The sequence below is a fragment of the Hakea prostrata genome, chromosome 9 (assembly GCF_041222555.1).
Source record: "Hakea prostrata isolate BN-2017 chromosome 9, UWA_Hpros_2, whole genome shotgun sequence".
NCBI classification, from domain to species: Eukaryota; Viridiplantae; Streptophyta; class Magnoliopsida; order Proteales; family Proteaceae; genus Hakea; species Hakea prostrata.
Genome location: NC_142608.1, coordinates 51,313,229 through 51,432,469, shown reverse-complemented (window position 1 = coordinate 51,432,469; position 119,241 = coordinate 51,313,229). Strand labels below are relative to the sequence as shown.

The 119,241-nt window shown below is 39.0% G+C and overlaps 6 protein-coding genes and 2 non-coding genes across 10 annotated transcripts; 7 read left to right on the top strand and 1 right to left on the bottom strand.

The window, feature by feature from the left end:
* Nucleotides 1-11,006: 11,006 nt before the first annotated feature.
* LOC149005471 (uncharacterized) lies at nt 11,007-11,996 on the top strand. The gene has a single exon (XM_089135916.1). The coding sequence runs from the start codon at nt 11,007-11,009 to the stop codon at nt 11,994-11,996; it is 990 nt and encodes a 329-aa protein (XP_088992042.1).
* A 2,402-nt stretch (nt 11,997-14,398) lies between these two features.
* LOC149005470 (Mitochondrial transcription termination factor family protein) lies at nt 14,399-16,040 on the top strand. The gene has a single exon (XM_089168662.1). It carries the CDS (start codon nt 14,522-14,524, stop codon nt 15,431-15,433), a length of 912 nt encoding a protein of 303 aa, XP_089024788.1. The 5' UTR covers nt 14,399-14,521; the 3' UTR covers nt 15,434-16,040.
* A 4,868-nt stretch (nt 16,041-20,908) lies between these two features.
* On the top strand, nt 20,909-24,775 carry LOC149005469 (uncharacterized). The gene is made up of 6 exons (XM_089135915.1): nt 20,909-21,591; nt 21,719-21,861; nt 22,010-22,557; nt 22,605-22,804; nt 22,901-23,496; nt 23,802-24,775. Exons 1-6 carry the CDS (start codon nt 20,909-20,911, stop codon nt 24,773-24,775), a joined length of 3,144 nt encoding a protein of 1,047 aa, XP_088992041.1.
* An 11,105-nt stretch (nt 24,776-35,880) lies between these two features.
* LOC149005468 (small nucleolar RNA R71) lies at nt 35,881-35,987 on the bottom strand. Its single transcript, XR_016170062.1, has one exon. It is a non-coding gene; the product is annotated as a small nucleolar RNA R71 (small nucleolar RNA).
* Nucleotides 35,988-37,059: 1,072 nt separating this feature from the next.
* Nucleotides 37,060-38,052, top strand: LOC149005467 (uncharacterized). Its single transcript, XM_089135914.1, has 2 exons — nt 37,060-37,264; nt 37,448-38,052. The coding sequence occupies exons 1-2, from the start codon at nt 37,060-37,062 to the stop codon at nt 38,050-38,052; spliced, it is 810 nt and encodes a 269-aa protein (XP_088992040.1).
* Nucleotides 38,053-54,582: 16,530 nt separating this feature from the next.
* Nucleotides 54,583-54,689, top strand: LOC149005466 (small nucleolar RNA R71). Its single transcript, XR_016170072.1, has one exon. It is a non-coding gene; the product is annotated as a small nucleolar RNA R71 (small nucleolar RNA).
* Nucleotides 54,690-64,449: 9,760 nt separating this feature from the next.
* On the top strand, nt 64,450-110,555 carry LOC149005465 (solanesyl diphosphate synthase 3, chloroplastic/mitochondrial-like). Of its 3 annotated transcripts, none has more exons than XM_089168551.1 (12): nt 64,450-64,875; nt 67,100-67,192; nt 72,976-73,050; nt 73,144-73,215; nt 80,935-81,066; nt 95,785-95,871; nt 96,276-96,347; nt 96,757-96,842; nt 106,079-106,211; nt 106,706-106,795; nt 107,811-107,909; nt 109,412-110,555. In XM_089168551.1, the coding sequence occupies exons 1-12, from the start codon at nt 64,750-64,752 to the stop codon at nt 109,589-109,591; spliced, it is 1,245 nt and encodes a 414-aa protein (XP_089024677.1). In that variant the 5' UTR covers nt 64,450-64,749; the 3' UTR covers nt 109,592-110,555. The 3 variants fall into 3 exon arrangements, with proteins under 3 accessions (XP_089024677.1, XP_089024676.1, XP_089024678.1); XM_089168550.1 differs by having other exon boundaries at nt 72,970-73,050; XM_089168552.1 differs by having other exon boundaries at nt 64,786-64,875; nt 67,097-67,192; nt 72,970-73,050; nt 109,412-110,554.
* Nucleotides 110,556-112,907: 2,352 nt separating this feature from the next.
* On the top strand, nt 112,908-113,966 carry LOC149005464 (uncharacterized). Its single transcript, XM_089169628.1, has 3 exons — nt 112,908-113,120; nt 113,234-113,299; nt 113,388-113,966. The coding sequence occupies exons 1-3, from the start codon at nt 112,947-112,949 to the stop codon at nt 113,907-113,909; spliced, it is 762 nt and encodes a 253-aa protein (XP_089025754.1). The 5' UTR covers nt 112,908-112,946; the 3' UTR covers nt 113,910-113,966.
* Nucleotides 113,967-119,241: the final 5,275 nt, after the last annotated feature.

The following is a 119,241-nucleotide window of genomic DNA, read 5'->3' as shown; positions in this document are numbered from 1 at the left end:
TGTGGGATTTCTTTTTCTTTTTTAGCAAATAAAACATCTTGAGTTGTATCACCAAAACAATAATGCTTTAAGATTGTTAGGATTAGGGTTTAAGCAGAAGGTTGCTTAAAACATTACTGTAACAACCCCCGTATTTCTAACCCAAAATCCGTATTGCAGGTCCAAGAACCCGAAGGTCTAGTCGGATTAATTTGTGGAGTGTCTAGATAGAAGTCCATGATCCATACCCTAAACCCATGGATCTGGATTCTCTTGTTGAAGATTCTGCCTTACTGGGAAATTGGATCTCTGGTAGAAGGCAAGTTGTCACATCCACCCAACTGGTACCCTATCTGGCATACCCGGGAATGTGATCCACAGTCCAAGGATCAAGCAACGAGGGACCATGCCTCCCACATACGCGATAACACAATCATGAACAATGATAATCAAGGTAAAAGTAATAAATAACAGATATCATGAATAAGATAAGATCAAATAATCAGAGTGTGGAAACAAATGATACCAAGTATATAAGTATAATCATAGAAATGAGAAAATGAGTAAAAGTCACTCTCTCAAGGCAGTGAAAAAGTAGTAAAAATCAAGTTAAGTTACAATCCCATGTTTAAAGAGTAACTCAAAGAAAGTTAATTACATATCCCAAATGCTTAACAATAATCCAGGGAAATGGGGCACTAAGCAAGGGTTTCTTCTATCTTAATGATTATATCCTCAGAAGTGTGGACGAAGAAAGCCCAGCACGGCCGCTCCCTCACCATAGTGGGGCTAACCCTGGTACATAGAGTAATACTCTTCGGCACCAAAACTCTGATCTTCACCATAGCTACCACCCGAAGGGTAGTATGAGGGATCAAAGTCCGTCTCGTACAGTGTGTCATCAGAGTCTTCAATACCTGCGAGAAAATCTAACAACATTTGCTCAAAAGGAATGAGTTCAAAAGAACCCAGCAAGGCAGTTATTCCATAATTCAAAATCATATAAGTACAATCATAACATAATGCAATGTGATATGAAACATATGATGCTAGTATGATTCTAACTCGATGAATGCTAGTCTCTATGGTAGACATGCTTTAAGCCATAGCACCATACTTCTTTGGGTCGTCAGTCACTCTCCCTCAACCAATCCGTATCTTGGGACTGCCGTAGTAGTTGGGTAAAGTCCTCTCGAACCATGGTAGGGGATTCGGTCACCACTCTCTCACATCACCATTTGGTATAAGTATTGGCGCATGTCAAGGTAAAGCCTAGCCCAATGCAAGTCATCTACTCAGTTGTATCACCTCAGATCTAGATACGTCCATTCCTCGCCCCGGGCAATCCTTTCCGGTATCCTTCACACTAGAGTCAGCGTAATCCCGGATTACGGACTCATCAACCCTATTGGTCATCCACAAATAGTAAACAGGAAGCTCTCATGTCCTCTCACGGGTTGGTTACCGGTCTTGAGCGCTTGTGAGCCCAAGTCTAGCTATTTGCAACCCTATCAATAAATGGCCCCTTTCGGATATCCGTAGCATGGTTTATGTCCTCCCCTGGGTTGGTTACTGGTCTTGAGCACCCATCAAACCATACACAACCACGGGTCGTTCGGTCTCAATGCCCTTCCGATTCGGGTCTGACACGACAAGGACAATCCTAGCCACACAACTAGACAATCCTATGTATGTCATCCAATAACCCAGGAAAGTGTCGATAGGCACCTTCGGAGAACATCCCATACTATTCCCTCCGATGCCCAAGGACAGAAGCGTCAATAGGACACTCCCCAATCCCAAGTTATCCCTAGGCAATCACATACTCAAGTCCATCATATCTCATACATTTGATACATCATCATGATAAAAGTTAAATCATAATATCGAAATGATCCATCATGAATACAAGTAATGAGAATAATAAATCATTATGACAAGAGTATATGAAATCACAATACTACTGTTCTAAAACATGTATAGCAGTCCTACAATAATAAAAAACAATTAAAAGACTATGTTCACTAAGTATAAGCACCAAAACATAAGTTCATAGCATATGTGTTTATGGAGATAACCATCGTTACCTTAGGTTGAGTTGATGATGAATCAAGAATTACCAAGGAATGATCCAAAAGTAGTGTTAAGACCCTAAACAAACATAAATAAGAGGTTAGAGAAGAAATCAGGAAGATCGGATGTCGAACGGGTCAAAACTGGCTGAGGTTGCTGTCAGCAACAAGTTTGGTCGATGGTCTTGGTCGATGGCATCGACCAAGGATGATCGACCAAAATTGTCTTCGGGGCTGCATATATGGGTTTTGGGGGTTTTGGTCCGAAATTGGTCTTTCGGGGTTTGGATCGATCCGGAACTTGGAGGGATGCTTAAGAACAGTATAAGGACACTACAAAATCAAGGGATTAACATAATCTAATGGTCTAAATAGAAAGCCCCAAATTAGACTACTAAGTTCAATAGACAAGCATCATAGCATGGATTGAAATTGATTGCATTTGCATTGGAAAGGCATGCATTAGCTAAAGGAACTTATATGAATTTGATTAGGATCTTATGCTAGTGATAAACATGTACATAGCACACTATATACCTCAGTTTTGTACAAGAAGGCATGAAATTAAGAAGAAAATCAAGGAATGCATATGCAAGGCTTGAAATGAGAGCATAGCATCAATAGACAAGTGAGAGGATCATAGGTTAAGCAAGAGTGGGCACTTGGAGTGATGGTTGCAAGGTTGCAGCACCATCTGCAATGTCTCAACAGCAAAAGAGGGATAGAAAATGATAGAAAATAATAGAATAGAGAGTGGGAGTGATGAATCATACCTTGTAGTTGTTGATGGAGACAAGGAACAATGATTAACAATGATTTTTTGTGGGATCTTCTTCACAAAAGCCTAGGAGGTGCTTTGGGAAGCTCTCCCCACGTTCTCAGGAGTGATAATGATTGGAATAGCGCTCAAAACACGAGGCTAGTATAAATAGAATAGGGAATATTCCAAAGAATCATTAACTTCGAGTTTGGGAAACTTTGGTCGATGGTCCTTGGTCGATGGCATCGACCAAAACAGAATTCAACAGAAAATCAGAATTAGTTCAGCAACTTCGGACAGGGGTTTGGAGGGCTATATAGGGTCAAATTGAATGGGGTTTTCTTCTACAATTCAATCAAGAAGTCTAGTTTTGGGAAATACCTTCGGATTGTGCACGGGAGTCCATTAGGTACTTCAACTAAATCATTCTTCTCCGATGCGCCGATTTTCACTAAATACCGACAATGTACTCAAGTAAGGGGTATCATCGTCAATGTCCATGGGCTCGGTTTGCGACTCATAATTATCAATCAAAAGGGTCCACAAGTCTCTTCTTACCACCACTTCGGGTCTTCGGACCTATAAACAACAGTGGATCCGGGTTAGCGTCAGGGTTAGGGTTAGGATAGGGCTGGATTTTACACAAGTGGTGTTTGGAGATGTCTGGAATGAAGGTAAGAACTCCCCCATGTGTTGATTAGGGTTAATTTGTGTTTGGGTTTCAACCCCCTGAGCAAAGCACCTTTGTATAGCAATATACTAAGGGGCAGTTGCTAGTGGCGGTTGATTAAACCAAGTGATCGCCCCAAGCGACCGCCAGTTTCTGCTTGCGGGAAAATGCCCTATTTTGCCCCATGTTCATTATAAATAGCATCCCTCACCCTATTAACGCATTATTATTTTCGGGATTGCTATTTTGGGCGATTAGGCGGTAATGGAAATGTACTGGAAGGTGGGCTAAGTGTTGTTAGTGATTTGGAACCTTTTCCCTTCTATTCTTAGTGATTCTGGTTAAGGTAATGAATCTCCATCTGCTATTCTCTTCTTTTTAACCTCTAATTGATATGAACCCATCCCCATTTTGTTAGTGGTTACCCAATTGATTAGTTGTAACTCCCTTTCCAATGTTCTTGATGAGATCATGTCCAGAAACGAATCCTAATGGATGGATCTAATCAAGGGGAGAATTTTGGGTGGTTGATCTTTGTTAATTTTAGGGTTTCATTTCACCCCTTTGTTATAGACCTATTAAGTTTGAAATTCAGACTAAGATCATCCCAAAACGGATTGAAATCGGATGACAAAAGTCTAATTTTCGGAGTTGGAAACTGTCTGAAACAGGGGTGGTTGCTTGTGGAGGTTGCTTAACCTATGCGACAGGCACAAGCAACCGGCTGGTTTCCAGTGACTGTGTAGGTTTGATTTTAGATTTGTTTTGACTCTTGACTCTTATACATTCTTGTAACCCTGCATATAGGTGTCCTCTGTTTCTACTTAAAGTTTTATAATTGTGTTTGGATTGCAATTTAAAGGACTTCTACTAAATTACAGGTAAGGACATACATTCTTATTTATATGCAATTACATATACATGATGATTCAGCTGTTCTATTTACTATTCTTTGATCATGTAACTTGCTATAATTGTATAAAGCATGTGAATCTTATTGTATACGTATTGTTTGTGGTGTTCCTTGATGTACTTCATCTTTTATGATATTGCACAACTGTTCATGGTATGATAAAGAGTGATGTAGTGTAGTTGTGATGGAAGGGTTATTCCATTGGGATATCTTGGCTGGAGATATTAGAGGGCTGTGGTATGGGACACATGCTCACTGATACCTCTAGCACTATTATGATTACTGGATGACATACCTAGGAGAGTCTAGAATTGCATGGCTAGGTACCCCACATGCTATTACCCTTTCGGCAGGGGAATTGAAGCCGGGTGACCCGTGACAATGGTAACGTGACTCTGTTTCATCCTACAGCGGTAACTAGTCCCGTGCGGAGACTTAGTGGTCCACTATTGGTCATGCAATGGTAGGGTTGCATATGTTAGGGTTGGGCTCATGGACGTCCAAGGAGCGGACCGGGTGTCCTGAGGAGTCATGAGAGCATCCGCTCCAATAATATGTGGATGACCATAGGGTCAAGGAGTGGAGTCCAACAGCGGTAGCCAGTCCATGAGGGTTCTCACTCCTAGGTTGCAAAGGATACTGAACCGAGTTGGTTGGTGCCATAGAGGAAGTATCTGGACTTCATATAGTATGTTACCATTATGACTTGCTTGGATTAAAAATCCTGACATGCGCCAATACTCATTGCCAATGGTCATGGTGAGAGAGTGTTGACTTAACCCCAGCCATGGTTTGAGAGCCAGGTGTGGACTTACCCTTTTGCCCAGGATCCCTACAGAGGTAACCAGTCCTTGCCGGATCAAAGTGACTAAACCTACCTAAAGGAGGGCTGGTGTATATCTTAAAGCATGTCAACTGTTAGAGACTTGCATGATTAGATCTTAGTAACATTCATATTTCTGCAGACCATCCATATCATTTCATATGTGCAGTCGTGGATTGTATTGACATATATATATATATATATATGAGAATTGCTTGTTCCTTATTGAGTTCGTCAGAACTCATTCCTTTCATTGTATATATTATATGAGTTGTATAAATGGTGGCATAACATCAAAAGTTGGAGATGATTCATATGAAAGACCCTTCTCGTATGAAGCTGATGAGGCACAGACAGTGGTACATGAACTTGTAGTGCATGAATCCTCCTGAAGATGTTTGGTGTGCGCTTTTAACACCCATTGATGGGCGGAGAAGACAGGTTGCCAAGCAGTTTGCCCTTCATATGGAGAAAGATTGGAGGACCCCTTTACTTGCTAATTTAGAAAACCAGTTTTTAGATTTAGAAAAGAAAACCGGAAAGAAGATTATTTATTTTGCTTCCGCTGAACTCGATATTACATTTGATTCTTGATTCTTTCCTTTAATTCTTTCTTGGATATTTATTGGAGTATTTGGACTCTTGTAACCTTTTTATTAATTATTGCACTTATTCTTGCTCTTGATTGTCTATACTTGTGTTTATTATTATTGATGGGTAAAGACCGTGGATCCTGTGACGGTTCACTCCCACGGGTTGTCGAGCGGATAACCGAGACTGGCGGGTGGGGTGTGACAATTACACCCTATGGCAGTTTTTAGTTTGGAATACCAAACCATTGCTTCTAGGTAGTATTTATAGAACAACACTATGTTCTACAGTTATTGGACTCTCCCACAAAGGCCAATTACACCGTTGGATCGTAACTAATCTGATGGCCTATATTAGAACAAACGTTGGGTATAACTCAAATACCTAAACCATATTTGAAGATGACTCAGATACCTCAACAGAGTATTTGTTTGATCATGAACCACACTGCGCTTGCGCTTGTTGATAATAAAATAAATGAATAAGTACGTACCTTTAATGGTTGGAAGGATTATCATATCATCCACCTCTCTCGAGCTGAGTATAAATCCTCTGCCCCAAAGGTGATTGTGCCCCCATGCTTCTACACAACCGCACTCACATGAGTGTGGAGGGCGCCAAACTACCCGACCTAACATGCGAAGAACTGAGCCAGTGTAGTCCCACACTCATGTGAGCGTGGGGATAAGGGGGCATGCTTGGTTTGGGGGCTAGAAATCTAAATTTGTTAGGTTTTTTATTAAAATCTATATTAAGTTTCAAAATTAGTTTTTGCATTTCTTTTATTTTAATTGTTTTGTTAATGTATGGGATCCGTGAGGTAAGGGTGGTAATGAGGCACCCATGAGTAAAAGAGGCCCTTCATAACCTTGGTTATTAGGTTCTTCATGACATTGATCATGGGTCTTAAAGGTCTTGATCATGGTGATGATGTGGGCTTACTTGTAGGAACTATTGGCCTTCAATTCTCATTTCAACTTTGATGTGGATCAATTATACTTCTGGATCCGACTGAGCCTCCTCTCGTATCCGGGACGATGAGTCCTGCAAGAAAGGTTAGATGCGGGTCGGCTTGTGTGCCGGGCAGCCGCCTCCGATGGCAAAGTCAGATAATGAACAGAGTGAGGTCTCGTGCAAAAGCTACACAAGATTATACTCAGAGTGTATTGGTTTGCTTACCAAGGAGATGCGTCCCCTATCTTATAATGATTAACTTACCTTATACGTATTTGGTAAGTTAGCCCGATAAGGGCTATTGTTTCTCCTTGGATCATGCTTCCTTGTTGTTGGTCCCATTCAATCAGCTGCTAAGTTGACCTTCTATATCAAGGATGATTGCTATATATGTGGCGTATGTTACGCTTTTGGTCATGGATGATCGGCATCTTTCCCGATTAACTAGCATGTGGAGCCCCATCCAGGTTAGACCCGGTCGGGTAGAAATCTTCCGTATCATAAGCCCCCTATCCCGGACGTTGTTTACATCGTGCAGGATAGCAAGGAAGATTAAAAAAAGGTGCAAGTCCTTATGGAAGGTGCAAGATGAATGGGATTGACCCGATTCAAATTATTACCTTAAAAAAGGTGTTACCTTAAAAAAGGTTTAAGTCCTTATGGAAGGCGCAAGATGAATGGGATTGACCCAATTCAAATTATTACCTTAAAAAAGGTGTAAGTCCTTATGGAAGGCGCAAGATGAATGGGATTGAAACTGATGCGGATCAATTATACTTCTGGATCCAACTGAGCCTCCTCTCGTATCCGGGACAATGAGCCCTGCAAGAAAGGTTAGATGCGGGCCGGCTCGTGTGCCGGGCAGCCGCCTCTGATGGCAAAGTCAGATAACGAATAGAGTAAGGACTCGTGCAAAAGCTACACAAGATTATACTCAGAGTGTATTGGATTTTCTTACCAAGGAGATGCGTCCCCTATCTTATAATGATTAACTTACCTTATACGTATTTGGTAAGTTAGCCCGACAAGGGCTATTGTTTCTCCTAGGATCATGCTTCCTTGTCGTTGGTCCCATTCAATCAGCTACTAAGTTGACCTTCTATATCAAGGATGATTGCTCTATATGTGGCGTATGTTACGCTTTTGGTCATGGATGATCGGCATCTTTCCCAATTAACTAGCATGTGGAGCCCCATCCGGGTCAGACCCGGTGGGGTAGAAATCTTCTGTATCATAAGCCCCCTATCCCGGACGTTGTTTACATCGTGCGGGATAGCAAGGAAGATTAAAAAAGGTGCAAGTCCTTATGGAAGGTGCATGAATGGGATTGACCCGATTCAAATTATTACCTTAAAAAAGGTGTTACCTTAAAAAAGGTGCAAGTCCTTATGGAAGGCGCAAGATGAATGGGATTGACCCGATTCAAATTATTACCTTAAAAAAGGTATTACCTTAAAAAATGTGCAAGTCCTTATGGAAGGCGCAAGATGAATGGGATTGACCCGATTCAAATTATTACCTTAAAAAAGGTGCAAGTCCTTATGGAAGGTGCAAGATGAATGGGATTGACCCGATTCAAATTATTACCTTAAAAAAATGTTACCTTAAAAAAGGTGCAAGTCCTTATGGAAGGCACAAGATGAATGGGATTGACCCAATTCAAATTATTATCTTAAAAAATGTGTTACCTTAAAAAAGGTGCAAGTCCTTATGGAAGGCGCAAGATGAATGGGATTGACCCGATTCAAATTATTACCTTAAAAAAGGTGTAAGTCCTTATGGAAGGCGCAAGATGAATGGGATTGACGCGATTCAAATTATTACCTTAAAAAAGGTGCAAGATGAATGGGATTGACCCGATTCAAATTATTGCCTTAAAAACACTGTTTCATAAACATTGGCTTGTTTTTGGCACTTACGTAACAATGTCCCGTATGTTTTGGGCTTATCTGTTAGTAAGACTTCCAAAAGTCCCTGGAGTGTAATGCCACTCCAAAGTGCATTGTACGCCACCCGATCATCAAAATTCTCGATCTCAATGGTTACTTCATTGAAACGTTTCAGGAAATCCCAAATGGATTCATTTCGCCCTTACCTTATAGCGAATAAGCTATCAGACGTCTTCTTGCTTCCGATCGCACTTCTAAACCGGGCTATGAATTTTTTGGCAAGTTCCCTGAAATTATGGATGGATCCGAGTTGAAGACCACTAAACCACTTAATGGTCGGGGCCCTTCAACGAGGCCGGGAACGTTCTGCAGAGTAGCTCATCTTCCCGGGCTAGAACAGTCATTCTTGACTTGAAATAACTGATATGCTCCTTCGGGTTCGTTTTTCCTTCGAATGGAGTAAAGGTAGGCATAATGAAATTCTGAGGAAGAGGTAAATTCATGATCTCATCTGAGGATGGTTCTCGATCAACCACGTCCAAATCCTCGTCGTGATCCCGATCCTCCAATTTGCACTCGACCTATGCCATCCTCTTCTAAAGGCGATTTTGCCTAACTCCATTCCTGCTTGATTTAGCGCCGTTTTCTTTTCTGGATTGAGTTCGAGCAACTGAGACCCTCGATCGGGTTGATTGAGGATGACTTTCTCCTTGGTGCTCCATTTCTTCCCGACGGCTTCTTTGACGATGGTCGGGACCAGCATGACTGGACCTCTGACCTTCGTCAGGTCTTCCTTTCAGGATCCTCCCTTTTGGCCAGGATCTTCTTGCATTTTGGAAGGCTCTCAGTAGCCTTCCCGTCTGAGTGTTATGCCTTGGTCCTTGCTCAACTCTAACTTGATGGACCAAGCCCCGCAACACCCTTTGCATCTCAATCATTCCCTTGCGGAGCTCGTCCATATCTGCTGCCGTAGCATACCCCTGAGGGCCTCGGGATGTGCATTTCCCGTTTGGATTTTCAACGACCAGGTTCCCCTCGGGAGGATCCTGTTCCACTCGGGTTGAGTGGACTCCATCGTCTTGATGTGTTTGATCTTCGGGAATCTGATTCCCGCCTACATTTTCTATTCGGGAACATTCATTATTTCCTCCTCGTCTTGGCATGACTTGAAGATTTTGTCGTTCCCACAGACGGCTCCAAACTGATGCGGATCAATTATACTTCTGGATCCGACTGAGCCTCCTCTCGTATCCAAGACGATGAGCCCTGCAAGAAAGGTTAGATGCAAGCCGACTTGTGTGCCGGGCAGCCGCCTTTGATGGCAAAGTCAGATGACGAATAGAGTAAGGACTCGTGCAAAAGCTATACAAGATTATACTCAGAGTGTATTGGATTTGCTTACCAAGGAGATGCGTCCCCTATCTTATAATGATTAACTTACCTTATACGTATTTGGTAAGTTAGCCCAACAAGGGCTATTGTTTCTCCTAGGATCATGCTTTCTTGTCGTTGGTCCCATTCAATCAGCTGCTAAGTTGACCTTCTATATCAAGGATGATTGCTATATATGTGGCGTATGTTACACTTTTGGTCATGGATGATCGGCATCTTTCCCGATTAACTAACACGTGAAGTCCCTTCCGGGTCAGACCCAGTCGGGTAGAAATCTTCCGTATCAAACTTCATGACCATTCATGACCATTCATGACCATTACCATGAGCGGGGTTAAGGTTATTGAATTGATTAAATCCAATTCATACAGAAGATGTGAATATGAAAGTTAATTCTCTAAGTAGTAGGGAAGTTAGGTCAAGGTAGTTTATTCTTATTAGTGGACAAGGGACAATTCTATTGATCTCCATTAGTAGGGAATTGATTATCCACCTTGTGAGGATGTGAGTTATTGTAATTCGATTACCCAAATTCATTGTCTTGAGAATCTCAACGGGTGTACGGTGTGGTTTGAGCCTATATAAACTCAACCCTTCCTTGCATGTGATGTGTAATAGAAACACTCATCACACTTGCATTATTTGTTACTTATTTTAAATTGTATTGCACTTTTATTTCTCAATTGTATAAGGATCTTCATGTTTCAGTTGTATTGCAATTTTATTTTTTGTGTTTTGTAGTATCTGTAATACAATTTTCCCAACAAAATTCCTCAGGAGCCTCTTGCCAAGTGGAAGGATTCCCAAAAAAATCTAGAAACCATTTTACAAAAGATCCAATTGTCAATTTCTTTGAGTTGTTAGTAACACGTAATCAGACCCCACAAGCAAATATTATTATGCATCTTATCTCTTCCGGAAAATACAATCTCTCCGATCCACAAGGGAGTGAAAAAAACAGAGATGACCGTCGCTTCACTGATGAATCTCTTCTTCATCTTCATCTGCTACTTATCCCTGAATCTAACGGCCGCCATGGGCCGCCATACCATCAACTTCCGATCACCAAACCTTTTCCCAGAAGGCATAGTGTGGGACCCAATATCCCAATACTTCCTCGTGGGTTCTCTCCACCAACAATCAATCAAAGCCGTCTCCGACAAAGCCACCGTCGAAACGTTTATCCACGACACAGATCTTCCCGAAAACGTTACCATACTCGGCCTCGCCGTGGACGCCGTAAACCACCGTCTCCACGCCGTTATCCACGCCATAGCCCCTATGCCAATTTTCAACGCCCTTGCTTCCTACGATCTCCACACGCGCCAGCGCGTCTTCCTCGCCCACCTTTCCGACCCCAGCTCCACCACTCGCCAAATCGCAAACGACGTCACCGTCGACGCCGCCGGCAACGCTTACGTCACCAACTCCGCCGGCAATTTCATCTGGAAAGTCAACGTCAACGGAGAACCCTCGATCTTTTCTCAAGACCCAGTCCTCACATCGCAATATATTTATCCAGACACACGCTACGCTCCTTTCGGCCTCAACGGCATTGCTTACGTCAGCGAGGGTTATCTGCTGGTGGGCCAGTGCAACACCGGAAAACTGTTCAGAGTTGACGTCGTTAACGGCACAGCATCGGTGGTGAAGATTGAGAAGGATCTGAGGGGTGGGAATGACGGCATCGCCGTTAGAAGTGACGGCGCTGCGGTGGTTGTCTCGCAGACGACGGCGTGGTTGCTCAAAAGCGAGGATGGCTGGGGAGAGGCTGAGATATATGACGAAATTGCCCTTGATGAGGAAAGGTTCCCAACTACGGTTACCGTGAGAGAAGATGATAGGGCTTATGTGGTATATGGGAAGCTTAACAAGAGAATGGCTGGAAACATGGATGTTGAAGAATTTAGCATAGAAGAAATAGAGTGGCCTAAGTTGAAGGATGAACTATGAAGGGACTGTTTTGTAAACATGAGCAGTGTTCATTGTGTAGTGTGTACTAATAGTTTACGTTGGGGGACATTGTGCTTGGTGTCATGTAGAAAATTCATGAAGAAGTATTTACCAGAATAATAATAAATCTTGTCCATATTTATGTTTTTATATATGATTAATTCACTCTTTTGACCATGATAATCATAAGAAAGAGCTACCAAAAATAATCTTTGGATCCCCTAACCTTGTAGGTGAAGGATCGTCCTATACACCTTAACAACACACATCCAAGAGGTGCCCACTTTTAATATACCTTATCACTTTTAATATACCTTATCAATGTTCATAGGCTTTTCTTCTGCACATGTAGCGGAGGGAATCTAAATGTTTGGTGGAGGGAGCCTGAGCATATTGTTGTGAGGGTAGAAGATTTCAATTCTATCTTATTAGGGCTTTGTTTGGGTGCAGCGGCTGCACTTGTAGTCAATGGATGGATGGGCAGCCATACACCCATCCAACATCTGAGCCGTTGAATTAAATGGTTCAGATTAAACTTAGATAACAGCTGCTCATGCAGCGGTTGCACTGAAACAAAAGCGTATCTTATAAGGGTTATTGATTTTAAGTAATAAATATAAATAAAGAATTAAAGAAGAATAATAGAAAAGTTTAAAAAAATATATGGTTTCTTAAGCTGAAATTTAATGATTAGATATTGAATGATTAAGATAACCTGGAATTTATTCATATTTTATTGCTGAAATTTTTAATCAGTTGAGATAAGTAATGTTTACAAAGTTGGAGGTATATATAGGTGTCATACGTAGAAATCATATGGTAAACCCATTTTTGCATTGGCAGAGAAGAAACCTAATTTAATGCTAAGGAAGGAGGCGATTAAATAGGATTTGGATAGGATATATTTGAATTAGACTGTTGGGAAAAATAGACAATTCGCCAGTATATCTATTCAGTACTAGGAGTGCAATGTTTTTTTTTTTTTTTTTTTTTTTTTTCTTTCTTTTTTTTTTTTTGTGTGACAATGTCTAAAGTTCATCTGGCCAGCTTGTGCACACCTTGATTACATCTTCAAAAAGAGTTTTGTCGTCCACAAGGGTTGAACCCATGACCTTTCTACTGAAAAGTATGAATCTTATCACTCTACCAACCCTGTATTGTCAGAAGTGTAATGTTGGATGGAAACACAATATTAGTGCCCATTTCTACGCTATGGTTGATTGTTCTTTGTAACTATTCTTTCTATCAGATTCTGAAAAATAGAACTTTTCATATATATATATATATATATTATGTAATTTCGTCATTCCCATATAAGCAACCCTTCAATAGTGAGTTCTCTTCATTTTAACCTACAAGATATACTCTTTTGAGTGAGATACCCTTGGTCTGGCTTTGAATTAATAGTTTCACCTTTACTAAAAAAGAAACAAAAAGAGCTGGGGGAGGGGGAATTCCAAGATTCTTTTATCATGATAAATGAAAACAACGATTATAAAATAATGAAATATACAAAAAATTCGACTATAGATACCAATCACACATGTCCTTAGGGCGTGTTTGGTTCTTGAGTTTAGAGATTTCAAAAATCTAGAGATTTCAAATCTATAGATTTCAAATTTATGGAATCATGGTTCATAAAATTAACTGTTTGGTTAGTTTGAATCTTTGAAATGAAATCTATAGATTCATATTGAAAAAACATCTATGGAATCATGGTTCAAATGTTCAATGATTATATAATAGGGGTGAAATCTCTGGATTTTACGTCATACCTATAAATTTACAGATTCACATTTTTAATGTAAAAAGGTGAATCTCTAGATTTCATAAATCCATGGATTCACACAACCAAATGGGTAAAAATCTCCCATTTATGAATCAAGAGATTTCAAATTTCTGGATTCATGTTACCAAACAAGACCTTAGGGAAGCTAATTCAGTGGCTGATGCTTTGGCCAAGGAAGAGGAGTTAACATAGGAAGCCTTCTTATATGTACACCCCCCCAGATCATGTTAGGTTAACATTGTTTGATATATTTTTCTTAGGTTGTAATTGCAGTTTTTCTTTCTAATAAAGTGTTTTCCCTACCAAAAAAAATAGATTATAATACCAATCCAATGGTTTTGATGGAGGTTCCACGGTTCCACCTATAGAGGCAGGTCTCACATACGTAAATATGAGCCTCAAAGTCTCAATAATTGTCTATTACCACCCAAAAAAAAAAAAAAAAAAGCCTCTACAATTTTTTTTTCCCGATAAAATCTCTATAGAAATAATAGACGACCTGCAACTACACAAAATCCATGAAATCTTATTCCCACCAATCAAACTAAATGTCACCCTCCAGGTGTCAATATAAGAGTTGATAAAAAGATAACTTTCGAACCCTGAAATCCTCTTTCTCTCTCTCTCTTTTCTCTCCCCCTTTATTGTTTCCTTTACCTGTCTGAAACTTCCAAGCGCATCAGCAGTTTATAATACAATTCTGCTCCATACTTAACCCCTATTAGTGACAGCGACCATGCAAGCAGCACCTGTTCACAACTTCCTCTGCTCCTCCTCCTCCTCCAATAACCCAACATTGCCACTCCCAAACACTAAACAAGCCAGCCACTTGTCAGCAACAAAACCCAAGAACCTCCAACCAAAGATCTTGCTTTCATCATCAAGCTCAACAGAGCTCTCAGTTCAATTCAAGGAGAAAATACTATGCCTTGAGATAATGGGTGTTGATGCAGGACGAGCTCTCTCCCTCAATCCTTCCCTGCACACTGCTTCCCTTCACTCCATTAACTCTATCATCTCTTTCCTGCAAGTCAAAGGCATCCATCAAAAGGATTTGGGTAGGATCTTTGGTATGTGTCCTAAGATCCTCACCTCCAGCATCAAAGATGAGCTTGTCCCTGTATTTCGTTTCCTCTCTCAGGATCTTAAAGTCCCAGAACACAACTTCAGGAAAGTTGTCAACAAGTGTCCCAGATTGCTAGTTTCAAGTGTAAAAGACCAGCTGAAGCCAGCTCTTTTTTATCTTCAGAGGCTTGGGTTCAAGGATTTGGAAGCACTTGCTTATCAGGACCCTGTGTTGTTGGTGTCTAGTGTGGAGAATACACTAATCCCCAAACTGAACTACCTTATGAGCTTGGGTTTTTCAAGAGAAGATGCAGTGGGAATGGTTTTGAGGTGTCCTGGGCTGTTCACTTTCAGTGTGGAGTACAATTTTAAGCCCAAATCTGGGTATTTTTTTGAGGAAATGGGAGGAAGCTTGGAAGAGTTAAAGGAGTTCCCCCAATACTTTGCTTTTAGTCTAGAGAAAAGGATAAAGCCAAGGCACAGGGAGGTTGTGGACGGAGGGCTGAAGATGTTGCCTTTAGCACTGATGCTTAGGAGCACAGATGATGAGTTTAAAAAGCTGCTGAGACAAGGAGGAGAATGAAGGCTTGTGTGAGTGGGGGCTGTGAGAATTTCTTCTTCTAACTTGTTTACAGGAGGGGCACCACAACTGTCTGCAAATAATTTTAATTTCCTGTTCTTTCTGTTTCAGATTTGTAATTAAGTTGCTCAAGATGTCAACTAACCGTGTTATTATGAGGGATAAATACTTCTATGCATTAACATTTCTCTCTGAACAACTGAATGTGGCTTTCAATTTTGTTCAGTAACTTTGTGGTTCGATTTTTTTTTTTTTTCACCATCAAACTAATCGTAGTGTCTAAGGGCCACAAGCCCGGAGCAGTAAAGGTGTTGAGAGATGAAGGTTCAAATTCATGACCTTCTTGACTTACTGCCTCTACATAGGAGGCCGTGACCACTGTGCTATTAGCACATCCACGAATTGAGTTATATGTAACCTAGAATTATGAGGTCAATACTAAGTCCATCATAAACCCACTTCTTTTCTCAACTTTAAATTGTTCAATCCTCATCTTCATCATTGGATAATCTTTTGGACAAAAAAAGAAAAATCATTGGATAATCTTAAGATGACACCAGAATTGTATTGGAAATCAATGGAATATTTAATTTTAGATGAGTTAGGATCTTCTATCCGCAAAGATAGAAAATTGTACTCTCTTCACATTTTTCTACCACATCAAAAGAGTACAAGTAAAAATAAAGGATGCAAACTCATTTATAGGACTAGGTACAAAGTGGGTTAAACTCTTGCTCTTACGTGATCCTATAGAGGCATTGATCGACCATCTCGATTATTGCTAGTTAACTCTATCTACTATAACAAGCTTCTTTTTGAGAATGACAATTTGATAACCGGCATATATACATAGGTTACATTTCAAGAATTAGCAACGATTGAAGAGGCCACCAGACCTTGTACAAGGGTAAACTTGCACACTCACAAGAGAGAGAATATATATTTTTTTTAGGGTAGACGAAAGAGATAATTCAAATAATCACATTTTTTACCTCTGAACCAACAAACCCCTTCAATTCTATTGGTGGAAAGTCTTGGCTATTCAAACACTTGATGCAAGATTTTGAAAATAAATTTACTTTTTTTTTTTTTTTGGGTAATCAAGTGTTCTATTGATTAGGTAAAACAAACGAAGTCAAGCAAAGCAATAACCACACAGTAGATACATGCCAATCCCTCCCTTTCCTCAAGGAGAGAGTTATCCTGGCTAGGCGATCAAAAACTATGTTTAATCCCCTAGGTACATAAAATGCTTCAAAACTCAAAAATTTAGAAGCTAAAATTTGGATATCTTGAATGATGGGAAGACAATTGAACAAACTTTCTTCTAGTCCAATTATAATCTTGATCAACTGCTGATCATCAAACTCCACTTCCAGGAAATCTTGGCAATCACCCAAAGCACAAAGTAATCCCAACCTTAACGCCATCGCCTCACCTTCCAAAACCGAGTTAAAGATCATCGACTCAAATGTGCCAACAGAGGTAGCCCATCTAGGTTTCTAATAACAAGTCCGACTCCTCCTGTAAAATCCCCCAGATTTCTGACCCTTTAATTAATGGATTCAAGACAGTGAACTCGGAACTCGAGTAGGCGACAACTTTGGGCCATTCGAGTTGAGTCCGAAGGTTTGGGAATGAATCTCATGGTAGTAAATGACCTTATTGATGACTCAACCACTCACGTAGAGTTTAAGAGGAGAGAGAAAGTCAATCATGAAGGTATTAAAGAGAATTTTGGCATGTCCAGAAACCACTGAAGGAAGATCCAAATGACGAGGTAAATATACCCAAACATAGACCCCTGAAAGACCTTTCAAACAAACCGAAAATCACCAGAATTGGACCCCAGTTGAGGGGGCAACCAAGGGTCGGTCAACCGGGTTGGTTCTATCACCCCTTGCCCAGTTTGGGGCTGTTTTGGGAAAACGAGTTTAAAAACCCTATTTATGCCTCCACTCATCACAAAACGTATTTCTTATTACTAGAGTAGGGCTGAGGGTTTTGGAAAAGTGAAAAACAAGGAAGATTGCAAATTATTTTCACACGACATCTCATTGAGGCTTGATTCATCACAGTAATGCCTAAAAAGGTGAGTGTTTTTGAAAAGTCATTTCTTTAACCTAGTTTTAATTTTTTATATCATCATTGAATGCTAGGTTTCGGTAGTTGGGATTATTGGATTGCAATGAATGTTTCCCATTACTTCTCTTTATGTCTCCCAACTTTTTTAAGAGATGATTTTATGAATCATTGCATTCAAAATCGTTTTAAACCTCTCGGAGATGCCTGCGGGCATTCGCAAGAGCCAATTTTGGGGCTTTTCGTTTGAGGCCTAGTTGGGAAGAATTTTTGGCACTTTAAGGATTCTTTTACTATTAATTAGAAGACCCCAAAGTCCCGCTTCGATCCGATTTTGAATCAGAGCTGAAATCTAAATTTTTTTCCTCAAAATTAAGTTGATTGTGGGTTGACTGACCATTCAATCGGCCAAATTCGGGAAGTGTGTTTTGGACCTTTTTTTAACCCCATTTGATTCCTAATTGTTACTTACTCATTCTCTTATGCAACTAGGGTTGTTTTGGGTCTAATTACACACTCCTGGGTGAGCATTGTGAGATTTTGGAGAGTTTTACTAACTTGAAAGGTGAGGAATATACTTAACAATATCTTGTATGATTGATGATGTTATCTAACGTTTATCTTTTAATATCTTTTATCTTATGATATACTATGTGTGACTTTGTGCAAATGAATGGTAAGATAAAATATGTTTGTTTCTAATTTCTAATCTTGTGAATGATGATGAGAATGTGTGGGATTGGTTTTAAGACTTAGTTCTTTTGTATCTATTTACCAAATAGGGTTGTGGGTTCGCCCATTATCCTAGTGACGTTATATAACTATGCACTTAGACCTAAGTACATGAATGCTAGGTGTCTAAAAGTGTTTGGCTAGATAACCTCATGATTACTACTATCCTTCCGGTAGGGGTATTAAAACTGGTTAACCAGTGATGTCAGTGGATGGGTCTTGTGAGCATTAAGCAGGCCCATTGCCATCATAAGATGGTAGGGTTGCATATAATAGATAAGGGCTCATGGGTGCTCAAGACTAGTAACCAACCAATGAAAGGACATGAGATCATCCTGCCCATTATATGTGGATGACCATAGGGTTGAGAAATGGAATCTAACAAATGCCTCCCGTTGAGGATCCCATTTCTTGGTGGATAAGGATATCGAACCAATAGATACCTCCTGTTGAGGAATGATATTTGGACCATATGTAGTACGAGACCGTATGACTATGCATTGGGCCTAGAGTAGTCCTTGACATGCGTCAGCTCTCATGCCAAACGGTGATGTGAAAGAGTGATGACTTATACCTCCAGCCATGGATTGATGTGACTTGACCCAACAACCGCGGAGAACCCAATAGACGTTTCTTGTTGAGGGAGAGTGAATGAGACAGCCCAGAGGAGACTGTTATATGACTTAATGTGTGTCTACCATAGAGCCTTATGATAGAGTTATGAGGATAACATCATATTCATTCATTAGTTATATTAATATCATTATTAATATTATATGTGTGATGTGGGAATTTGTGAATGAATGCATTATATGTTGTTGAGTTGACCTCACTGAGTTTTGTTGAATTCATTTCTTTTATATGTATATTCTTTTAGATTTAACTGCAAATTATGAGGACTCCATTCAAATGGAGGATTTGTTGTTGGCAGACTATTATGAATGAACGACTTGTGAGGAGGTGGACTCACATGGAGCTTCGTGCCCTTGCCAGGACTACTCCTATGGAGTTGGGTTCTGGTAGAGAGCTAGCGATGCTTTGGGATTTGATGTGTCCTTCATGGAACTATTTTACATTTTTACCCTCATACCTTTCGAGAAGGGAGAGGGCATTTTCTACCAAGACACTAGTTAATTTCCGCTGCAAACCATTATTTCCTCTAAACTCTAATATTCAGTTTTGATTAACTTTAGTTAATGAATGATTATATCCTACTAATAATTTAGAGTTTTATAACTTTAGTATTTAAATTTGATTTATTGTTGTCCTTGGATTACGCTATATCATATGATTGTATGGGTTTGTCACTGAACTGTGGTCATGTAGTGTATCACTTCCACGGGTATTTGGGTATGGTCGGATCCGGCTGGGTGGGATGACACCTCCCTTACCTTCCTTCTCCAGCCACATAACGTCTGTACTGAGCCTAACATTCGGAGCCCCAAGCAGGGTCCAAAGAGGTCTACCGTATTGGTCCAACAAGCTGGTCCTTGCTGCTAGACTTTGCTTCTTCATCCTTCCATGTTGCCAAAAGTACTTGCCAAATGCCCTCTCCACACCTCTTTAACAATTTCATGTGGGGTCCACGATCTGATTCTTTCACTCTCTCATTACAAGCTCTCCATAGAGTCTAGAGCATGAAGGATTAGAGGCTCTTTAAGGTGTTTGTTGCATTGCTACCTATTACATCCTACTGCTTCCACAGATCAAGCCACTGCGCCATAGAATTATAAGGGCAAAAAGATATTTTCCAAGCAATAGCACAACCAAACCAAACCACTATGGCTACTGGCAGTTGAAGAAAATGTGTGCAATGCTTTTCTCTTGTGATTGACACACTACATAATTGTTCCATACCAATTCCTCTTTTTATTAAGCCATCTACCGAGCAGTGAGGTAATTTTATTCTTACCAAACCAGTAACTCCCCTTATTGATGTGAACCCTATTCTAGGGGATATAAATTTGTTTGCATCTATCTTTCAAAATTTGATGTCTTCTACAATTCTAGCAATTTCAATCACGTTGTTCATCTCCTGGTTTGGAAGATCATGTCTATGCTAAATAAGATGATTTGGTCCAATCTATTCCTTGATACCATACATCATATGTAAAGAAGGCATCAATTTTTCTATGAAACATCCTCTATTGTGCACCACTCTCTGTTGGCTACAACAGTGCACTAATATGTCAAATAAGTGGTTGACCAAACAAAACAAAAAAACTAAAGAACTATTGAGGTTTTTTTTTTTTTTAAATTTAAAATCAAGCCTTAATCACAGCCTTTATTTGGTATAAAAGTGCACAGTAAAGATATGTGCACAGCAACTAATCACGTAATTTTTTCAAAAAATTAAGATTTACTGCCTCTTCTCCTCCGTGCAATAGAAATAATCAATTTAAATCTTGCTTTGATTCCGTGACGGAGAGAGCAGCATCTCTCTTTCTTGATCCGGAATTATGCGGCAGCAGAATCGAAGTGAGGAGTAGAGAATTGAGATTGGATTTTCCAAAGATTTCGAAGGATTGGTCTTTAGGTTGCTGGATTCTCGACCGCAGCCTAAAGATTGAATCTCTCCCGACGATAGAGATGGAAAGATTGGTTGCGGGAGATGCGATTGCTGAAACAAATTTGAATGGAGCATCGAAGGAGGAAATTGACTAGATGCAACGAAGCAATAAAAAAGTTAAGCGAGGTCGTGGAGCAGATGTAAATCTTCCACCGGTGGAGGTGCAACGATCTTATGCAGAGATGGTAACTAGAAATTATCCTAGCCCTAGCCAAGAAGAGGGTATGGAGATTGAGGAGATCGACGGTCTCAACGATGATGGATTTTTGAACAAACTCGATTCTGAATGGGACACGGATGATGAGAATGAGGATGATGGCGAGAAGGAAGATGATGCTTTCTGCCCTAGTATTACCTTGTCCAAAAAAGAAAAAGAAAGATTGCGGAAACCATGGCAGCAGACCTTGATTGTTAAACTGGTGGGAAAAACAGTGGGTTTTAAGTTTTTGTCCGGTAGATTATCAGCCCTATGGAAACCTACAGGAGCGTTGGACCTTATTGACATTGGCAATGATTATTATATTGCAAAATTCGCTTTCAAAGAAGATTTTCAGAGAGCCCTAGTTGATGGTCCTTGGGTAATTGCTGATCACTATCTATCAGTGAGGAGATGGCAACCGGATTTCAATCTTGAGGAAGAAGTGCTGCAGAAATTGGCGGTATGGGTGCGTTTCCCTGGCGTATCCATAGAGTATTTTGATACTCGATTCTTGATCAGACTGGGTAACCGAGTAGGAAAGGTAATTAAATCGATTCAACAACAGCCCAAGCTGTCCGGGTAAGTATGCGCGGGTTTGTGTCGAGATTGATTTATCCAAACCCTTGCTGTCCAAGTTTAGACTCAAAGGCCGTGTTCACCAAATTCTTTACGAGTCAATGAATTTGTTGTGCTATGATTGTGGAAGATATGGCCATCATAAAGAACAATGTTCTATTTTCTATGGTGGAGAGGAAGATGTACCAGTGCCTGAACCCGAAGAGGTTGCACAAAAGGCGATTGAAACCATTAAAAATTCTGAGGCAAAGAGGGCACCAGCAGATACATATGGTCCGTGGTTACATGTGCAGAAAACAAAAATTCAGAAAAGACAATCGTCGGAACCCTACTGATAATTCCAGAGAGAAAAATGGTGGACCAAAAAGAGGAGGCTAGAGTGGTACGGAAGATGGAAATAAAGTTAATGGAGTGGGATCAGGCTCTAGATTTGCAGCACTTGCAATGGTTTCCCAAGAAGATCAAGAAGTAGTTTCCAACATGGAAACTAACACGACTCGTGTTTCAGCCACGTGGCAGCGTATCACACATCAAAGTGAGGGTAGAAATGTGATGGCTCCTCGAAATCATAATCAAAGAGGTGTGTTAGAGATTAGACAGGAGATTGAAGAGAATTCAAAAAGTTCAAGGCATCCGTCAAGTGGCCAACATGTGATTAACTATTCTTTACCAGTGGAGTTACAAAAGGCAAGTAATATGATAACAAATTTGACTAAAGAAGTTGAAAATGAGAAGGAACTTCAAATGCAGGACCAAATAGGAGAAAAAGAGGATGTGGAGAATTTTGATCCTAATCTAATGGTTGGAAAAAGTGGAAATTGCTTTGAAAAAAGTAACCACTCAATTTGCTCTCTTGCTCTCTTACCTAAACAAGGTAAACCTCCTGATGAAGTTGACGATATGGATGAAATTGTGGTCGAAACACCGATGCTCAATGAAGGACAGAACCATTCCCTTGGGAATGATGTGGTGATGAATGACGGTAACCAAAACCCATATCAAGTTTCTTTATGAAGGTTTTTGCATGGAATTCAAGGGGAGCGGGCAATAAAGCATTTGCCACTACTCTTAAGCATTATAGACAGAAACATAATCCTGATTGTGTTATCATTATGGAACCTCGAATAAGTGGAGAGAAGGCGGAGCGTGTCATAACTAAACTTAAGGGTGTGCGTCATTTTAAAAGCGATGCAGTTGGGCTATCAGGAGGCATATGGTTCATTTTATTCAATACAAGTTATCAGGTATCTCTTATTCATACACATACCCAATTTCTTTTTATTGAAATTCTGGATACTATCAATAATAATAGGTGGGGTCTTGTGGCTATGTATGCCAGCCCCATTGAATCCAATCGGCATGAAGGGTGGGAGGATTTGGCTACTATATTGAATTTTTATCATTACCCATATTTAGTAGTGGGAGACCTAAATGATGTACTTGATCAATCTGAAGTAAGAGGTGGAAGTCCGGTGTCGATCAGAAAATGTACAAATTTTAGAGAAAATTTAAATCTATGCAATCTTATAGACTTGGGATTTGTGGGTCCAATATTTACTTGGAGAGGACCCAAGTGGAACGGTTATCAAAGAATCTATAGAAGGCTGGACCGTGCACTCTGTTCAGGTGGGTGGCGTATCTTGTGGCCAGATGCTATAGTTAGAGTGCTGCCCAGAATCAAATCCGATCATCATCCTTTACTGGTTGAGACAGACTCAGTTAGAAGTCCCTACAAAAAGAGACCGTTCAGATTAGAAGCTATGTGGTTCACCCATGCAGATTTTGTTGATACTGTGCGACAGGGTTGGAGAACAAACCATCCTTTGCCTGCTACCTTACATCATTTACAAGAGGAATTGTCTACTTGGAACAAACAAACTTTCGGGAACATTAAAGCTGCGAAAAGAAGTTTGTATGCTCGCCTAGGGGGAATCCAAAGAAAACTTGCAGCAGGATCCTATAACCCTTATTTAGGGAGATTGGAAGAGGATCTTATAGTTGAACTTGAAAAAGTTTTGCAAAGAGAGGAAATTCTATGGGCTTAAAAATCGAGGAAAAGTTGGACTTTACAAGGTGATAGGAATACGAGGTATTTTCACATATCTACTCTAAACAGGAGAAAGAGAAATAAAATTGAAGGCCTCAAGGGAGAAGATAATCAATGGATTTTTGAGGATGCAGATCTAAAAATCATGTTGTCAATTATTTCACAGGTCTCTTTACTGAGGATAATATTAATCCAAATCCTTTCCAAACAGATCATAGTTTCCCAACTTTAGACCATGATTGGTTATCTATCCTTGGTAATGAGCTTACTGGCGAGGAGATTTATCGTGCTGTTCATCAAATTGGTCCATGGAAGGCTCTAGGACCAGATGGTTTTCAAGCTGCTTTCTATCAGAAAACTTGGAGTATTACAGATAAAGATGTTTGCAGGACTGTGGCCAAAGCCTTTAATGGAGAGTTGGAGACTAAGATCAATGAGACTTTGTTAGTATTGATTCCCAAAATAGACAAACCTGAGAAGATTACACAATTTCGGCCTATATCTCTCTGTAATGTCAGCCTCAAAATTCTGACTAAGTTGATAACTAACAGATTGAAGGAGTTTATGCCTAACCTTGTTGCACCCAATCAAGTCAGTTTTGTTCCTGGAAGGAATATTCAAGATAATATCATTGTTGCACAAGAACTTTTTCACTCCATGAAGCGAAAAGGAGAAAAAATCCATCAGATGGCTATTAAAATAGACTTGGAAAAGGCATATGATCGAATCCGGTGGGAATTTATTGCTGATTCACTTTTGAAAGTAGGAGTACCATCCAAACTGGTCGATGTGATTATGATGTGTGTTACAGGTCCTACCTTTAGAATTCTCTGGAATGGGGAAAGTACAAAAGAATTTAAACCTTCCAGAGGAATTCGCCAGGGGGGCCCTTTGTCACCCTATTTATTTGTCCTTTGCATGGAGAGATTGACCGACTGCATCCAAGATGCATTGGCTACAGGGAAGTGGATCCCTGGTCGTATTCATAAAGGGGGTATGGGAATCTCCCATCTTATGTTCGCTGATAATGTAGTTCTTTTTGCAGAAGCTTCCCTAGAGCAAATTACCATTGTGAATGAATGCTTGGATAAATTTTGCAATGCATCGGGAAGCAAAGCGAGCACAGAGAAAAAAATGTAGAGAGCCAGAGAGCAAAGGAGATTACACAAAGAAGCGGCTTTACCATGATAGATGATTTGGGCAAATATCTAGGGGTCCCTATTCACTATAAAAGAGATAAGAAAGGTAGTTATCAATACATTATTAACAAGGTATCAGATCGGCTTTCTAGTTGGAAAGCTTCTTCGCTTTCCCTTGCGGGACGAATTGTCCTGGCAAAATCAATTGTAATGACTATACCTTACTACTCGATGCAAACAGTTTTGATTCCAAAAGGGGTCCTTGGTGAAGTTGAAAAACTAACTCGAGCCTTTATATGGGGCGAGTCCAATCAGAAAAAAAGGGCACATCTTGTGAGCTGGAATGAGATTTGTAGACCGAAGGTGGAAGGCGGTTTGGGCTTTAGGAAGCTTCGGGTGATGAATGAAGCCTTTATCATGAAACTCGCTTGGGGGTTACAAAGCAGAACTCACTGTGGTCAGCATTTCTTCAAGATAAATATGGATCAAAAAGGCGTAAACACCCCTTTAAAGCAGCCTCTCCTAATGCTCCATTGTGGCAAGCTATCTGCAAAGTTGAAAATAGAATGAAAAAGCATTGCAAAATAAGAATTGGAGATGGAAGGAACACTTATTTCTGGAGGGACAACTGGTTAGACATAGAAGGTAATTTGGAAGACCATGTGATTTCTCCAGTTCCCAGTCAGTGGCAGTGTGGGAAGTCGTTAACCAATACTTGGAAAGCAATAGCATGGAATGGACAACAAAAATTGAGGGATACTTCCCTACAGAATTCTGCACCAAACTAAAGGATTTCCCACTCCCCTCTAGTAACAATGGATCTGATGTGATGTCTTGGATCCCATCCACTAAAGGTATTTTTTCGATACGCTCTGCATATGAGACATTGATAAAGAACGAACCAGCTGTAGATATGGGAATATTCGATGAAAAATTTTGGAATACTTCTTGGAAACTTCATCTCCCAAACCGATTTTGCAGTTTCTTTTGGCTAGTTGTAAAGAATAGGTTGATGACTAATGCTAGAAAGCGTCACTTGCATCTTCAAGATAATGATAAATGCAATCTTTGCATGATAGAGGTGGAAGATGTATTACATGTATTTAGGGATTGTTGCTTTGCAAGAAGCATTTGGAAACGTATGGTTGAACCACGATATCAAATATGGTTTTTTACGTGCGAAAAGCAGGAATGGATCTATGCCAATATCTGTGGGTTTGCTGCCAAATGGAGCAACGATTGGCCTGAGCGATTTGTGTGTACCCTACAATTTCTTTGGGGATGGCGAAATCGAGATATCCATGAGGTAGATTTTTCCAGACCAAGGAATGGTGTGCTCATTATCGAGAAATTTTATCGAGCCAATAAGGAAGCTTGGACCACATGTCGAAGCCCTGTTCTTGATCCAAGTAAAGAGTTGGAAGTTTTAGGGTGGACATGCCCTAGAAGAGGATGGTTTAAGTGCAACACGGATGCTACTGTGAAAGTGAAGGAATGCTACGCTCAATTAGCTGGGGTGATCCGGGATCAAGAAGGCTTGTTCAGAGAAGGATTTGCTATCAAGATTCCTCTATGCCATGTAGTAGAGGCGGAAATGCACGCAATCAAAGAAGGGGTAAAGGTAGCGTTGGATATGGGAGCATGGCCACTCCAAATAGAATCAGACTCGCTGAAGGCCATAAGGTTACTGGACCCAGAAGTTAACGAACAAGGATCGATGGGAAGATTAGTTGCTAAAATTCGAAGCTTATATGCTTCTCGAGGCCATGTTAGATTTAGTCATGTGAGGCGTCAAAATAACAAGGCTGCTGATTGGTTGTCTAAGAGGCGGCTAATTGGAAGAGATGATCTGGTCTTTTTCAACGATCCCCTGCAGGAAATGACAGACATCCTTAGAGAGGATTGTCTCAAGAGTTGTGTTCTAGTTTGATTTTTTTTTTTTTTTTTGGTATTTGACCCCGTTTTGTAACCAAAAAAAAAAAAAGATATGTGCACAACAGAGGATTTTTTTGTCTTCCAATTTTTCCTTGTCAATGATGTATAGAGGCTCATTTTCAAACATGTCTATTCCTTCATTCCATGCATTATAGTTAAAGGATCAACTTTTCCTTGTCAATAATATATCTATATGCCAAATAAAAAAATAATAAAAAAACAAAAAGTTCATTTCAATGTCATTTAGCAATGTTTGTATTAGTAAGAAGGATCATTTGGGGATTTTACATGTGCACCTATGGAAAACAACCCATTTTATGTGTGCCCCTCCGAGAAGCATGAATTACATGAATCACCTTCAAAAAGGATAGAAAATGCAAATCCCAATCAATCAAATATTGGCCTTTAGAAATTTGAATTGAATTTTGTGTGGCTATATTAGCATTTTATTCTTTAATTTAAATTGCATATACTTCCTGTTATGGTCACTACAATTCAAGCCAATGAACCAGAGCAAATCATTGAGACCAAACCAAGGGTTCAAATTTGGTCCTAGGTGGTTCATTTGACACTTCTCTAACATGGCACTTCTAGGAAGAAATACCAGTTGAGAACTGCAAGGAAGACCATGCAGTGACATACAGTTGGCACCATAAGACTTCCCGGCAAAAGTAGCCCAAATAAGGGATTAGGCGTATCTTTATCCAGATGTCAATCACCGCATTTAATTCAGCATTGAATGCATTAAGAATCATTAAATGCTCATTGTTGGCGAGGAAGCTACTTATTCGTCCAAGGCCTGCCTCGAGTACTGCTTCTGCACCTTTTGTCTCCCCAACTGTGGGTTAATGTCACATCAGGATCAATCTAATGTTGACCATTTGATTCACCAACGAAATCTCCAGTTGTCGTAAAGATCACACGGTTTAGCTTGTTGTGCAAGCCACTCCAAGAAGCCATCTCCACCCTTCATCAAGCCATGCTCATCGTAGGGTTATGGAGCATCCACCATCAGTTTAGGTATGGACCAGCTATATATATAACATCATTATGCACGAGCAATGGTAAGACTTGAATACTCCAGCCATTATTCTCCTACATTTACCCCTACAGAACATTCTCTTCTTGATCTCCTTAAGCAGGGGAGTTTTTGATTCTTTTACTTGAACTAACTTAATCATTGGAGGTGGCTTCCTATCCCTAGAGGCGGCCCTTTCACCATTGTTTTGGTCTCAAGAACCAGACCCGGATCAATAACGAACCAGGGAGCTCCAAGTACATTTTCACTACAACACTTCCTCATATTCCAACCCTGTTGCATGCATCTCATTTGCTTCTTGACACAAGATCCAAATTAAAACTAAATAAACAAAAAGGGGGGGGGAAGAAGAAGAAAAAGACCATTAAATAGTGGTCATTAATTTTCAAATATTTTTGAAGTATATATATATATAAACCTAAATATGTTAAGGTTTTGCTAATTATTAATAAGAAAAGACGACAATACCTTTTTCTGTAAAAGGCATTGAAATATTAATCATGCCATTATCTTCTTTCCTCCTTTTCAAATTGAAAATCACGAACCTTTAGCAACCTACAAACTCCGATGTCCTATATCTCTTTCAAAGAGCTTGAATCAATCTACCACTGACAAAGCAATCAAATTAATCTCTCATACTTTATTAGATCTTTGTCATTTTCATCATTCTGAAGTTTGGTTTTTAAGTTCTTCTCATTGTGAAATGATGAAATAAGTTGCTTTTTAAGTTTCTAGTTGTGAATCTGACCAATGTCCCGACCATATCGAAGGTTGATCCTGCAAAAGAAAGGTTAGCAGCAGGCCGGCTAGGATGTCGGGAAGCCACCTCCGAAGATTTAGTTAGTCGGGGATCAGATGAAGGCTCTGAGCGAAGCTTTCTTAGAGAATATTTAGAAAGAGTAAGTTTTTTTATTATTTTTATTCTCTGGACGCAATCCCCTATTTAATACTATTAGTTACCTTTTTTGCTATCGACGAGATCCTGCGCATTCACTCGGTTGTCTCCATGATTGAATCCCTCATTGGAAGGTTGTTTTCCTGTGTGGATTCTTTCCCTTGTTCATGTTGGCACAGGCATTGTCACATCCTCCCAGCCGGTACCCTAACTGGCATACCCGAGAGTGTGATCCACAGCCCGAAGATCAGGTATCGAGTAATCAACCTCCCACATAAACAATAACATAATCATGAACAATAATAATCGATATGCGAAAGATAAACCATAGATCCAAATAAGGAAAGAATGAATCATATATAAATCAGAGTACTAAATATAATCAGAGTGTCTAAATCAGATAAGTAAAGTGAGGCGAAATCCCACTCTACAACCAGCGGAAAAGTAGTTCTAAAAGAGAAGAAACATGATAGAATCTAATCCCAATAGCAGGTACAAAAGGTAACTAAATTGTTCTCAATCTTATAGACAATATCCCTATAAGTATAAATCTCATAAATGGCACAAGGGCGCTTCCACTCTATGGTCGGACTAAGCATCGTACGGAGCATAACCACTCGCGGGATCTTCAGTGTAATTGTCGTAACCGCAATCACTTTCCTGGAGATATGCCTCTTCTCCTTGCGCTTCTTCATACGAGCAGTCATGATACTCAGAACCTGTAGAATAGTCTAACAAACATTGTACAAAAAGGAATGAGTTTCAAAGAAACTTAGTAAGGCAGTTAAACATAAATGGCACGATTACAAAACAAACATAAATGCAATATGGTATGAGACAAACAATGAATGTATGAATCTAACTCTATTTATGCTGGTCTCTATTGGCAGACATGCTTTAAGTCATAGCACCGTACTTCTTTAGGAAAGTCTCATTCACTCATCATAAGTTGGTAATGGGTCCGGCATCCCTCGGGACATTCCATGGCTCGGGGTATAGGTCACCACTCTCTCACATCACCATTGGTCTAAGTACCGGCGCATGTCAGGGTAAAGCCTAGCCAAATGCAAGTCTTCTACTTAGTTATATCAAGTCGATCCAGATACGTCCATTCCTCGTTCCTGACGATCCTTTCCGGTATCCTTCACACTAGAGTCCTCATAGTCCCTGACTACGGACTCATCAACCCTATTGGTTATCCACATATGGTAAACTGGAAGCTCTCACGTCCCCTCACGGGTTGGTTACCGGTCTTGAGCGCCCGTGAGCCCAAGTCTATCCATATGCAACCCTACCAATAAATGGCTCCCACAATGTGATTCCTGTCCTCTCACGGGTTGGTTACCGGTCTTGAGCGCCCATGAATCCCCATTGCTACCACGGGTCGTTCGGTCTCAATACCCCTCCGATTAGGGTCTGACATAACGGGACATCCTAGCCAAACACTACTAGACAGTCCTAAATATGTCATCCAACAGTTTAGGAAGGTGTCCAAAGGGCATCTCCGGAAACATCCCATAATATTCCCGTAGTAGTCCAAGGACAGAAGTGTCAAAAGGACACCTCTCCTTTCCAAACCATACTTAAGCATACACAAGCATCAATTCATAACATCACATATATGGTAACTTCATATATGGAAAGAAATCAATAATTACAATCAACTTGTATATAACTGGTAAGTAAATCATACATGAGTCAATTTAATATAAACAAGTAATGCTACTGATATCAAGACAGTACCACAGTAGTATAACATTATAAGAATCTAATTAAAGAAATAAATTAACAAGATTCAAATATAGAAACTAAGATATGCAATTTATGTTGTTAAAGAAGTAACCATCCTTACCTTTTATAATTTGCAAAGGAATCCTAAGAAATCAAGTAAGATCTTGACAAACTTGAGAAGAAGGTCCTAAACAAGTGTATACAACATATTAGGAAAGATCCCTAACAGAAAAGATATCAAAACATCCAAAACAGACCAAATTTGGAGTTGCTGTACTCATTGGTCGATTGGATTGGTCTACTGTCCCAGTCGACCAATGGAGACAGTGGCCTACAAAATCAGAGTTTTAAGAATAAAGAACCGAATTTGGTGGTTCAAAAGGGTACTAAACAAGGGGTAAACTACATTGGTAGCATCCTAACATATAGAGGACCTCAAAACACTAATCGAATCAAGTTTTCAAGTTACAAATTAGGAAACAAAAAGTTACCATAATTAGATCAATCATGGTTCTTGAAGAATTCAAGATAGAAATCATAGACAAGAACAATAGGAGAATGAATCATTGATTCAGATAAAGATATCATGGAAGACATACTTAGATCTTCAAGAAAATAGACCTAAGAGCATAAATCTAAATAAGGGAAAAAAACCTACCATAGATGTAACTGTCATGATTCATGAAGAAAGCATGGTATGGTAGAAGAGAAACAACTAGAGATTGATAGATCATGGATCATGTAAAGAAAACACAGCAATTGACTACTAACATGATCAATATAGTAGATCTAAGAAGATCAGAATTTAAATCAAAAGATGAACAAAGACAAGATCATGATTTGATCATGATTCCTTCAAAAGCTTGCAATGATCATGGTTAAGATCATTGCATTAGCCATTAATCCTTAGGAAGATCATGAGAGACAAGTCCAAAGATGTTTGCAACAGAGAATGCAGCATCTCCTCTACTGTCTCAACTCAAAAAGGAAAGAAAAACAGAGATGGAGAAGAAGAAGAGAGTGTAGGCATACCTTTGATGCAAGAGGAAGAGTTTTGACGAAGATCCGTCAAGATAAACACCAAGGACGCAAGGGAGATGACTTGCAGAGGTCTTTGGTTCGTTCCAAAGAGTTTGGAGGCAGAAAATACGAAGTAGACTCGAGATTGGACTTAAATGGAGCAAGCAAGACCTAATTACCAAAGACAGAACCCATTGGTTGAGTGGATTGGTCGACTGGTCCAGTCGACCAATGAGTCGACCAATCAGTTCAGCAACTCCTAAACAGGGAATTGAAGGCCCAGATCAAATCCAATCCTAAAGGGGTTTTGCACACATATCAAGTGACTTACCTAATAGGTAGAAATGCCTTCAAACCATGATAGAGAGCACTCCAAGTCCATCAACTAATCCGATCTTCATCAAGATTCAGTTTCCATAAATAGAACCTCATCTTCAACACTCATGGATTCAAAGCCAGACACCAAGTCCTCCACTGGGATGGCCCAAAGCTGACTTCTTACTTTACTTCGGGTCACTGGACCTACAAATAACAAAGTTTCCGGGTCAAGGTTAGGGCTAGGTTTCACAGGCGTGACCTTCCATTAAGGGTTCCTTGACTAATATGGCAACAACCTGCCCATTTAGTCAGGCTTGGTTTTCGCGCAAACCAAATGAACACCCACACATAGACCCGAACAGTTCTAATCCGTAACACTAGCCCCCAAGACCGTGCATTGGCAATTGCCATCGTGCAATAAGATGGTTTTAGTTGTGGTCATACTTGGGAGCCTTCTCGTCTACCAAGTTTTCCACATGCCATCCAAACCATTTAATGATAATAAAACTGTTAGGCATCTCGAGTAATGAAAGAGACCACGGTCTACACATCCTGAAAAAGTCTAGAAAAAGTTAGAGAAAGGAGAGGTTCAGGAAGAAACACCCCTGTATGTGGTGTTAGGAAGACCAACCGTTCAGTCGATCAAAAAAGCAAAGCAAAAAGCTCGATTTGTAGGGGTCTTGACCCCGCACAATGATTAAGGGTGTCAATTCGGCACTGAAACCGTTTAACAGTACCGAACCGTGCCGTTTAAAACCGCACCATACTGCACCATTTCAAATTCGATACGGTATGTACCGAAAGGTGTTTTCTGGAATTCGATACGGTACGATTTCAGTATAAAGAACCATACTGTCGGTATGTACCGCAAATCCGAATACCGAAATGGAATTTTGTATTGTATTTGTGTTATTTGTGTAATTTTTTCTTTCAACTTATTACCCTATAGTTTAGCTTTAGCCTTTAGTTCCATGCAATTAATAGCTTCATTTTGTTTATTGGGTTCCAATTGTCACAAGCTTGGTGGTAGACTTGTACTTCTATATCTCTAATTCTCTATTACTAGTTGTTGGTTAGAGCTTTCTCAGGCAATTTAATGGATTTTACGCTCTTGGGCAAGGCTTCACTTAACAAAGTTGATTATAAGTTAAGGCAAAAGCCCAGTAGCCCAACCTAGTTTTGTTGCAGCCTTAAAGATGCAAAATCGATAGAGGTGGAGAATCTAGGAATAAGAATGTTGAAGATATAGATATTTTGTTATTGCATTGCAGTAAGACAATCTATATATATGTGGGGTTTGTGGGAGTGAAACCCAACATTATGATTAGAAAAATGATTTTGAATTTTCTTATACCGAATTTATATTGTACCAAATACCGAACCATGCCATTTTTTCATATTGATGTTATACCGAAATCATATCACACCATTTTTTAAATTACCATTTTCAAACCCTGCCGTATAAATTTGGTACGGTACGATTTCAATATGAGGTTTTCAAATTTGGTACCATACCAAACTACCGATACCGTACCGAATTGACACCCTTAACGATGATGCCATTGTCGTAAAGATCAAACTAGCAAACCAGGAGTCATCACATTCTTGTGGATATCAGCTCATCGGTTGATCTGCTCTCGTATGAGGCATTCCGGAGATTGAAGATGAAGATGAAATGATGACCCTTTGCAGGAGGCACTTGTAACGGTTTGCAGGGTCCTTGACAATAGAAGAAGGAACAATTCAACTTGACCTCATAATTGGAACCTCGCCTAGGGACTGGGTGGTTAGGTCCACATTCATGTTTGTGCGGGATTTATCAACGTACAATGTGATACTTGGGTGACCAACGCTCAATATTTTGGAGGCTATAGTCTCACCCAAACATATGAAACTAAAATTCCTGACCGAGGCTAGAGTTGGTGAATGGAAGTCTGTCAAACCATTTCACAACAGTGCTATGTTAACTACCTAAAACAAAAGCAATGATCCAAAAGATTAGGAAATATACTAACCATCGAGGTTCGGGATGCTCGAGATGAGGACAATGATAACTCTATGAAATATAGTTAAGTTTGGTAATTTTATACTTGAGATGGCTTGATTTAAGAGTATTTTATCTTTGTTTTAGTATTAGTAGTCATTAGATGTTGTTTAAGCGAGTCTTAACATTTTGCATCTTGTAAAGGTCATTATTGTCACTTTGCATGAATTTCTCTTCAGATTAATGGATGAATTTGATTAACCCTCTTTCTCTTGGCAATGTAGGTAAAGATCCATAATAGAAGAAAACATGTTCTCTAACTTTGCTGTAACGATTGCTGCAGCGTCACGGAGCAGAATATTCCCAGAATAAGTTCACATGGAAATGACTAAAAAGGGCTAACTAAAGGGGACTTTATTCTTGTAAATACATGAATGTTCTCAGCCCTGGATCTCAAGGGGGATGTTCTAATCCTACAGCCAGGTTCTACCCTAATGATTGAAGACATTTATAGAAGAAAGAGAGAAGAGGCAAATTAGAGAAGAAGAGAAGGGGGCAGAACAAAATACGATAGAGAGAGCTGCTGGAGAGAAGGCTGGAGTTCGTGTGGAAGCGTTGCATCTCCTAATTTCTTTTCAGTTTTATAATTCTATCTTCTTATACTCTAGCTGAAGATAACTATATATATTTCTATGTATTTCATTTCTGCTATGGGCTAAATTCTTGCTGTGTTGGAATGATAATAGTACCTAAGCCTGAATTTTGAGATGTAATTATCAAGTGTTCTTTAGTTTTACTACAATACAATTTATTGTCAATGAATTCACCATGTTAATTATTGATTAATTTCATTTATTGATTGATCTTTCATGAATGATTGCTATGATTTTAGTTAACTGGAAAGTTAATTGAATCTAGATGCTTGTTGAATGGTGTGAGTTAGCTTAATCTTTATTTAGATTTAGTTAATTAGTAGGTTGGGTAGGAATACTCATTTAGCTCACATTGCCATGATTGGGATTGAGTATAAATTGCATTCGTATTTCATTTCTTCATAGGAATATGCAGATTTTGAATTAGGATGCTAATGCATATGTGTATTGGAAAATACCATTATGCCATTTCATTCCAGGTTCTTGATATATTTTGGGCTGTAGTATTACTATAGTATTTACATTATAAATTCAAGGGAAGGGAAATTGATTCCCAACACTCATTTCACTCATTACAGTTCCTTATGTTGCTCATTCTCCATTTCGGATCTTTAGTTTAATTACCTGTCATTTGGTTATTTAGTTTGTCAATCACAAATCAATCTTGTTAATCTTGTATAAATTAGTTTTACTTTTACATTGAAAGTTAAAGATAAAATTCTCCGTGGGATCGATACTCTACTTATTATTTACTACTTGATTGTGACACGTGCACTTGTGTAGCATCTTTAGACACAAGCAACAAGTTTTTGGCGCCGTTGCCGGGGAATTTTGTTTTTGATAATTGGTGTAGAAGTAATATCTAGTTTTATTTATAGCAATTTCTTTACTTTGATATTAGTTTTCTTTTATTCCCAGGTGCTTTTACCCTTGTATGAATCCACTGCCTGATCAAGAGTAGGTACCCTATGACTTTGAAATCGAAAGGACATTTTGGGTTAGAAGAAAGGAGCAGCGAGGTTTAGCAGCAGTTCAAACAATGGCTGAAGCAGTGAGAAATGGGTTGAATAATAATGAGAATAATATGGCAGCTGATGGTGATGATAGAGAGAGGGCCATTAGAGCATATGTTGTCCCAATGTTGCATGAGCTAAATCCAAGTATAGTAAGGCCAGAAATCCAAGCATTACATTTTGACTTTAAGCTTGTGATGTTCCAAATTCTTCAAACTGTAGGACAATTCAAGCTGCCATAATAGGAAGACACTTTTCGTGAGAATTCCTCGTCCCTTCGGGAATCCCCAATGCGTCAGTCAAGTCCTCATCTCCATCTTAGACTCTTTATGGAAATAAGTGATTCTTTCAAGATACCTGGAGCAACTGAAGAAGCCTTGAGATTGAAGCTATTTCCTTACTCATTGCAGGATAGGACAAGAGTATGGTTGAACTCCTTACCTCCACAATCAGTAGCCACATGGAATGATTTAGTAGAGAAGTTCTTGACGAAGTACGTCCCTCCAACAAAGAATGTCAAGCTCAGGAATGATATCACTGGTTTTCAACAACTGGATAGTGAATCTTTGCATGAGGCATGGGAAAGATTTAAGGAGTTCTTGCGTAAATGTCCTCACCATGGAATTCCCCATTGGATTCAAATGGAGACTTTCTATAATGGTTTAAATGGACAACTTCGATCCATAGTGGATGCATCAGCAAATGGGGCTATATTGGCAAAGTCTTACAATGAAGCTTACGAGATTTTGGAGAGAATGGCCAGCAACAACTACCAATGGCCAGCAGAGAGAGGTGCTGCAAATAAGAGAGTGGCAGGGATTTATGAGTTGGATGCAGTGATAGCTTTAACTGCACAAGCGTCATCCCTAACTAGTATGTGAAAATTAGTAAACCTGGTTGCAACTGTACAAACTCAACAAAATACAACAATCTTGTGTACATATTGTGGTGGGGAGCATGTCTTTGATAGTTGTCCATCTAACCTATAATTTGCTTACTATATTGGTAATTTTAGCAATGTCAATAACCCATATTCCAACACCTATAATCCTGGTTGGAGGCAGCACCCTAACTTCTCTTGGAATGCTCAAGGACAGAATGTAGGCCCATCTTCTATTCCAACTCGACCTCATCTACTTCCAAGTGCTCAACAGCAAGTGAAGACGCAGCCTATGGAACCTTCTTCATCAATAGAGCTTCTATTGAAGGAGTATATGGCAAAGAATGATGCAATTATTCAGAGTCAAGCATCTTCATTGAGGAATCTGGAGAATCAAGTAGGACAGCTAGCTAATGCTTTAAGTAATCGACCTCAAGGATCATTGCCAAGTGATACAGAAAATCCTAGGCATGAAGGCAAAGAGCATTGCAAAGTTATTTCATTAAGGACTGGAAAACCTCTAGAGCCACCTCATTCAAAGTCTAGCCAACAAAAGGAACCTATTTCTATCCAAGAAGAAGGGGAGAAGGAAGATCCAGTTGCTGTTCAAAAGGAACAATCTGATTCTGCAAAACAGAGTACTGAACCCACGGCTACAGCACCATTGCAATAGAGTTCTCTAGAAAAACTGAGTTATAAACCACACCCTTTTCCTCAAAGATTTCATAAGCAGCAGCAAGACTATCAATTCAATAAACTCTTGGATGTTTTGAAGCAGCTCCACATCAATATAACATTGGTAGAAGCACTTGAACAAATGCCAAATTATGTGAAATTCATGAAAGACATCATTTCCAAGAAAAAGAGATTTGGAGAGTTTGAGACAGTAGCCATGACACAAGAGAGTAGTGCCTTCTTGCTAAATAAGCTTCCTCTAAAATTAAAAGATTCTGGAAGTTTCACCATTCCTTGTGCTATTGGAGATAATTACATTGAAAGAGCCCTTTGTAATCTTGGAGCAAGTATCAACCTTATGCCAATGTCAATTTTCAAGAAGCTTGGAGTTGGAGAAGCATGGCCAACAATAGTGACCTTACAATTAGCTGATAGATCTCTTGCTTACCTAGAAGGAAAAATTGAAAATGTTTTGGTAAAAGTAGATAAATTTATCTTTCTTGTTGATTTCATTGTTTTGGACTTTGAAGCGGATAGAGATGTGCCTATAATTCTAAGAAGGCCATTTTTAGCAACTGGGAGAGTGTTAATTGATGTAGAGAGAGGAGAATTGACAATGAGGGTTAATGAAGAACAAGTCACACTCAATGTTTTGAAGGCAATGAGATCTCCAAATGCAATAGAAGAGTGCTTTGTTGTGGATGTCATTGAAGAGCTAGTTTCAGAAGAGTTGGAGAAAGAGTGTATTAAAAACCCACTAGAGCTTTCATTGGCAATAGAAATTGAACAAGTGGATGATGAAGCAAGTGGATATATGGCCTGGTTAAAGGCAAGACTAGCTAAGACATTTAGAGGGAGTCAATTCGAGCCTCTTGGATTATCTAAATGTGAAACTAAAGCCCCTAAACCATTAATTGAAGAGCCACCTGTGTTAGAGTTCAAACCTCTTTTAGAACACCTTCAGTATGCCTATTTGGCTGAAGGCAAGACACTCCCTATTATTGCTTCAGCAGTGCTAACAGAGGAGCAGGAAGATATGCTACTTAAAGTGCTGAAGAAATACAGCAGAGCATTAGGATGGAATACAATAGAGATCAAAGGAATCATTCATTCAATATACAAGCTTAAAATTTGATTGGAGGAATGTTGCAACAGGTATGTGAAACAACAAAGGAGTTTGAGTCCAATTATGGAAGGTGTGCAAGAAGAAATCATCAAATGGCCTTGGGAACTAGAGAATGGGCAGCGGATCAAGCATTATTGGGGTGCACCATTGGAGTGTGACAAATCTTCAATCATCCTTCAAGATGCTTAAAAAGGGAGGCAACCCAATTTCATTGTTTTTAGTAATGTTGTTGGTTATTAGTTAAGTAGGTGTTTAATAAAGTTTAGTAATGTTGTTGGTTATTAGTTAAGTAGGTGTTTAAAAAGGGAGGCAACCCAGCTGCACTCCATCTTCGCTACACCACAACATGATAATCCCTCTCTACATCAGCTAAGTGTTCTCCCCATCTCTTTTCATTCATTCCCTATTTTTGAAATTAGTGTTTGCTGTGTTTGTTTATTCTTATCTGTTCATTTTTTTCTGTGGTAGGTGTGTTTGTTTTTGTTTTTGTTTTGTGTTAGCTTGTTTGTTTGTTTTTGTTAGGCTGTGCAATTTTTCTTCTGATCTTTGGAGCCAAAACCACTAGTTAAAAAAATAATAATAAATTAAAAAAATTCATTGTTTCATCAATCATTTATGTTCCTTTAGGTATAATCACTGCTCCTTTCGCTTTTGTTTGTTTGTTGTGGTTATTTTCCGCAGTAGCTTAGCCCTATTTAGCCTACAGTGTTTGTGTTTCTCTTTCCCTGTGTTTGTTTGTTTCTTTCTGTTTTTGGCTGTGTTTTTGTTTTATTGTGTTTATTTGTTCTCTGCTCCAGTTGCACTCCTGCCTCGCTACAACACACCACGACACTCCCTCTTTGCATCAGCTAAGTGTTCACATTCATGATGATGCAGCAGGTCCGTAGCTGGTTCAGAGAAGTCCTGTTCTCCTTCTTTTTCTCTGTTTTTCCATTATTTTTTTTTCTTTCTTTCGCTGTGAGAACACTGCTCATTTTAAGTTTGGGGGTATGCTTTGCCTTGTTCCAATCATTGCATGTGTCATCTTGTCATCTTGTCATCTTTATTTTCTAGATGTTCTTAGTTTCTTAATTGTTTTTAACTTTCTGTTGTGGTTCATGTTAAATGCTGAATATGTTGTTCTAGTTGCTAATTTCTAAGTTTCTGTCCAACATTTTAGAGTCAGGGTTTTGTTATTTTGTTATTGTTGAGTTAGTCTATTTTGTGGTGTTTCTACTATTTGAGGTTGAAGCACTATCAGTAGATTTTTTTTTTTTTGGTTTGTAAATGTGTTGTGTAGTCAATCTGTGCTATTATGTAATTTGGATGGTTGTTAGTTAATGAGAATGTCAGTGCTTCTTAATCTGATTTTGTTGGAGATCTTAGCACAAGTCTGCTATATTGATCTGATGTCTGCATTTACTCATTTCTATGGTGTCTTATCATTGAACACCAAGTGATGTTTCAAGCTTTGGAGAACCTAGGAAAAGTTGGACCAATGTGAAAATTTAGGATTTTAGAATTGGTTGAATGAGAGCCTTGAGACATACACATTAGGGGTCCCCATTTTCTGTGAATTGTAAGTTGGTTGAGGTTTGACCCCCTCCCTTCCCCCACAAGAATAATGGTCCGCTGTTTTGGGCCGCCTATTAACCGGGAATATGCATGTAACCCATGTGTATTTTTTACATCAACAGTGGCCTGGAATATGAGCATGATAAGAGTAAATAAAAAAAATAAAAAATAAAAAATAAAAGAAGAAGAAGAAGAAGAAGAGAATAATGTTCCGCTATTTTGGTTTGCCTAGTAACTAGGAATATGCATGTAACCCATGTGTATTTTTTACGTCAACAGTGGCCCAGAATATGAGAATGCAAAGGCACTTTTGTTTTTGATCTTGTTGAGTAACCTGGTATCTTCATCACAAATAAGTGATATTCACGTAAAAAGGCAGGATGACAACAACAACATTTTAAAAAAAAAAAAAAAAAAAAAGAAGAAGAAGAAGAAGAAGAAGAAGAAGAAGAAGAAGAAGAAGAAGAAGATGGTTCATAAAGAATAAGTTTGGGGGTCAATTGCTCAAAATATTGTGAAACAAGTTTTTGGGGTGTAAAAGGATATGGGTCCCTAATTAGTGGAGAGGTAATCATTTGGTCAACATATGAGATCAATGAACTAAACTTAATGATCATGATTCAGCTGGACTAGGGTAATTTGAGGAAAGATTCTTAACTTTCACACACACACTTGGGGGCATCCTTATGAGTTAAGTATGACATCTAAGTGTTATTAGCAAGAAGTGCTGGATCTGAAAAATTAGAAAAAGATTGAGAGGCAACTTCTGTCTAACACCCATCCTATTGCATGATTTAGCCAGGTTATTTGTTTTTCTTTTCTTTTGTTCTCTTAATGATTTCTTTAGCAGTTAGTTTGTGTTTTCATTTTTCTTTATTGCTCGAGGTCAAGCAATGTCTTAAGTTTGGGGCTGGGAGTGTGATAACTCTATGAAATAGAGTTAAGTTTGATAATTTTATACTTGAGATGGCTTGATTTAAGAATATTTTATCTTTGTTTTAGTATTAGTAGTCATTAGATGTTGTTTAAGTGAGTCTTAACATTTTGCATCTTGTAAAGGTCATTATTATCACTCTCGCATGAATTTCTCTTCAGATTAATGGATGAATTTGATTAACCCTCTTTCTCTTGGCAATGTAGGTAAAGATCTATAATAGAAGAATAACATGTTCTCTAACTTTGTTGTAACGATTGCTGCAGCATCATAGAGCAGAATATTCCCAGAATAAGTTCACATGGAAATGACTAAAAAGGGCAAACTAAAGGGGACTTTATTCTTGTAAATACATGAATGTTCTCAACCCTGGATCTCAAGGGGGATGTTCTAATCCTACAGCCAGGTTCTACCCTAATGATTGAAGACATTTATAGAAGAAAGAGAGAAGAGGCAGATTAGAGAAGAAGAGAAGGGGGCAAAACAGAATATGATAGAGAGAGCTGTTGGAGAAAGAGAGTTGCTGGAGAGAAGGCTGGAGTTCGTGTGGAAGCGTTGCATCTCCTAGTTTCTTTTCAGTTTTATAACTCTATCTTCTTATACTCTAGCTAAATGATAACTATATATATTTCTGTATTTTCATTTCTGCTATGGGCTAAATTCTTGCTATGTTGGAATGATAATAGTACCTAAACCTGAATTTTGAGATGTAATTATCAAGTGTTCTTTAGTTTTACTACAATACAATTTATTGTCAATGAATTCACCATGTTAATTATTGATTAATTTCATTTATTGATTGATCTTTCATGAATGATTGCTATGATTTTAGTTAACTGGAAGTTAATTGAATATAGATGCTTGCTAAATGGTGTGAGTTAGCTTAATCTTTATTTAGATTTAGTTATTTAGTAGGTTGGGTAGGAATACTCACTTAGCTCACATTGCCATGATTGGGTTGGGTATAAATTGCATTCGTATTTCATTTCTTTATAGGAATATGCAGATTTTGAATTAGGATGCTAATGCATATGTGTATTGGAAAATACCATTATGCCATATCCAGGTTCTTGATATATTTTGGGCTGTAGTATTACTATAGTATTTACATTATAAATTCAGGGGAGGGGAAATTGATTCCCAACACTCATTTCACTAATTACAGTTCCTTATGTTGCTCATTCTTCATTTTGGTTCTTTAGTTTAATTACCTATCATTTGGTTATTTAGTTCGTCAATCACAAATCAATCTTGTTAATCTTGTTTAAATTAGTTGTACTTTTACATTAAAAGTTAAAGATAAAATTCTCCGTGGGATCGATACTCTGCTTATTATTTACTACTTGATTGCGACACGTGCACTTGCATAGCATCTTTAGACACAAGCAACAGACAACATGCAAAGAGCTTAACCAGTCAAAAAGTTAGAATGAGTTCAATTACATCCCGGTTTTCCCAAGCTAGGAACGATGATCGAGGCAGAGCAGCCCAAAACGCTCAAAAAGGATTTGATCAGACTCTTACAAGATAACCTAGATGTCTTTGCTTGGTCAGCAAAAGCCCAGGATAGACAGGAGGGTGGCAGAGCACAAGTTGTAGATTTAGAAGGATGCAACCCCATTCAGTCAAAAGAGGTTGAACTTTTTGCTAGAGAAGTACGAAGCAATCCAGGTGGAAGTCAAGAAACTAGAACGATTGGCTTTTATTTAGCCGATTAAATTCCCCACTTGGTTGGCCAATGTTGTAATGGTCAAGAAGGTGAACGGGAAATGGAATGTGCACCAATTACAAGGATCTCAATATGAAGCACTACATAGACCTATTGTCCTACATAGACCTCCTCATCGATGCAATTGCATGTCATGAAGTACTTAGCTTCATGGATACTTATTCGAGGTGCAATCAAATATTTATGAACCCAGATGATAAGAAGCACACTTCATTCATAACAGATCAGGAAAGCTATTATTACCGAGTAATGTCATTCAAGTTAAAGAATGGAGGGGAAACTTACCAAAGGGCGGTGAACAAAGTCTTCAAAGAACAAATCGGGAGAAACATAGAAGTTCACGTGGACAATATGCTCATAAGAAGTCTAGCCCAGTCAAAACATCTAGCAAATTTAGAGGAAGAGTTTGATGTTTTACGAACTTACAAAATGAGGTTAAATCCAGAAAAGTGTGCATTTGGGGTGTCATCTGGTAGTTTCTCGGGTCTATGTATCACAGAGAGGGATCGAGGCAAACCTCGAGAAATCAAGGCCTTGCTAGAGATGCAGCCACCCAGGAGGGTGGCAGCATTAAACCATTTAATTGCTTGCGCATGGGGAAAATGTAATTCCTTTTTCAAAGACCCTGCAACAACTAGGAGGCAAGGCAAGGATTGTCGACAGACGAATGCCAATTGGAGTTCAAAAAGTTGAAGGAAACACTCAAGACCCCACTGGTACTAGCGAGGCCAACACCAGGGGAAGATTTGCTCGTATATTTAGCGATCTCACAGGTGGTGGTAAGCGCAGTTCTTGTGATAGATGGAATGGTCCAAAACCGATCTACTATATCAACCATGTGCTTGTAGATACAAAAACGAGATACCCAAAGGTAGACAAGCAAGCTTCAGCCCTAGTAACAGCCTCCCGAAGGTTAAGACCATACTTTTAGGCACATCCAATCATGGTGATGACCAATTTCCCATTGAAAAAGATTTTGAAGCGACCAGATGTGGTCAGGCGACTGGTAACCTAGGCAATCGAGTTAAGTGAGTATCAAATAGAATTCAGACCTAGGTCGACAATAAAAGTACAAGTTTTGGCCAATTTCATTGTTGAAAGTAGTTTCCAACTAGTGAATGAAGAGACTATATATGAAGTTTGGATCCTACACATGGATGGCTCGAGCAATAACTCAAGCTCAGGAGTGGGGCTAACCTTGAAAAGCCCCGACGGGTTTAAAATTAGCTATGCTCTGAGATTTGACTTCAAGGCTTCAAACAATGAGACCTAGTATGAAGCAGTGCTCGCCAGACTCAGAGTTGCCTAGGCATTAAGGGTACGAGAGATAGAAGTGAGAGATTCTCAGCTGATTGTGAACCATATCACAGGGGAGTAAGAAGCCAAGGAAACTCGGATGGTCAAATACCTGTCAAAGGTAAAGCAATACCAATCTAGTTCTCACCGAGTCACGATAAGGCAAATTCCCTGAAAAGAGAATGAGGAAGCTGATGTGTTGTCCTAGTTAGCTTTGGCAAAATATAAAACTCTAGATTCAGCCATCTACATAGAAGAGTTGACCAACCCAAGCATACAAGAAATTTAGTCAATGGATATAAAACAGGTGCAAAGCTGGATGGACCCGATATGTGCATATCTTAAGCACAATGAGCTCCCAAGTGACCCAAAGGAAGACAAAGTTATCAAGATCTAGTCGGCAAGGTTCACTATCCAAGAAGATCAACTATATAGACGATCATTTTCAAATCAATGCTAAAGTGTGTGGGTCCATCTCAGACGCAATATGCTTTGGCTAGTGTCCATAAGGGCATTTGTGGTGCCCACGTGGGTAGGAAAGTTTTGGCACAGAAGATTTTGTGGTTGGGACTATATTGGCCGACTATGCAGCAAGACGCATTGGATTATGTTCGTAAGTGTAGGCAATGTCAAATGCATGCACCAACCCCAAAGGGTCCAGCCGTACCATTAATGCCCATCTTAAGTCCAACACCCTTTACCATGTGGGGGGTGGATATAATTGGGAAGCTATGGAATAAGAAAAAAAGCCAAGATAATATTGTTTGAAGGATCTAGAGATCAGGAAGCCTATTGATTGGTCTTGCAATTCTATCAACCTGAGGAAGTTCTACCAATAGAGTTGTAAGCCTTCACATTCAATCAAACTTCTTTGACTTGGCTCTTTGTGGGTGCAACACCTCATATAGGGATGTTTGTAGCCCAATTGTGGGTTTAAGACCTCATTTGAGGACAATCATTGCAACATGCAATTGCCCCAACATGGGCCCAAGTGATAAACTCGAACATATCAAATCATATGAAGCAAAGCACCTTTGAACGAGGTCTAGATTATTCATGATGTATTGCACCTCTAAACGGGTACTAAATCAATCATAGCCAGAACATCACCTGGCAAAAATCCAAGGGAGCTAATGTGCCCTTGAGTGACAGAATGATTATGAGCAACATAGTAACCCAATTGGGGTACTAAGCCTTAACAAGCTTGGACCTTTCATATAGTAACATGATTGAGGAACTAAGCTTTAACAAGCTTGAAACCTTTAGTACCATATAGTAATATGGTCGGGATGAAGCACAACCTTAAGAGAAGCTTAGAAACCCGAGCGGGGAAGTAAGGATTGTTCTAAAGGACCTTTACGAGAAATGTACCTACCCTAACAAGGTACACCCAACCATAAGGCTCGTGACCAATAGAATTGCCAATGGAAACCAATGTGCCCAATAGAAGCAGCATAGCTGCAAGGGCAAAATTCGCCTCAAGTTTAATTCGCGAAGGCTGGGGGGCAAGGAAAGGTACATTCAGGTGTTGACCCAAGCATCCATACGAGCCTTAAGCAAAATAAATACAGGAAAATGCTCATAACATTACTAAAGCAAAATAGAATACTAGATGTAGCAAAAATATTGTTTTTGTATTTCATTCTAAAATTACCGAGTAAGACCCAAAGGTTACAAAGGTAGCTCAGGAAAACCCCGAGCAGTAAAAAAAAAAATAATAATGTACAAAGAGATTAGTGGCGATTGGTCGGCAGGGCTGCAGTAGGTGATGGATTGGCAGCAATATCAGGAATTTCTTTTTTAGGGGCAGTTTCATCGAGATTCCCCTCGTCCTCAACCTCAAGCTCTAGCATCGAACTGTTAGCTGCTTGGGCTGCTTCTAGACTATTTGGGGGATCAATGAAGTCCAAGGGGTCAGGAGCCAGATAAAGGGGAAGTTCAAGAAGACTCTCGTGACATGGCAGCTAAAGTTCATCGAACAACTTCGGGTCCAGATAGTTGTGCAATTTACCAATGTCTGAGAGGATAGTCTGCCCCAATGTCAACTTGAAAGCTTGGTCATGACCTCTTTGAAAAGCAGACACAGAGAGAGCCAACTCAAGGTTCACGAACTGAGGGGTCTGGAAGTAATCCTCCAACACTTTCCTTCTAATCTCCTTGGTGTACTCCATGGGCGTTGTGGAAGCTAAAGAGCCTTTCAGGGACTTGATCAATTGTTCTAGCTCTTTCTTCTTTTCCTCCAGCTTAGCAAGAACAGTGGAGGCCTTATCCAACTCTATCTTCACTTTCCTAAGTTTCCTTTCCAAGGACTTTAACCCCCCCCCCCCTCCCCCCCCCCCCCCCCCCGGGGGGGGGGGGGGAGGGAAAAATTTTTTAAAACAAAAAAGAGGAAAAAACATAGATATGGAATTTACACAAGTTAATATTCTCCTCATGTTTATCTTGACTGGATTTCAAGGTCCCTTTTTCACTTCTGAAGGTTTTAACCTCCCCCTTTAGAGCCTTTAGTTCCTATTGGCTTGATGGGAGTCATGATTAGCCCGAGTACATAGCTCCTAGGACAACTTGAATCCTTTGGTTCAATGAATTGCCCGATCGGCCACCTTTGCAAAGCAGTGTGCTGCCCCGGCCAAGTACCTACAAATACAAAGAAACCCTTAGAACAATTCCAAAAGTAAGAAAAAGAAAACGTGGTCGAGACTGTATTGGTAAGCATATGGAAATAGCTCTTCATTCAAAGAATTCTTTAAGAACTCTTTATCAAATGGAAGGGTGGGCTTCTAAACCCAAAAGCATGATATCTTTGGATTAGCAAATACTAAGTCTCGGGGGGAGATTCCCCACTAAGGGATGAAAATTTTTACCTACTCAGGAGCAAAGGCCCAGATGGGGGTATCACTTAAAGCTTTTAGATGCTTATTTGGAGCAACTTGAACTGCCTGCTAGGAAGGATTGTTGACCCCTCTAGATGAAGTGTGAAATTCCCTAGATTTCTATCCCTTTAATCCATGGTTTCAAGACCGTGAACCTGAAACTAGAGTTGGCGATGACTATGAACCTTTCAAGTCTAGCCCAAAGGTTCGAAGATGGACCCAATGCTAGTGGATGACCCTAGTGATGACTCGACCCCTCTCCTAGAATTCAAGAGGAGAGAGAAGGTTAGTCACGAAGGAATTAAAAGGCGATATTGGCACGTCTGAAAACCAATGATGAAAATTTTAAATGACGAGTTAAATATACCCAAACGTAAATATTCAAAAGACCTTTCTTTTAACCCATGAATCATCGGAATCGGACCTTGGTTGACCCTTCAACCAAGGGCCGGTCGATTGGACTGGTTGACTAGTCTGGATCAACCGCCCATCCCCAGTTTAGGGGCAATTTCAGGAATCCGGGTTTAAAGCCCTATTTTAAGCCTCTATTCACCATTACATGCATTTTCTAATGCCAAAGTGGGGCTGAAGCTTGGAGAGGAGGAGAAACCAAGAGAATCTTGGATTCCATTCACACGAAGACGTGTCGAGATTCGGATCATCGCGGAATCGTTGAGAAAGGTGAGTGTTCTTCAACCTTCTTCTCTAAACCTAGGTTTATGATGAATGATAGATTTTGGTAGTTGGGGTATAAAGAATGCATTGAATGCTTTCAATTAGTTATATTCATGTTTCCCTTTAGTTTGGAAGTTGTTTGTGCAATTCGTTGCGAATGATTTCACATTTTGCCTCTCAAAGAAGCCCGCGGGCACTCGTGAGAGCCAAATATGGGGCTTTTTAATCGAGACCAAATTGAGACAAATTGTTAATATTTTAAGGACCCTATTACTATTAATTAGAAGTTCCCAAATCCTCGTTTCAATTCGACTTTGAATCGGAGGTGAAATAATGATTTTTGCCAAAACTAGGTTGAGAATGAAGGGTTTGAGACCAATTAACAGTTTGGGTTTGGGAAGCATGATTATGGACTTCTTTTGAAACCCAATTGGTTCCCAAATTAATATCTACTATTTTTCTAATTTGATTAGGACTATTTTGAGTATAATCACCAACTCTTGAGTGTGAAATTTGGGACTTTGGAGAACAAAACCCAAATTGAAAGGTGAGGAATAAACTAACTATGTCTTGTATGTTTTAATATAGTTATTTCAATTTCATTGATGATATCTTACTTTATTTTTTTATATCTATTGTTATGTGATGGTGTGTGACTTTGTGCGAACGAAAGGTAAGAATATGTGAATGATTATTGTTCTTTCCTTTGAATCTTATATGAGAATGATATGAGAATCAATGAGAATGTATGACAATGAATGATACTGGTTGAGATTGATTCTCTTATTCTATTTTATCAAATGGGGTTGTAGGTCTGCCCATTACCTTAGTGACCTTATATGAATGCATCTAGATCTAGGTACATGAATGCTAGGTGTCTACAAGTGTTGGGCTAGATATCTCAATTAGTGCTACTACCTTTTCAGTAGGGGTATTGTAGCTAGTTAACCCGTGATGTCAGTGGCTGGGTCTTGTGTGTCAAGCAGGCCTGCTGTCATCATAGAATGGTAGGGTTGCATATAATAGATACAGGCTCCTGGGCACTCAAGACTTGTAACCAACCTGTGAGTGGACATGAGAGGATCATGTCCATTATATGTGGATGACCATTGGGTTAAAGGAATGGGATCCAACAGACGACTCTCGTTGAGAATACCATTCATAGGTGCAAAGGTTATCTGTCACACCACACCCGCCGGTCTCGGTTACCCGCCCGACAACCCATGGGAGTGATCCGTCACAAGATCCACAGTTTTAGTCTATCAACAATAATAAATACAAATAAAGACAATCAAGAGCAATAATAGTTCAATAAATTAATTAAAGGATTACAGGAGTCCAAATACTCCAATAAAAATAATAAATGAAAGAATAATAAATCAAAATGAATACGAGTTCAGCGGAAGCAATCAAAATGAGTTATATTATTTTCCTTCCAGTTTCCTTTTCTAAGACTAAATAATGTTTCTCATGAATCTCTAGACAAGGTGTCCTCCAGTTCTTCTCCGATCGTTGAGCAAACTGCTTGCCAACTTGTCGTCTTTGTCCATCAATGGGTGCGATAAGTGTCGCAATCAAGTAATAAATGATAAGTATCGATCCCACGGAGAATTCTATCCTTAACTTTCAATGTAAAAGTAAAATTGATTTAAATGAGATTAACAAGATTGATATGTGATTGACTAACTAATTAACCAAATGACAGGTAATTAAACTAAAGAACTAAAATGGAAATTAAGCAATCTTAGTGAGTGAAAAGAGTGTTGGGAACCAAGTTTCCCCTCCCCTGAATTTTCTAATGCAAATACTAAAGTAATACTACAACCCTAAAATATATCAAGAACTTGGAATGAATGGCAATATGGTATTTTCCAATACACATAAGCTAGCATCCTAAATCAACATTTGCATATTCCTATGAAGAATTGAAATATTAATGCAATTTAAACCCAATCCAATCAATGGTAATGTGAGGTAATTGGGTATTCCTACCCAACCTACTAATTAACACAAACTAATTAAAGATTATGCTAACTCACACAATTCAACAAACATCTAGACTACATTAACTTTCCATCTAACTCAATCATAACAATCGTTCATGAAAGATTCATCAAGAACCGAAATTAATCAATATATATCATGCTGAATTCATTGACAACAAGTTGTATTGTAGTAAAACTGAAGAACACATGATAAGTACATCTCAAAATTCAAGTTAGGTACTACTATCATCCCAACACAACACAAGTTTAGCCCATAACAGACATTAAAAACACAGCAGTAGTTATAGTTAACATTAAGCTAGAAGATGAGAAGATAAGTTTATAAGAATGAAAAGAAACTAAAGCTTCAATGCTTCCACAAGAGCTCTAGCCTTCTTCTCCAGCAAATCAACTTCTCCAGCAGCTTTCTTTGCTTCCGCATGAGTCCAGCTCTGATTCTCCTTCTCCTTGCTTTAGCCGTGTCCTCACTTCCCTTCCTAAGCCGTGTTTTGCTATGTCCCTCTCTCCTCTCTCCTTGCCTCCTTCTTTCTTCCATAATATGCACTCATCATTAGGGTAGAACCATTGGCCCTAGGATTAGAACATTCCTCCTCAGATCAAGGGCTGAGAACAATCATGCATTTACAAGAGTAATGTCCTCTTAAGTTAGCCCCTTTTGGTCATTTCCACTTGTATTGGATCTAAGAATATTCTTCTCTGAATTGCTGCAGCAAATTTCACAGCAAAGTTAGAGGACAACTTCTTCTCCTATTATGGCTCTTTACCTACATTTTTCAAGAGAAAGAGAAACAGTCAAATTCATCCACAATTCTGAAGAGAAATTCATGTAAGAGTGACAATAATGAACTAAACAAGACGCAACATGTTAAGACTAAATAAGACAACATCTAATGAATATTATCACTAAAACAAAGACAAAATACTCCTAAATCAAACCATCTCAAGTATAAAGTTACCAATCTTAACTCTATTTCATAGAGTTATCACACCGCCAAACTTAAGACATTGCTTGACCTCGAGCAATAAAGACAAATGAAAACACCAACTAACTACTAATGAAAGCATTAAGAGATCAAAAGAAAAGAAAAGCAAATAACTTGGCTTAATCATGCAATAGGATGGGTGTTAGACAGAAGTTGCTTCTCAATCTTTTTTAATTTTTTCGATCCTACATGTCTGGCCAATAACTCTTAGATGTCACACTTTACTCATTAGGATGCTCTCAAGTGTGTGTGTGAAAGTTAAGAATCTTGCCCCAGATTACCCTAGTCCAGCTGAATCATGGTCCTCAAGTTTAGTTCATTGATCTAATATGTTGACCAAATGATTACCTCTCCGCTAATTAGGGATCCATATCCTTTTACACCCCCCAAGAACTTGTTTCATACTCTTTTGAGCATTTGACCCCCAAACTTATTCTTTATGAACCCTTTTTTTTTTTTTTTTTAACTGTTGTTGTCATTCTGCTTTTTTACGCGAATATCACTCATTTGTGATGAAGATACCCAGTTACTCAACAAGATCACAAACAAGAGTGCCTTTGCATGCTCATATTCCGGGCCACTATTGACGTCAAAATACACATAGGTTACATGCATATTCCTGGTTACTAGGCAGCCCAAATCAGCGGAGCATTATTCTTTCTTTCTTACTCTTTTTATTATTTTTTTTTATTATATAAATCATGCTCATATTTCAGGCCACTATTGACGTCAAAAATGCACATGGGTTACATGCATATTTCTGATTACTAGGCAACCCAAATCAATGGAGCATTATTCTTGTGCGGGAAGGGAAGGGGTCAAACCTCAGTCAATATTCACAATGCACAGAGTTCTTGGAAACACCCAAATGGGGACCCCTAATATGTAAGTCTCAAGGTTCTCATTCAACGAATTCTAAAATCCTAAAACTCTCACATTGATCCAACTTTTTCCAGGTTCTTCAGAGCTTGAAACATCACTTGGTGCATCAATAATATGGCATCACAAAAATGAGTAAATGCAGACATCAGATCATTATAGCAGACTTGTGCTAAGATTTCCAACAAAATCAGATTAAGAGGCACTGACATTCTCATTCATTAACAACCATCCAAATTACATGACAGGCCAAATTGTCAAATTGACTACACAAAACATTTACCCAAAACATCTACTATAAAACTGGACAGCAACTCACAAATCTAAAACTGGACAGCATATGCAACATTAAAAGTAAACCACAAAAGAAAGCTAAAGAAAATAAGCAACTAAGAACATCTATAACATAAAGATGACACATGCAATTATTGGGACAGGGCAAAGCTTACCCCCAAACTGAAGATGAGCAGTGTCTTCACAGCGAAAGAAAGAAAAAAATAGTGAAACAAAGAAAAACAATGTAAAGGAAGAGAAGAGAACAGAACTTCCCTGAACAAACTAGGCTGCAGCATCATCAGCATCATCAACAACCAATATTGAACTCAAACACACAACCAAGACAGGGATAATCAAACAAAAACAAACACAGTAGACTACATAAAGGTAAAAGACTATAGAAAATAACTACAACTAATCAAACAAACATATGGCATATAGGGAATGAAGGGGGAAACAACAACAAAAACAGAGTAGTGCTGAAAAGAACAAAAACAAACAAAAACAAGTGAGACAGTAAGTATATGGAGATGAACAGAAAAGAGTGAATAACCAAAAGTACACAAATATACCTAGGAGAGGCAGAAACAAACACACATAAAACCAAAGAACAAAATTTGAACAGAGGAACACAAGCAGACGACACAAAGGGAAGAGACTAGAGAGAAGAACTACCACTAACAAACAAACACATTAGATGGGAAATCACAACACTGTGATACTAACAACTGACAGGAATCAAAAATTCTGGTTTGTTGTTTGCTAGTGATGGTGGCTGCAAAACATAGCCTAAAACAAATAACCAAATGCAAATAGCCTAAAGAAAACAAACATTTAGACAAGACAATAACAAACACATCAATCCACAGAAAAAGAAAAACACAACCATAACGGACTGACAACAAAGAAAATGCACAAAAAAATTTAACCACAGCAAAGTAAGAATGTTAAAAATAAGTAATGAAAGAAAAGGAAGGGGGAAAACACTTAGCTAATGTGGTGTAGTGAAAATGTATGGTGGGAACACAACCAAAACTTTCTTGAAGCCTAGGACAGCACCCATAGACCACTGAGACGCGATTCGAGTGTAGAATGGGAAACAAAAATTAGGATTTTTGTGGGAGATGGACTATTGGTGAAGAAGAAGGTGCATTGATGGGTGAATGTAGGCAAATGGAGGTGGGAAAGTATTTGAGAAGCAGAAAATGGAAGAGGAGAGGAGGAAGAGTCGCAGTGGAGAAGACAATGGTTCCGTTAGGTTTGAATAAGTTTTCTGAGTATTTTTGGGTTTTGGTTTGAAATGAGAGGTTTAATGGGTTTGAGTTGGTATTGGTTTAAAATTGGGTTGAGTCAGTATGGGTCAACAATGGTTTAGGAGAGGTTTAGAAGTGTAGAAACGATGGGTTGGTTGGGTTTGAGGTTAAACCGGGTCAAATGTGTGGTTTTATCCTAGCTGTGGTGTTGCTGCAGCATTTCTACAGCAACGAACACAGATTGTAATTTTCAACAGAGAATGTAAGACCCGTAGCTGAGGACCAAAACTTTGTTGCAACAAAGCTATGACAAAGATAGTGAAATCTGTTGGGTACTGAAACATGTTATATTCAGCAGTTTGGTTTATTGCCAAATTTGGCAAAACAACCACTTAATCTCTTTTTTATTCCCCACACTCTCTGCACATCAAAAATACATGTCAGCAAGTCATCTGTCAGTTTTACATCACAAATTGTGAACTACCCATGACTTTATTAAACACCTAATGAACTAATAGCTAACAACTAAAAATAATGAAATCTGGGTGGCCTCCCTTCTTTTTAAGCATCTTGAAGGATGATTGAAGATTTGTCCCGCTCCAATGGTGCACCCCAATAATGCTTGATCCACTGCATGCTCTAGTTCCCAAGGCCATTTAATGATTTCTTCTTCTGCACCTTCCATAATTGGACTCAAACTCCTTTGCTGCTTCACATACCTATTGCAACATTTCTCCAACCAAATTTTAAGCTTGTACATTGAAGGATTGATCTCGTTGATCTCAACTATACTCCACCCCATTGCTCTTCTACACTTCTTCAGCACTTCAAGTAGCATATCTTCTTGCTCCTCTGTTAGCACTGTTGAAACAATAACAAGGAGTGTCTTGGCTTCAACCAAATCAGTATACTGAAGGTGTTCTGAGAGAGGTGTGAACTCTAACATAGGTGGCTCTTCAATTGATGGTTTAGGGGGTTTAGTTTCACATTTAGCTAACCCAAGAGGCTCGAATGCACTCCCTCTAAATGCCTTAGCTGGTCTTGCCTCTAACCAAGCCATATATCTACTTCCTTCATCATCCACTTGTTCAATTTCTATTGCCAATGAAAGCTCTAGCGGGTTTTTAATACACTCTTTCTCCAACTCTTCTGAAACCAGCTCTTCAATGACATCCACAACAAAGCACTTTTCTATTACAGAATCAGTTTGTTCCTTTTGAGCAGTAGCAGGATCTTCCTTCTCCCCTTCTTCTTGGATAGAAATAGGTCCCTTCTGTTGGCTAGGCTTTGAATGAGGTGGCTCTAGAGGTTTTCCACTCCTTAATGCAATAACGTTACAATGCTCCTTGCCTTCACTCCTAGGATTTTCTGTGTCACTTGGCAATGATCCTTGAGGTTGATTGCTTAAAGTATTAGCTAGCTGTCTAACTTGATTCTCCAAATTTCTCAATGAAGATGCTTGACTCTGAATCAATGCATCATTCTTTGCCATATATTCTTTCAATAGAAGCTCTATTGATGAAGAGGGTTCCATAGGATGAATTTTCACTTGCTGTTGAGCACTTGGAAGCTGATGAGGTCGAGGTGGGATGGAAGATGGGCCTACATTTTGTCCTTGAACATTCCAAGAGTAGTTAGAGTGCTGCCTCTAACCAGGATTATAGGTGTTGGAATATGGGTTATTGGCATTGCTGAAATTACCAACATAGTAAGCAAATTATGGGTTAGATGGACAGCTATCAAAGACATGCTCCCCACCACAATATGTACACGAGACTGCTGTATTTTGTTGAGTTTGTACAGCTGCAGACAAGTTTACGGATTTTAACACACTAGTTAGGGATGACATTTGTGCAGTTAAAGCTGTCACTGCATCTAACTCATAAATCCCTGCCATTCTCTTATTTGCAGCACCTCTCTCAGCTGGCCATTGGTAGTTGTTGTTGGCCATTCTCTCCAAGATCTCATAAGCTTCATTGTAAGACTTAGCCAATATAGCCCCATTTGCTGATGCATCTACTATGGATCGAGTTTGTCCACTTAAACCATAGTAGAAAGTCTCCATTTGAATCCAATGAGGAATACCATGGTGAGGACATTTATGCAAGAGCTCCTTAAATCTTTCCCATGCCTTATACAAAGATTCACCATCCAACTGTTGAAAACCAGTGATGTCATTTCTGAACTTGGCATTCTTTGTTGCAGGGAAGTACTTCATCAAGAACTTCTCTACTAAATCATTCCATGTGGCTATTGATTGTGGAGGTAAGAAGTTCAACCATGTTGTTGCCCTATCCTGCAATGAGTAAGGGAATAGCTTCAATCTCAAAGCTTCTTCAGTTGCTCCAGGTATCTTGAAAGAATCACTTACTTCCATGAAGAGTCTAAAATGGAGATGAGGATCTTCTTTTGGCATCCCACTGAACTGTCCTATAGTCTGAAGCATTTGGAACATCACAGGCTTAAGTTCAAAATGCAATGCTTGAGTTTATGGCCTTACTATACTTGGATTCAGCTCATGCAACCTTGGGACAACATATCCTCTAATGGCCCTGTCTCTATCATCACCCTCAGCTGCCATATTATTCTCAATATTATTCAACCCATTTCTCACTGCTTCAGCCATTGTTGGAACTGCTACTAAGCCTCGCTGCTCCCTTCTTCTAGCTCGAAATGTCCTTTCTATTTCGAAGTCAAAGGGTACCAACTCTTGATCAGGCAGCATGTTCATACAAGGGTAAAAGCACCTGGAAATAAAAGAAAACTAAGATAAAAGTAAAGAAATTTCAGTAGATAAAACAAGAACTTACTTCTACACTAATTATCAATGACAAAATTCCCTGGCAACGGCGCCAAAAACTTGTTGCTTGTGTACCAAGATGTTACGCAATTGCACGTGTCGCAATCAAGTAATAAATGATAAGTAGAGTATCGATCCCACGGAGAATTATATCCTTAACTTTCAATGTAAAAGTAAAATTGATTTAAACAAGATTAACAAGATTGATTTGTGATTGACTAACTAATTAACCAAATGTCAGGTAATTAAACTAAAGAACTAAAATGGAGATTAAGCAATACAGGGAACTTAGTGAGTGAAAAGAGTGTTGGGAATCAAGTTTCCCCTCCCTTGAATTTTCTAATGCAAATACTAAAGTAATACTACAACCCCAAAATATATCAAGAACTTGGAATGAATGACAATATGGTATTTTCCAATACACATAAGCTAGCATCCTAAATCAACATCTGCATATTCCTATGAAGAATTGAAATATTAATGCAATTTAAACTCAATCCGATCAATGGTAATGTGAGTTAATTGGATATTCCTACCCAACCTACTAATTAACACAAACTAATTAAAGATTATGCTAACTCACACAATTCAACAAACATCTAGACTGCATTAACTTTCCAGCTAACTCAATCATAACAATCATTCATGAAAGATTCATCAAGAACCGAAATTAATCAATATATATCATGCTAAATTCATTGACAACAAGTTGTATTGTAGTAAAACTGAAGAACACATGATAAGTACATCTCAAAATTCAGGTTTATCATCCCAACACAACACAAGTTTAGCCCATAACAGACATTAAAAACACAACAGTAGTTATAGTTAACATTAAGCTAGAAGATGAGAAGATAAGCTTATAAGAATGAAAAGAAACTAAAGCTTCAATGCTTCCACAAGAGCTCCAGCCTTCTTCTCTAGCAAATCAACTTCTCTAGCAACTTTCTTTGCTTCCGCATGAGTCCAGCTCTGATTCTCCTTCTCCTTGCTTCAGCCGTGTCCTCACTTCCCTTCCTAAGTCGTGTGTTGCTATGTCCCTCTCTCCTCTCTCCTTGCCTCCTTCTTTCTTCCATAATATGCACTCATCATTAGGGTAGAGCCATTGGCCCTAGGATTAGAACATTCCTCCTCAGATCAAGGGCTGAGAACAATCATGCATTTACAAGAGTAATGTCCTCTTAAGTTAGCCCCTTTTGGTCATTTCCACTTGTATTGGATCTAAGAATATTCTGCTCCGAATTGTTGCAGCAAATTTCACAGCAAAGTTAGAGGACAACTTCTTCTCCTATTATGGCTCTTTACCTAAATTTTTCAAGAGAAAGAGAAACAGTCAAATTCATCCACAATTCTGAAGAAAAATTCATGTAAGAGTGACAATAATGAACTAAACAAGATGCAACATGTTAAGACTAAATAAAACAACATCTAATGAATATTATCACTAAAACAAAGACAAAATACTCCTAAATCAAGCCATCTCAAGTATAAAGTTACCAATCTTAACTCTATTTCATAGAGTTATCAATAAGTGCATTCCATGCACTCGCAGGAGCTCTCGCACAGGCTATCTCCATTTCCCATTGCCAGTGCCACATCCTCTTCATACGGGAAGGTTCCTTCATAGGAAACCAATCCATCTTCCAACACATTTCCTCCATCTGTGCAGGCTAATAAAACATATACAAATAAAGGAGTGAGTTCTAGAGAACTCAATAAGAACAATTACAATTCCCATCCAAATATCCAACAAATCAGCAATGCATATATGATATGAATGAGTGCAAAGTATGAATGATACTATGATTCTAACTATGCAAGTCTCTAACAGCTGACATACTTTAAGATATACACCAGCCCTCCTATGGGTAAGTCTAGTCACTCTGATCCGACAAGGACTGGTTACCTCTGTAGGGATCCTAGGCAAAATGGAAAGTCCACACTTGGCTCTCAAACCATAGCTGGGGTTAAGTCAACACTCTCTCACCACAACCATTGGTAATGAGTACTGGCGCATGTCGGGGTTTCTAATCCAATGCAAGGTCATACAGGTAACATGTCTACATGAAGTTCATATACATCCCCTATGGCACCAACCAACTCGGTTCAGTATCCTTCGCAACCTAGGAATGAGAATCCTCACGGACTAGCTACCACTATTGGACTTCATTCCATAACCCTATGGTCATCCACATATTGTTGGGGCGGAATGCTCTTATGACTCCTCACGACACTCGGTCCGTTCCTTGGACGTCCATGACCCCAACCCTCACATATGCAACCCTACCATTTATATGACTAACAGTGGACCAACGTCACATCACTGTCATCACGGGTCATCCGGTTTCAATCCCCCTACCGAAAGGGTAGTAGCATGTGGGGTACCTAGCCATGCAACTCTAGACTCTATCTAACAATGTCATCCAATAGTTATGATAGTGCTGGAGACATCAGCAGGCATGTGTCCCATTCCACTGCCTTCTGATATCCCAAGCTAAGATATCCCAAAGGAATACCTCATCCATCAAAACCACATACTAACCATCATCAATATATAACATTCATGATCAACAAAGTATATATGTAAACAAGATAAACAGCAGCAATATAACAAGATCAGCATGTAGAACATGATTACAGCAGCATATAAAATGAAAGGCTAATACTAACAGACACTGGACTAGCACGTTTAAGTCTATTCATAAAGATAGGATTGAATGTCCTTACCTGCATATAAGTAAATCGTCCGTAAAAAGAAATCCGTAAACTATTATAAGACTTCCTCTTCAAACAGAGAACACCTATATACAAGGTTACAATAATGTATAAGTCAATTGAATGAAAATGAATCAAAACCAAAAGTCAGTTGGTCACTGTTTACCAGCCGGTCACTTAGGTTGAGCGACCGCCACTAGTGACCGCCCCAAAAACAAAGAGTTTCAATCCGAAACTCAGGCTTCTGATCATCCGTTTTCAATCTGGATTTCGAGTGATCATAGCCTAAATCTCGAATCTAACATTCCTATAACCACTGGGTGACAAGAAACCTAACAAACACCATAATTGGATTACCCAGAACTCTCCCCTTGACTGGATCTATCCTTTTCACGAAAGCAGGGTTTCGTTTTCAGATGAATCACATCAAAAAGATTGGAAAGAGAGTTACGATTGATCAAAAGGGTAACCACCATGATGAGGGGATGGGTTAACACGAAAAGGAAAGACAAAGGAGATAAAGGATGAAGGGTGAATCCATTACCTCACTTCAGATTACCAGAAACAGGGAAAGATTGATCTCCAGATCACTACCAGCACTTCAGATCCGCTTTCGGCACTTCTCCACAGCCGTCTAACCTCCAAAAACGGTAACCACAAATAAAATATTCGTAAATTGGACGAGGGTTACCTCTTATAGAAATCAGGGGGAAAATAGGGCAAAACCCCGAATACAGACCAGGCGGTTGCTCCAGGGCGTCGCTTGGTTTGATCGACCGCCACTAGCAACCGCCCCCATGTATTTTGCCATACAAGGGTGCTTTTTCTAGGGGGTTGATGTCCAAGTACAACTTAGCCCTAAAGAAGAGATGGGGGAGATCTTACCTTCATTCCGGACATCTCCAGACATCACTAGACTTCCAGAAGACCAACTACCAAGCAAGGCAGGCTCTTCAGATAGAGAATCCAGATCCATGGGTTCAGGGTATGGATCATGGACTTCTATCCGGACACTCCACAAATTTACCCGACTAGACCTTCGAGTTCTCGGACCTACAATACGGATCTCGGGTTAGAAATACGGGGGTTGTTACATTATCAATCCAAAAGGGCACTAGGCATGAGAGGAGATATCCGGAACATATGTAGTATGAGATTGTATGACTTTGCATTGGACCTAGTGTTATCCTTGACAAGCACCCAATCTCATGTCAAACAGTGATGTGAGAGAGTGGTGACTTATACCCCCAACCATGGCTTGACAAGACTTTACCCAACAACCGTGGAGAACCCAATAGACGTCTCTTGTTGAGGGAGAGTGACTGAGACCGCCTAAAGGAGATCGATGTTTACCTTAATGCGTGTATACTATAGAGACTTTATAATAGAGTTAGGAGAATAACATTATAGTCATGCATTTATTATGTTAATGTCATTACTTACATTATCACCTTATAAGTATGATGTGGAAATTGTGATCGAATGTATGATATGAATGTTTAGTTGACCTCACTGAGTTCTATGGAACTCATTCCTTTAAATTTGTACATTCTTTAGATTTTTCTATAGGTTATGAGGACTCCTTTCAAATAGAGGATCCGTTACCTGGAGACTATTTGGAGGAAGCGACGGGAGAAGAAGTGGAAGCACATGAAGCTTCATGCCCGTGCCCGGACTGCTCCTATGGAGCCGGCTTCTAGTAGAGACCTCGCCATACTTAGGGACTCTCTTGTTAAATGACACTATTTTATATTTACACGTTGATATCTTTTGAGAGAGGCGAGGGTATCCTTTATCAGGATATTTAAACTTTTTTGTTGCAAACAACTATTCCTTTCTTTCAAACTTTGATGTTTATTTATTAGACTAGCATTACACATGGATAATTTTAATCATAATATTTTAGATTTCATGATTTGATATTTAAACTTGATTTACTCTTGTCCTTGAATTTATGCTATATCGTGTATTTGTATGGAATTGTCACTGAACCTTGGTCCTATTGTGTATCACCCCCACGGGTATTTGGGTATGACCGGATTCGGCTGGGTGGGGTGTGATGGATGCCTCTGGTACCGCTCATTTCTTTGGAACTCGACAGGAGAAGGGGCAGAAACTGGGCCGGGGAGCAACAAAGGAGGAACAAAGGAGGGGACAGCCACCTTGGGCTTAGGTAATGGTTTATGAGCTTGAGCTAGCTATATCACACCATTAGGAACTACAGTAAGTGTGTCAAGGGAATCTCATTCAGCACTACAAAGAGGGTACCCAAGTAAAAAATCAGGAATCCAAATAACAAACATAGTATAGAACTAGAGTGAGCGGCTCACCCGGGGAAAAACCCCACAACTACAAGATAGAAAGATACTTCATGGAATATCCATGGACATCACAAGAATCCCCTTCAACCCAACTGATTTTCCTAACAATTTCCATCTCCTCGGGGGTGAGGTCGAACTGGTTGTTCATTTCATTAAGATCTTACCTTGTCCTTTCTTGGAAATCACAAGTGAAAGGCATAACGCATGGAGGACGACAGAAAAAAAATAATTCTCTCCACTTCTTGGTGGTGGACATGAGGGTTTCATGCTCTATGAAGTTGCCTTGGAATTCAAGTGTCAAGGATGGCCTTTTGGCTAGATACTACCACCCATGTTGGGAGTGGGGATGAAGCATAAAGAAGTGATGAAACAAGTGAAAGGTTCGGCAAATGCCCATATTATAACAAAAGCCATGAACCCGATTATGTTACACCAACTGTTTAGACTCAGGTTGGCCGAGCGAATTAGAAAGTGGTTGAGGACATCAATGAAAAGAGGATGGAGTGGAGATGTAATCCCCTAATGAAAGCGTCAAAGTAGATAGTGAAAAACCCCTTAAGAGGGTTGTGGGCCCTCTCCTCCTTCACCTAGAGATGAATTTTGAATCCTACCTTAGAAATAGATCCAGGTCTGAGAAGTGAGTGAATAACGTTAAAAATCTGGTCCCAATGAACTTTGCGTGCAATTTACTTACCAAAGGTGTATGTGGCTTGGCTTAGGCTTAGGCTAAAGCAGCAGGATTAAATGTATTCTTATCAGGCTTGGATGGGAAAGGACCACGAGATCCCCTCGAAGCTAGAATGGGGGGCGAGGAGCAGAAGTCTTAGCTCTATAAGATTGAGAAGAGGTGGCACACAAAGTAAAAGAAATTTATTTTTCATCGTGGGAACCTAAACCAAATTGATCGGGGAGGTCAGGGTTTACTTTGGTCGGGATAAAGGAGGTCCCAGGTGGTTCCCAGACTGAGTGAAAAGCTACACCACTTGGATCACCTCCATATACTTGATCGGGTCATCATCGACCAGGTTGTAACCAGGAGATCGGCCAAAAAATTCTTCAGAGGATTGCTCATGCAAATCCTTCAGGCTATGTCTACAATCACGCTCACTAGTGTCGCCCTCTTGGGCGGGTTGTGACTTCTTCCTTATGTTCTTGGGAAGGTCGAACTTAACCTACAGTTGGGACCAAGACCACGCTTCTTATCCATTGTGAGAAGAAAGAAACTTACTGGTCGGGAAGGAGCATTAACAAACAAAAGCAAAGGAAGGCCAGGAGCCAAATCGAGAGCACCAAGAAAGCGATGCACAAGAGTACTTGCAATAAGAGAATGGGAATTATTTTCTACCTCCCGAATAAGCGGAAACAATTTCGATCGAACGGCTGGAAATAAAGGAGATCAATAGTTGAGTAACTCAAGGAAGTCATTATGACAAGCCGTCTCATCAAGTGATGTGTAGCATCACAAATAGGGCTAACGCTTGAGAATCCTAACGGTTTTGGATCGCATGTGGATGACTTAGTAGAAGAGAAGACTCTCGAGTATGACCACAATTGAAGCCATCTTGCACGATGGCAATTGCCAATGCACGGCCTTGGGGGCTAGTGTTATGGATAAGATCCATCTGGGTCTATGTGCGGGTGTACACCTGGTCTATGTGACAACTAGGCTTGACTAAATGGGTGGGAAGTTGCCATATCAGTCAAGGAACCCCTAAAGGAAGGTCACGCTCTTGCCAGCACGAACAAGGGAAAGAATCCACACGGGAAAAGAACCTTCCATTGGGGGATTCAATTATGGAGACAATCGAGTGAATGCATGGGATCTTGCCAGTAGCAAAAAAAGTAACTAATAGTATTAAATAAAGGATCGCGTTCAGATGATTTTTAAAAGAAAAGAAAAGAAAAAAACTCTTTCTCAGTATTCTTCGAGCAAGCTTTGCTCGGAGCCTTTGTTTGATCCCCAACTGACTTAATCTTCATAGGTGGCTTCCCGACATCCTAGCCGGCTCTTTGCTAACATTTATTTTGCAAGATCAACATTCTATACAATCAGGACGTTGGTCGGACACAACACTAGTTCATGGTTTTTTCTAACGTAACTCTATTTCAATTTTATTTATTGTCACATTTGGTTGGTTAATAACAATTACATTTATCAGCCCCTTTTATAATTTGCTCTAATAGAAAGGTTCACAAAACTTTATGAAGAAAGTGCCAGTATCTAAGAATTCTAAAATATATAGGCATTGTAGCATAAAAAGAAGGAGAAGAAAATCCAAATTTTCTCTCGCTTATCTTTTTTCTTTCCCCTATTTTTTTTTCTTCTTTACTCTCTTGGCCAACAAGTTAGAAACATACGTAATGGTACATACGAAAATAAGATTTTTAGTAAAAGGATATAAAGGTCATATACCCTCTTATGAAATGGGTAATGGTAAGATGTTTTGTCGAAATTTGGCAATTTTCGGCTGGCTCGAAACTATCGACACAAAAAACTCACTAAAATTGATATTCCCAAAAATCGCTGAAAATCGTAGGAAAATCATCGATTTGCCGAGTGAACCGGAGAAAATCCCAAAAACTCAGCAGAAATTGACGGACTTGAAAAGAGAATTACAAGGAAATAATGAAGGCACTTCGAACTTCGAAGGTAGGGGCGAAATCCAAAATCAACAAACTGATGGAGTGAAAGACATGGGATTTGTCGGCAACGGAATGTAAGAAAAAAAAAAAAAAAAACTCAGAAACACACGCAAACTAGTCGAGCTTCCGGTGGTGAAGAAGAGGATATACACCAAATGCAAAAGGCAAAACTAGAGAAAAGCCAGAGTGGAATCTCTCGGCAGTGGAATGTAAGAAGAAAAAAAAATCTAGAAACATTATTTGAATCTGTACTAGCATTGGTGAAGAAGAGGATGATATGTAGCCGATTAAGCTTAAATGGCGGACCAAGTGAGAAGAGCTCGACGATGACGTCAACTTCCATGGATGAAGAAGTTGAATGGGAGATGCGACCATGAGGAATGGGTTTTCTGATTGTTTGAGACATTTCTTTTGGTAATTCATTCTATATTACTTAAAATGAAAAGACAACTTATACAAAGCACGTGCTTGCCCTGCCATTTTAATGGTACGCTCTACACCATATCAACATGTAGCCTTGCGTCACCTCAAAATCTAGGCAAGACTTTGGCAAATTTTTGCCAGAATTTTTGGTTCGCCGAATTCCTCCAAAATGTCACACCTTGTTATGGGTTTTCATTTCACCAAAGAAAAGAAGAGGGTTTTCATTTGCGTTATGCTTTTTCTTTGGTATTCTAACATGTATCAAATAGTAAACTTTTTTTCCCAGAAACATATATCAAATAGTAAAACATCATATATTATAAACATGTTTCTAGCATATAGGTGACACTGTCCTCTTACATAGAAATAGTAAATCTAAGGAGGTTATGTGTATGAACTTCCACCCATACTACAGCTCTCCCTCATCCCTTGGACTTGTGGCCCTTAATCCCAATGACCGGTTGATGATGACATAAAAAAGGGGAGCATAATTAGAATCATTATTCAATAGAGCATTTCAACCTAATAATAATAAAAATAATCAACGGAGGCCTTGAAAAGAATTGTTCATATTTGCTACGTGGGATGAGGTTTTCAACCTAATAATGAGAAAAATGATCGACTTGAGGACTTGAAATTAATTATTTTCATTTGCCACATGGGATAACCACAAAGGCCTGGCTACTTTTTAACTAGTAACTACAAATTACATGGATTCCTAAGGTTTGTAAACTTAGGTTTACACTCCTCAGGAAAATTTTACTGTTACCCTCATTACTTCACAAGAAGTACAAAACTTTTTCAAAAAACGACTTTTAATTTTTTCCTCCTTTTTCCCGTGAAAAAAATAATTTTACTTAAAAAGTTAGGATGTTTTGTATGTGATTGATGTGTCTTCTTTAGTTCAAATTCAAAACTAACAGTGATGGACACGGGGTTATTTATAATTAAAAAAATTCAAGAGGTATAAATGTAATACTCTATAAATCTAAGGAATATATATAATTTACTCTCTTTACATTCCTATATAAATAGAACGGCTCGGGTCAAAAGATTTACGAAACACCTAATCTTCCCCGTTTCGTCAAGTCAAAATTGCAAAATTTCTGAACAGCCCACGCCGTCGCCTGCCTAATGATCCCATCACAGTAATAAACGGAACACTAATCGTCGGCTAATTCATTTCAATTATTAACATAACCAAGGATTTGGCTTTCTATGATTTAATAGCATTCATTCTCTACCCTTCTACTCTGGTTACCGCTCTTTGTTAGAGCTTTCGGGATCGCCATTATCGGTTCTTGTTCAAGCTTTCATACTATCTGTTTGATTAATTTGTATCAAAGATGTTGGTTTCTAGGTTTATTTATCGTGTTTCAAGGAACAGCTTGAAACTCTGCCGACGAAGCCTTGTGTGTTGTCAACAAGGACAGCTACCATTTCTTTCCGATTATTGTCCTTCTATTGACAGGGTAAGTCTCGAAGAAACTCCAATCTTATGGAATTTTCTGTGGTTGTGTTTGAAGTTGGATTTGCATGTAGTCATTATTGGGTTGCTGATCTGAATTCTTTTTTTTTTTTTTTCGTGTGGAATTGGGACTCAAATTTGGGTGTTTTTATTTTATTTGTTAAAAGTTGAAGTGAAGTTCCCATTTTGTCGGGATAGATTGCAAAAAACCATATTTTCAATTTGTCATGAAAAGCCTACGTTATACTTAGGCTTGGTTGGAGTATTCTTGATTCTGTCGTTGTCGGTTCCTGTACAAGTAAAGTGTTGGTTCACTTTATGCTGAGACCGGCCCTGTTTATAAGGATGATTAGTTAGTCTTGGATTTTGAAGTTGGCTTAGAAGGTTCCTTACTTTTGTGGTTCGGAAAGTGTTGCTTATTTGATAAAATCGGAAGAGTGAACTGATTTTAGCTAAAACAGATTATTGATAATGGAAAGATTAACTGCCTTGGCTTCATCCATTTGGTCTGATTTTTGGAAAATACTCTTATTCCAGTAGATGTGTATGCTTATGTATTGTATGTGTGGTGTGGAAAGGGGGGGGCGGGGCGCTCCGGTGTGGCTTGTGTGATGGGGAATAAATAAGCTCATGTAGTTCGAGGACCTCCTCAAACATGTAAACGAGCAGTGGGGAAAGAGGTTATGAGAGAATATGGTAATCCATGGGGGGAAATTTAGGTAACAGCTTAAAAGATGAGTTAATGAGTGGTTTGGTATGAATTTGAAAAATGGCTGTGATGTAGCTCTAGGTTGGTAGGAGACCAATTAGAAGTCAAACAGCCAGGGTTTGTTATGAACAAGGTATCCAAATAGGTCGAATTAGGGTTTTATTGTCAGATTAGGCTTACTGTTTGGCATGTGGATTGTGTCAAGTTGAGGTAGGGGAATCTAACAGTGGTCTTATGGTGTTTCAATGGATCTTGTGTAACTAACCAGAATTGGAAGTAGGTTATAGAACTAGATTTCTGGGTTTTTGTAAAAATGCTAAATGATTCTAAAGCAGTTGGCTCCTACGAAAGCAACAACTAATTGATTTCATATGGTTGGCTAAACACCTTACCTAAATGGTTTCAAGCAATGCCCACCTAAGAGTCAAGCTACAATCAGATGTGCAAATATGGTGACCTGCATCAAATATTATTCACCTACATCAATTGGTTCTTTGATATTGATACATTTCACTTTTAAGCTAGGATTTGGTACTACTGAGTTTTCTTCTCATTGGCAAATGATTGATGGTTATATTTCGGCGTATGCCATTGACATTGTAACTTTTGGTTTTCATATTGAAATTACAGTGTTAAGTTAGATAATCTTAGTGTATACAATCTTTTAATTTATTCTGGTTTTACACTTAATAGTTCATTTATTACTATGATAGTAACTCCAATGTTACTAGTTGTAGCAAGTTGTCAGTTTTGAGTGATATTAGGTGTTTTAGGTCAGTCAGGGAATTAATTATTTGATTCTTGGTTTAACACTAGTCTTGGTGCTTTTTTGTGAGTCTCTTAGTTCTACTTTTTTAGGCGAGCAGAAAGGGTAAAAAGTATCCACTTCTGGTTTGTAGATCATATGATACCATTAGATTTTGAGATGTCAATGCGGAGGCGTGGTCCTTGGTGCAATGGTAAGGTTGCTCCATTGTGACCGGAGTGGTAGAGGTTTGTCTCTCTGCAAAAGTCGGGTAAAGTTGTGTATATTGACCTTCCCAAGACCCTGCAGTGATTCGGATCCTGTGGACTGGGTATTCCATTTTGTTGTGTTGCCCACACATAGAGTCTTTAATAATGGTGGATCATGTATGTTGTTTTTTTGGGTATGGGTTTTGATGAAATTCATTTTCATGCTTGAATGTTTTAGTGTTGGTGGAGTGTTGAGCTGTTGTATCATGGAAAAATTTCCTTTTGTTACATCTGATGGTGATTTCTTATTACCAAATTGCTGGACTAGGTGACCATGTTAGTTGATTTTCCATGCGAGGTTCTCCTGTTTGGTAAAACACCATTTCATAACTGTTGTATTATTGGGTTATAAGGTTTACCTCCTAGAATTCCTTTGGTACAGATCTCAGATGCCAAGTTTATCTATGTCTGTCACAAGTTAAGATTTTACTTCATCACTACTAATGTTTCAGCATTTTAATTCAAATGTTGATGATGCATATGCAACTGTTCCTGTGGATAGTAGGTTTGGGGTTACCCAGAAACTGTTTGTTGGGGTCTGCGTGGCATCCATGGCATCAGGTATCAAGTTCATCATGAGAGGAACTCCATTGTTGAGGTCAGTCTTATTCTTAGATCATCTTAATAGGCGGTTGATGTTTTATTCTAGTGCTTTAAACTTTATGTGGTCAATGTTTAGTGTTTACAAATGGCAGTCATTTTTGCAGGTCACTCAAATGTGGTGTAACATGTGATCACCAAAGGGTGTCTTGGTATTGTTGATGCAATATGCTAATTTATAAAGCACCCCTAACTGGACACTAGTTAACACCACATGCTGAGTGGCTCTTTGGCAACCATGAAACTATCTGTAGCACTTCTCATTGACACGTTTTTACTGTGTCTTATACTTTCTTACTTTTATTTTCATGTGTGTGTGTGTCTCCTGTTGTCATTGTCTAAATGCCAATCTTCGTGGTGTATATTTGAGCTCAATTGCAAATTGCTGTTACTTGCTTTCAGTGTTTAATGTGAAACATAAATAATGCAAATAGTAGTAGGAAGGAAAACCATGCAGAGCCCGCCAAGTCGAGGAAGCTTCAGATGTCTTTGTTGGGAAGTGCTTGTGATTTGATGATTTCTGTGATGGGACGACTAACCATGTTGGCTGTTTTGATCACTTAATACATGTCTTTAGTGGGAAGTGCTTGCCATTTGATGAATTCTATGCGAGAGTAACCAACCAGATTGGCTATTTCAATCATCAAATATATAATTTCTGTAGGAGGAAAGAAAATTGAATAAAGCAACCTTCATAATATGCATTACTTGTCTTTTTGTAATTGTATAATTCTGGACTATTTTTCCAGCCATCGTACTCATTTCTTGCATGCTTCTTTATATGGGTCACTATTTTATTTTCAGCCTGCAGTTGGGTAATCCTAGATGATACGCGGCAGTTCCCAAATAATTTAATCTTCAACAGGTAAGCTGTTGCCCAACATCTCTTGGCTGGTGAATGGAACACCTGGTGATGTTATCCATGTTCGAAAACCCTGTTGGGTTTGCCATGGGCCTAGTGGGATGCTAAACCCCCAACATCCGCCCCTAAAAAAAATGAAGGAAAAAAATTAATATTGAGTGACACTTATTCTAATATATTGAAGCTTTAATTCAATATGTGGACATAGTTAATAACATGTATGATGGTCCAGTGACAAGTGTAAAACAATGGGGGGCCACAATTGTGAATTCTCGATTACAATTGGGTTACATCGGGATCAGCTTTAAGCCCATATGTGTTTTGCACTTATAATGGATGGGATTCCTTAGTGTATTCTTTTTGGTATTGATATTATTTGGTTAGATGGGACATAAGTGGCGGTTAATACCAAGTTAGAATCATGGAGAGCAACTTTGGAAAGACTTTAAACTAAGTAGAATGAAGACGGAATTTCTAGTGTGTAACTTTGGCCGTGATTGGACGGATGATGAAGTGGTGAAACTTGATGAGAAAGAGACTACACAAAACGGTTATTTTAGGTACCTTGCCTCGATCATAAATAAAGAAGGTAATATAGAGGCTGATTTTTTTCAATGAATTAAAATAAAATAGATGAAGTGGAGAGGTCCGTTTAGGGTTTTGCGTGATCGACATATTCCTTTAAAGCTCGAATGAAGAATTTATAGAACCATTGTATGACCAGCTATGATATATGATGCAAAGTGTTGGGCTGTTAAGAAGTAGTATATAGATAAATCCGATGTAGTAGAATTGAGGAAGCTAAAATAGATGAATTGCAAACTAGGAAGGATAAGGTAAGGAGTGATCATATTAGAGTTGGTTTGGGAGTATCTCTAATAAATGATAAACTATTAAAAATTTGATTGAGGTGGCATGACCACGTCTAATAGAGACCTTTAAATGCCCTTGTACGGAGAAGTGATCTAATCAAGATTGAAGGAGTTAGAAGTCTAGAAGAGCTAGGGGCATACTTAAAAAATAACCTTAGGAGAAGTGGTGAAAATGGATATGTATGGCCTCAAAAGAGCTGATTGGAAGGGTAGGGTCCATGTAGCTGACCTTGTTTGTTGTTGTAGAGTTTATTTTAAAAAGCTGAGAGTCTTTATGTGATTTATGCTCTGGAAGAATCAACACCTAGGAGTTGGGTTCAGTATCTGGGTCTAGGTCTATCCTCATTACTTGACATTGATTCAATTAGTTAGGCTAGCAGGAAGTCTTGGAGGACTCACTTTGGCAAGCGATTTTCCAAGTTTGTGACCTTTCTTGTTCCCTTGTTAGGACCTTGAGAAGTAGGTCATGTGCAAAAGAGAGAAAGAGAGGCTACAGCTGGGGGTTATAAATAAGAAGACGTTGAGAGGGTATCAAGCATTTTGTTATGTGAGGTTGGGCAACCTTTGGCTTGGGGCACAGTGAGGGAGTAGAGTGTAGCCACTTTGAAAGGGCTACCTACAGCCAAAGTGTGAGTTGTCTAGAGGAAGAGTTGTTGAGGACGAGGACGAGGACTGCAGAAGCATGGTGGAATGTTACGTGCCTAATGAAGCCCAATTTGGTGTATCAACGCTAGATTGGGCCAGCTTAGTATGAGACAGGTAAAAGGGCTTGACTCAGCTCGTTCCATCAACTTTGGAACTTGTGGTGCATTGGTCAAATACCTAACTTGGGGTAGAGTGGAAGTTGCCTAGAAAGGGTTACCTGCCCCCCCCCCCCCCCCCCCCAACCCCCACAAAAAAAAAAGAAGAGAGAAAATTGAGGGAGCAGAGTGTAGCCACTTGGAGAGGGCTACCTACCACTAGAGTGAGAGCCGTCGAGGACGACAATTGCGGAAGCATGGTGGTATGTTATGTGCCTAATGAGGCCCAATTTAGTGTATGGGCGCTAGATTGGGCTAGCTTAGTATGGGATAGGTTAAAGGGCTTGACTTAGTTGAGACTATTTGCGATGGCGAGGGAGGTCGCTACGATCCTGACTACAGCAGTGCTGCATTTTGCGGTTGAGGATGATCCTGGAGGGATGATCGACTTCCCAAAGGCAAAGTGTGATGATGCGACGGGAAAAAGGGAAGGGGTTTTTATTTGCTAGTCGATGGTCCTTTTCAGCGGCATTGAAGGGGATTTTCTGGATGATGCTTCTGCGCCGACAATAGCCATTCATCTAAAATGGTGCCCTTGCGCAATCGGCCTCAAGTGGTTACGGGAGGCTTGTGAGCAGCTTCACCATCTTCTTCTTAAGTCTTATCCTTTATTTTTGGACATTACCTTGGATACCTTGGTTAGAACAATCACCGAGAGGAGTTAGGAAGAGCTGCATAATGCTGGACAAGAGAAGGGTATGTATTTCATCACTTTGATTGCTGTACACCCTGCCCTTTCATTGGGTTATCATGAGGGATTGGTCTGTCGTTTGCAGGGAATGAACCAGGCACTGGAAGTATGGATTTTCAATGGGCATTTGTTGCAAAATCCATCCCTACCACACTCAGACTTGTTCTTTCTGGTAACACAGAGCACTCTGGTCAACTCCTGCAACTATCTGCTGAGTACTGAAGAGTCATTTCATTGGGTTGCACAGAAAGCTGTATAGATAGATATCTTTGGAAGAGGCTTTCCATGCTAGATCAGCTACATTGTGGTCACATCTCAACGGAATTGATCTTGTACTCCGGGAAATGGCTAATATGGGTAGTGGCAGCAGACACCAGTTGCATGTTTGGAAACGGTTTCCTATTGGACTGAGGAGGATGTGGCTGAATTAGCATGGTTGTGTGGTAAACATGTGAAGAGCAAACTGCTACTTTTCCTTCACCTTGAGGACAAGGTGAAATTTAAGGGGGGCAGGAATAATAGGACCACGAGATGTAGGCCATGTGCAAGAGAGAGAGAGAGAGAGAGAGAGAGAGAGAGAGAGAGAGAGAGAGAGAGAGTGGCTACAGCTGGGGGTTATAAATAGGAAGACGTCGTGAGGAGAGGGTATCGGGCATTTTGTTATATGAGTTGTTAGCCTCTGGCTGAGGGCACCAGGAGGTGTAGGGGGTGACTGGTGCCATTAAAGCCAGAATTTCCTGTGTAATTCCTCTGTTTTGTATTGACTTCCGTAGCTGAATTAAAGGTTCTTATCATCCCCACTTCCATTTTTCAGATTCAAAGCCAAATCCACCATTAGACCTGCACTTCATCTTTTCCAGTTTCTTTTTTCTTTCTGATTTTCCCTTTAAAAGTGACTGATAATTATAGAAACACATTCCCCTTGAACAGATTATACCTTTTAAGTTTTAAGCCATTATAGCCCCTCAAAAGCCCTTGAATCTTGTCAAACTTTGAACCTGCAAACTGCATATCTCGTGGCCTAAAACCTGTTCAGTTTAAGGCATTCTTAGGGAAATACAACCTCTAAATCTTTCCTCCATTCCTCTAAAGTTTCAGAACTATTTGGTCCTTACAGCCCCATTGACCTTGAATTCCTTGACCCCTAGATTGGTTCAACTAATCTCCAGATTGTGGGAATCTCCCAGTGACTCTCAATCTTCGATCAGATATTTATTGCTTTAGTGCTAATCTTAAAGCCACAGCCCCAACAATCCCAACCTTCATCCTATAACCTTACAAATAATGTTCGATTGAAGCCTTTAAATTATTGATCTGTTTTAGAGGATCCTGCCTGGCTAGCTGTTGCCCTGCTTGGACTGCCAACAAGCTGCATTAGAAGTTTATATCCAAAACTTAATGGGTGAATTGAGTATCGATAGGCTCATGTTCTCACAAATATCCTTGGTTACCTCAGCTAATCTACTCCCACATTTCAGCTCTGTGCAATGTGCAGCTAAGCAAAAGGCAAGCTTATCAACTTGGTATTGAAGTACTAATTAATTCAATCTTCTGATATTTATGCCACCAAGCAAGGGAACTATAGCTTAGTGGTTGTCTTTCAAGTGTATAGAATTTAAGAAAGTTGAAGTCATCCAGATAATACATGAGCACAAAAATCAATTCTTTTAGTTTTTCGTCTGAATGCGTCACCTGACTCTATAATTATTCCCAAGTGGAATCAATAGTGAACTTATATTTTCAGCTGTTTCACCCTATTTCATGCTTGCTTGCTAAAAAAAATGTCCATCCAAACCATCCAACTCAAACCATATCATGTGGTTCTTAATATACTTGCACTCATGACAGACTCTGCCCATTAGGGAACTGTGTTGGTGGGATTAGCAGCAAAGGTTTTGCCTGAGGAGGAGAAGAAGAAGAAGTGGGGTAAAAGGGTTATCTTACTTGACCAGCAATTAGTCTGGGGATGAATTGTGATTCCCTTAATCGATGTCAGCAATAAACAGACGGAGGAAAACTAGGGTGTAACTATAAAAATTTGTAAATTAATGGGGTTGGCTTGTAATTGAGCAAGGTGCAGGGAGGAATCAGTAATTAATGTATTGTACATGGTCGAATAAGCAATTTTGCTGTCTTCTTTTATAATTTATAATCTATGATTCCATGTAGCAATCTCTAGTGTAATATTGTACACAAGCGAATGAAGGTAAACAGAGAATCAAACAGTTAAACCTTTTGTAAGATTAGTAAACCACAACACAAGGTTTGCTTAGGCATCCAAGGGAATCCTGGGTTACCAGGATCATCTTTCACATATGCAGGAAAGCTGTCACATGACTTGCTCCTCCAAAAGAACCTGGACACCTAGATGCCACCTAAACTGTATGTGATGGCTTGATAGCTATCCTTTACTGATTTGGTTACAGTTGTAATCTAGTATGAAATTTCTACATGTTCAGTCCTGTTGGTTCACGGTGATATTATTATGACTACCCTTTCTTTCCACACCATATATCCATATTATTGAGATAGTAATTTACTGTGTCCTAGGAACAGATGGATCCATTTTCTCTTGTTGCAGACGAGCTCTCAATTCTTGCCAATAGGTTGCGGGATATGGTGGTCGCAGAGGTATTGGTTCTACCTTGGCAAAATATTATAGTTGTGGAGGGGAAAAAAGTTGATCTTATTATGTCATTGTAAATGAAACTTGATTTCTTACAGGTCCCTACGCTTGCCTTGGCTGCTGAATATTTCTTTAAAATGGGAGTGGAAGGAAAGAGATTCCGTCCCACGGTAATAATGCTGACAAATTAATTTGGCTAACCATTTGTTGCCCTGGTTTTCTTGTTTCCTGTGGTAGTCCCTTTCTTGTAAGATTTACTATAGATGTTAAATTGTCTGGTACGCATCATGTCTCAACCGAGTACGTACTAATCTTTTAATTCTAATAGTTCCGTGAGATGGTAGTGTTTTCTCTCTCAATAAATAAAGATATAATCCATAAAAGGAAGAAAGGAGATAAAATAAGACAATAATGCTTTGAAGGTTTGACATTCTTTTGTGTAAAGGAAGAGTTGCCCCAATAGGGAAAGCAGATTTTTTTTTAATGGGTGGGGAGGAGTTAACTTATTGGGGCTAATAGAAGGTAAATGAAATTAGAATCTTGAAGGAAAAGGTTGGCACTCGATGTAGATACCTTAGCTTTAGCATATTTAGTTGTTTATAGTTTCATTTGCCTCTTTTTCATTTGACTGATGCTTACTTTTGGTGCGTTGTTTTATTGGGTACTAAAAGAGAGCATTCAACCTAAAGTTAGCTATTTTGCATGTGCACCTAAAGAGTGCACAAATTACACATCATTTGAGAAGCTAAATAGATAACGGTCCATAAATTGATTGATAATCTTCTGTTTGGTTGTAAGTTTGTGAACCTGTCTTCCTCTGTGGACCCTTACTGGAGCTTACTAAAGAATACTCATGAAAATAAGTAAAAGAAATCCTTTTTCTTTTGGGGCAGGGGGGGGTAGTCGAAGAGAATTGGATAACGATTGAGTTATGGTCTTTAGACAATTCATATGTGAGAGAACCATAGTTTGAAATTTCGGGCTGACTTGCCATCTCAGTACCTACCGAGATGACTGAAATTCTGAAATTAACTTTTGGTTCTGGTTCCCTTTTTTATTGAATAATAAATAATTTTGACCCTTAATTTTGGTGAGTTTTTGGTGTTCTGGCTTGGTTTTCAATTTCTAGCCCAAATTGAGGCCAATAAACACACTCGGAGTGTTATTTTTACCCAAAACCCAAAGTGGCGTTCTTGATCAGCACATGCCCGGCTGTATGTAGGCAAAATTGGAAGTTTGGAACATGAATTTTAATAAATGTAAATATGGATGTGATGTAAAAGAACACTAAGAATTTCATTAAATGCAACAATAAAGACAACAAAAATTCAATATTCAAATAGTCAAGTACAAGCAGAGAAATTAGTAGCTAGTAGTACATGGTTTAAATAGTATAAGTGTATAACATAAATAGTACTTCTGACCTACTTGAACCTAATAATAGCTGCTGTGGCGGGGTGGCTCAATCCGCTGACTCTATTAGCTCTGTGGATAGTGGACATACTCAGCGCATGTTATGGAACTCATATAGTGGTCCATATAGTTGGACATCGCCCTTCTGTAGGTAGTATCATCCTCGTAAAATAGCGAACAAATCTTAAAGAAAGTGTCATAAGGGTAAGGATTGTTGTTGCTTGGTCGACGAGTGTTCGGTTTGCCTTCTACATCACCTGAATCTCTCTTTGGCATGGCAACTAATATCGCATATGGTACTGGTACTGCTGGTGGCCTTGATGGATATTCAAAGATGGACTCCACAAATGATCCGCCTGATCCATCCCCATATCCTTATGTAGACATTCGGCTAGAATCAGCAGATGAGCCCTATATGCCTCGCCATATGCACTCATATTAGTAGATGACTCAACATATGCCCCACCATGTGCTCCACCATTTGCTCTCTTATATCCATATTCATAGCCAAACCCATAAGCCCCGTATGGTGTAGACCCTGCACTCTCCCTGCCATCCAAGTTCATCGATCCCATCAAGTTTGCCAAGCTAGCCATGTTAGTGTCCCTTTGGCTTGGCGGATGGAATTGACCATTGGGTCCTCTGGTGTAACCCTAGATGTGGAGCCCTTGCTATTATGATGAGGTATGCCACCATGTTGCTTATCCTGGGTGGCATCGGTGAACAGTGTCTCCCCGATGAATCTGATGGGGCTTGGCTAGGTATCTGGTAGTGGAACCGCTATACGCTTCGGAGGTCCACTATCACGGCCATCGACATCATCATCGTCATCGTCTCGTCATCGTCAACATTTGCAGCCTCATTATCACCACCACCATCATCATCATCCCCGTGCTGAGTTTGATTAGGAGCTTGGGTCTCATCCGGATCTTATGTGTTTGTGGAAGGCACAAAATTATTGTTGCACGGGGCCATTGTCGATTCCTCGTCAATAATACCAGTTGCTCCTGTGCATGTACCTGACCCTTGTCAGCCATGAATGCATCGACATCAACCCCCACATGACGAGCAATCTTTTGGTTAGGCCTCCCTCCAAGCTGGTCCAATATAGGCTCACCCCTGTCCCTTACCCAATCAACGAGGGGGTGGTCATCATCTGAGTCCTCCTAGAAGATATCCTCGGGTTTGATGGTCTCCTCCTTCCGCTCACGCTCCACTTGGTTCTTTACGTGTTGCATCTTCAATCTGAGGTTATAGTGGACAAACACAAGATCATTTAGGCACCGAGATCCCAATTAGTTCTCCCTCATCGAGTGGATCAAGTTAAATGTGCTCTGGTTACTTCACATCTAGAGGCAGAGCAAGTTTGTGTGAGAACCATGATTGCCACTTTCTTGACGTTCTCTGCAGTCCCACTATAGAGAACCCATTACTCAGCTGCATTATGACAACAACATTAAGTTATTACTTAATAGATAATTTAATAATTTGTAAAATGTAATAATTCTATATGAGTTATTGATCTAACTTGGATCTGTGTCATTCCGTCTCTTCATGGCAACATATGTTCTAAAGGACCCTAATTGGTCCTTGAAAACCTTGATCTACAACCATTTGTAATGATGGTTAGCTAAATTCTTTCAAAAATCAAATGCAAGTCCTTAGACCCTTATTATGTCTCATTGTTACAGAAGGACTAGAGTGTTGAGTTCGTCTCGACGTCTCCAACTTCGCAACCACGTCCATCACGGCCTCAAGTAGCTCTGTGTCTAACCCCAACAGTTGCTATACTGGTATTTGGAGTTAAGATAGTAGGACTGCAGAAATTACAAACTCACAATTAGATTTAAGATTTTTATTAACATAAGAATGAATAAATTACCAACAAATTGCATATTTACTTACTAACCTTATGCAATGTATGCATAAGATATGCAGTTCATTGATGATGTCCAGAAAATGATTGTAGCCTCTTGGATTTGCGATACGTTGGCCTCCCCAATAGCCTGATTGGCCACATGTAGGTGGGGCATAGTGGGCCCCTTCATGGAAAGAGTCCATCATATATAGGACCTTTATAATAGGCTCCATGGTTTTCAACACTATCACCACATGTCTCCAGAAATCATAGGATGATACTATACCTTTTGTTGTGTGCCCGTTTGGGGTCTTGGATCCTATCCAATCAAACCAGTCCTGAGATGCAAACACGATCTCAACCCAATTCTCTTCTAGTTGATACTCTTCAAGGTGACATAGTTTGAAGCGAACCTCATGACATCGGGTCGCACTAGGTCAACCTCACATGCTTGCCTCATCATCTGAAGAGCGTAGCCATGATTATATATAAAATTCATGACCTTTCGAGCCCTGTCCACTATGCTCTTGACAATCCAAATCTTTCCATTGTCCTTCAGCATAAGATCGATACAGTGGGTCGACTACACTCCATAGGTGTTATCATCATCTCATCGGCCTTTTTGAAATTCAAGCCATTAGGTGTTATCATCATCTCATCGGCCCTTTTGAAATTCAAGCCATTGTCAGTTACCACATTCCTCTGCCCCACCTCCTTCACCACATCTTGAAGAAATCCGAAGAGGCACCTATGGTCTCTCACCTCCCTAGATGCACCCATAGATTTCAGGAAGATGGTGCTCCTATTGCAATACACCATAAAGTTAATGATGGACTTTTTTGTCAGACCTGCCCATCCATCAGACACAATGGTGGCTCCATACGTCTCCCAGAAGGTTCTCATCTGTCCAATGTAAATCTCTAACTCCTCTTGCTGTGAGAGATATTTGTTTATCACGTCATAAGGGGTGGGGCCATGGTAACCAGGACTTGCCTCTACAATTGTGTCTATCATGTTCTGATAATGAGACCCCTGTGGTGTGTTGGTTGGAATGGTGTTGTACAATATCCATTTCACCATTGTTCCCTTCACCTTCCCCTTTATGTTCTTCTTCTCGCCCCCTTCTTCCTAAAAACATCAAGATCCAACCCTAGTATTGGATCCTGTCATTGTGGAAAACCTGCTGACCCAGAAGGAGCACCCCTATGACTTTGTGACCTCCTGAACATGCCAAAAACACCACCTGACCTAGGTGGTCCAGTCCGTGCAACTGTAGAGGGACCAACTCCTATAGCTCTAGTTATTGCACTCTTTGCTCTTGATGGTACGATTCTCTACCGTCGCCTGCTTCGACTCCTTGGCCTCCTCCTCTCTATGTGCATCAATGAGATCAACATCTTTGTCACTATCAGAATTAGTGGGAGTATGCAGAAGACCCCCTCATTGCCTCATCCAATGCCTTTAGCTACTTCAAGCTTGTTTGCTTTCCTCTTTTTTGTCCTCTTCTTTAATGCTGTGACTGCTTTCACTACATGCTGACACACTGGTGCACATTTGGATGTCCATCAAACTGCTAGTGAGGTGTGCCTTTAATCTACTAATACTACCTTCCAAAAACCTCCGAGCACAAAAATTACACTATGTCTTTACTTTGTTACCATCAATTGCCATGCAAAGTTAACGCTCCTTCTGGGCAAAAACTTGTGCCCACTATCTAACTTACTCTTTGCTCTATGGCTGTGAACCACCCTCCCACTGCCTCTATGGCTATGAACCACGCTCCCGCTACCCCTGTGACTGTGATCCTGATTGCCTTACACTCCCCGACATGATCATTGTTGCATACAAAATGATTCATAAGTCATTGAACAACATGAAAATAATATTTTCCAAACAAAGAAACAATCATGTAGTTGCCTAGTAATTTTCCCTTGCACATGTATTTGTTTTTAAATATAAAATGATTTTTTTGGGGTAATTACTATTGGCCCCCTGTACTTTGATTTTATTACTACTGTATCCCCTGTACTTTTCAAAATTACTAATCCAACCTTCAACTTTGTCTATAATTACTATTGCCCCCCTACTGTTAAGTTCCGTTAGTAACTGATGATGTGACATCTTTATATTTTCCAAAAAATCCCAAAATACCCTTATACTTATCTCTTTATTTATTTACCCTTTTGTCAAGTTATAGTAGTACCCTTAATTTACTGTGGACAAAAAAAATAACTATAATCCGTTTTATTCTCAAAAAAAAAAAAAAAAAAAAAAAAAAAAAAAAAAAAAAAACCAAAGAAATAAAGAATGATTGAATAAAATTAAAATAGAAATCGAAGAGGAAGGAAAATCAAATTCAACTCAAATTGGAAAACTTAATATCACCTAAATTTTTTTCAAAATTAATGAAGTTTAGTGAGGGTGGGAAACCAAATTGGATTTGGATTTTGTTAATTTCTTTAATTCAAAATAGGTGAAGTTTTGTGATTGGATTTGGATTTTGCCCATTTCATTAATTCAAAATAAATGAAGTTTATGGTAAAATTAAAATTTAATCTGGTTTTATAAATGGGGTAGCATTATCTTTTGATTTCTTAATTTTAATGAAGGGCAAATTAGACATTACATATTCAAACTTAACGGCAACTTAACACCGTTATAAGGAAGGGGGCAACAGTAATTTCGTAAAGAACAGGGTTCTATTAGTAATAAAATCAAACTACAAGGGGGCAACAGTAATTATCCCTTTTTTTTTTCAAAATTTTTCTAGCAAGAAAATTGGCTGCCCATAGCAAAACAGGCAATGGAACCATATGGTCAACACTTGAAAAACACACAGAGAGCCATTCCATATTTTTCTATGATATTCAAAACCTTTTTCCTTATTTTTACATAATTATTTATATTTTTTTATAAATATTTTATATTTAAAAAGAAAATTATTTATTGGGTGGAAAAGTATTTGGACTTCATGATACCGTATGTTGGTCCATGGAATTCAACATATATTTATTCTATCTCCATAGAAGACATATACCATGTATATTCTTTACATTTTATGTGTAGGAAATTCCTTTTTGACGCCCAAAAATAAATAAATAATCCACTTTGCAAAAAAAATTTTCGACACTGTGAGTTTGTACCACAGTGGTCAACATAAATTATTTCCACACCCATCCGGCAACTTTTCAGATATGCATTTAATTTTTTTTTTTTCTAGTTTGGAGAAGAATGGTTACCTATGAGATGAAAAACTGCAAGATCTGACTGAAATGCCGTTGGATCCACAGTCCACACAATGCACACATTTGCTGGCAAGAACCATGTGAGAATACGTGGAAGATGATGAAGACCGACTCCAAGTGGGCAAAAATCAGAGGTAGAATGAGGTTTTTTCATTCAGACTAGAGGGGTTGAAATGTCGCTCAAAATGTGGGAAGTTTTGATGCTCTCGACCTTTAAAAGGGGAAAGGTGGTCGGAATTCGTGCCGAAATTTCAACGGAAATTTACACTTTTTCATATCGTATGGGATTTTGACTCAGTGACCAATGGGATACCAAAATTTCGGTGAAATTTAGTACAATGGAGAGAACCCATATTGACAGAAATTATAGACTATGAGTACTTGGCAGGTATTATTTTTGGATGGAGTAGGATAAGACGATAGGATGCTTTGTAAATCTAGATATGCATTTCTGTGGTGTATCGTGTATATAATCTTGATCATCAGAAAGCAATCTCATTTTGAAAGTATTTAGTGGTGAATACAATAATTGCTGTAAATCAAATTTCTGTTTGTTTGTGAACTTTTCTTCTTTGGTTATTGAAGGATGCTTAGATCTATAGGCAAGTGGGAAGGGGCAGGAAAATCTTGTGCATGAACGAGCCTTGATCTGGAAGTTTTGTTGGGAATGTCATCTAGAAGTTTTATTGGGAATGTTTTTTCTATGAATGGTCAAGTATGGAACCCATATAGCATTGTCCTTTCCAGTGATGGAAATCCTGTTTTACTTCTTAGTTCTTGTCATTTAGCTTTTCTTGCTATCCCTCGTATTATATTGTTTTTCTTGTGTATTATTTCTCCTGATGCCCATGATTTTAACTGTCCTATATAAGATAAAGAAGTGTTCATTGTAACTGCCAAGGTTCAAAACAGTGGTTTTAAGCCATTCTGCCCCTGCTGAAAGCAAAATATTCTCAGCCAAACTTGAGTAACATTTTACCTTATATGTTAAGACATTTCATTTCGGTTTCTTTTACAACCAAAGTATTTCGGCAAGTTAGGTATCTTAGAACATTTTACTCTGTTTTAATAGTCTTCATTTCAGCATTACCCATAACAGGGTCCAAATAGGTGATCCTATTGCTAGTGTTAAGAAATTTAGTGGATGACTGCATGAATCCAGAGTTATGAGTTAGTGCCATTTAATTAGATGTCCAGAGTGAGGAGTGCAGGTGAACAATTTTCATCTATTAAAAGAAATTCAGCAAAATTTTTTTCTCTAGAATTTGAAAATAAGGATGACATTACTACAACATCGAACATTTTACGTTTGTTTTCTAAATCATATGTATCTATTTTTGCGTGTATGAATCAAAGAAAGATGATTTATGCAGGTTCTGTTATTGATGGCAACAGCATTGAACGCGGAACTTCCAAAATCAGCTTCAGATAGTGTTCTTGACACCTTATCAGATGAGCTTCGTAGACGACAGCAATGTATTGCTGAGATAACTGAGATGATACATGTAAGTGCTGTGGAATTATTCTGTTTTTCTATCCTTAATAAGGATATTTTAATTGGGTTTTTGGCCCCATTGTACTATTCAGGGCTAGACTCAGCCTCTATCAATGTAAGCTAGAGGTTGATAAGCATGTACTTCTGAATTATCCAATTGATGGCCACCCAATAAATGAGATATATGATATATCACATGGCACAAAATGATTCATTGGATAACATCCACAAGCTCTTTTTTTTTGGTTGCCAACCCTGGTTTCCAAGGCTCTGCCCTGACTAAACATCCACAAGCTTTTATGTGTATACCAAATATACCTATTCATCAGCTCTTTGACATCATCAGGTAGTTGCATTGCATCATTAAGACCGTCATTGTTGTGACCATGCACTGACTTATAAACCAGTTTTAAGAAGAATAAAAAATAAAAAAAATGAGGAAGAAGAAAGGTGCTGATGATGGAGATCAAGAGAGCACATTGAAGGTGGCCTAAATGTGCAACTCCACCAAGGCTACCACCTAATTGACCCAGGCACCTGGGGATACCTCAGAAAACAACAATCAGCATCCCAGTGGCTTCTTAGGAGTTTTCATGAGCTAGTCATCAGATTCATGACAAAAGAAGTACCATGTTGAGTAATAGTCAGATAAAAAGGCTTCTGAAGTTGCCTATGGTACTTAACCCAAAATAAGGGTGGTCTAATGTTCATTTACAGACTGCAAATGCTTCAAGCATCCAGTAAGGATCCATGTGAATTTATGGTTTTAGGACCTGATATCTCAGTCATATATAGAAAGATTGAACACATACTTCCTTTGAGACTTGACTCCCTCGCCACTCCAAAAAATTTCAATACCCAATTAACATGTAAGCATTCCCAAAGCTTTCATCTGAAAAATGCTGATGCAAATACACCTTGATGTCTTCAACGCTGGAAGAGTCGTTTCTGAAATATGATATCGTCTACATGCACAACCATGATAACCAATTGAGCCTATTTTAACAAACAAATATCAGAGAAACTGATGTGAACACGATTTGGACCTTTGGCTGCTACCCTAAGTGGGGCCCACAAGATGGCTCTAAAAGCTTCCCTAGGCTGGGCAAACTCTCTAGGAGGGGTATTTTGGGCATCTTTTGCCTTAATTAATTGCTAGAATTTAATTCCAGTTTAATTTCTAGAGTCCAAGTTGGTTGAAGATCTTGTTTTGAATTAGTAATTGAGTCCTTAGTTTTAGCATATGTCAATTAGAGTTTTAATTAAAACAGAATTTAAGCATGTGTTTATTCCAGCTTAAGTTATTTAAAACTTTTATTTCAGCATGTGTCATTAGTGACCTTTGGATGTTTAGATTTTATATTAATGGTCAAGACTGTGGTGGGATCCTAATCTATAAAGGAATCCCACATAGTGTCTAGTTCTTTTAGTAGGCTATAAATTAAGGCCTATTCTTTCTTTGTAAGTTAAGTCGGATTATTTGAATTAGAGTTATTGAGTTGAGGACCATGGTTCCTGTTTGAGGGGGTAATGACGGATTTTAATTAAGTTCTTCAAAAATCAGCAACATTCTTAAGTTTAGCATTCATCTTCTGATATCCAGCATCTACAAGCTTTCAAGCACACTTCTTCAAGAACTACAACAGCCTATAAGTACAACAGACACCCATCCCCCCTTTCTCCTCCTACACACATTGCACCTGTTTCCCAGTCCCTCCCCTATCTGCATAAAACCATAAGCCCCACTCCTTGCTGTCGCACCCCTAGCAACAGCTCTCCTAAGCCCCGACAGCCCATAATTCCCTGCACTGCTCCCTGCAATCCTTCCTGACCACTCCCCCATCCTTCCCCTACCCTACTGCCTCTGATGTGAATCCAATTCTGGGGTTAGGTTTCTAGGGAAGATTCCCTTGAATACGATTTTCCCTGAATCTTCCAGCAAATAAGGTAAAAATGTTATGGAAGGCCTAGGATTGGTAGAAAGAGAGCTAAATAATTTTTGGACTGTGGAAAAGATGGATATGGATTGGAGTGAAAATTTAGGGTATGGTCAATATGGGAAAGGATCTTGAAACCTCTCTTGAACTCTTTTTCTTCTTCTCCTTTCTCTTTTCTTTTTTCTGCCAGAAACAGAGAATCGAGAGAAGGGGGGTGGATTTTGGGGGGCTCAGATGGGCTGGGATGGTTGGGGGAAGGGCCTAAGACTAATGTAGGAGGGTTAAGGGTCTGAAATACAGGGGAAAGGGGTTATATGGCCAGCGTAGGTCTGGGAAGGGAGGTGCTGCCTTGCGCAGAACAGGGAAGAGGCAGGGAGTACCTTGTGGGGCTAGGGGAGCGTGTGAAAGGGTAAAAATGTTGTGGAAGGCCTAGGATTGGTAGAAAGAGAGCTAAATAATTTTTGAACTGGAAAAGATGGATATGGATTGAAGGGAAAATTTAGGGTATGGTCAATATGGGAAAGGGTCTTGAAACCTCTCTTGAACTCTTTTTCTTTGTATTTTTCTCTCTATTTTTCTTTCTTCTTCTTCTGTCTCTTTTCTTTTTTTCTGTTTCTGTTTTTCTGCCAGAAACAGAGAACCGAGAGAGGGGGGGAGATTTTGGGGGGCTCGCATGGGCTGGGATGGTTGGGGGAAGGGCCTAAGAGAATCGTAGGAGGGTTAAGGGTCTGAAACTGCAGGGGAAAGGGTTTATAGGGCCTGCGTATGTCTGGGAAGGGAGGTGCTGCCTTGCGCAGAACAGGTAAGATAGGGAAGAGGCAGGGAGTACCTTTTGGGGCTAGGGGAGTGTGTGAAAGGGTTGGGGCTTTTCTGGGAATGCAGGAAAAGGGAGGGAGAGGGTGGGAAGGGTTTCCTAAGGTTGCACAAGGGAAGGGGTGGGGAAGCCTGCGGGTGGGAGAGGGGGCACTGGAAGAGGGAGGGGCCTGCTGTACTTTTTTGTTTATTTGCTAGACTCTTTTAGAAGCTTGTGCTGGAATGAGGAAGAAGCGGAAATCGATGGTAGAGGTGCTGATCCTTGAACATAACTCTTACTCAACCATGGCCCTCTCAACTAGGAAACCATGATCCTCAACTCGATCAATTTTATTGAACGATCAGATTTGAGCCTTTAAAAAGAAACAACAGGCTTTTTATAGCTTACTAAAGGACTCTAAGACTAAGTGAGATCAAGGTACAAAATGTTGCTGACACAAGGGGCTGTTGACAACACCAAAGCCCCGAAATGTTGGCAACATTTCGGCAACATTCGACCCGGGTTTCTTTTGGATTCCGACAATTATCCGTGAAAGCTTTTTGGTATGGAAAATGGAAACAACATTAAAAAACAAGAGACACGTAAAGGATAGCGTGTTGTGGACTTGTGGTGGGACTTGTAAGCATTAAAAGTTAAGATTTGACTGTTTGATAGCCATGACAAGTGACAACTTAGTGTGTTGTGGACTTGTGGTGGGGCTTGTAAGCATTAAAAGTTAAGGGGTGACTGCTTGACAGCCATGACAAGTGTCAACTCTCTCCTTTTTGGCTATGTCCATTTGGATTCATTTCAATTGATCCTTTTATTTCCACCGTTGGATTCACCATAATTAACTACATTTATAGAGCGAACTGTGTAAACTTAAGGTCCACTTTTGGTTGAAGCGCCTTACATAATTATGTCGTTTCTAATTTTTCTGATTTCTGACAACACACCATTGAAATCTAGTGAATGACAAAACATGTCCAAATTTGTCTGACAACATTTGTCCGAATTTTTGTTTATAATGAGCGAAAAATTGCCAAAATATGTCAAATTTTGATAAAAAAGATAAATCGCCAATTTTTCGCCGACTTTTGGTAAAAGTTGTATTGCTGCCCGTTTTCATGTCGCTAGCTTCCGAAACGGCGAAATATCGCCTGAGTTTTGATCAGGCAATATTTCGCCAACTTTTCCTTCTTTGAATGAGATTCTTTAACAATCTAGGATCCCACCACATAATCTAGACTCTTGAATTGGAATCTAAAAAAGACACATGTTGAAAATAAAACTTTTAAGTTTTCACAAACTCTAGTTAGCACATCCCTGAATTCTATTTTAATTAAAATGCTAATGGCACATGTGCTAGAGATTAAAATAACCAAGGACTCAATAACTAATTCAAAGCAAAGTCTAATGGCACACGTGCTAGAGGTTAAAATAATCAAGGACTCAATAACTAACTCAAAGCGAACTTTTATCAAAAGAAAACTCTTAAAAGATAAGAACCCTCCTAAAAGATAGGAAACCTCTTTGTAAAATAAGTCTTATCTTATGCAACTTAAACCAACTCAAACTGGACTTCTTGACTAGCTGAAACTCTTCAAAAAATAAAGATAAAATTCTGAAAATAAAATTCAGCCGCTAAATTAGGGATTAAGTGACCAAAATACCCCTCCTAGAGGGATCGGCTAGCTTGCTTGGGTGGGCACTATGGTTTGGCCAGCGGGGTCAGTATGGTTCACATTAGTTCTCCCGTTCTTGAAAGTATTCATCTCCTAATGAATATGCTGATCAAATCATAGTTGTCAAAGCGTCTGCCTAAGCGGCAAACCGGTTTTTCAACCACTTAATTGATGCCCAATCTGCAAAGGAACTCTAGGGCCCAAAGTGACATAGAACCTATTTTTTGCTTCGTGAGCGGGACCCCCGTGCCCGTTGGCAATAGAATGTGAAGCATAAGCCATACTCAACATCATGAATCAATGAATCAGTAAATGCCTAGGAGAATGCTTTGACAACCATTGTTTGATGAGATGAACTTATGTTTGTGTTCTTTTTCTGAATACTTTTTCATAATTATGATTCTTGAATGCTTGTTTTTTTGGGATGAATGTGACTATTGAATATTTGTTTAGCTTATTATAGAAAGTAGTTGTATTGAAAAGTAGTTTAAAAGTAGTTATATTGAAAATTTTTGACCCAACAGCTTTGGTCGCCTTGCCACTTTGACAACTATGGATCAAATGTTCCTGGTAGAATGCTTAAAAATCCTTGGTGTGGACTCGTCCTCCCATCTTGCAGTGGGGAGGAAGTAGTAGATTTGTGGCTGTTAGTACTGCTCCAAGGCAGAATTCTGGTATGACAGGATTGGTGAGGATGTAGTCTTAAATCCTAGGGGCCTTGGAGTGTGTTTCATCCTTACTTGTTGGTACCACTCCAAGAAAATTTTTGAGACCATAATGAGGTCCAATCTTGCGTGGAATAGGGGCTGGTGTGGTCCTGTCGTTTGTAGGCAGCAACACTCTTACCTCTAGTGTCAAGGGCATAGGGAACCAAGGAACAAATTTCAGTCGTAACTAGGATTTCGACCCAAGAAAAGGTTGAGAATTTCGGTTGAAACCATGGAAAAAAATTCGATCGAAATGGTCGAAATTTCGACCGAAATGCCTGCAAAATTCCAAAACGAAACGAAATACAGGTATAGGCACGAAATGTATCCTATATCTTTTCGTATCCACCAATATTTCAGTCGATACTAGTTGATATTTCGGCCCGATACCATATCGGGCCGAAATGATACCTGTGTAAGTTATAAAATACCTTGTTTCGACCCAGTTTCGACATACTGGTCGGAATTTCGACCTACCGAGCCATATCGCCAGAGCCATTTTGAGCTGTGTTTGAATTTTTTGCTGATTTCTCTTGTTTTCATCCCCTTCTACACCTAATTTCTAGTATTCCATTTCCATCAAACACTTGATTTGCTCCTCCATTTGTGCATTTTCTGAAATCTTGCAAGGTGAGTAACCAACTTCCTCATTTTTTATTTTTGTTTCATTTGTGCCTTAAATCATGTTAGATTGCTTCCAAATTTATATATGTTTACTTTAGAGTGTTGGTCTATGAATTTGTAGTGTCAAAATTATTTTTTGATTCTTCCTACTATTTTTTTATTTTTCCGTTATTAAAAATTATTTACTAAATTATGTATATTGCTAAAAATGTATATGTATAGTACATGTATAAGCTTCAAATGAATGTATGTGAGAGTTGAGACACCATATTGCTGTGATGGTGTTGAATTAATTTTTTTTTCTGTTAATTATGTAATTTTACTGTATTTAATATATATTTAAATAATTAAAAAATATTTAAATATTAAAAAAAACTAATTAATTTCTGTTTTAAATTTTAAAATAGCGGAGTATTAGTGGAAGCATGTATGCAATTTTTGGAAGCATGTTGTTGTGAGAGCTTTGTGGGACCTATGAGATCGATGAGCATTGATGATGCTAGAGACTCCTCCACCTCCAGAGGATCTGGATGGCATAGGCCTACAAAGTCCTCATATGATACTGCTGTGGAGAGTATTGGTTCTACCGAGTCGACTTATGATTATGGACCATATGGTGTCCCTCCTGGCTATCAGATTCAGGGTCAGGCCAGTCAGCCACGAGTGGAGCCTTATGGTTATGGAGCGGCCTATGGAGCTTATGGTGTCCCTCCCACTGTCGATTATCGGAGTCAGCCACTGGGACCTTATCAGTATCCTTATCCTTCTCCTGAGAGCTAGGGGCAGGGTGCTCTTTCATTTGTTGAGCAAATCTTCCACACTATTACACATCCCACAAGGCCCACCACCATCAGTTCCTTTGGAGATTCACAACTTCCCACCGTTAGGAAATCTTATGCATGTGGATGAGGCCACATACAGAGATGCAGTTCTTGACTATGTCCAAAATATATGGGGCGGGGGCAAACATCATGGGAGTTATATTGTCATTTGTATGGGGTGCAGACGGAAGAGGGAAACCTTGAGGCTTGAATAGAATAGACTTGTAAGTAATAACATTCCCGCTTCTTCTCTGATTCATGTACTATATACTTGGAATGTTGGATGTTACATTTTCAGTAGTTTTTTAGTAAACTAGTAGTTTTATAGTGTTTATTATGCTTGAAATAGCTAGTATGCAAAAATCCAAATCAATTTGAGTGGATTTAAGGCTTGAAATTGAGTTTTCAAGAATCAGGAAAAAAGTATCCAATTTCGGTCGAAATTTCGACCGAAACCTCGAAATTTTGACCTTTTCCAATGTTGAAATGTTCATATCGATCGAAATTTCTTCCTTGGTTGAAACATGATTTTTTTTTTTTTTGAAATTTCGACCCTGAGTTTCGGGCCTTATATGACGTCCATTTCATATGATTTCTTGCCTCCTACCTATTTAAAACATAATAAACATAATGGAACTAGTATTTTGCCCCCCCCCCCCCCCCCCAAAAAAAAAAAAAACCCATTGAAAATTTATCATTCAAGTATACTAACAAACGACTGGTTCCGACAAATACAAATTGTATGCATATAGGCATAAAATCATTAGCATACATGAATTATTTGATAGAATGGTTACATATACAACAAGTCAACAAAATAAAGTGATCAACTAGATCAAGTGATGGTGTCTCACATATATTTAGTTGAAGCCCATTTATCATATATACATATGTATTTTGAAGTATTTTAGACAATAATTATTAAAATCAGAAAATGAAAAAAAAAATGGTAGCAAATAATAAAAAAGTAAGTTTGACAAAACGCAATCATAGATCATAGTCCTAAGCTAAACATATATTGATTTCAAGGCAATACAAGATCATTTAAGGCATGAACGAAACAAAAATAAAAAAAGGAAGTTTGGAATTGTTGAGTATGGCTCATGCTTCACATTCTATTGCTGCCGAAGTTTTCTTTGTTGCTGTTATGTCTTAGGAGGTGTTTGGAGGCAAAAGATGAGCAAAAGAGGTTATTTGAAGGCAAAAGAGTTGTGGAAATTAGGTGAAAATGAGATTGAAATCAACAAAAATTGAGGAAAAACAAGTTAGAATGTTAATGGTCGAAATTTCGGTTGAAACCTCCAAAATGGTTGAAATCTCCAAAATTTCGGTCGAAACCTATAACTTTTTCGAAATAATTGGAATTTCATTTTGGTTTTCAAAAATGCATGCATTTCGGTCGAAATTTCGACAATTTTGACCGAAATTTCTTCTATGTTGGGAACCTCTAGTGGGGTGGGTACCTCATCGATGGAATCCTCTAGGGCTGCCTCTGGTGGTGCCCACATGGTGGGAGATCTCGTGAGATATCTCGTTTTTTCCCTTGGCGAGACGAGATGGAGGGCAAGAGAAGAGAGTTGGGATATCTCGCTCGAGATCTCGCCATATCTCGCTATATCTCGCCATATCTCGCCTTGGATCTCGCTGGAACTCTCAATTTTTACCTTTTTTTGTGGATTTTGGCTGAATTTTCACTTGCAAATACTCTTAGCACATCTACAACAAGGAAGATCAATCATTCTCTACTTGTCTTATGAATTTATGATTTAATGACTTATATAGAACTTCTAATGATTGTATAATTATTTTATTCTTGAAAATTGAGATTGTGATTCTCATATGGATGGAATTTTGATAACATTTAAGTTAGTTGATGCATTTGATATACTTGCTTTTCATTTATATGCCTTAAAGGTTCTATATTACATGTTGTATAACATTGCATTCCCTAATCCTACTACATTTCGGTTTCACACTATGGGTAGACTTAGAAATCATACATAGGGTTGTTTCTAACAAATCCAAGGCCACCAACGTGTTCAAAAAGCCTTAAATAAGCTAAATACCAAGTTTAGAGTTTCAACCCAATTGGGACTCTAAAACCCACCGAGATGGGCCACCGAGTTGACACCAAAAAATTATTATATCTCGGCCGAGATCTCTCTTTTTCAAGGTGGCGAGATCTCTCTCGAGAGCGAGATCTTCTACCATGGGTTCCCATGGGGCCTTTGTGTTAGGAGTTGGTTGATGAATGTTAGGGATAGCAACTCCCCTTCTTTGATGAGACTCTCTAGCTAGGTGATCTTCCACTCCTAGGGAACTTTTGTCAATTTTTTTTGGCACACTCTTTGGAGGAAGCTTCTGACTTGGTGGAGATGACCTTTTGTCTGGAGAAGAGGATTTGGTCTGGCTTGTGTAGTCACTTCGGGTGCTGCCCTCTATTTGTAGACTCTCCTGAATTGCATTGTTTGGCTTTAACTTTTCCTGGGCTGCACGAGGCATGACTTTAGGTGGAACTTCTGGAGTGGGTTCTTGTGTTTCTTGAGGTGTACGGCTAGTACTATGCTCTCTTGGGACTGGACTCTCTACACTTCTTTTCGTACCTTCCTCTTGCAGATTCAAGGAAGGAATACAATAATTTTTCCTCTATGCCTAAAGTTACAAGTATTTTCCTGCCCATGGATAGTTACATTATTATCATACAACTAAGGTCTACACAGAATTACATCAATCACACTCATGGGAACTACATCACACCAGACTACTTCAGCGCAGGAGTGTAAACTAATGGGAACTGAAAAATGAAATTTTATCTCAATAACCTTGTGGTTGAGGAGTCCCACCATGTAAGGATTGGGGTGTTCCTCAATTGGTAGCTTGGCCTTCTGTACAGATGACTTAGAGATGGCATTAATGCTGCAACCATTGTCAATTATTGCTCTAACTACAGATCTACTAGCACGTAATTGTGTATGGAAAAGGCTGCTCCTCCTCCAATCTTCATCTTCAACTTCAGACATAAGAATTTTGGAAAGAAATTTCATCGATCGGCCATACTTGAAGTAGCCTTCAATGTTAGGACTATCTGCTAATTCTTCCATGATGGTATTGGGGTTTGGGTTGAGCCGATTGGACTGAAACTGGGAGAGAAGGTCATTAGGGTTATGGGGATTGTGTTCCTAAAGTTTGGGACATATCTGACGGTTAGATTTTTGTAGATGTGACCGTAAATTTTAGATCTAGAAAAAGGTCCAAAACTTGCAGAAAAATCCCAAAAAAATAGAAAAGGGGTAATAAAGGTATTAGGCTTGCTGAAAACTGCAGCTCCAATATTAGTAATGTGAATCCAATTCTAGGGTTTCGGTTTCTTGAGAAGATTCAGGATTTGACCAGAATCTTCCAGCAAATGAGGTAAAAATATTATGGAAGGCCTAGGATTGGTAGAAAGAAAGCTAAATAGTTTTTGAACTAAGGGAAAATTTAGGGGATTGTCAATGTGGGAAGGATCTTAAGACCTCTCTTTAACTCTTTTTCTGCTTCTTTTTTTCTCTCTATTTTCCTTTCTTCTCCTTCCCTTTCTCTTTTTTTTTTAATTTTTTAATTTTTTAATTTTCCTCTTTTTTTTCTTCTGTTTTCTCACCGGAAACTGAGAACAGAGAGAGAGAGAGAGAGAGAGAGAGAGAGAGAGAGAGAGAGAGAGAGAGAGAGAGAGAGGGATTTTGGGGAGCTTGCGGGGGTTGGGATGATTGGGGGAAGGGTATAAGAGAATCGCAGGAGGATGGGGAGGGTGATTAAGGGTCTGAAAGTGCAGGGGGAAGGGGTTTTAGGGCCTGCATAAGTCTGGGAAGGGAGGTTCTGCCTTGTGCAGAACAGGGGGAGAGGCAGGGAGTACCTTGCGGGGGTAGCGGAGGGGGAAAAAGGGGTTGGGGTTTTTCTGGGAATGTAGGAAAAGGGAGGGAGAGGGTTTCCTGGGTTGCGCAAGGAAGGGAAGAGGTGGGGGTGGGGCTGCTGTACTTGTTTATTTGCTGGACTCTTGTGGAAGCTTGCTTGAATGCTTGCAGATGTTGGAATGAAGAAGAAGAAGCTGAAATTGATGGTAGAGGTGCTGATCCTTGAGCAACACTCTTCCTCAACCATGGTGCCCTCAACTAGAAAATCATGACCCTCAATCAATTTTGTTCAATAATCAGACTTGAGCCATTACAAAGAAACAATAGGCTATTTCTGGCCTACTAAAAGACTCTTAACACTAAGTGGGATTCCTTAACGATCTAGGATCCCACCACATAATCTGGACTTAAATTGGAATCTAAAAAAGACAGGCTGAAAATAAAACTTAAAGTTATCTCAAACTTTAATAAGCACACGCCTAAATTTATTTTATTAAAACTCTAATGGCACATGTGCTAGAGATTAAAATATCCAAGGACTCAATAACTAACTCAAAACAAACTCTAATTAAAAAAAAACTCCTAAAAGATATGAACCTTCCTAAAAGATAGGAACCCTCCTAAAAGATATGAACCCTTTTTGTAAAAGAGTCTTGTCTTATCCACAACTTAACCAACTCAAACACAACTCAAATTGGAGTTCCTAACTGACTGAAACTCTTAGAAAATAAAGATAAAATTTCTGAAAATAAAAACCAGCCACTAAATAAGGACTAAAGTGACCAAAATACCCCCTCCTATAGGGTTTGGCAGGCTTGCTTGGGTGGGCCTTGGGTCCCACTCTATGGTCGGTCAAGGTGGCTCACTGTGTCCATGTCAGCCCCTTCTTTCCCTCTCTTCTCTTCATTGCCTCCTCTCATTTCTTCCTTGCTGCAGAATCAGAAAAAGAAAAAGAAAAAACAGAAAGCATAAAAGAAAATGAAAGAAAAAGAAGAAAGAAAATAAAAAAAGAAATAAAAGAAAGAAAAAAAGAAGATTCAAGGAGGAAATAGAAGAGATCCTTTTCCCTTTCAAATGCCCAACCCATATCCATCATAAGATCCCCTCTCAAACCCATTTCTATTTTGATTTCCGAGTTTTCCCTTTTCCAAAAATATCCCAGCCATTCAGGTTTGACCTAATTAAGTTTTCCTTATAAATCGTTTTCATCTCATGTCGTTTCCTGACAACCCATACCACTCCTAAGAGATTCCAACAACTTTCTTAGATACCCATAGGCATCCCCTTTTAAATTAATTTCTGGAAGATTCTGGGCAAACCCTCAATTTTAGGTAATCTTACCAAGAAACCCTAACCCTAAAATTGGATTTATAGAAAAAAAGACTGTGTGGACCCATAGCTAGTAACAACCTTCCTGATTTTCAAACTACATAAGGAAGAGCCCTTTCAACATTCAACCTGGAATTTAGCCATACGAAGAAGACAAGCATTGGGTGCATTTTCCTCCTGATCAACCTACCAAAAACCTTTTGCTTAATATTAACCTTGATGTAGATCTGGCAGCAAAGAGGCCCTCTTTTTTCAGAAAACAATATAGTGTTGATATATGAATGGGTTGAGCCTTCATTAGCTGGGTTTACCTTGTAGTCGGCAACTTCACGGATCCAAAAGAGGATTACATAGGTTGGATGTGAAAATCTGATGGAGTTTGGTCCTTCATTTATACTGTTATATTACATCAAACAATAGTAAGGTCTGTTAAGTATTAAACATAATAAGACCTAAAGTATCATATTGATTCTATTGGAAAGGAGGCAAGAAGTGCACCAGTACTTGAATGAGGGATGGTGGCTGTTAATGTGCAGTGACTGTGAGATGTCTCAATCTGTTGAATAAGCTAAAATAATTGGTTGAGTTCATTGTGCAATCCAGAAATGAACTAATAGTTAGAGCCTAACTAAACTGTCAAGCCCATGCAGGTTTACCATGCATTGATATTTGTTAATTTTACTACAGTGACTACATTAATGTGTACCTTGACCTAGTGGTCGGACTCTACTGAAATCACTGGCACAACCTAGGCTACCCATGACCATGGTAAGAACTAATGCGGTGATATTGATCCCCTATAGCGGAAGGGCTGATCTGTGTTTGCTTTTTTTTGAGAAGAGGTTGAGTCAATGATGCAGTATTCTAATCCTCTAAGTCCAAGACCAAGTGGAGGGCCAAGAGAACCCCCTTGGGGATGCTGCCCAGCAGCTTATTTACTACTTATTTTGGTTGATGGCAGAGTTGTAATTCTGTCCAGTTGAGGGGCATATTAGGCGTGCAATTTTTTTTTTTTTTTTTCAATTTTAAGACATGTCGTTATTTCTTATTTTAAATTCAGTCCTTGTACAGGTCTAGCCATAAAGACCTTGATTAGATTGAGTCGGTTAGAATCATGATGGGAATTCATGTGTTAGTTTGTATAAAGAGACCCCTCCATCCAGTGGGGAACGGAACACACTGGATTTGAATAAAGCTTCTCTTTGAGTAATTCTGCTTGTGTTTGTTAGTAAGTTCTGATTCTGTCAATAGAGAATTGAAGATCCAAGGTTGAGAAGGGTTCTAAGGTGAGGTCAAGCAACTCAAGGCTGGTTGAAGATTAAAGTTCAACCTTCACTTTCCACTTGATTTTTCCCATCCACTAGGCTCCAGCCAGATACAACTGGTAGCCCATATAATCCCCCTTTCTTCTTCTTTTAATTTTCTATTTTGGACTCCAAACCCCGGTTCATTCCCTTCTCTCCCATCCTACATCAAGAACTGTCACATCTCACTAACCAGCCACCAGTTTCACCCAAAACCCCAGCCATCAGTTTCACCCAAAACCCCAGCCATCAATCCACCTACATGCCCGTTACCTTTGATCCAAATTTAAGCCTAAATAAACCAGCCAATCTCCAGATCCAGATCTTGTTTCTATCACCCAATATCTCTTTAAAATCATGAACCTAATATCTTGACAGTCTACTGTCCAAATCAATTGAAACTTAGGAAGATAAATTCTGGGCAGTAAGAGCTAGACTCCATATAAGTTTCACTCCATTCTTGTAAGTTTTCATCTCATATCTCAAGAACCTGTTCCATCCCACCATACGTCCCTCCATTTAAGTTTCTCCAAAACTAACGTCCATCATCCCTAGGCCCTAGTACCATCCTAAACCCAATTACCCTACCTAGGGAATTCAAAGTCTATCAATTTAGTCCCAATTATCCAGAAACCACCCATATGCCATACTTGAAAGTGGGCCTTGAAACTAGACTAGGTTTAGAGATCCTGGAAGACTAAGCTTTACTTGAGTGAGGCCAGCCCAGCCCAGCCCTGACTTACCCTGATTGGGCTGGGTTCGTTAACACCCTAAGCCCGACCAGGCCCTAGGTCTAGCTGAGATATCTCAGCCCAGGCCCAGCCTACTGGCCTCTGGACAAGACAGCTTGATCTTGACGGGGCTGGGTTGGCCTTGATTGATCCTGACTTTTGCTAGGGTCTGTTGGCCCTGAGACTGGCCCTACTTTTTTCAGTTTGTGTCTATGCACTACGAAAAATGAGACATATAATTTGGCATTGGTTTTACTTCATGCTCAATTAACTGTGAGACTTATCTTTGGGGTAAAAAATTAAAAATTAAAAAAAAAAAAAATTAGCCCAACCTTAAAAGTTTAAATCGTTAATTCCACAAATAGTCAGCCTTTTTTCAGGCAAACTAATAGCTAATTAGATACTATAGCATAAACAATAATTTGTAAAGCATAACCTAACACAATGCCAGGCTGGGCCATTTTTTCCCGAAGGCCCTAGTCCTAGCCCAGCCCAACCCTAATCCGGGCCTGAAGTTTAAACCTTAACCCCATTTCAGGATTGAAAATCAGCCTGTCCCTGTTTGGGATCAAGGTGGGCTTAGGCAATTAGCACCAAAGTTACACGCCTACAGTCTTAGTACAGTAAAAAGGAACAACTAGAAAAGGAAATAACAGCTAAATAGTTAGAATAATCTAGTTACAGTCAAGTTACAGAATAGACCATGCACCACATTGCCCATCCCACCCTCAATAATTCTTAATTTTTTTGGACATTTATTTGTTGTTATTATTGTTAATATTAATTATTAATTATTTATTGTTGTTATTATTATTATTATTATTTCATTTTAATGTTGGAGCATGCTTTGTTTACTATTGTTATTGTTCTACTGTAGCCTAATGAACTTTTTTTATCCCCTTTATAGGTGGCAAGCCTTCTCCATGACGATGTCTTGGATGATGCAGAAACGAGGCGTGGTATTGGTTCATTAAATGTAGTGATGGGAAATAAGGTATTTCCGTCTTTGCAGTGCCTTTCTCCCTTTCCTTCTCATGTGCTATAGCATGTTGCTTGCTAGTGGATAATAGCTGCATAGAAATGCTATTGGTTATTGTTGTTTAAATTTCTTATCAACAGGATGTATTAGACATTTTTCATTTAGTCGTCATGGTGGATCTTTTCATTGCTTCATCTGTTTACCACTCCAACCACAATGAGTTTTTTTCAAATAAATTGTACTTGCCATCTAAATATTGTTTTCATTCTTGGGTTTCAAATACCTGCCCATTTTGAATGTTCTATGCCTGATTCTGTTTGTCTCTTCCCTTCTTCCTCCCTTTTTTTGTTTTTTTTTTTGGGGGGGGGGGGGGGGGTTAAAGTGTTTTGTTCCTGAAGTTGTTTCTGTCTCCCATGCAGCTGTCAGTGTTAGCTGGTGATTTCCTGCTTTCTAGAGCTTGTGTTGCACTTGCTTCCCTGAAAAACACTGAGGTATATACTTCGTTAGAAGCTTCATCTTACATTTGCAATAATTGAATATATTCGTGGTAACTGATGGAGCTTCTTGCTTGTTTTTTGGACCTTAGTCCACATCCCAAAGTTTGTACCTATTATTTGCTCGTGAGTACTAACTTCTGGCAAATATAATATTTAATGGTGATTGTTTTCTGAATTGAGGAGCAGACCAATGAGGTCTACCTGAACGGTTTCATACATTAGAGGGCAGCAAGGTCATTTTATGTCAGAGAAGAGAGTGGCCAAACTACTGGAACCAATTTCAGGCTGAGAGTCATAGTTTGCCTAGTGCTGTGATTATTTAATTGCTCAAAGCTTCAAAAGCTTTGCCATGGTTGGTTTTTTGTTCGCTCTAGCTGGTTCTTATTCTGTCTTCTATTTGCAGGTTGTAACATTACTGGCAAGAGTTGTGGAACATCTTGTTACGGGGGAAACCATGCAAATGACTACAACATCTGAACAACGTTGTAGGTTGGTTATTTCATGTCATCTGTTAGGTTGTACTGTTTTTCTTACTGTATTTGTTTTCCCTTGACCACTGATGGATAGCATGTGAACATCAATTATGAAGTGTTAAGCCTATTGCTTTTGACCATCAGTATCACATGTAAACTTTATTATTCTTCCTCCTGGCTTTCATTTTATATTTGTACGAAAATATACGTTTAAACTAAATGTAGTAAAACAGTTGGCTGTAAAATGGAGATGGTTGAGTTGGTATTAGGGGCGAAACAGGGCTGGCTGGGTCGCACTTTCCCAAACCTAACCTTGATTCATGGTTGAAAAATTTCAACTCAGGCCCAACCTTGCTGGGTTCAGCCCAATCGAGCCTTGCCTTGGTTGACCCTAACTGGGCTGGGCTGGGCGGGGCCAAGTTGTTCCTGATTGACCCTGTTTGGCCCTGATTTCTGTGCATTGAGGAAAAAGAGATGTGCATCCTATTGTTGGTGAATGGAGGGAAACCCTCCAATGGTCTGAGGGAAAAAATGGAAAATTACTATAAAATCAGGGTTGGTGTGGGATGGGCAAAGACTTCAACCATAACCCAGCCCAGGACTGAGGGGTTGTTGCGTTTATCAATCCTAACTCACCCTCAAGGTTGAGAAAACTGGCCAAGGTTCTATTAAGTTTATGGTTGGCCAGGGTAGGTTCTGGTCGTTAGGTCCACCCCTGGTTTGGTTACCAATATAATTTCTCCTCCCACCTCTTACACTCAGTCTGGATCTGGGCTTGCAATCTGGCTATAAAGAATGCATAAATGGAGCTATGAATGGTTTTAATAGCTCAAGCGCCTGCTTCCAGCCTACTAACCTGAAACCAAAATAAGGAAAAAAAAGAAAAAAAGAAAAAACCCTGGCCTTTGACACACTCAATAAGAAAAGAGGACAGAAGTTTGGTTGTTATTTTGGAAGTTTAACCAAGCCCTTTGGTTTTCATTTCTTTCTTATTATTGTTACAGTCTTAGATCATCTCCACACTCAGTATCTAAACTTTTAACATATGCATATGCATGGAAGATGTCTTTGGAGAGAAGTTTTTAGGTTTGAGAGTGAATCCTGTTGGAAAAAATGAGAATACCTATAGTTGTTGCCCATCTGATGATCATCTTCTACAGATAAAGTCTTTAAAATTTTCATTTTGATCATTTGTATTTTGAGGTAATACTTAATCCAAAGTGAATGCAAACCTTAGAAACGGTCTGTCATTGTGCGCTTAACAGTGGGAGAATTGAAAGTACAAGGGATGGTCTCAAGGGAAAGGGAAAGAAAATGCACAAGCACATAATCTCAAAAATCACACACTCAAACTTCTATCTCAATTCATTCGGCCAATTACTAGATTACAAGCAAATATGTAAGGAAAACAATAAGACTTGTACTAATACTATAACGACTTGAAATACCGTCCAACTTGGTTCTGAACCTAACTCTTACTTAGGAAACTAAAACTAGTAGAGACTAAAAATAAAATACTGAAATAGTTTAATTAATGAAGTCCATCCCTTGTTGGATCGAAACGTATTGGACTGGTTCTTTTTAGGGTTGGGCCTCCAAAGGCTAGCGTGCCAGTCTAACCCATCTAGTGATAATGCATCACAAGTGATACATGTCATTGTGGACCTTATGTATCTAGTTCAAAGTGCACAGTGCATGGTGGAAGATCTCCTGATGCTTCTATTTTCTAATAGAAAGAGCAAAAATTATCACCTCCAGAATATGTCCAAAGAATTTCTTCGGTTATAAGCTTTTTTCAAAATTTCCTAAGTTTGATAGGATTGCTTCATCTGTGGTGGGTAGTTTTGGCTGCAAGTGTGGCATTAATTTGTTGATGCAAGCCATTTGAGAACTATGCCACTAGGATTTATTTGTCCTTCTGAAATTCAGAATAAGTGGTTGAATGATAGAGTTAGGTGATATACATGCTAATTTGATAAACTGTCTAGTCGCAACTGCACAAATTCGAGGTGTACAAGCTGCTTTTAATCAGTCAGTTAACATCTTTAGTTCATTGCAGTTTGCATCTCAACCTTTGTAGTTACCCGGCCGACACCTTGAGTACAGATTTGTTGCTATTGTTTTATCTTCCAAACTCAAGCTGTGCCTTTCAATTTATCCTCTACAAATATTATTTTCCTGGACTCTAGTAGGTTATACCAATCTGAAAAACATTTCTGAACAATGAACCTAGTCAAGATGTTGGATTGTGGTCCATGTCAAATCATTGACTTCCAACCTTGCTGCTTTATCTACTATTGATCATTTCATCCAGCACCATATGGTGGTGGTGGTGGTGGAGTGGAGTGGGAAAAATCCCTGGCTCGTGTGGAACCTCTCCCTTCATTTGAAGCCTCTAAACGATGAATTGAAGCTCATGCATATTGTCAGAAGGAAATGATGGCTGTAGCGAAAGTGTGAACTTTTGCATTTATTCCAGCCTAACAGGAATTGAGCGTTGAAGGACTTCATTATTGGCTGCCATGTTGGAGGAAAACAAAAATACACTCAAAAGCAAAGGATGAATTGCAAGTATAGTAAATAGGTAGAAACTATAATGAGGGTGGTAGAACTGTTAGTAAGAACTTAATAATGAATTGAAGCATTGTAATAATGGAGTTTGAATATAATCAGAAAACAGCATGTTTAGTAGTACACATGGAGAAGGCAAATCTTGAAAGAAAGAAAAGAAATTAAAATCAAGCAAACCGACAATGTTTTTTTTTTGTTTTTTTTATTATCATTATTTTTAATTTGTGTGTGTGTGTTGGGGGGGGGGGGAGAGGATCAGATTAGAAAGGAAATTTTAGAAAATGGTACTGGGGGTTAAAGTTGGGAGTAAATGAAGTTGTGGGACAAAAGGGGATAAAGCAAAAAAGGAGGGACAGTTCTGGAAAAAAATTTAAAATAAAAAGGGGAAATCGGGAACAAATAAGGAATCATAGGTGGGGTGGAGTTACAGTTGAGGGTCTGAGGTTCTCTTCCTTAAACCAGAGAACGCAAAAAAATGGTTGAGGTAGATGAAGGGCTGAGAGTTTGATGTTACTGTCAAAACATAGAAGGAATCCACAGATTGTGATGGAGGTTGACTCAGCTGCAATGAGTAATTTGGTTCAGTTACTCCTTTATATGCTCTGATTTTCTTCTTCTCTCTTTTCTCTTTTCTTTTTTCTGGAATGTGTCTGTCAGCTTCTCTTCTTGGATCTTCTTCTTGGTTTTTTTGGGGAGAATTACGAACAACACCCTGTACTTTGGCAAATTATTGATACGCCTGCATTTTACTGAATGAGTGACAGACTCCTGTTTGTGTGGTGGGCCTTTCTCTTGTACACCTACCTGATTAATAACTGATAAGCCCCTAATGTCACAAGTATATACTCGAAAGCGTGGAAAGCAAATCCCCAAATTATAGGGAAGGAATCGGTGGGAAGATTTGAAGAGTCATATTGTATTCAGATTTCCTTTTAGATTTGAAGAGTCCTATTGCATTCAGATTACCTTTTAGGATTAGAATTGGAATTATTGTAGGAAAAGTAATTGCTATAAATATGGGAAGGAAGAATAGGTTAGGCAGTTTTTGAGAGTTATTGAGGAAGATTTGGGTAAGAGTGATTGCTCTTGGGTAGCCGTAGGATTCACCTACTGCTAGTAGTGTGTTTTGTCGGGAGATTTTTTGATTCAGTGTTGCTATTATCGTTGTGAGTCAATTTGTTCATTGTTTTTGAGCTCGGGGTCCTATCAATAACAGTACAGTTTCTCAAGATTTTTAGCCTAGGTTTTAAATTCTTGATACACTATGGACAAGCATATGCCCATACTGGAAAGACCTTCCCATTACCAACCTAACAGCAGAAATTTGAATAGAATTTGCTGCCAAAGACAAGAACAAAGAAGCTAGGTGGAAATAAAAATTGAAGAAGATGAACTCAGAGGTCAAAATCCTGACTTAAAGAGGAAAGAAGATTGGGATGGCCATTACTTCCATATTTGATGCATCTTTCAAATCCATTCTAAAAACAACAGAAAATGATGCAATTTTTTTTTCTTTTCTTGATTGTTTTTTTCTTTTTCTTTGGAACAAATAGTTTGTGGAGGCCAACACACTGACATGATTGGAATTTCCAAATGGGTACTTCTATCCAAATTGCAGTCTTAGACACGGTTTTCTGGTTTTGGAGGTTAAAGGTACTCAACATGTTGAAAGAGATTTTTTGTAGAACCCACCTGCAACTCAACTTTATTCTCTCTAATCACAAGAGCCATTGAAGTAAGGGTTCAAGGGCTCAGAAGGGACTACGTGATGTAGGACAGCCCTCGAAACTAGGGTATTCTACAAGAAATAGGATCCTAAGCCAACTAATGGTACAAGGGATTACACTAAGAAAACAATACGGAATAAAAATTCAGCAATCAAGGATTAAGTAAAGTTTAAATGTAAATATCTTAAAGCTTAAGAGAACAATTTAAAATTCTTACATGATCAATACATAGTACTAGGCAAGGGGGTTAGGGGCATTACATTCAAAGAAATAAAATTCCAGAAAATTGATAATATGATCAATTGCATTCAAGGTAGGGGCAAGTGTTACGTCAATGTAAAAAGACCGGGGGGGGGGGCATCCAAAACCAAGCCAACCAACAGGGGCACCAACAAATATTCTTTTACGCTAGGACAAGGAGGAGCAAAAAGAAGGGTAAGAAGGGGTGGAGGCTGCCACGGCAAGAATGCAAGAGAGGCTACTGTAATGTCTGAAACAGAAGTAATGTGTACCTAATAGGAAACAAGAGGAAGAAGATGATGGAAACAAACCTAGTGTGGGGTTTTAGAATAGATTTCCCTGCAGGAAAATATGGTTAGAGATTAAAGGGGTACTGAAGAAGATAATAGAAAAGGATACTGGCAGAAAAGTGCTGCTGTGAGGAACAACAGAGTAGTATGGGAGAAGGAAGAATAAGGAAAAGAACAGAAGAAAAAAGAGAAGCAAAGAAGACATGCCAGGGACTGTCGACAGGTAGAAGAAAAGAGGAAATTAGTGACAGCTGGGCAGGAGAAGAAAGAAGCAGAAAAAAATTAACCTCTGCAGGAAACAACAGAGTTACCGTAAGGTTCTGAGGGAGAGGGAAAAGAGAGAAGAACGGAGAAGTGATAGGGGAGATCAGGCATTGAGAGCTGCTGGACCTAGAAGAGGGGAGAATGCTGGGATTTTCAGGCTCAAAAGAAGTTGCAAGAAGGAGAAGAACTTACCTGTTGTGAGGGAGTGAAGAAGGTTTTCACCAGGAGAGAGATCTATACTCGATGACCTTTTCTTTCTAATTTCCATGCCATTGATTCCTTGATGCTTGGTTATTAAAATAAAATGATTTTCCTAAAATAACTTTATGAAATATAGGATAGAGAATTGATAGTTATGTGAAAAAAAGACGTGGTGTGGACTATGGTCCTAAGGGTCTAGATGACCCTTTCTAGTAGCTGAACCAAATCAAAAGTTTCCGTCGCCTTCGTCTTTGGTAGTAATGAGTGATGGCTGAGCATGTGATGTCCCCATCACTAAAAGAACAGAGGAACATGTGAGGTGCTTAAATCTGGGTTGTGAGTTAGGAAGTTTGATCAGATCAGTTGGTCATTAATTTTCTCTATAACAAAGTGAAATTATTGTTTGCTATCACCACAGCAGCTCCATTTTTCCACACCCCCTCCCCTTCTGACCCCTACCCCCTTTTTATCAATGATTTTTCTTAGATGCCTTCCCCTCCACAATGTCATACCATCCTTATCTGATTTTACCAGCCTTAGGATGGACGAAGATGAATACCTTGCAGTGCACCGTTCCCATGAATGGTGCTTTAAAATTTACATTGAGGGTCAAAAATGGCAGAAATGGAGTTTACTTTTCAAGATTATGGGGTAGGGGAAGAGAAGCTTCTGGTATGTGATTACATGAAAATGGAGCTCTGTATGATCATTTTCACATTTAAAAGAACAATGTTGAGAAGTGCAGCAGTTTATTAAGTTCCTGGAGTGTGAGGATCAAAATCTCATCAGATGCAGCAAGGGTAATGGAGTATCTTCCCTTGCGCTGTTCCACCTAAAACTCACAGGGATATCGAGTTATCAAATATGTTGCTTGACACAAATTGGGAAGCAAGGGTATCTGAATTGAGGTTCTCTTTAATAGGATCTGAATCTACTACTGGGCAGCAAGAACTGTTGGGTACCCTTAACCAAGGAATAATATTGGTCGTGTTTCTGCTTTACTTTCGAACTGCATTAATTGGTCGTGTTTCTGCTTTACTTTTGAACTGCATTAACGCCCTAGCTGAGGATGTGCAAAGACAATGGGTTGGAAGTGATTGTGGTTGAAGATGATTAATGCAATACTTCTGTCTTGGTAATTTTTAGGATTTTTGAGTGGAAGGAAAATATTTGCCATTTCACGTTAAAAACTTACACAAGATTATTGGAGTGTTTGTTAGAGGTGTCTGTTAGTAAAAGTGCAGGGGATGTGTAGTACTTCTGCCAAGATGCATGGAGTAAGTTTCACTATTTTCTGTTGGGATTGTGTCTCTCACCTTTCCTTCTCTGCTTTCTCTCTCTCTCTTTGTTCCCTTTTTTTTTTTTTTTTTTTTTTTTTTTTTTTTTTTTTTTTTTATATATATATAAAATCTCAGTGGTTAGAGCCAGGGGGTGGAGTTCTGGTTATTTATTTTTTTGTTTTTATCTCAGCAAGAGATGACGAAGTTCTTTTTAGTTGATATTGGAAAAATAGTGGTGAGGAATAAGGATAGGAAGTAGGAGTGATATGAACACAAAGATCCCCTGGCTGAAACCCTAAGTGGGGCCCCCCAGATGGATCCATAGGCTGGCTGAACCCTCTATGAGGGGTATTTTGGGCATTTTAGCCCTTAATTTACCTCTGAATTTAATCTAGGATTTATTTCAGAATTTTGTTGAGTCAGTCTGAGTCTGATTAGGATTTGCTTTGAGTATTTTATGTGGAGTTAAAGTTGTTTGAAAGAGTCTTTAGTTAGTTGAAATAAGATAAGATTCCTTATCTTATCTGTTAGGAGATTTAGATAAGAGTCATATTCTACATGTAATGGGACCCTATCAGCAAGGAGATCCCAGTCGAGTCGAAGTCTTTATTTTCAGGCTATAAATAGCCTTTTTATGTAAGTTATTTTCAGACTCGATGAATTAAGAAATTATCCGAGAATATGAGTGACAGGGTTCCTTTGAGGGGGACCCTGCTGTTGTCTTTAAGAGAGTTCTTAAGTTGTTTTCAGCATTCAAGCAACTTACATTCAAGGTCTGAAGATTGAATCATCAAGTCCAGCAAGGCAAGTAAGCCACAGCCCGTTCCCCACCACCCCCTGCCTCCCTCTCTTGTCTGCAACCCTCCCCCACCCCTCCACTGCCTTCCACAACCTTCCTCCAACCCCCTGCCCTGCTGTTACAGCAATTCAGCACCCTTCCCTAGGTCCCACGACTCCCTTAGACCCTTCCCCCACTTGCCCTAGCAGCCGTAGGCCACCCTTCCCCTCCTCTCCCACGGCACCCAATTCCTAACCCCTTTGGGAAACCCTGATTCCCAGCCCCTTCTCCAACTCTTTTCCTTCCATTATTATTGCAGGAAGCACAGACCCAAGTCCTACCCTTATTTTCTGTATTTCTGTCCTATTTCAGTGGCTTTAAAATTCTGCACTTCATCTTCAACCTTGAGAATTGCAGAATTTATTTTTCAAATCTGAAATTCAATTTACAAAAAGATTCCGATCTGAAATTGAGTTTCATAAGGCTCTATACTCCATTAGAAACCCTAAAACCCTTCTCTCTTTTGCTGGAACTTCTAGGCTAAACCCTAAGTCTAGTGAGTTACCAATTTACCCTTTGCCCTAGACCTGGTTTACATCAAGGAGAGTAGAAGAAGAGCAGTTGATTGAAAATGGATGTGATCTTTTGCTCTGATATGAATTTGGTGCATTCACGGGGGTTATGGATGATCTACTATGGGGGAAGGAAAACCCACTGACACAATCGTGCAACAAGGTTGCTGCCAAAACTCATATTTCATTTAACAAAATTCAACCTCTATTCTACTACTACTTTGATGCATAAATAGGAAAGGGTGCTTCATGAAAATAGAAATGTAACTAAAATGAAACAACTTCAAATAGGAAACTAACATAATTACCCTATTTAAGAACAGGAAACTGCCTAAGTAACTCCTATTTGATCTACCCAAAATAAAGCACACAGAATATTGCATCCTATATAACTAAGCTAGCAGCACTTGCCAGACTGGAAAATTGGTTTAGGACCAGCCCTTGTTCTGGGTCTCCAACGTGGATCATGATTTAGCTTGCATCAGTTGGCTAAGTGGATCCTTTCCCTTTAATCAGCAACTCCTTTTGGGGTCGGTCTTGGTAGATTGATTATATAAGCTTGGAAAATCAAAGTGCTAGGGTTTGGCTAGTTATTTCTTTTTTTCAGGGCCATCTGATGACCTGACACAAAATGCTTATCCTTTATCCGAGCTTGGGACCAGTAGCAGACACTAGTGGAAACTCCTAGCACTAAGACTTAACAAAGTCAAACCTAAACTCTGCACACCTCAACATAACTCATGATAGGAACATTCCCCCTTTCATGAGCAACTTTTAACGGACATAATTTTGCTAAATAATTTTAGTTGCTCCATGGTCATATGTTTCATCCTTTTACTATTGGTGGTGGTGCATGTTGTTGATGGAAGTTAGAGGGGGGGGGGGGGAGTTGGTGGACATTTGATCTAATGCTAAAAATGGAGTTTCTGTTCTTGAGTGAATGGGGTTGACTTCCCCATTTTTGGGATAGTTTTTTTTTTTTTTTTTTTTTTTGGGGGGGGGGTATATTGCATTCAAGAAAATGGGTATTTCTGATTTATGAATAATATACCAAAGTAAATGAACATTTAGTTAAATAATATTTGGCATAAATGATGGCAAAGCATTCAATACCACAGAGGCAGCAGCCTCCTAGGTCCCCAGAATTCCACCTGGATACCTAGGTAGTGCCTGTTCAACAACATTAATAACTATTTTGGTGACCCTTTTTTTTTTTTTTTTTTTTTTGGGGGGGGGGGGGGGGTGGGGGTTCGCCCTTCTTTTGAAAAAAAATTCACTTGATAAGTTTGTAATGTGATATTTGTTTTAAACGTCTTCTTCTGGTTGCAGCATGGACTATTATCTGCAGAAAACATACTACAAGACAGCATCATTAATTTCAAATAGCTGCAAGGCAATTGCTCTTCTTGCTGGGCAAACGGCAGAAGTCTCAGCTTTGGCTTATGACTATGGCCGAAACCTGGTTAGTTAACATATATTTTGTCATAAAGTCAATGTTGGTTCGCAAAAGCATCATCGGCTAAGCCAATGTAACTTACAAGGCATTGAAAACTGTTATTTAATTGGATAATGGTGGTTGGCAATTACTGATATGCATTGTCTCTCTCAGTGTCTGAGGTGATGGCTTCAAGTAATGTCTCAGGGTAATCCGACAGACACCCTGGGGTGTATTAAGAAAGTGTGAATTATTAACTAGCATTTATGATGGTCCAGATGGAGAAATGACATTGTGGGTTCATGAAGTGACTGTTATGCATACTGTCCATGTATCACAAATAAGAACTTTGCCTTCATATTCTAATTATTATCAGAAATGTCAAGTTGCTTCAGCGTTGGATAAAAATGTCCTCTCCTCTTTCATAGAATTGTTCTCTTTCTGTTCCCATGCAAAGTAGTACTAGTCTTACATGTGTTTGGTTTTGATAGTTCTGAGAATGATTTTCGTCTACTTTTCAGGGATTGGCATATCAGTTGGTGGATGATGTTCTTGATTTCACAGGCACCTCTACTTCGCTTGGAAAGGGTTCCTTGTCTGATATTCGCCATGTAATCTTTCCATCTTGAATACTAGAAGCCAGTGGTCTGGAGCTTGTAGTTTCTGGTAGTCTGGCAACTTAGCTAAGTTATGGGGTTCAACATTAATGTAATGTTCCTGAAGGCCCAGTTGCTTTGACACTATACTGCGGTCACGTTGCTCATTCTGCTGTATGACTCTAGTGGTTATCCCTCAGACAGCCATTGTGTGTGTGTATTGTGTTTTCGAGAACTTGTTCTCGGCTTAGGCAGGCATATATGTTATCAGAATTTCTGACTTTCATATCAACTCCTTGACTTATTGAATACTTCTACCCATTCCCCAGGCATTTTAGATTAGTGGTGAGCTTCACATGTTTCTCATAAACACAATCTATGTAATGAAGGGACCTTTACTGTTGTAATAATTGAGAACAAAACATTAAATTGGTGACAATCAAAAGATTGCTTGCCAAATGTCAGTATCATCAGATGTCTCTTAACCATCTAGTCTAGATATACCTTAGGAGCATTCAACCACAAATACCCCCAAAAAAATAATAATAAATAACAATAAAAGAAAAACACGAAATAGAACACAAAATGAAAAATATCCGACCCAATACAGTAACAGTGCACTAGTACCATTTTAGTTCAGGCAAGTACTTTGCTGGCAAAATTGGTGATGGGTAGTTTGGCACTAGTCTTCCTAATCGATTGTGTCGCGGAATCTGGTGTCCAGTCTGTTTTTCGCCGACCTTAACCATAGTTTCTTCTCTTTGTACTTTGGGCCTCTCTATCTATATTAATGCCTCTATGTATTTCATTTACACAATTGATGCTTTAGTTTTCTGCTTCTTAGTCTTCTGGTTAATCTAGTGTCTTGACTGTTTAACAGAACACCTGGCTACTTATAAGTTTTGTCCCTAGCAGTGATATACCTTGTACAGTTTTTGTGCATATGAAATATAAAAAACATTTGCATCCACGATGAGTTTCATGGTGCTTCTTGTAATTTACTCCTTTGGTGCATTTCCTCATTTTGCAGGGAATTGTAACTGCTCCAATATTGTTTGCAATTGAAGAGTTCCCTCAACTGCGGGTGGTTGTGGATCGGGGCTTTGAAAACCCTGAAGATGTTGACCTTGTAAGTATCATGTTCCACTGCTTCGGTATGCATGACACACACTGTGTTTCTTGCATTGTGTTTCATTATTTGGTACATTAAGTGCTGTTGGATTGGGTAGTTTTGTGTTATTCCTTTTTATGCTATATTGCTACAGTAGGTAAGATATATCTGTATAAACACTTCTGATGACTGTGTACAGCTGTATGAACATTATTATTAGTCTTTTGATATATAATATATAGATGTATATATATATATATATATGGCCACATCCCATATAGGGAGATGTTATGTTTTGACCCGAATTCTTGTTAACTGATTTGGAAAATGGATCCGCACCGACATATTTTGGTGGGCGACCCGAATGACCTATTGGTGGAGATATGTGGAGGCGGTATAACTTGACCCAATGGGTCGACCCGTTTACCCGATTGGAGTCTATATATGTGTATCTTATGTACGCTTACCACATTATTGATACATTTGGGTTTTTTGATTAGGCTTTTGGGTGAGAGTTCTTGTGATGCCGTTTTTAGCAATTGGTTGTGAAATCTCCTATTCTTCTTCTATATTGTAGAAAAACTCTTCTTCTTCGTCCGTGATGTAGCATACCACATCAGTGTATGAACCACGTTAAATCTCTGTGTGTGTTCATTTTTGTTTCTTTTTCGATTCGTTATTTCGTGGTGTTTGTTTTAATAGGAGATTATGTTTGTCACAAGTAGAGGGAAGAAGTAAAAACACTTCTTTCTGATAGTGGAAAATCACCTCTTATCACCTACTTTGATTTAGTTGTCCATTCCAAGGCATTGTAATGGGACATGAAAATCTTTTACCAAATACTGAGTCTAATGACTCCAGTGTTGAGTTAATCTTCATGGTGAACAATGACAATACGTTTGTCATCTTCTAAGATGCTTTCAGAAAAACACCAAATGAAGATTGAACTGTTTACTTGGGTGATATCATCAAAAAAGAAATGATATTTGAAGATTCTCAAGCCTAATAGCAGGTTGTGCTGAGTTGAGGTGTATTGTGATATTTAGAATAAATAATGGAAGAGTTTGCCCTCTCTTGGGTTGATTGCTTTTTTTTTTTGTGGGTTTGGGGGTGGGGGGCAGGGGTTTGTTGGGGATTCATATTCATAGCCTTGATGTCATAGAGACGTGATAGTTCTTGTTTTATTTCAAGTTTTAGGAGTCTAAATGCACATCATTCAAGTAAACCATGATTGCTCAAATTAACATGCTTTTTTGATTTGATGATAGTTGAACCAACTTATGATGGCACAAAGTGCTATTCTGATAAAACCCTAAACGAACAGTCCTGGTGAAAAACCTGGGTTGCAAATAGGATTAAGTCACTTTGGTTGCCTTGTACTTGGTGTCGATATTCTGTGTTGGGATCGTATTGTAAGTTTACTGAAATTGTCTGGTTTGGCTCATGCTTCTTGATTTTATCTTCTAAATTAATACTCCCGATTAGATGCTTGGTTTGTGTTTACATTTTGAAATTCTCAGGCACTTGACTATCTTGGTAGAAGTCGTGGTATTCAGAGAACAAGAGAACTAGCTACCGAGCATGCTAACCGTGCTGCAGCAGCAGTCGATTCTCTTCCTGAGAGTGACGACGAAGATGTAAAAAGATCCAGGCGGGCGCTTGTGGATCTAACACATATAGTCCTAACTAGAACAAAGTGAATTATGGTAATATCTAAAGCAATTTTCCCCACAAATATTCCTAAGGGCCCTCAGTTCCTTTGTAGCTCCAGCCATTTATTTTTTCTTTTCTGGCCTTTCCTTTTTCCCCCCTTTGTAATTGTATTTTTCATAAGTTAAACTTTCTTGTGGTTGGTCCACCATGATGGAAGTCATATACATTTGATCATCTTATATACCACGTCAAAGGATGGCAAATCCAAACGTGGAATGTGCAGCTGACAATTTTCACAAGAACAGTCAGATAGTTGTCACATCCATTTGTTTTTTTCCTTGTATCTGTACACATCCATTTGTTTCTGAATGTAAGGAATCTTCAAAATCTTTCTTCATTGCCAGCTTTGGTTGGGTTCAATGGTGATCTGGGTATCATGTACCTACTCTTCCAAAAACATATTATTCCCAACTGATTCTTCACGCTTCAATTTAGGGGTGTAAATTTTGCCCTGTTATTTGATATGATTCATTAGGTTTTGGAATTGTCTTTCAAATGTAGGTGCTTAAATTTAGTTGAATGAGTAACACATGTAATTCCTGTCTTCTTTTTTCTATGTTTTGGTTCAAATGTAATTCCTATCATAGGCAGGTAGTGTGTTGATTTCAATTACTTAGATTGACGGACATTTAGATGTTAACTTTTATTTTAAGGTTTTAAAAAGTTTGAAATCTTGAAAGGATCGTTTTCAGTATTCTATTTAATGTATGGTTAATTGGGGTCTGTCAGGGCCAACAATCAAAGTCGGCCGTGGGTCAAATTTGTTTCTAGGGTTTGTTCATCTAGTCTTATCTTGTGGGTTATTTTTTGTGAAAGTAGTATGAGTATATATTGTTTTATTCTTTTGTAGTTAGGTCAAGTTCAAGGTCATGGTCACAGACACGCTAACATGTCTAACCTAGTTTTGTTTACATCAACCTATTAGAGTCATAGGCCTAATGTTTGCGTAAGTCGTACTCGAAAGTTTGAACATTGCGTAGTATGGGGGGTGCAAAGGCCGTCGCTATTGCATCCTCTCTTAGATTTATCAAACAAAGTCAGTAGAATCAGGGTCAGCTAGGGCTTTTAGAGTCAAGGTCTCGAAAAACCTAACCCAACTTGTTCTAATGTAGCCTTGTGCGAGACTTTGTTTTGATTTAATTACAATTTTATGATAGTTTTCAAACAATATATAGTAGTTACCTTGGTTGGGTTTTAGTTCAAGGTACACCATCTGGCCGAAATTTGGCGAAATATTGCCGAATTTAGGGTGGTTCGGTGGCCGGTGAACCGAAACAGCTACCGAACTCTATATTGTGAGATATCGTGGATTTATCTCTCTATTTCTCATGATATACTGCTATATATCGCCATATATTGATATTTTGCGATTTTTAGGCAATTTTCTTGCAATTTTTAGGCGATTTCTCTCGCGATTCTTGATCAATGGACAATCTTACCAATTCTGTCACAATGATTCAGGACTCAAAATATAATATGCTAAATGTGATTAGTTTAGGGAGGAGAATTTACATAGAATAATTTATGGAAATAATTCAAATTAGGAATACATTTTATAGCAAAATCTTCAAGATTAAAATGAGCAATCTTACCAATTATATTCTAGTGATTTAGGCCTTCAACGTGCCAAATGTGGTTAGCGAAGAGTATATACATGCAATAATTTGTGGAAATAATTTAAATTATGTAGAGATTTTGTAATAGAATCTTCAAGGTGAATGGGTAATCATTCCAAATTATGGCCAAATGATTTAGGCCTCAAAAAGTAATATGTTAAATGTAGTTAGGAAGGATAATTTAAATAGAAGTATTTATAGGAAATAATTCAAATTTATCAAACATTGGTATCAAATTAAGATAAGCACCAAATTTGGGCTCAAAATGACAAAAAATACCTTGAAATGGGGGTTGAAATCTCACCGAAATTTCTGCGAGATTTCACCACATCACCCGGTTTATTAGGTAGCAAACCGGGCAATATTTGCGATATTTCGCACCTTGGTTCAGCTCTATATGGTCATTTGATTGTAAACCCTTTACTGCAGCAAGTATTTTTTTAGAGAAACCTAATCTTTGGAAAAATAGTTATGAGATGTTTATTTAATTTAATTGAAATTTTTATTACCTTATTTATATCAACGGTCCATATTAAGTGATCTAATAAAAAAAGATTTGATGGTGACTTGCATGGATTTCTATTATATTATTACATACGTGAGAGAAATAATTAAATAAAATATTAACAACTTATATCTTACGGTAGGATAGTGATACAGATTTTATCCCCTAACCCCACAACCCCACGCAAAGCACGAGAAAAAACTAAGTAAAAGTATCATCATCATCAAGAAATAAAAAGTAAAACTATCACATCACCATCATCTGATGACTAAGTAACGTGATGGAATAAAATCAACATTTATAACTAAGCTTATAAGGACCTCATTCTTAATCAATAAGATTAAAATATTTTCGCATTAGAAACTCAGATTGGTAATAAGCCTAGCTAAGATGGTTCTTCAAAATCTATCAAACAAATGTTTTTAAATGATAACATTAGGAGAAATCTACACACTATAAAGAAGAAAAAAAAAAGAAAGAGAGATTCCAATTCTAGTTTATTAATTGAAATCTTAATTTATATTTAAAAATTCTATGTGTGAACCTTATTTAATGGTTTAAAATTGTTATTACTTTTATATATTTTAAGAAAATGGAGGCGACTGAGATTACTAGAAACTGATACCAATGACTAGTGCACAAATCCTCTCTACCCAACTACCCATCCTCCCATCTTCCCCTTCCCCCCCCCCCTCTTCCGCCAATACCTGGTCTGCTTGTGTACCACGGACAGACCTGTGTCAGGCCCTTTGTGAGGGTGGGGGCATGGGGGGACACAGTTCATCTAGGTAGAAAATATCTGGATTCCCGTAACTAAGGACTATAGTATCGACACTGATGGTATATCATCTCGTATGTGAGTATGGTATCATATTGATTAATACATTTAAGTGTAATCAATCTCATAGGCGTCTTTAAAAAGAGGAAAATAATTTTTTTTAAAAATCGAAAAAAAAAATAAAATATACCAATGTGTATAATAAGGATTATTCCTAATATAAATACATATGGGTCAATATCATACTTTTAGACCTTGTCCATGACGACCTAGACTTGGAGAAAAAATTCAAGCCCCATCAATACGTTAATTTCAGTAGTCTCAACTTTCAACTACTACTGCTTAATTTATTTCAATATTCCTTGCTTCCCTTTCTTGGAAAATTCAGTTTGTGTGTTCTTTTGGTTTCGCATGATCAGAATTAGGTGAGAAAGAAAAAAAGAATGCCTTGTTTTGTGCCTTTCGATAGTAAGAATCTGGAGATCTCCTTCTTCGTTTTCAGGCCTATGGTGGTCTTCACAGATGAGCTCGTTGACGCCCTCATTCACTTCTCTGTGTGCTCTGAGAGTCTTGGTTGTGTTTACAGCTCCATCTTCAAAAGCATCCATGGAAATATGGTAAAAATTAATCACACTAGTATATACCTTCTATTTAATCTCTCTATTTCCATCTTGGGTTCTTTCAAATTTGCTTTCTTATTATGGTTTTCTGATTTCTTTTCTACTTTCAGATCATCTGGTATGGAGCATGGATGAAGAGATCTGATGATAAAAGGAAGCTTCTTCATGAAACTCTTGTAAGTCTCTGATCATAATCTGATTCAATTCTTCTGTACAAACAATTAAAACTAAGAAAAGATTGAATATTCTGTGCCTTTTTTCTAGTTGTCCAAGTTGCACCAAATATCTAGTATGGCAATCTTGTTGGATGATACCTTCTTCAACGCTTACGCCGGAGAATCGAAGAACGGTTTTCCGGCGGCAAAATTCTCTACCGGCGACACCATTTTGGTGAACACAATGGACTTGAGATCAAATGGGTTTGAAGACAATCTCCCTTACTTGTGTCTGGCACTGTTCAAGTCTTATTTCTCGAAAATGGAAGGATTAGCTGCTGGGGTTTGCTTCAAATGTACTGAGGAGAGACCAAGGGTTGCATGTCTTTATGTGTGGAAATCACTTGAGTCTTGTTACTCATGGCTTCTCAATTCTGACTATAGAAATACAATTCAACTCTACTTGGAACCATTCTCTCCTAACATCAAGTATGATATATTCAAAGTTGTTTATGTTAATAGTGAGGATGAATTGGATTTAGGGTTCTTCCACCCAAGAGTTCTGGAGATTGGAGGAGGAAGTGATGATGAGGATCGGCAGAAGCAGGAGTGTGAGACACAGTTTCACTAAATTTTGTAAATTAAAGTTAACAAAGAGATACACAGATGAAGTTAAATTACAGTTCACTTTTTTCTTTCCCCCCAGATTTTTCTTTATGCAACCCTGTTGATTATTATAAAGAAAGCAAACTGAACTCAGATGGGGCATGGTCTCCTAGCTAGATCACACAGTTAAGGGTGTCAATCGGTTTGGTTTTAGTTTAATTTAAGTTAATATTAAAACAAAATCAAATTGAATCGGACCTAATTGAACCACTCATAGAAATATAGACGAAGAGGTTAATGGTTAAATGTATCGGATTTTTGTTTGTCATTGAAGTAAATTCTCCATGGGAAGACTACCATCATAGACACGTCCAACACAGGGGAGCGAAATGACAGCCCAATCCATCAACCATAACACAAATAGAGTTGGGATCCTCTACCAGTATGCTCTCTTCATTCACCTCTGGTTCATCTTAGAGATGAATATCCCTATAAATGTATGAAACAAAAATATAAGAAAAACACAAACCTCTACTCTAGCTGGAGGAGAATCCTAATTCATAGAAAGATTTGTGTTTTCAAACGTTTTCATTTTCTCAGATGTATGTGTGAACACTGAACTCCCCCACATAGAGGTCCCAAATCAATTTTTTTGACCCAATTAATTTTGTTTGTTTGAGTTGTGCTGGACCAAACTGGCAAGTCAAGTCTTAGTGGGAAGACATCGAAGCACTGCATCATCTATTATTCTATTCTTGGTTGAAATTGCAAACCAAAACAAGAAATTAAACATCTATTATGTTGGTTAGCTTGCTGGGTCAAATTGTTGAATTGGCAGCTTTCATAGACCAACTCCAATTCTTCTCAATAGAGAGAGAGAGCAGCTGGTTTCGTTGAAAGAAACACTTTGATCTGGATTCTTTTTTGATATTTTAAATAATGAAATTATTTTTTATTTTTAGAACTCATTTATATGCGATTCGATGTATCATTTTTTTTAATTTTTTTTTTTTATCTTCATATTTTTAATAGAATCTATTATTGTGGTTACCTTAGTGCAATATATTACGTGTGAGTTCTAATTAAACTGACACGTTAATCATTGTTAAGTATATTCAAATTTCAATATGAAAAGACCAAATTATCCTTCAGATTATTTAATGCATTGTGTTAATATATGATTTTAAAAAGAGATAATTGGTCATTAAGCATTAATAATATAACTAAAAAAATATATAATTCAAAGAAAAAATATAATAATACAATGTATTAAATAATATGAGGGATATTTTTTTCTCTCCACGTTTAGTGATGACTCAACATCCACTATATTTTGAAATTTCAAAACTACCCTCCCCTACCTTCCATTGTAAAACATAGTCCACATTCTTGGATTTATCATTACATTAGACTCCAACCTGGGTAATTGTGTGACTCAACATCCACTATTTGAAATTTCAAAACTCCCCCCCCCCCCCCTTTGTTTACTTTGTTTTTTTTTTGTTTTCTTTCTTGCTTCAAAATTTTTCTTGTGCAAAACCGAGATAAGCAAGAAATCGCTGAAATATTGGCGATATCTCATGAGAAATCGACCAGTATCTCGATTTTTTGCAATATTTTGACAATTTCTCACGATTTTTAGGCAATTTCTCTCACGATTTTAAAGCTGAATCTTTAAGGTAAATGAACAATCTTAAAAATTATATCTCAATGATTTAAGCCTTAGAAAGCAATATGCCAAATGTGGTTAGGGAGGAAAATCTACTTAGAATAATTTTTGAAAATAATTCAAATTAGGAAAACATTTTGTAGTAAAATCTTCAAGATCAATGAACAGTCTTATCAATTATATCCCAATGATTTAGGCCTCAAAATGTAATGTGCCAAATATGGTTAGGGAAAAGTGTATACATAAAAGAATTTATGAAAACAATTCAGATTATGAAGGGATTCTATAATAAAATCTTTAAGGTCAGCAGGTAATCTTTCCAATTATGTCCCAATGATTTAGGCTTCAAAAGATAACATGTTAAATGTGACTAAGAATGAGAATTTACATAGAAGAATTTATAGGAAATAATTCAAATTTAAGAATTTATAGAATTCATAATAGGCAAAAAGTCTCTAATAGTTAAACAAAGCTGCTGACTGCATGTCTATAGGGTGCAACTTTGCCCCTTGGGCCCATGGGCTTTCTTCCCAAATCCTCCAGCTGGGTTAGAAGGAATTCTCATGGTGAATAGAGAGTCTTGTTTAAGTTAAGTTTTCTGTTTGTTCCTTTTGGTTGTTTAGCCCCGTCTTTGTACCAAAAAAAAAAAAAAAAAAAAAAAAAAAAGAAGAAGAAAAAGAAAAAGAAAGGGAAAGAGATAAGTGAAACAATAATTTAACATTGGCTTTTGAATTATACTAAATAATTTGATTCTTTTTCAGTGCAAATCATATGGTCACAAGTCGAAAACCAAATTCAAAATGAATCATGAAAAAAAAATTATTTCAATCAGTTTCTTGGGTTGATTGATAGTTTCTTTTTTGCAATAGAAATGTTTTGTATTAAATCGAGGGTGATTTTGAATAAGTGTTTTTTATTCTGACGCCCCATAAAGACAAGCCCAACTCATCTAATTGAATTTTCAACCTTAGCAGATAATTTGCCACCAATCAAGCAAGTTTATGTGAAAAATAAATCTACCTCATGATGGTCTAGCCATCCTAGAAACTTCTTTTTCATTTTTACTCCATTAGAAATTAAATGGAAAGTGATATGGAGAGTTTATGATCAAGCCGGGTTCATACCTGGTCCGACCCCCGACCCCGGTCGAGACGGAGAAAACCGAATCGCTCCCGAGCGAATCGGATCCAGAAGATGGCTTGCTGAAGAAGAAAGATTACTCTGCTGCAAGCGTGCCCTAATCTTACTTATGGATTAGGGTAATCACCCTGATGACAACAGACTCAAACTGACGGCTGCGGATAATCATCATCAAAGGGATAACTATCGCATAACCTAACGATTATCTCAGGAGTCCTCTACTAGCCCAAACTAGTAGAAGTCTATCGCTCAACGGATCTTACTAATGAGATCCAACGACTACCCGAAGAAGGCTCGAGTGCATCCAACGAAGGAGATTCGAAGGTACATTCTATATAAACCTCACTACCATACAAGGTGAGGGACGGATCAATCGATCAAGGAGAATACTATCTGAGACTCAGGTTCAGATACATACTGATAGACCTAAACTATCAGCGTCCTACTATCTAGATCACCTTTCCCGTTTTTTCATTCATTAGCTCTGTGTTTCTAGCAGAGCCGTTTGTGATTAAGTTCATCAACTGACTTAGCCTTCGGAGGTGGACTCCCGACCCCAGCGGTCGGGCCACATCTGACGCTTTCGTTTTGCAGGACATCACGTGGAGATCCAAGGGCTGAGCAGATTTTGGACGCATCATTTGGCGCCGTCTGTGGGAAAGACTTGAAAAAGCCATGGTGACTAGATCAGCAGCCGCTGCACAACGCAATTCCGGTGTTCGGATACACTGGGGTGAATAATCCGGATATTCCCCGAGAAAGCCAAAATCCTATCGAAGTGGATAAAGGCCAGGGAGGACGTAATCTTCCTCCTGATACAATCCAAGATCAATTGGATCAGGTAAAGATTCAACTCTTGGAGGTGAGCCAAGCACTCCGCTTGCTCACCAAACGAGTGGTTTTACCACAAGAACCTGATCAACACGACTCAGGGAGACGTGCATTGCCACGTGACCAAAGAATGGCTGAAGATCGGAATGTCGATCAGAATTTCCGTGAAGAAGACCGAGGACTTCGGAGGATTGATGATCAACCAAGGCGAGGCGATCGGTTCGATAGACCGCAAGAGAGTACAACCGATTCAAATACAAGGTTGGATTCTGGGGTAAGAACTCATTCACCCACTGTCAGAAGAACCGTTCGTGATGATCGAGCAGTTCGTGACGAGAGAAACGTTCGTGAAGGACGGGCTGTTCGTGATGATAGAGTAGCACGTGATGATCGTGTTAATCGAGGTCGTGATCGTATTGCTGAAGATCACCCGACCCAGATTGGTCAAGAATTGGCCAACATCAATGAGAAGTTAGGGCAATTGGCTAAGGGAAGAATAACTGAGGATATTTACTCAGTCATTCGGAAGACTCCTTTTGCTGAGCCAATTGCGGGATATCGGTTTCCCCATAACTTCCGTTTGCCTACCTTCTCAACATTCGATGGCTCCGGAGATCCAACAGCCCACATTGGTTATTACCAACAGACCATGGCGATTTCGGTGTAATTCCGATGAAATTTTATGCGGGTTTTCGGATCATCTCTAATCGGAGCGGCACAAAAGTGGTTTTCTAACCTCCCCTCGGGAAGGATCGTAAACTTTGATGAATTGGCACGCCAATTCATAGGACGATTCCGGAGTGGGATACGGGTCAAGAAAACGGAAGAAACCTTGTTTACTTGTCAAACGGGGAAAGAGCGAATCGATCGAGAGAATTTCCGAAAAGATTCAACAAAGTGACGATGGAGATAGAAAACTTGGATGAACAGTAGCCGAACCGCTCTATTCACAGGACTCACAAATCGGAAGCTCCCGGAGTTATTACTACGGGATATACCCACGACTTATGCTTGAGTTGGTACGAGAATGCCGAAGCGTGCTGAAGTCATGGAGATTCTAGATGCGCGCCAAGGAGATAATAAAGTCTCCAATAAGGAACAAAAGGCTCCTGAGCAGAAGCAGAAACCAAAGAAGAATGTTCGCGATCGGGTTGGAAGATCCCAACCTTGGCGCCAAAGATCCCCCGGCAGAAGTGAGTACACTCCATTGAATGCTCCTCGGGCCGATATTTTGAATATCCTCAAAAGAAAAAATATTTTGAAGTGGCCGCCTAAAATTCTTTTGAAACCCGGAGAGAGCAGCAGGATCGGGAAAAGTATTGCCGATTCCACAAGGACTATGGTCATTACACTAATGACTCGTCGTCATCCGAAGGCGTATATTGAGAGATTAATATCTCAAGGACATCTGTCCAGTTTTGTTAGCAGGAGAAGGGAGGAGCCACGCGGGCCACGTGCGGCTGCTCCTAAAAGGAATCGTTCGGTTAGTTCATAACGATCAAGGGAGGCCCCGAAGTCCAAAAAAGGCAAGGAGGTGATTGAAGCTGCTACTCGGTCACCGATCCTTACCATCTTCGGGGGTCCAGAGCCCGAATCATTCCGGAGTTTAAAAACCAAATCCAAATTTGTTGGAGCCGGAGAGGCGCAGAAGCGGAAGAAGCTGAATGGTGAAGATTCTATCACCTTTAGCGAAGAAGATGAGAGAGATGTTTGTTTA

What these genes read in the sequence shown, in the direction of transcription:
- LOC149005471 (XM_089135916.1), top strand. Translation starts at nt 11,007, where the DNA reads ATGACCGTCGCTTCACTGATGAATCTCTTCTTCATCTTCATCTGCTAC.
- LOC149005470 (XM_089168662.1), top strand. Translation starts at nt 14,522, where the DNA reads ATGCAAGCAGCACCTGTTCACAACTTCCTCTGCTCCTCCTCCTCCTCC.
- LOC149005469 (XM_089135915.1), top strand. Translation starts at nt 20,909, where the DNA reads ATGCAACGAAGCAATAAAAAAGTTAAGCGAGGTCGTGGAGCAGATGTA. An exon ending in GGCACCAGCAGATACATATG is followed by an intron (nt 21,862 to 22,009) that starts GTCCGTGGTTAC and finishes GAGTGGGATCAG; the next exon opens with GCTCTAGATTTGCAGCACTT. An exon ending in CATTAAAGCTGCGAAAAGAA is followed by an intron (nt 23,497 to 23,801) that starts GTTTGTATGCTC and finishes ATTATTTCACAG; the next exon opens with GTCTCTTTACTGAGGATAAT.
- LOC149005467 (XM_089135914.1), top strand. Translation starts at nt 37,060, where the DNA reads ATGCCAAATTATGTGAAATTCATGAAAGACATCATTTCCAAGAAAAAG. An exon ending in CCTTTGTAATCTTGGAGCAA is followed by an intron (nt 37,265 to 37,447) that starts GTATCAACCTTA and finishes TGGACTTTGAAG; the next exon opens with CGGATAGAGATGTGCCTATA.
- LOC149005465 (XM_089168550.1), top strand. Translation starts at nt 64,750, where the DNA reads ATGTTGGTTTCTAGGTTTATTTATCGTGTTTCAAGGAACAGCTTGAAA. An exon ending in CTTCCCTGAAAAACACTGAG is followed by an intron (nt 96,348 to 96,756) that starts GTATATACTTCG and finishes TTCTATTTGCAG; the next exon opens with GTTGTAACATTACTGGCAAG. An exon ending in CCTTGTCTGATATTCGCCAT is followed by an intron (nt 106,796 to 107,810) that starts GTAATCTTTCCA and finishes CTCATTTTGCAG; the next exon opens with GGAATTGTAACTGCTCCAAT.
- LOC149005464 (XM_089169628.1), top strand. Translation starts at nt 112,947, where the DNA reads ATGCCTTGTTTTGTGCCTTTCGATAGTAAGAATCTGGAGATCTCCTTC. An exon ending in AAAGCATCCATGGAAATATG is followed by an intron (nt 113,121 to 113,233) that starts GTAAAAATTAAT and finishes TTCTACTTTCAG; the next exon opens with ATCATCTGGTATGGAGCATG. An exon ending in AGCTTCTTCATGAAACTCTT is followed by an intron (nt 113,300 to 113,387) that starts GTAAGTCTCTGA and finishes CCTTTTTTCTAG; the next exon opens with TTGTCCAAGTTGCACCAAAT.